General features: G+C 40.9%; 2 protein-coding genes and 1 long non-coding RNA gene across 5 annotated transcripts in view; all 3 read right to left on the bottom strand.

Annotated features, from left to right (window-relative positions):
* Positions 1-19,312: 19,312 nt before the first annotated feature.
* Positions 19,313-42,527, bottom strand: LOC117286331. 2 transcript variants are annotated; one of them, XR_004517459.1, is made up of 5 exons: positions 39,593-42,527; positions 38,539-38,618; positions 23,880-23,993; positions 22,973-23,087; positions 19,313-20,312 (listed from the first exon to the last, which is right to left on the bottom strand). It is a non-coding gene; the product is annotated as an uncharacterized LOC117286331 (long non-coding RNA). The 2 variants fall into 2 exon arrangements; XR_004517458.1 differs by lacking the exon at positions 19,313-20,312 and having other exon boundaries at positions 22,698-23,087.
* Positions 42,528-50,732: 8,205 nt separating this feature from the next.
* Positions 50,733-108,814, bottom strand: Panx1 (pannexin 1). 2 transcript variants are annotated; one of them, XM_033764290.1, is made up of 5 exons: positions 108,199-108,814; positions 83,282-83,421; positions 67,364-67,587; positions 65,396-66,054; positions 50,733-50,881 (listed from the first exon to the last, which is right to left on the bottom strand). In XM_033764290.1, the coding sequence occupies exons 1-5, from the start codon at positions 108,377-108,379 to the stop codon at positions 50,835-50,837; spliced, it is 1,251 nt and encodes a 416-aa protein (XP_033620181.1). In that variant the 5' UTR covers positions 108,380-108,814; the 3' UTR covers positions 50,733-50,834. The 2 variants fall into 2 exon arrangements, with proteins under 2 accessions (XP_033620181.1, XP_010631970.1); XM_010633668.2 differs by lacking the exon at positions 50,733-50,881 and adding an exon at positions 63,242-64,879.
* Positions 108,815-117,334: 8,520 nt separating this feature from the next.
* Positions 117,335-118,659, bottom strand: part of Hephl1 (hephaestin like 1) — a 71,370-nt gene continuing 70,045 nt past the window's right edge. The window contains exons 18-20 of the mRNA XM_010633778.1: positions 118,180-118,342; positions 117,642-117,713; positions 117,335-117,537 (exon numbers count right to left, since the gene is read on the bottom strand). Coding sequence (XP_010632080.1) covers positions 117,335-117,537; positions 117,642-117,713; positions 118,180-118,342 — 438 coding nt within the window. The remainder of the gene's footprint in view (positions 117,538-117,641; positions 117,714-118,179; positions 118,343-118,659) is intronic.

Raw genomic sequence — 118,659 nt, 5'->3', positions numbered from 1 at the left:
ATATATATATATACATACATATATATGGACTTCAGAGCATACCTGATGTGCTATAGGTACAATGTATTAATTGCTGTTGTTATAGAAGCTATTATTATATGTAAATATATTATTATTATTACTATTATTATTATTGAGGCAATCCCTGTTGTTAATATAGGAATGAATTCTACACACCCTATTCTTAATGAAGAGCTAGTGGTGGAGACAGCAAGTAAGCAGGCTAGAATATCTAGACCAGTCTATGTTGCAGTGGAGATGAGCTCAGTGCACCTTTGTGAGTGCTGAGGAAGAGTACCATCCCAATTATAGGGTGTCAGGAGCCATTTTCTGGGCAAGCATACTTTCCCTCTACCTCTTTATATTTTTCTGCCTGGCCTTTTGCTCTTTCCCACCCCCACAGGCATTGGTGCATCTCCTCAGCAGCCACCAGAACTAAAGCCGAGCTATGCCTTTCTCAGTGCTGGGTAATACAGGGCTTTGCCTGCCAAGCTTTGAAGGCTTCCAAGCCTTTCAGCTGACCGATCTTGGAATTCAGTCTTGTTCAGTACACACAATCCCTTCCTTTCCTTAGTTTCTTTTCTTTTTGTCCAAACTGCCTTTTGTGGTTTCCATAGAAACGAAGAGTTCTGGATGGGCCTATTCCTGTGGCAACTTAAGGAGATTAACAGGCATCACTGCACATTCTTTGTGTTCATTTCTCACATATGGCTTGAATAAAAACTCACAATTCTATCTTGTCATCTCCCTGGTGCAAAGAAGGTGACCTCCATCACTTTGATAGGAGGTTGCATATAATGTGTACATTTGATATGTGGGCTACTGCTTTGCAGTTGTATCAATGTCATATTTACTGGCTTGCTGTAAAAAAATGTAAGTACATGCATGGATGCTTATGACTGATGAGAGTGGCTGGCTTTCAAGGCTCTATTGTTAGCTAATGAAATCCCGGAGCACAGGGAAGGATGGTAATCTTGTTTCAACAGTTAAGACAGTCATGCTAGCTCTGAGTGAATGCAATGTCACACGTGGTCACACTTAGCACTCCTGAAGCTGAGTCTATGTACTGCAGTGCCACAATTTCTTCCAAGCAGAGAGGACTTGGTAGGTAGCCTTGAGGCTGAAGAAGGAGGTTTTTAAAACAGACATACTTGACTTATACAGCACCTTGAGTAACCTCAGAAAGCTCAGGGTTGGGAACATAATCAACCCCTGTGACTCTCTTGATGGACCATCCTGAGAGAATTATCATGTGTGTACCTTTTACTCCATCAATTTAAAACCAATTTTATTTTAAAAAATACATATGTATATACATGATCATCAGTATAATTGGGTCCAGAATTGAGTTCCATTATTCAACCCACACACACAGTCCTAAATCCCTCTCCCACCTCTAGCATCTATTGGTAGGTTCCTGTCCCTATAGTTTTTTTCTTTTCCAGAGTGTTGTATAATGTAGAATTTTGAAATTGGCTTTTTTTCCCCTTGTATTTGGAATTGAACTCAGGGCCTTGCATATGCTAGGTAGGCATGGCTTTTATTTTTCATGATGTAGTTGAGATGATGCTAGTTACCTTTTTATTTCTGTAACAAAATAACTGAGCTCATCCGTTTTAAGAAAAGAAAATTTATTTTGGCTTATGCTTTTGTATATGTCATTCCCTGATTGGTTTGTCCCATTGCTTTTGGCCCTGTGGCAAGATAGCAAATCTTGGCAGGTGCATAGAGTGGAGGAAGTTGCTCATCTCATGATAGTGAAGAAACAAAGAGAGGAAGAGGCTTGGTCCAGATTTCCCATTATCTCCTTCAAGGGCATGACCGGTATGACCAGTAGACTTTCAATAGGCCACACCTCTTAAAGACTTCTCCACCTCCTAATTAAACCAAGATCTGAGGACCAAGCCTTTAACATATGGACCGTTAGGGAACACTTATCCAAACCATATCAGAGACTCATTCTTGTTGATACATGTTTCTAATTCTCACAATGATTCAAGGCAGTAGTTATCTTAATGTCATAGATCAGGTTCAGAAAATGTTGAACAGAAGTCATGACCCATTGGTGCTCACATGGCTCATGAAAATGAACCTGGCATTTGATCCCAGGTTTATGCAGTTCCAATGACCACACTCTCCATACTATCCCTCCAGCAAAAGTGATGCAGGCCAAGCAAGATGTTTTTCTCCCTGTCTTCATCAGCTAAGAGAAGTGAGAACATGAGGGAGGACTCTAGGGCAAAGACTGCTCATCCAAGTGAACAGAGAGCTCCTCCCTCCTCCTCCCTTTTCTCTGTCAGCTTTGTCAGGTGTCAGGATATTTGAATCCCATATACCCCTCAGAACTAGAAGTGTTCCCAAAACAAAATGTAGAGACTCTCTCTTCCCGTGCATGGAGAAGGAGTTCCATGGGTATGTCCATATTTACTAGTGATTTTATTTGGTAAAACTGCTATTCTGGAAGAAGGCTCTCTAGATATTTTTCTGTCACTGGACGAAACAAGGGCTCCCAAAACTTAACGGATAGATTTATTTTGTTTCACAGTCTTAGTCCGTGGTTGGCTGGGTCCAAGGCAGAAACTTGGATTACAGAGGGGCATGGTAGAGGTAAAGGTGGTCAGGCTATGGAACCCAGGAAGGAGAGAGAGAGAGAAGAAGAAAGAGAAAGGTAGAGGGGAGGAAGGGAAAGGGAGAGAGGGAAATATGAATGTGAAGAATGGGCTGACAAAAATGCGCCCTTCCAGGTCATTCCCCCAGTGGTCTACCTCAAACTAGCCCCACCCTGTAACAGTAAGCCAACTACAATAACACCATAATCCAATCACTTTCCTCTGAGTATATGATACTTTTGGGGAAAATTTATACCTTAACCATTACAATGGCTTTCTAAGGAAAGCTTAACAGTTGAGTGAATTCTAGTGGTTAAGGCCGATTATCTGAGACAGAAAAAGAACAGAAGCATGTGCTATTAGTTGCTGTGCTTACATCTCTTTTTAATGTCTTAAATTTTTTATTTTACTTTATTAGTAAATGTGTATAGTAAATAATGATTGTATTCCTGTGGGGAGTTGATATGTGTGCATAACATGTCTTAATTTTCTCATCCCTCTTCCCTTCCCTCCCTACTCCTCCCTCCATCTTTTAATCTTTTTCCTTTTTAACAAATTTTGTACCTGTTGTCAGTACATAATGTTTCCATTTTTTTGTGTGGAGTTGGTTCGTGTATATAACACATTCCAATTTCTTTTTTTCATTTCCCATCCCCCTCCCTGTTTGTTTGGGGTGCATTAGCTTCCTACTCATTGCCTCGTTATCCCTTTCAATTTACCCTCTCCACCGATGATAGAGTGACTTTTAGCAGGCAGGGTTGATTATGTTACTTCTCTGCTAAAAGTCCATCAGTGGCTCTCATTATCTGTAGAATAAAAATTGAACCTTGTTTACATAGTTTATCAGAACTTTCATACTATATCCACCTCCTGCCACCTATCTTAGCATTCATACTTGAGTGACATGGACTCACTTGTGGGTCCGCCCTCCAAACACCAAGTTTTTCAGGACTCAACCTAAGGAATATCTCCTCTATGAAACTTTCCCTGATGCCTTGAGGAAGCCTCAGGTATAACTGGATCAAGGACTTCTACATTTGTTTCATTCCTTCATCATCAAAATAATCTTGTTTATTTTTCTTTTCCTATCTTGGTTTTCTTCCTCTATCTAATCCTTATTGTGATGCCTGGTATTCCTTAGATGTTCAAAAAATGTTTACAAGGAAAGGAAGGAAAGATTGAAAGAAGGGAAAGCGGAATAAAATAGGGGTGGAGAAAGGGTGGGAGGAAAGGAAAGAAGGAAGAAAGCAAGGAAAGTTGAGTGGGGCAAGAGAGTGAGGGAGGGAGAGAGGAAGGAAAGAAAAAAATAGAATGAAAGAAAAGAGAGAAAGAAGGGAAGAGGGGAAGAGAAAAGGGAAGAGGATGAGGAAAGGAAGGAAGGAGAGAAGGGAAGGAGGTCAGAGGATATAGAGCTAAGTCTGAAGGCAGTGAGGGGAGAAGCTGCCAATATGAGCTAGGCCTCCAGTTTTTCAGTATAGCTGGGATTTTGAAGGGTCCCGCGGGGCTCTTCCATATTTTATATGTTTAGTCAAGGTTAAGAATCACTGCTGTATGGATGGCCCTGGGCCAGCTCTCAAAAGCAAAAGAAGAAGCATCCTGAGCATCTTCCCAAACATCCCATCTCCTATCTCCAGGATGGCTTTGACCAATGCCTTTTCCCACACACCTCATTGCTGCCCATATTCCCACTCAGCCCATTTGTCCATCTAGACATTGATAACTGGACTTACTATACCCTATACTCCTGGCCTGGCCTCTAGGCTGGACACGATTTTCATGCCCACTTCTCTAGCCAGAACCCTCAGTCTCTGTCCAGCTTTAGGCAGCAATGTGGTTTCTCAAATTCTTTATCTCAAATTTTCACTTCCTTAAGGAGATTTTCATTTTATCCAGGTCAAGGTCGTAATCTATTTCCAAAAGGAACCTAACACACTTTAGAGTATACTGTAGGCAGAGCCTCAATGTCTTTACAGAAATTGGCATTTCTGTAAAATTACCTGTACAATAGAAGTATTTGTAAAATTTATAGACATGCAGTTTATATCCTAATTCAAAGGAGACATTTATTTTATTTTTATTGAGTTTATTGGTACAAAGGAGACATTTAAAATGATGCATATGAAGTACTGAGAATTATCTGGAAAATGGCATATGTCTTATACTTATAGCTATTGTTGGATCAAATGAAATCTGGAGGGTATAACTCCCAGAATGGTGCTTTCTCTAGTGAATGACCAGAGTGACCAAAAGACTCAAAACCCTCACTGTTGTCATGTTTTAATACTGAGTGATTGGCTTCAACTATTGGGTATTAAGTGTAATCTTGGCTTAAGAAACTAATGCTTTGACCCATGGGTTTCATAAGGCCAGTGATCATGAGAATTTTATGTCAATGTGACCTGCCGGAAAATGATGGTACCCTAACAATGGAACTTAAGGACTCCATCAGCTGTATCAGTGTGTGCGTGGGCCTCATGCCAGGCCAGGGCTTGACTTACTCTAGGAAGAACACGAATGATTGGAACGGGTCCTCCCTTCTCTCTTTATTCTTCCTAGCTTTTCTGAGAAGACTGTGAGGACTTCTTGTTCTGGACAGTATATGGTATGGACAGCTTGCTCTGCCACTCAGCAGGAAAAAGGGCTCATGCTTTATGTTTTATTGTCAAAAGAAACAACATTTCTCAGGTATTGCAGTGTGGCCAAATTAGAGACAATGTCTAACTTCTGAAATCTTGCCTCAATTCAATTTTTCCTTTAAAAAGAAAGGATAGTTGTCAGGTTAGAAAGAACAGGGTCAATTTAGCCAGGAGGAAAAGAAGACTGTAAGAGAGCTCCAATTCAATTAGATGGGCTTGAGCCCTCCCCTGATTCCCCAGATGAAGCTGTGGAACTTTGCTAGCACCTTAGTAAAAATGAGTGGGACAGAAGTTTAAGGTATGGGAGGCTACTGTCATTCTGTTGTGATTAAGGTGATGCTGATAAAGGAAAAATATAATCTCCAACCTGTTAGATGTCAGATGTACCAAGTTCGTGGTCTTACAACAGTAAGGAATAAAGTCATAAACCACAGGAAATTGCTTGAGTTCACACCAAAAGAATTGCAGATAGCACTATCTGACTGGTTCCAGGTGCAGGCTCGCGAACTGTGTTCTGTGCATGTGTCCTGGACTCCATTATTAACTGGTCATGCCCACTTACTCAGCTGGTTGGCTACAATCTAATGTCCTGCCTCAATCTAATATCCTGGAACCAGTGACAATAAGAAAGGTCCATCTACCAGCTTCTGTCCAGAAATGACTCACATCATTTCTGGCTATTCACTGGGCAGAGCTCAATCACATGGCAATACCTGATTGCAAGAGACATGGGAAATGTGGTCTAGCTGTGTACCCAGGAGGAAAGGGGAATGTGTTTGTACGACAAAGCAACAACCAAAAATAAAAAGCTAGTTGGAATAAAGACACATCAGCAAAAATGAAGTATTCAAAATTTTAATGCATCGTTTCAATTTATTTCAAGCTAGTTTAGATAGTCCTTAAGTATTTTTGTTCAGTTCTAAATGCCACACTTAATCGAGACTTTGAACTAGTGGAGTGCACTGAAACAGTGTCATGATCTTGAGGTAGGATATGCAAAATAAAAGATAGGTGCAAAAAACCAAGGGAATCATAACACAAAAATTGTAATCTTAAGAGGATTGCAACTTCTCAGACCTCAGTGGAAGTTACCCAAGGTGATCCATAACAGCATTCCCTTGGTTAAATTTAGCTCTTTCCTTCCAGACCCATCACACCCTAAATTCCTCAGAAATACTCTAAGTCCAAGAATTGGCTTAATTGAGAAAATAAAAAGCAGAAACCTGTTCTTATTATTTCCAGCTGGGCCTGAGAGGTTCCTAAGGCTGAGGTGAGGAATTTAACCAACACTAAACATAGAATGTTTGATGACTGCTGACTCCCATCTCAGAAAAAGTTTTCAGAACATGTCAGTAAGAGGCACAGAGAGGGTTTGTTAGGCAGAGACTTTAGGATGCTCTCGAGAGTGGACTACAAGCTCTCAGAGAATTGAACACATTAGTTTGGAACTGGGAACATTTATGTATTTTTGGTGGGGGAATTCTATGAAGTTTGATAATCTATAGTCTTGGTCTTGGCTTACTGGGTGGGGGAGGATAGCCCACCCATAATAAGATAATCTTTACTTGTTGTGTTTTGGCCAGTGGCCTAATTTACAGGTAAGAAAGTGGCCTATTCACAGATAAAAGTGGACCATTTGCAAGTAAAAAGGGAATAGCCAAGCTTTTTGGCAGATGCAAGAGAATCACCCAGGCTTATTGTATTATAAGTAAAGAGAGAAGAAAAAAAATAAAATAAATTGGGCTTCTCATTTTTAAAAAAATATGTGATTTCCCTTGTCTTCTTTCTGCCTAATTGTTATCTCTTCTATCTTGCTTCACTTAGATAAAGGAACAAGTTGGGAAAATCCAAAGAATGCTTAAATTTTACCTATTAAAAAAACTGAGCCCATACCTGTAGCAAGGGCTACTACCTTCTTGTGGGGTGGTGGTGGGGGCGCCCCTGGGTGTTTACCCCGTCAAGAGAAGCATAAATGTTTCTGTTCCAAAATTAAGCACCTTTTTCTCTTGAGGGCCCACAATGTATTTCTTTGAGTATGTACCTTTTAATTTCTGCTTAATAAAACCCTCCTTCCTGATTAACCTGAAAATTCTTTTTCTGTCATAGGAGTCAGTGAACTTGCAAACTTAATTCTACAAAAAGGGTAGATTAGGTTCCTTATCTCAACTTCAGGAACCTCTTTGGAGTCCAGTGATAGTCTCACCATCACACAAGGCCTGAAGAGGTCCTCCCTACAGAAAAGTAGGAGACCTCAGCTCTCCTCCACCTCCAGAGTAGGCTCTTGACTTGCCACAGAAAAGCATTTCAAGATGTATGAGTGAAAGGCACAAACAGATTTATTAAGGAAAGAAGGACACAGAAGGGAGTGTGAGTTTATTACTGGATTTTTACATCCTGCCGAAATTCTTTCTGGGTTCCTGCTATCCTGAACAAAGGACTGGACAAAACACACAGGAAAAGTGCAGATGTACAGGTTCTTGGTGTCCTTGATATAGGAATGATATTAGGCCTCCAAATGATGTAAGGGAAATATTATAACTCCCAACCTGCTATATGTCAGATACACCAAATTGAAGTTCCCCCAAATCGAAAAGTGAATTTTAAGGAACAATGAAATTTAAGATTAGAAAATATTTATTGAAGGTTATAGGTCCTGAGAGGCAGGAGGGGCCCCAAATGGATTGCCAAGGACCTCACTTTTAGGGAATGCTTTATAAAGCATAACCACATGGATACAATGTGGGTTAAAGCTATGGTCAAGTAATAAGGTTACAAGTATAGTTGCTTAGGTAATAGTGATCCAATGAGGGAGCAAGTCACATAGCAAATGTACATGGAAAGAACAAACAACTTTGCAGGAAAGTGATGGGTTTCAGGGTCTTGATCATCTACTGAAGTTATTGATATCTATCTAGACTTCATTAGACAAGGTGTAATCACTTATCTCATCCCTTGGGAAAATATGTAGGCCTGGACATTTTGCCTTTATCTTGAGGCCTGCCCTCCAACTTATGACCCTCCAGTCACAGTTGTAATGTATTTTCCTCTCTTGCACTGACTCAAATCAAGGGCCCAGCCCTATCTGACTGCCTACAATATTTCTACCTAAATTAACCATCTATAATATTCCCCCCCTCTGAACAGTAACCCCTAACTGCCGTGAGGGGGCAAGGGATGATGATTACTCTAGCTACTTAAGGCTGAAGGTCATAGCTGTGACTGGCAGTCAGATATACTCTCCAGAGGGTTTGCCTGGGGATGGGGATTTAGCTCAGTGGTTCTGCTGCCTGCCTCGCAAGCACAAGGTCCCCAGTTCAATCCCCGGTATCCAAAACCCAAAAAACCCAAACAGAGGATCTACCTAAAGGCCCTCCGTAGATATCAGGCATTCCCATCTTGGGTAGGCATATAGCTTTAAGTCTGGAGGAGATAAGGCAAAAGAAACAGTTAACTCTAGGTAAGCCAAATAATAAGATTAACAAGACTGTTTATTTGTTTGTTTGCGGTACTGGGGATCAAACTCAGGACCTTGCACTTTCAAGGCAGGTGTGGTGCCACTGGGCTAACTCCTTGGCCCCATTATTCATAAAATCAACAAATGTTTCCACCAGGAGAAGCCAATAATATCCTTCCACAAAGAGGGTAAGGAGAAAGTCCAGGGAATTCAGAATCCAACATGGCCTTAACCAGTCATTTAATATCTTGAATGGCAATCAAGATATTAGAAATATCAGCAGTGTACACACAATATTCAGCTTTTATAATTGCACAAGTATCCTCCTTGTGCTTCTGTTAGAATATCTAATACCATCCAATTTTGGAGGACAGTTTATCTCATTAATTTTACTTCTTTATTTAGGAGAGAGAGAGAGTCAGGGTGTCATTTAAGGCCCATTGAGTATACTTAGTCAAAGCCTCCATGTGTTGCATGACATCCTCTAATCTTAGGGAAGGGACAAAGATAGAAGCTAAATGATCATACCAATGAAACACATGTCTAGACCATAAATGTCATAGATGGGGGTAAGTTTGCAGGTTTGTCAATAGTTTTGGTATTTCTATCTTGTAACCATGCAAATCCCAGTGTGCATCTCCTTATCCATCTGTGAAGTAGCCAGGGACCAATAAGTGCCACTGGGGATTTCCCATCTAATATCAGGGTGATTAAATGAGTCTGTTGAAGCCAGTCTTTGATCTGTAAAGTTATAATGTCTATATACTGTTCTGAGTGTGTCCATCTCAAGTATTTAGTATAGTTAGGTCAATGAAAATAGGAGTGATTTCTTTGTTCCCAACATAAGGGGATCTTTCTACTATTCCTATAGTTGGTGTTGGCCACATATAATCATCCCATATCTGAAAATAGCCATCTTGATATCTATGATTGTTGGCTTTTATGATAGGAACTTTACTATTAATATGGGCTTTATTAGTACCTGTAAAAGGGCTTTAGGAGGGCCAGGGATTTAGTTCAGTGGTTCTGGAGGCTGCCTCAAAAGTGCAAGGACCTGAGTTTGATCCCTGGTACAAAAAAGGGGGGGGGCTAGTGGCATTTTTAGAAAAAAAATTAATTATGTTCAAGACTGTTAAGGGTATAGTTAGTTTATAGGCCATTCAGTTTCCTTGTAATAATAGGCTAAGCTATGAACCACTGAACTATTTCATGTGACATTAATGTGGTCCTGTAATTTATTCTAATCATCTCCTTGAAGTAGGGATATCCACCTTGTACTTCACAAGGGGAGAAGGCCATATGTCTAGCAATATGTTTGTTATGACCACTATGCATATTCCTGTGGTCTTACTAGAAAGGAATTGGAAAAATTTTGATTTTGCTTGCAAACTCAGCACTGGGTGATGAACATGATCATGGGCCATCTTTTCCAGAGTCATGGAATGAATTAAGTTCATGAACCGTGATACAACTGCCATTTATTAATGACCCTCTTTATAAGAATGAATGGACATGGGACACAATTTGTGACAAATTCTGACCAGATATGGTGACAGTCTTCAGTTTCTCTTCCTGCAATGTGAGTTTAGTTTATGAAACCTCAGGAAATAGATCCCCCCAAAAATTATTTTTCCTCCCTGGTGGGCCAGTGGTTTTTCCTTTAGGTGGATATCAGCATTAAGTCTCTTCTAGTGTTTCCTGGTCTCTGAGAGCTTTTAATTTAAAATAACAAGCAACCTTCAGGGTGATACAATTTGGGGTGAAATTTCCTGGACTGTTACAGCCCCTTCCACCCTGTGCAAATGTAGCAAGATGGTGCTGGCTATGAACTAGGCAGTGAGTCCTCACTAGATTGTCTCAGCACCATCATCTTGGACTCTCAACCTCCAGAACTTTGAGAAATAAATTTCTGTGGTTTATAAGTTATCCAGTATGTGGTCTTTTCATAGCAGCCTGAATAGCTAAGGTAATGAAAAACCAGGATGCAGAGGAGTCTTACCAACCCATTGTAAGAGGATTATAATAGGGAACTGGGACTATGTATACTGAGACAGAAGCTGAAGTACATAACAACCCTCTTCAAATGTGTGAAGAGTAGTGCAGGAAAAATGTGCATAAATGGAAACTCTTCACTGCATAGAATATGCCTCTGAGGCTATCTGATTCTAATTTGTAATAATCTTGAGCTACTTTAAAACTCTATGAGTTGTAAGTAAATAAGGGCTACAAAAAATAGTTCTTATAGCTACGTACATTCTGTCCTGTATTAAAGAGGTCCATTGACTGCCCCATCCTTGTAAAAAATAAGTTTTACCTATGCATTAATTGAAATATTCTTTTTCTCTAATAAAATGAATGGAAGAAAATATTTCACATCTGCTCATATACTTTTTTCTGGGAAATTATTTTTCAAAAGTTTTGGTGTAGGAAAAAGGAAATTATAGATCAGGATAAATAGGCAAGGGGGATATCTTTGGCTCAAAATAAGAGAACAAGAGCATGAATTTAAAAACCAGAAGAATCCAATGTGAAATAGGAAGAAAAGGGCTAAAGGTATGAGGAAAGTGAGAAGAGTAGGGAAAAAGTAATAAGGGAAAAGAAAAGAAAGGAGAAAATGAAAAAATGGAAATAAGTGTTTGTAAATGGGGAGGGGAGGAAGGGGTGAAGGGAGGGCAGGGACAAGGGGAAAAAATGAGAACCAAGATCTGTCATGTAAAGGTACAAGATCCCAATGATGAATTTAACTGTACTGTATACCTAAAGTGTACCAATATACTCAATTAAAAAAAATAAAAATCAGAAGAATGTAAGTTCAATTCCTCACTCTACAAATCTGTACAGTGTGGTTTGGGTGTGATTTAGTAAACTCAATTTCCTCAGCTGTAAAATGAGAATAACAATAGAGTCTACTTTGTAGAGTGTTTTTTTGGAGGAGTATATGCAATAATTTAAACAAAATGCTAATACTATGACTGGCATATGATGAATGTTTGATAAGTAGAAAGTGATTGTTATTGTTATTCATTTTATTGACTATTCACTATGACAATAAGATCTGCTTGAAGGTGACAAGGCAGCTGTCTCAGAGGTTTCTAAGAAGAGATGGGGATACTTAGCGCAGGTGTTGTAGAATGTATCTGTGCTGTAGGCCAAGGGTGGATGTCCTGGGTAACCATATAAAGGGCTGTATGTACCAACACTTTCATACTTCTGAGCAGTGGCATACGTTCCTCCTGTGAGAGGTGAGGCCTCTCCTCACCTGTGGTAAACCCTTCCTCACCTCAGATTCTTGTGGCATCTTGTCTGTGTATCTGAGAATTCAACTCACCACTCTTTTCTCATCTTGAGCCTTGAAGGCGCATGAGCCACAACCACCCTCTTTTCCACCAGGAATTCCCAGAAGCTAGGCGAGAGGAGATTTTTCTTAATCACTGATTGTTGAATGCATAAAGACCTTTAACAGGGAACCTATCACTTCATCCCAGATTGATACACTTTAAACAGAATTAGGGTAAACAAGAGAGAAAATGGCAGATGTAGGCGAGGCTGTGAGGAAGCTAAAACTCCATAGACTATGGGTGGCTCTACTTGGTACAATCTCTCTGGAAAAGAGCTGAGCCATCTTTACTAATAGATTAGATATAGATACAGATATATCCCATCAGTTTCACTCCTAGGTGTATATCTGTAGAATGCATGTATCTATTCATTACACAAATGTTCTAGAATATTGAAAGCAGTATATTTACAGTAGTCTCAAACTGGACACTGCCCAAATCCCCATCTGGAGTAGAATAGAAAAAAAAATTCTGGAACAGATTTCAGCAGTGAAAATGAATAAACTTGGCTACACAAAATAATACAGTGGTCTTGCAACCACAATGTGGAGGGCAAGAAACAAAACACCAAAGAACATATATCATTTGAGAAAGTACAAAAATTGTCAAGTTAGAGTCAGTACAGAAGTTACCCTGTGTTATGGCTTGGGTCTAGATGTTCCCCCAAAGTCTTATATGGTCATAGGCTTGATCTAGAGTGTGTCAAGCTGGAATTGATTCACGATACAATGCTAGGTTTGAGGGCACTAGGATTAAGGGTGTGAGTAGTTTAGCACCACCCTAATCCCAGTAGTCTGGATGGGATGAAAGAGGCAGACTCAGTGAAGGTTCACCTGTTGCCTTTGCTGCCTTGTGTGCACCATGTTGTTTCTCCTCTGCAGTGCCTGTTTGCCATCCCTGCCTTGGAGCCAGCAGAATATGGAAACCTCTACAAACTGTAAGCCAAATAAACCCCTTCCTCTTCAATTTTGGGTGCTGGGTATTTTTGTCTCAGCAATGAGAGAAAAGTAACTAACACACCCTGGGAGAAAGAAAATGATAGAAATGAGGACAAGAGAGTTCCTGAGTGCAAATAATGCTATATCTGGATCTGACAGCAGATTATGAGGATGTTTATGAACACTTATAAAGCCAAATTCATGACCTATGCTCTTTTCCTTGTGTATGTTTTGACATAAATATTTTTTAAGTGATGGTCATCACACAATAAAAACTGAAAGGTCCTCAAGGGCACACTGTGTCAGTTCTAGGAAAATTAATTAAAAAAATATTTATTTAGCCATTGTTGCATTCAATATCCAAGCAATCCAAAGATGAGCAAGAAAGAGATCCTGGTCTCAAGCAATTGATGATATAGTAAAGGATAAAGCAAGATCTCTAATAATGAATCACAGGATGAAATTCAGTAAGTAGAATGTAGGAAAGGATCATAGTTAACCCAACAGCATAAGTGCTTTATGTATATTTCTGTATTTTATTCTCATAATCATGTGAATATCTAAAAGTAGAGACTACTGTTAATGCCCATTTTGTAGATGAAGGTACTGAGGCGGACAGATTCAATGTTTGTATCATCTTCTCTCTTTCTCTCTGTCTTGCTATCATCTAACCAAGCTCTGACATCTGTTTTCCAGTCATAACCACTTCCTTTCTCTAGGTTGGTTCCCTGACATTCTGCCCACAATTTTGCAGGCATAATTCCCTCTGCTGGCAAATTTCTCTTTTTCTCCAAGCCCTATAAGACTTCACTCATTTTTTTTTAGAACTCTTTGTTTTAACTTGCTCAGAGACCTCCATGGTAGGTACAATCTATCACAGGTTCTCGACTTTTAGCCCCACGAAGTCAAGGATCATGTCAGGGAATGTTTGCTGCTCTTGTTCCCAATACACAACATAGCGATGTATAACAGATACACCACAAAATAAATATTTATTGAGTAAATCTGTTAAGTGCCCACCATGAGCAGTTTCTATATTTTTAAGTGATACAAATTTTAGAGTAAGAATTTAAAATAAATGATGTGATACCATCTAGTACAATTACCTTTAATTTAGTATAATCACTGCTTATTCTTCAGCATAAGGTGTTCTTTAATTCACCCTGAACATTTTTTATTAGAATAAGAGTGGTACATTTGTTTTAAAAATGGAGGTGACATTCAGAGCCCTGTCTCCAGTCTGTTTTCTATTATCCTGTGGTTTTATTTCTTAGTCTGGTAGAAAAGGAATCTTTTAGTTGCCTCCTTAAATGTTCTCAGGAGAAAGAAGGTCTTGGCTGCCCTGCCAACATCTTTGTGTTGTCTTTTCTCCAGGACAGATGATAAGACTGGGGAGGTAGGATTGAAAGCACAAACATATACCTATGTATATGCAATGTGTATGGTGGCAATTGTGTCTTTCCAAAGATTAGTTTTCTCACAGGTGACCTGGGGTAACATGATAGAAACTTTCCTTCCCATCAGATTGGTTAAAATTCCCAGAGAAGTGATACCTTGGTAAAACTCTCACATTCCCTAGGGATATTACCACTGGGCCTCTGACTCCACTTTCTTGATTCTAAACACCCCTTTTATGTTGTAATTAAACAGAATACAATAATATTCTCAATTGGAGACAAAAAGTAGCTGTCTGCTGTATCTGCCCTGTTAGGAGTTTTACCCCAGTAAAAGTCAAAGGTCATTCTGTGTTCCAACCAAAGTGCCTTCTTCTTACCTCATAATTTCTTTTTATTGTGGGTTTCAAGTTTATGGGGTCTCATGCTGCAAGTTTCATGTTTTGCACACAGGGAATCAACTTCTGTCATCACTTAATGTTATAGGGAAACAAAATCCCATTAGTATCGTACCTGAAATACAAATTTCCAACTAGAAGCAAAAACTTGAGGTTTATTGTTTTGTCCTAGCCTGCTTCCAAAGGACTCAGTGTTGGGAATGCAGCAGCAAAAATGTGTGAAGTTGCCAAGGGCCAAGTGAGCACACGTGCTTCTCATAGGACTTCCTTGGAGAGAAGCCCACAGTCTTTTTAAAAATATTTTATTTTTATTAGTATATGGTTTTCTAACATAATATTTATATGTCCACAGACTTCATTATTCCAAAAGACATCACCTGCATGCGATGAGAACTGCCCCTGTCTGTCTCTAAGTGTTTTGTTGGTCTTACCCACTTCTCTGAATCCAAGGCTTCTTTTTGTAAAAGACTTTTGTGGCCAAGATGCCTCATGGAGAATCCTGGACCCCCTAACCAGAGCTTCTAAAAAACCTTTCCAGACACCATGGCCATGATGATGAGCTGCCCATCTTAGCCTCTGAGATCTCTCATCTATCTGTCCAAATTCCATCATCCAATTCCTAACTCTTGCTGCTCACTCAGGGCCCTGGGATATTTGGCAGCTTTTAGAGGAGAAAATGAGGATATCAGTGAATATATACAATCACTTTAGAGGTGGCCAATATATTTTTAAGAGAGAATAATGTAATAGTATCTTACCAGGAAAACTTCTGAGATCCTTCCTTGTGAGAAGTCACAGTAGGACAGTAAAATGAAACAAAACAAAAATTTCCTAAGATTAAAGCAAACTTCCCTATCTTCCCTATTTTCCCCCTTGGAAAATACATATTGCAGTTTATTCTAAGTGAATCTTTCCTTACCTAGTCTGTGAAAGCATGCTGGGATCTCCAGGTGGGTTTGGACAGGAATTCTCACTTACATAAGTCACTGCAAGTTACATGCTTTGGCTGTCTCTAACTCTGACTCCAAATCAGGCTCAGGTGAAGGAAACTTAATTTTTTTGGAGTATTCATTACTTGCCAAGTGCTTACATTTGTTATTTTACTTGCACCTCACAACTACCTGAACTGAAATGTAATTCCGTGAGGCAGATTTTGTGTAGTTTTTCCAGTGCCGTAACTCTGATGGCACCGATAGTGCCTGACACATAGAAGATGCTCAAGAAATGCATTAGAAAGTATAAGCATGAACATATAAAGTTGATATCATTATTATTCTTAATTTTAAGTTAAAGAAACTGAAGCTCAAAGTGATTGTGGAACTTATTCAGAGTCCCAGTATATATTCACAGCACCTTTCTGGCACTGACTTCTAAGCTATTTCAACTCTGTAAGACTCACTCCTCAGTTTCCCTAAGGAAATCTCCTCCTTTAATGTTTTCTTTCTTTCCTTTCTCCTTCCCACAAGTGAAACAACATTCAGGGCCAGTTTATTATCTTCTTTTCCCTCTGTTTCCTCAGTTGCTCAAAAAAGGAGAATGACCTGCACTCTGCCTGCCACAGCAACCCAGAGCTGTCATAAGGAAGAAAGAGATCTTGGATGTAACAGGTCTTGCAATGAGAGAGGCAACAAGATGCAGGATCTGCTGTTGACTACATAGCTTACTCCTTTGTGTGTAATGTCCCTTTTGTGATTACTCAGTGAGAGAAAAATTCTCAGACCTTAATAACAGAATAGCATTAATCCTCCTAAACTCTTGCTTTGTCTTCTTTTAATGACCATCAAAGCTTCTGTCTGATTCTTTTTTTATCTGTGCTTTGGGCACTAAATAGTTCAACTGTAGGATTTTCAATATGTGCTTCTGTACACTTCCCCTTGGCCCCCCAGAGCCTCAGGATGTGATCTTATGTTGAGATAAGATCTTTGAAGATGCGATTATTTAAACTAAAAAGTGATACTGGATTCAAGTGGGCCATAATTCGATGATTGATGTCTTTATAAGAAGAAAAGAAGAGATAGGAAACAGGAAAGAAAGCCATATGACAATGTAGGCAGCTATTAGAATAACTCAGTTGAAGACCAAGAACTGCCAAAGTTTGTCAGTAGTCACATAAATTAGGTAAAGATGGGGTAGGACTCTTCCCTAGAGTCTTCAGAGGAAGCATGAACCTACTGACAACTTGATTTTGGATATCTGGCCTCCAGAAGTTGAGAGAGATGTGTTTGTCTCATTTCAGTTGGTGGTAATGTGTTATGGCAGTCCTAGAAAATTAATACAGGGAGTCTGGAATGCTTTTCTGTCAGCAAGGAAACTATTAAGAATCATCAGGACCTTGTGAAGAGAATTCAGGAGATAAAATGAGGAAGTTTCATTTTTCAAAAGAAAGGATAAATTGAGCACAATAAGATGACAACTGAAACAGATTAAAACATATTGCTCCATTCTTTCCTTTGGGTAGTGAACAGTTAATGAGGGGAAGTTTCTCTATATGGAAGGAAAGAGAAAGAAAGAAAGAAAGAAAGAAAGAAAGAAAGAAAGAAAGAAAGAAAGAAAAAGAAAGAAAGAAAGAAAGAAAAAAAGAAAGAGTGGAAGAGGAAAGAAAATTAAGTCATCACTATTCATAACCCCTTAAGAATTGAAAGGCATAAGTAATAATTAGCATCAAATGCTGGCCTCATACATAGAAGACCCAAAAAACTACCAAAAGGCTTCTAGACTTAACTGACAGATTTAGCAGAGTAGCTGGATACAAGGTCAACACTAAAAAATCAATATCCTTCTTGTACACAAATAACAGACTGAGAGAGAAATTAAGGAAACAATTCTTTTCACAATAGCATTCAAAAAATGAAGTATCTAGGAATCAACCTAATGAAGAAACCAAAAAACCTCCACACTGAAAACTGCAGCACTCTGAAAAAAGAGACCGAAGAGGATATAATAAAATGGAAAGACATCCCTTGATCCTGGTAGGATCCTGGGTATAGTGAAAATGGCCATACTCCCAAAACTGCTATAAAGATTCAATGAAATCCCGATTGAAATTCCAGCAGTATATTTCAAAGAAGTAGAGAAAGTGATCAAAAAACTCATTTGGAACCAGAAGAGACCTAGAACAGCAAAAGCCATTCTAGGCAACAGAGATGTGACAGGTATCACAATCCCCAACTTGAAACTATACTACAAAACCACTGTGATAAAAACAGCATGGTACTGGCAAAGAAACAGACCTGAGTATCAGGTTGGAATAGATTGGAAGATGCAGAAAAAACTCCAGACATGCTCAACTACCTCATCTTTGACAAAGGAGCCCATCATCCTTACTGAAGAAAAGATAGCCTCTTTAATAAATGGTATTAGAAAAACTGTATTTCAACTGACCAAATATTAAAACTAGATCCTTATCTTTCACCATGCACTAAACTAAAATTGAAGATCTAAATATTAAAACAAACACTAAACTTGCTGGAAGATAAGTTAGGTAGAACTCTCAAAGACACTGATGTAGAAAAAGACTCAATAGCATGGGAACTAGCACAAAGAATCAACAACTGGGATCCCATCTTTTTTAAAAGCTTCTGCACTGCAAGAGAAACCACCAACAGAGGTAAGAGACAATCTATAATGTGGGAAAAAAATTTACAAGCTGTTCCTCAAACAAAAGTCTACTAACTAGAATATGTAAAGAACTAAAAAACAAACAAACAAACAAAACAGACCTCCAAAATATAAAAACCTGATTCAAAAATGGGCATCTGAAATGAACAGACATTTCTCAAAGAAATAAAAGCAGCAAATAAATATATGAAAAAATGTTCCACATCACTGGTTGTTTGAGAAATACAGATGAAAACAACACTGAGATTCCACCTCACCCTACAAAGAATGGCTGCTATCAAGAAATTAACCAATAACAAATATCGGTGTGGTTGTGGAGAGAAAGGAACCCTTCTTCATTGTTGGTGGGAGTGTAGTCTGGTGCAACCACTGTGGAAATCGATTTGGAGATATTTTTAAAAACTAGGATTTTTAGTCCCAGTTGACCAGCTATCTCTCTGTTGGTTATCTTTCCAAAAAAATTAAAAAATTGAAATCATACCACAGCGTTATATGTGCATCCATTTTCATAGCAGCACAGTTTGTAATAACTAAAACTTGGAAATAGCCTAATCACCCATCAGTTGGAGACTGGATAAAGAAAATGTGTTTTTTTTTTTTTTTCTGTAAAATGGAGTATTATTCAGCCATAAAGAATGAGAGAGTAGAGTCATTTATAGGTAAATGGATGCATATTGAGGCCATACTCTTAAGTGAAATAAATAGGTCACACATGTGTAAATACCGGATAATTTCCCTGGTGTGAATAATCTGCAACAATCTATCACAGGTTCTCGACTTTTAGCCCCATGAAGTCAAGGATCATGTCAGGGAATGTTTGCTGCTCTTGTTCCCAATACACAACATAGCGATATATAACAGATACACAACAAAATAAATATTTATTGAGTAAATCTGTTAAGTGCCCACCATGAGCAGATTTTTTGACAAAGAACACAGTCATACAACTTTTATTATAGTGCTTTGTTAGTAGTTATTGTTGATAATATTTTAGCATTCCTAAATTATAAGTTAAATATTATAATAACTATATACTTAATTGAGAAAACACTATTCCAGGATTTAAAAATCTCTTTAGGTTCAGTGCTTTGGAACATGATTTCATGGATAAAGAGGGCCTACTGTATGAGCAATAAAACCATCTAAGTAAGGTACGTACATTTGTGTTTTTGGACTTCTGTTTCCCTGACTTTATCTTGAGAATTAATACCTTGTACCAACCCAAAGCTAAACAGATAACCATGTTTGATTTTAAACATAGAGGAAGCAAGCAACTCTTGCAATTCACCAGACATACCAATCTCTGAAGAAAAATCAAAGCATTCTCTGTTGTTTCAGATGAGGAAAAGCTGACCTTTCTCCACATCAGGAGGGGGCAGAGGTTTATCCTTGAGGATCACTTCTTGCTTCTGGCATTGTCTGGCCTCTGGCTGGAATGGTCTGAAGATTGGAGACTCACTGTTCTGTTCCATGGGATGCTGTCAGCTGGCAGAATAGAAGTCTTCCGTGGGGTGCTGAGTGACATTTGCCATCTCTGACAAAGGGAGGCACTGAAAGCAGTCTCACTGCTGCCAAGATGTGCAGAAAACACCTCCTTGAGTAAACGGAAATCATCTTGGATGCATACTGCTTCCACAAAGAGACTTCAAGGACTGCAGGACCTGAGTTCTCAGAATTTGGAAGGTGTGTTCCCAGAGTGTGGGGCCCAGTCAGCTCAGTTTGGCGTGGAAAGAACCTAGAGTTTGAGCCCACTGCACATTGGCTGTAGGGACTCTCTTCACTTGTAATGAAAGTGAAAAACACCAAACACCACCTCCCAGATCACTGAGAGAACTAAGGAAGGTAATGCAAGGAAAATAGTCCAAGATGTGCCTGAGAAATGTTTGTGGAATTTAAAATCATGGAAAAATCTCCATCCCTTAAATTCCTACAGTTAAACACAAATATGTATTATTAGAACATTCAGAAAGGGATTAAAACTATCAAAAAATCTTTCCTGAACTCATTACCCAAGTTCCTAAATAAGTTAATTTCTTCAACTAGGTAATTCCATAGCCTCCTTTTACATCCTCTGTCATGACACCAGTCACACTTTCTTACAATTGCTGTTTAAGTGCTATTGGGTTTTCCTATCGGGTTTTTCTGTGAGGGTAGAGACTATATCTGTCTAGTTTGTACTGCATTCCCAGAGGTTTGCAGCGCGACACATACATAGTAGGTGCTCAAAATTTGTCAAAGGAAAGTATATGGGAGAGAGTGGGCTACACTAGGTCTTCTGGATCTAGGTCATCTAGACACTTGGCATGGCTACCAGCACAAGAAGATTTGGGAAGAGCATCTAAAAGAGCCAGAATAAAGTTATGGAATACCCAGACCCAGCTTGGTTTGTGGGTCACCCAGTTAGGCCCATCATCTGACTTCTATATAATCTGACTACTTGTGATCTGATAAGAATGGGTAAGGAAGAGGTCAACTAGACCTGTCTGTGGTGCTGAATCAGCTCCTAGCCAGGTCAAGCCCATCTCCTCTCTTTCTTGGTCCTGGCTTCTGCTACTTTGTTGTTGGTCGTCCCCCGCCCACCTTTACTTCTTCTCTTTCCTTTCTCTTTTCACCTCCCTTCTCCTCTTTATTTTTCCCCTTCTCCTCCTTCTTCTCTTTCTCTTCCTCCTTTTTTCTCTTCATCTTAGAATGATCTTGACCTTATCTAATTAGCCCATTGCAACCAATCATGACAAATTCATATGTGACCCAGCCTAGAACATCCACTGGGTTGATAGCATTCCTCAAAATTGACGATGTCTCTGTCCTTAGGTAGAAATCTGACCTCCCCAACTTTCCTCTGGACTGTATCTATTGAAGATTAATAGTTAAAACTGTGGAAACTATAAGTTCAAGGGACAAAGAGCCAAAGGGTTTGTTGAATTTGGGAAGGGAAGATTAGTTGAGCATGTGAAATAGGCCTCTGAGTAGAAGCCTGAGCTTTAAGGGCAAGAAGCCCAGTCATGTGTGGAGTCTGCTAGAATTGGCTAGATTAGGCGAGGTTGTGCTGTGGTAACAAACACAATCTTCTTGGTTGACCATAGTAAACATTAAATTTTTGTTCAAGGACCAGATACCTCTGGGAGAAAAAAATGTCCTCTGTGTAGTTCATCATCTCAGGCTACTTTGGATTTACAACACCTCCATATAAAAAGTGCTACTATGTATTGAAAACTTTACCAAGGAAGGAGGGTGAGCTGGTGAGCTGATCACCAAAAATCAAGTGCTTTGCTTCAAAAGTGACATAGATCTCTTTCTTCTCATTTTATTGGTCACATCTGATCACAGAATCATATCCACCTTCAAGGGAGCAGGGAAGGGCAGTAAGTTTAGCTGAATGGAGGGGAGAAACAGACATAGGTGCCTGTTTGTATTGTCCACACTGCCTGAGACATGGCCTAGTGCAGTGGACTCAGATCCAACACACCCTGAAACCCATCTCTTCCACTCAGAGGGGTAAACCACTCTGTCTCCCTGAGTCAGTTCTCCTCTTAGTGCAAAGTGGAGATGACACCTGCTTTTCCTGTTGAGACTTGAATGAGTCAATGTACTGTCAAATATTTGAAGAACTATAAACATGAGCTATTAATTGCTAAAATTAGTCAAAGCCCTTAAAAATGTAATAGAAGAGGATGCTAATGTTTCTAAATAGAGAAACAACAAAGTACAAAACTACCCTCAAGGTAAATATTTCTAACAGCCAGACTCGGGGAAGGGATTAATTTTTCATTTGATCTTTAGTCTTTAGTGGCATATGCAGACATTTTTTGTTTTTCTATTCATGAATATTTGATTGACTCTCCATGTACAGGTTTAAGTTTTATTGCATGATAAATACCATCCTCTGCTCTACCTGAGTTTGGAACCAACTGAGAGAAAATGTCTTAGTTGACAATAAAGCTGATATTGGAAAATACAGCATTTGTGTGCTCAACAGTGGATTTCTTAACGTGGAATCCTTGAGTTGGAAAGACATCTTCCCTCTAATTACTTCACTATAATGTGAGCGTGATGAAATAAATGATGCAGAGAGCCATGGAAGCAGAGAAAGGGAAAATCCTTTTTGTTCTCAGTGGTACCAACTGTAAACTGAGTAAAAATTAGAATGCAAGGGAGGGCAGGGACAAGGGGAAAAATTGAGAACCAAGACCTGCCATGTAAAGATACAAGTTCCCAAAAATGAATGTAACTGTACTGTATACCTAAAATGTACCAATAAACTCAATGAAGAAAAAAATTAGAATGCAACACTATCATGAACAATTGTGCCGGCTGAACAGTGCACAACTCCAAAGGATGCGTTAGTTTATGTGTCATCTCCTCCCAACACCTACCCACTCCCAACTAGTCAAATTGAGTAAAGTTCTACTTTCATGACTGCACACAGTGGTCCTGTGTACAAAGAATGGATATGTAACCTTTTCAGGGTGTGAACTGCTTTGAGAACCTAAGGCAATACAAGGACATCACTATATCAAAAAGATGCACATGCTTATAGTAGAATTTTTCAGATAATTTCAAGGATGACACAAACTTCCTGAAGCCCACCTCTGAAGACCTTGCTGAGAATTCCTGCAGAAGATGATATCTGAATCCTTTATAGCTCTAATATTGTGATTCTAGGAGAGCCTTCTGGTTATATTGCAGGTTTCCTGGCAGCAAGCTGGGGGAAATGTATGAATGTAAGGTTAGAGGAAGAGGCAAACCACAAAGCACAATGTCTACACTAGCACAGAGAGTATAAATGGGCCAAGCTTCACAAGCTCATTGCAAAAATCTACAGTAGTGACTGAGCTACAGTTTTGAAATTATGGATAGATGCATCTATTTCTTTGACATTTAAAAGTCACTGTTCTATTTTTATAATACTTAAAGGATGGGGGAAGGAGGGAGAGACAGGGGTAAACAACCCCTGTGGTCTCTGTGCTGTGGAACATCTTTTGAAATGGACTTTACTACCCCAGCAGAAGTGAGATCTACCTTGTTTTATGGCTTGCCATTTCAGCTACAATCTAGTGGTTACTGTCAATCACATGTACCTCAGACATGGCAGTTTCTGAAGTAACTCAGTTTTGCTTCTGAGGTCCCATGTAGAAGAAAGCTAGCTGAGCAGGGCTAGGTAAAGATCTGACCTTTGCTGAGTTTAGAAATCTCCTTCCAAGATGTGGTGGACTCTACCATGACATAGGTGGGCTAAAGTGTTTCCATGAAGGACGATGCCTTTTCCCTCTTCCTCCCCCTGGTGAATTTGTAATGAAATGATAAAGCAACATCTCAAAGCAGACTTTACATGTTATGTAGAATAATCTCATCTTTTTGTAGGAACAACTGATTTTCATTTTCTAGCAGATGTGGGCACAACTGGTTGGGGGGAGGAGACAGAGGGCACACAGCCATTGGCATCCCTAAGAACACTGGAGAATGGGAAGAGGAAGCACATAAACAAGGGTCTGACCTGCTCTCCTGTGAAGGACTTCTCCCTTCGAGGATCTCCTGAAGGCAGCAGAAGCCCACTGGGAGAACTCTCAGAGAAGTGAAGATCTTCTAATCCTCAGCAGTTGAGACTGAGCTGAACAAGAATTATATACTTGTGTTTAATTTATTACCAAAAGGCGAGGCCTCCATCCTGGGCAATGGTTTAAAGCATTTATTCACAGTCTTCAGGATCACCTGGATAGTTGTTTTTCCTCCAGTTATTATTATTATTTTTTGTACACATTTGTAGTACGTAATGATTACATTTCTTACAGGGAATTGGTACATGTAGTAATATATCTTAATTCTTTTTTCCTTCCCTTTTCCTCTCTCCCCTCTCCCTCCATCTCTTGGTCTGCTTCTCATTTGAAAAAGGTCTGTCTTCCTACTTCCTATTTACCTATCTTTTATTTTAGTCTTTATTTATATTTTGGGTTTCTCATATAAGAGAAACCATGTAATATCTAAGCTTTTGAGTCTGATTTATTTCACTTAACATTATGGTCTCAAGGTGCATCCATTTTCCTACAAATGACTCAAGTTTATCCTTCTTTTGCAGAGCAGTATTTCACTGTGTATAAATATTACATCATCAATCATTTGATGATGGACATATAGGCTGCTTCCAAGGTTTAGCTGTTATAAATTGTTCTTCTAAAAAGATGGGGAAATGGTTGGTTCCTATATTTGGCTCCACCCCCTGTTTCTGATCCAGTAAATGCCAGGTAGGGACCAAAACTATATAATCCTTTCCAGCTCCCACAGGTGTTGCTCCTGTGCCTCTGGTTTACAGCCTGCACTTGGGAACATTTGGTTCAGCTGTTCACATTTTCCCATTCTCCTTTTTAGAATGAGAAAAATAGAATGCAAAGAATGTAGAGGACAGGAGTGAGATACTGGCTCCAGCTTCCCTGGTACATAAAGCAAAGAAGTCTGTATTTATCCTTAGGTAACGAGGAGCTGCTGAAATATCCTAAAAAGGGGGAGTCACATGGCCTGAATTAAATTTTTAAAAGATTATTCTAGAAGTACAGATAGAATCCAGAAAAAATGTTAAGGGTAAAGTCAGGAGCTTCAGGTAGATAAATGATTGACTTCAACATCAGGAAAGAAAACTCACTGAGGTGTGAAGGACAAAGGCTAGGGTGGAGCAAGTGGTTGAGAAAAAAGGATGATTCCAAAGTTGTCCTAAAGGATGTAATGCCTGGGCTCTGGAAATATGCTACCAATTATGTGCAGCATTGCCAGACCTTTGCATTTAAGTCCATATAACACACATTTATCACATCACATAAAAGAACATGCAGATGTAAATAAAAACATATAACCCACCACATCGATCTTGAATGCTGCATAAAGCACATTGTAATGCTAACCTTAAGGAAATTTCCTAGGTGGAAAAAGAGAAGGAACTTCAAGAATACAAGAAGTTGTCACTATGGATAGGAGATTGGCATTTTGGTGGCGATGTATATTTGTAGATGAGAAAATGGATACATGGATGCAAACTTCAACAGTATCAAATTAAACAGTGTTGAGAGAATTTAGAACAGGGCAAACCAAATGCCTTAAAATGCTGTGAGCTCAATGGTTTTCAGACTGGAGTATCAATCTATTGGACCTCTGCCCTTTCATACTCTACATAGGACTGTGCTGAACTCATGTTGTGAAAGCAGCCATGCATCTGTGCACTGAGAGATGACAGTGCTCGGTAACTTACTGGGTGCAAAGCTGCCCATGTCACCTTGGGTGGGTGCTTGGTCTTGACCACTTTAAGAGAGCAGGGGTCTGTCTGATTGCTTTCTACATCCTCACCCTGATTTTCAGCTTTCCAGTTACAGGCAGCCCTGGATCCAGGGGGCACCAGTGTACACCCTGAGCTCCTTCCACCATCAGTCTCTACCTCATCTTCTTCTGACATGATGAGAGCTGGGACCTGGCCTAGAGCAATATTGTGATTCAAAGAAGCAAGAAGTTTGAAATGTCTTTTTCAAACAGCTTCCAATTTTTTTCCCTCACAGGTAATTCCACATTTTTACCAGACTCTTTTCAATTTATGGCAGCATATGTCTGAAAAACTGAGAGGACTCATGCCATCCACTCTCCCCAGCTAAGGGAATTGGTTCAGAAGTGCCTGAATTTTGTATTTATCATGTCCTTGTGATAGGGCACATTCGGGTTACAAAAAGTGATTTCTGTGGGCAGTTTGGACTTCAGAGCTTCATAGAACTCTCAGTGAGGCACAGCACACCTTTTATGTCAGATTTCAGTATTTCATTGTCTTGGTGTTTTCTGCTAACTGTGCACATGGGGTGCCTGGCTGTAATCTTTTTCTTTCTGAAGTCAAGCAGGTCATCTGAGAGAAATATGCTAGATTTTACAATGAACTTTGAGATAAACAGTGTCTCTAAAGCAGCTCCAACTCCATACAAAGAAAAAATTCTGCAGAAAGCTATACACATACACACACACACACACACAAACACACACACAAATCTAATGATGACATTGATTTAGGCATACACAAATACAGGATTACTTTGTTTCCCTCTACCCCAGCTTTATTGGGGTATAATTGGCAAAAATCACATGTATTTCAGTGTACAGCATATTTTCTTAGCCCGGTTTTTGTTACTATAACTGTGTACCACAGACTAGGAATTTAAAAAAAGGAGAGGTTTAGTTAGTTTATGATTCTGGAGTCTAGGCAGTACAAGATTTTGTACAGTGCCAGCATCTACCAAGGGCCTTCTTAATGCATCAGAACATGGAAGAGAGTATCACATGCAAAGCATAGCAAACCACTAGTTCAGGTCTCTCTTCTTCTCTTAAGCCTCTAATGCCATTGTGGGAGCCCCGCCCTCATTGCCTCATCTAATCCTCATTGCCTTGTAAAGAGCCCACCTCAAAATATCATTAATATATGACTTTCACAGTTAAATTTGCATCACTTTAATTCCAGGGGGCAGAAGACTAACTCAAACTATAACGATGTTTTGATATGCATGTGTGCTGTGAAATGATTAACACAATCAAGTCAGTTAATACAGCCATCACCTCACATAGTTACCACTTTAATTATTAAGATAATTTAAACTGACAAATTAAAAATTATATTTATTGTGTATAATCTAACATTTTGAATTATGTATACAGTGTGGAAAGATACATTAACCTCACATACTTATTTTTGTGCCAGGAAAACTTGAAATCTATTCTCAGTGATTTTTCAAGAATCCAATACACCTATTAATTATAGTCACCATGTTCTACTCTAGAACTTATTTTTCCTATCCAACTGAAATTTTGTAGCCTTTTTCTAACATCTTCCTAACCCTCTCACCTTCTAGCATTTGGTAACCACCATTCCACTTCCTGCGTCTATGAGGTCAACAGTTTAAAGTTCTACCTATGTGTGAGATCGTGCCATATTTTCCTTTCTAGGCCTGGCTTATGCTCAACATAGTGCCTTCCAGATCCATCAGTGCCATCACAAATGATAGGATTTACTTGTTTTAGGTTCAGTGCAATCCAAAATGAAATTCCAGCAGCATACTTCATGGACCTTGAGAAAACAATCCAAATGTTCATTTGGAACAAGAAGAGACCTAGAATAGCAAAAGCCATTCTAGGAAACAAAGAAAAGGTAGGGGGTATCACCCAAATTGAAACTTTACTACAACGGCACTGTGATAAAAACAGCATGGTACTGGCAAAGAAACAGACCCAAGGATCAATGGAACTGATTAGATAATGAAGAAACAATTCCAGACAGTCAGCCACCTCAGCTTTGACAAAGGAGCCAAAACCCTCACTGGAGGAAAGATAGCTTCTTTAATAAATGGTGCTGGAAAAATTGGGTTTCAACTTGCCAAAGATTAAAACTAGGCCTATATCTTTCACCATACATTAAACTCAAATCCAAGTGGATTAAAGATGTAAATATTAATATGGAAACACTAAACTGGCTGGAATAGAGATTAGATAGAACTTTTGAAGACCCTGGCATAGGAAAAGATTTCAGGAACAAAACCTCAGTTGCACATGAACTACCACAGAGAATCAACACGAGGGATCTTTTCTTTTTAAAAAACCTTCTGCACAGCAAGAGAAGCAGCCAACAGAGTTAAAAGACAACCCACAATGTGGCAAAAGCTTTTCACCAGCTCTTCCTCAGACAAAGTCTACTATCTAGAATATATAAAGAATTTAAAAAGATCAGACCTCCCAAATTTAAAGATCCAATCCAAAAATGGGCATCTGAAATGAACAGACATTTCTCAGACAAAGAAATAAAAGCAACAAATAAACATATGAAAAAATGTTTAACATCACTGGTCATTTGAGAGATGCAGATGAAAACAATACTGAGCTTCCATCTCATCCCAGAAAGAATGGTTGTTAACAAGAAACCAACCAATAGCAAATGCTGGTGGGGCTGTGGGGAAAGAGGAACTCTTCACCATTGTTGGTGGGAATGTAGACTGGTGCAACCACTGTGGAAATCAGTATGGAGATACCTCAAAGAACTAGAATTAGAGGTCTCATTCGACCCAACTATTCCACTGCTGAGTATCTTTCCAAAACAATTAAAAGAATCCTACCACAGTGATATATGTGCATCCATGTTCATAGCAGCAGTTTATAATATCAAAAACTTGAAAACAGCCCAATTGCCCATCAGTTGGAGACTGGATAAAGATGATGTGTTTTTGTTTTGTTTTTATAAAATGGCACACTACTCAGCCATAAATAAGAAACTAGAGACATTAATAGATAAATGGATGCCCTTTGAGGCCATCCTCTTTTAAGTGAGATAAATTGAACACACATGTAAATACTGAATAGTTGCTCTGGCATGAAAAACTGAAAGTGTAAATAAGGATCAAAATGTATAATAGATAATGTGAAATAGGAAGAAAAGTTTCAAAGGGGAAGGGGAAGTAGGAGGAATGAGAAAGGAAATAAGGGAATGGAATTAACATGAGAAAATGAAAAAAGTGAAACAAAGTCTTTGTAAATAGAGAGAGGTGGAGGGGTTGAAAGGAGGGCAGGGGAATTGGGAAAAAACAAGAACCAAGATGGATTATGTGTAAAGGTGAAAACTTCCAATGATGCATGTCATTATATTGTATACCTAAAATGTACCAATAAAATTAATTTTTAAAAAATCATATTACAGTGTTTCATGTATACCAATGTTTAGAGGAACACTGTTCATGGTAACTAAATCTTGGATGTGGCCTACTGTCTATTAACAATGGATAAATAAATTTTGACATTTATAGACAATGCAATACTAATCTGCCATAAAGAAGGATAAACCTGAGTCATGCTTGAGGAAATGGATGCATTTTGAGACATAATGTTCAGTAAAATAAATTAGACACACAGCTTAAATATTGCATGGTTTCTCCTATATGAAAACCCCAAAATGTAAATAAAGAGAAAAGGAAAATATACATAATAGGGTAAAGGGAAATGGATCTTTTGTAAAAGGTAAGGGGATTCAGAGATAGAAGGAGCAGGGAGGGTGGGGGAGGAGAAGTGTGTGAAGAAAAGAATGTTTGACATCCTTTTTGGAAGATTTTGTAAAGGATTGATATTAGTTTACATTTAAACATTTTTTCACAATCAGCAGTGAAGACATCATGTCCTGTACTTCTCTTTGTTTAGACATTTATTACTGATTCTCTGTCTTTATTCATTATTAATCATTCAGGTATTCTCCTTTTAATTCAGTCTTGGCAGATTTATGTTTCAGGGAAGTTATCAATTTCTGCTTGGTATGTAAGTTTTTGGCATGTGTTTGTTCATAGTAGTCTCTTATGGTACTTTATTTCTGTGTTATCAGTTGTAAGTCCTTCTATTGCATTTCTGATCTTTTAGAATTATTTCAGAAATTTCAAAATAATTTATGAAATTATTGGAATTCAAGAGAGAGTAGGATGACATATTATTTCAGAAATTTATTTGGATTCTTCCTTTTTTCTTGGTTAGTCAAGCTAAAGGTTTATATATTTTGTTTATAAAATATTCTTAGTTTCATTTACTTTTTTCTGTTGTTTTTCTAGTCTCTCACTTATTTCTATGATGTTTGTTATATCTCATGTTAATTTGAGCTAAGCTTGTTCTTTTTTGAGTTCTTTGATATGTGGAATGCAGTAGTTGGAGAACTTTCTTTTCATTTCATGAGGCATTTACAACCATAAACTTCTGCCTTGGAAGTTTTTCAGCTGCATCCTTTACAAAATTATTGTGGCTATCTTTTGGTTTTGTTTGTTTGTTTGTTTTTTGTTTTTTGTTTTGGTTTTTTGAGACAGGGTCTCACTATGTAGTTGAGATTGACCTGGAACTCGCTATGTAGACCAGGCTGGTCTTGAACTCACAGCGATCCTCCTGCCTCAGCCTCCTGAGTGCTGAGATTACAGGTGTGTGCCACCATGCCTGGCGCAGCTACCCTTATTTTTAAATATTTTTGTCCTTTAACCATTTTACTAACACTATATATACCATATTACATTATTAGAGTATTCTGAATTATATGATCTACCAGTGAAATTCAGACGCTGAAATATTTTCATGTTATTAATGTCCTTTATTTCCAATCAAAGAACTCACTTTAGTTTTTCTTATAAAGTAATCTTTGTGATGATACTCTCAATTAACTTCTGTTTGGGAAACTTTTTATTTTTCCTTAGTTTCCTTAAAAAAATAAGCTCTCTTGCTTGGCAGTTTTATTCTTTCAGAACCTTGAATATGTCATCTACTCTCTCTTGACTTCCAATATTTTTGCTAAAATATCTACTGATATCCTTATCGTGATTCCTTTGTATGTGACAAGGCTCTGTTCCTGCTACCAAAATTCTCTGTTATTTTTTAACAGTTCAATTATGATGTCTCTGTAAGAGAATCTTTTATTAAATCCACTTGGGTCTTTTCAGCTTCATGTATCTGAGTCTCTCTCTCTCTCTCTCTTTCTGTCTCTCTCTCTCTCTTTAGAGAAATATTCAGGGAGTTCTCAACCATATTTATTTAAATGCTATTGATTAAATTTTGTTTGTTTGTTCCTTTTTTTGTACCAACAATCAAACTCAGGACTTTGCACTTGCAAGGCAGGTTTGGTGCTGCTGAGCTAAATCCCCAGCCCAGCCATATTTCTTTAAATAAGCTTTTCAGGGCCAGGGATTTAGCTCAGTGGTTTGGTGGCCTGCCTTGCAAGCGCAAGGACCTGAGTTCAATTCCCGGTACCAAAAATAAATAAATAAGCTTTTCAAATATATCCTTTGCTCCTCTTTCTGAGACTTCTACAATATGAATGTTAGCACTTGATTATGTATCACAATTACTGAAGATTTTCTCATTTTTTTTCATTTTTCTTCTCTGACTGGATACTTTCAAATGACCTATCTTTGATTTCACAGTTTATACTGCTTGATCTATTCTATTGTTGATGCTAAATGTTGCACTTTTCATTTAATTTCTTATATAATTCACTTCCAAAATTTTGTTTTTAATTTTAATCTCTTTATTGAACTTCTTGTTCTGTCCATGTATTGTTTTTTTTATATTGTTTGTCTCCTGTATTGTCTTGTAACTTGCTGAGCTGCCTCAATACAATTATTTTGAATTCTTTGTTAGATAATTCACATGGTTAAAGGTGACACATTGATAACTATTACAAATTGTCATTTTTTAAGCTGTACTTGATGCTATTATGTTGCTGATTGTATCACTTGGGCTAAGGTGTTGTGATCAATCTAATCAGTTGTCCTTCCTGGTATAATAAAAAAGAGATTGCCTCAGAGTCATTAGAGACTCAAAAACCTAAAGACAAGCCATAACAGGAAAAGTGAAGTGTTAATCCAGGGATTAAACCAAGGACAGTACCAACAAAATAGAAATGAGAAGACATCCAAGCAAGGCACAAGCACAAACACAGGCTGCCGGCTCACTAAAGGCAAATTCTTGGGGAAATGAGGTGGAAAAGTGTGATAATCAACCATCTGGACATCCTGAACTGATAGCACAGAAAGTAACAAAACAGATGAATGAGGCCCTAGAAAAATTCAAAACATAAATAGATAACTACTGAGAGGCAAGCAGAAAGAAAGATATGAATAGAGACTCTAGAACAGAAACAGATAAAAAATACATGAGTTCAGGACCATGATAGAAGCCATGAATGCCCAGCATAGGAAAGAAATGGAATCCATGAAACAGATTCAAACAGATACCCAGGATATTAAAAACTCTATTGAAAGTATACATGACAGACTGAGCCAATCAGAAGACAGATAATCAAAGATAGAAGACAGGATGGCAGTCAGTGACCATGAAAAGAGGGATCTCTTAAAAATAGTAAGGGAACATTAGAAATCAATCCAACAGCTCCTAGATGATGCAAAGAAGAATAGTATAAGACTGATAGGAGTTTAAGAAAAACCAGGAGAAAATACAAATGACACAGAAAAACAAAACTGTTCACAGAATGACAGAAAACTTTCAAACAGAGCAAAGTAATTTGATATACAGATAAGTGAGGAATATAGGACTCCAACTAGCCATGATAAAAAATCTACACATAGACATATAATAATCAGGATTCCCGGAAAACCAGAAGATTAACAAAACACTACAAGCAGTTAGAGAAAAGAAATAAATCACATGAAAAGGAAAGCACATCAGAATCACAGCAGACTTTTCAACACAAACCCTCAAGTCAAGGAGCACCTGGAGTGAGGTATTTCAAGCCCTAAAAGAAAATAACCTCCAACCTAGAATGATGTATCCTGCAAAACTATCTTTCAAAATTGTTGGGGAAATAAGATACTTCCAAGACAAAGAACACCTGAGAAACTTCATGAATACCAAACCAGCACTCCAAACTATTCTAAGTAATATCCTAGAAAAAGAAAATGAAGATCACAACTCCTCGAGGCCCAACAGAGCAAATCCAGCAGGCAAGGCAAGAAATTAAAGGGAGAAGGGGAAAAAATTAAGAAGAGCCAACAAAGGAAAATATCATGCTGATGGTAAGTCAATACATATCAGTTATAACTATCAACGTTAATGGCCTCAATTAACAAAGAATGGCTGCTATCAAGAAATCAACCAACAAGAAATGTTGGTGGGGTTGTGGGGAGAAAGGAATCCTTCTCCATTGTTGGTGAGAGTGCAGACTGGTACAACATCTATGGAAATCAATATGGAAATACCTCAAAGAGCTGAGACTAGAGGTTCCATTTGACCCAGCCATAGCTCTGCTGGGTATCTTTCCAAAAGAGTTAAAAGAATCATATCACAATGATATATGCACACCTATGTTTATAGCGGCACTATTTGTAATAGCTAAAACTTGGAAACAGCCCATTTGCCCATCAGTTGGAAACTGGATAAAGAAGATGTGGTTTTTCTATAAAATGGAATACTACTAAGCCATAAAGAATGAGAAATTAGATTCATTCATAGGAAAATAGATACATATTGAGGATATACTCCTAAGTGAATTAAATAAGTCACACATGTATAAATACCAAATAGTTTCTCTAGTGTGAAAAACTATAATAGTACATAAGATCCTAATGATATAATTGACAATATGAAATAGGAAGAAAAGGGCTAAATGTGTAGAGTAAGTGAGGAGGGTAGGGGAAAGGTAATAAGGGAAAAGAAAAAAATATGAAAAAATGAAAAATGGAAATAAAGTATTTGTAAATGGGGAGGGGAGGAGGGTGTGGAGGGAGGGCAAGGACAAGGGGAAAAAATGAGAACCAAGACCTGTCACGAAAAGGTACAAGATCCCAACGATGAATGTAACTGTACTGTATACCTAAAATGTACCAATAAACTCAATGAGAGAGAGAGAGAGAAAAGAAATAGACTGGCAGAATGGATTAAGAAGCAAAACCCAACAATATGTCATATAAAAGAAATGGGCCTAGTTAAAAAAGAAACTCATAGACTGAAAGTGAAAGGATGGAAAACAGTTCTCCATGCAACAGGAACCAGGAAAAAAGGGATAGCTATCTTATTTGAAGGCAAAGTAAATTTCAAACCAAAACTAATTGAGAGGCAAAGAAGGTCATCATACCCTTGCAAAGTGAACAATCCAAGAGGAAGAGATGACAATCATAAATATATATGCATCAAATATTAATGTCCCCAGCTATACAAAACAAACAGTAAGGCACACGACACAACAAATATGCACTAATGCAATTGTGCTTGGGGCCTAAATACCCCATAGTCACAAATAGATCATCTAGACAAAAAAATCAACAATAAAATACTAGAACTGAACCAAGCTTTTGAACAAATGGACTTAATAGATATCTACAGAGTGTTCCACCCCACAAAATCAGAATATACATTCTTTTCAGCTCCAATTGGTCATTCTCCAAAATAGACCACATACTAGTTCATAGAACATGTTTAAGTAAACACAAAGGAATCAAAGTCATCCCATGTGTATTATCAAACCATAGTGCAATTAAACTGGAGTTCGATAGCATAAGAAACTACAAGAACTTCACAAACACATTGAAATTGAACAGCACTCTCCTGAATAATCAATGAGTCACAGAAGAAATTAGGTAGTTTTTACAAATAAATGATAATGCCAATACAGCATACAGGAATCTATGGGACACAATGAAAGCAATTTTACAAGGAAAATCTATAGCAGTGAATGCCCACACTAGGAAAACAGAGCGAGCTCAAATAACAACCAAATGCTGAATCTTAAGCTTTTAAAGAAGAAGAACAAGGCAAACTGAAAACTCATATAAGGGAGGAAATTATAAAGATCAGAGCAGAAATCAATGCAATGGAAACAAATAGAACAATACCAAAAAAATCGATGAATTGAAGAGTTGGTTTTTCAAAAGAATAAATAAAATTTATAAGCCCTTAGCCAACCTTATCAAAAAATAAAGGAAAGACAAGGCTCAAATCCATGCAATTAGGAATGAAAAAGGTGAAGTCACAACAGATCCAGCAGAAATCCAGAGGATCATCACTACCTACATTGAGAACCTGTATTCTAATAAAAGGCAAAGCACAGAAGAAATGGACAGGCTTCCAGATACATATGAGTTACCAAAGTTGAACGAAGAAGATATAAAAATTCTAAGCACCTCAATTACAATCAGTGAAATTGAGTACATTATTAAAAATTTACCAACAAAGAAAAGCCCAAACCCTGATGGCTTCGTTGTTGAATTCTACATGACATTTAGAGAACTATCACTAGTACTCTTTAAACTCTTCAATGAAACTGAAATGGAAGAAATACTTCCAAATTCATTCCAGAAGCAAGAGTTACTTTGGTTCCAAAACCAGGGAAAGACCCAACCAAAAAAGAGAACTACATGCCAATCTCCCCAATGAACATAGTTGCAAAAATCCTCAATAAGATACTGGCAAACAGAATACAGAGAGTCATCAAGAAGATTATACACCCAAATTGGATTTATCCCATGGATGCAAGGATGATTCAACATACATAAATCAATAAATGTAATACACTATATTAACAGAGTCAAAGATAAAAACCATATGATCATCTCAATAGATGCAGAAAAAGCATTCAACAAAATTCAACACTCATTCATGATAAAAACTCTGAAGAAAATTCAAACAGATGGGGTCTTTGTCTCAACTTGATAAAAGCTATCTATGAAAAACCAACAGCCGACATCATACTAAATAGTCAAAAACTGAAAAACTTCATGTTAAAATCAGGAGCAAGACAACGATGTCCACTATCACCACTCCTGTTTAGTATAGTTTTGGAAACATTAGCTGCAGCAAGTAGACAGGAGAAAGAAATAAAAGCAATAAATATAGGAAAAAGAAGTTAAACTGTCATTATTTGCTGACAATATGATAGTCTATACAGAAGACCAAAATAACTCCACCAAAAGATTTCTAGACTTAATTGACAGATTCAGTAGAGTAGCTGGATACAAGGTAAACACTCAAATATCAATAGCCTTCTTGTACACAAATAACAGATTCATTGAGAGACAAATTAAGGAAATAATTCCTTTCACAATAGCATTGAAAAAATGAAATATCTAGGAATCAGTCTAATGAAGGAAGAAAAAGGCCACTACATTGAGAACTAAAACATTCTGAAAAAAAGAAATTGAAAAGGATATAATAAAATGGAAAAACATACCTTGTTCCTGGGTAGAAAGAACCAATATAGTCAAAATAGCTATACTTCTAAAACTGCTATACAGATTCAATGCAATTCTGATTGAAATTCCAATAGTGTATTTCACAAAACTAGAGAAAACAATCCAAAAATTTTTTTCTAACCAGAAGAGACCTAGAATAGCAAAAGCCATTCTAGGAAACAGAGACAGGGCAGGGGGTATCACAATCCCCTACTTGAAACTATTCTACAAAGCCACTGTGATAAAAGCAGCATGGTACTGGCAAAGAAACAGACCTGAGGATCAGTGGAATAGATTAAAAGATGCAGAAAAAACTCTAGACATACTCAACCTTGAGTTTGACAAAGGACCCAACCATCCTCACTGGAGGAAAGATAGCTTCTTTAAAAATGGTGTTGGAAAAACTGGATCTCAACTTGCCAGGATTAAAACTAGAACCCTATCTTTCACCATGCATTAAACTAAAATCCAAGTGGATTAAAGTTCTAAATATTAATACAGAAATCCTAAACTTGTTGGACGATAAATTAGGTAGAACTCTTAAAAATGGTGGCATGGGAAAAGACTTAATGAACAAATCCTCAGTACCACGGGAACTAGCACAAAGAATCAACAACTGGGATCTCATCTTTTTAAAAAGCTTCTATACAGCAAGAGAAACCACCAACAGAGTTAACAGACAGCCTATAATATGAGAAAAAATTTCTCCAACTGTTCCTTATACTATCCAGAATATAAAGAACAACAATAAAAAAATCAAATATAATGACCCAATTCAAAATTGTCATCTGAAGTGAATAGACATTTCTCAAACAAAGAAGTAAAAGCAGCAAATGAACATATGAAAAAATGTTTGACATCACTGGTCATTCAAGAGTTGCAGATGAAAACAACACTGAGTCCACCTCATCCCAGAAAGAATGGCTATCAAGAAATTAGCCAATAACAAAAGCTGGCTGGGTTGCAGGAGACAGGAACCCTTCTTCATTGTTAGTGGAAGTGCAACCAACACTCCCACCTTAAACAACTAGGATTGTAAGTTCCATTTGACCCAGCTATTCCCCTGCTGGGTATCTTCCCAAAAGAATTAAAAGGATCAAACTACAGTGATATATGCTCACCTATGTTTATAACAGCACAGTTTGTAATAGCTAAAACTCAGAAATAGCCCATTTGCCTATCACCTGCAGACTGGACAAAGATGATGTGTTTTTTTCTATAAAATGGAGTACAACTCAGCCATAACAAATGAGAAACATTTATAGCTAAGTGGATGCACATTGAGGACATACTCTTAAGTGAAATTAACAGGACTCACATATGTAAATACCATATAGTTTCTTTGGTGTGTAAACTAAAAGTGTAAATAAGGATCAAACTGTATAATTAATATTGAGTAATAGGAAAAAAAGGTCTAAAGTTGTGGGGGAAGTGAGAGGGGTGGAGGAAAGGTAAGAAGGGAAAAGAACAAATCAGAGAAAGGAAAAAAATGGAAACAAAGTCTTTGTAAGTGAGAAAGGGTGGAGGGGTGAAGGGAGGCCAGGGGGAAAACATAAGAACCAAGATATATTATGTAAAGGCACAAAACCCCAATGATGAATGTAACTGTATTGTATACCTAAAATGTACCAATAAAAAATACCCCCCCAAAAGAAGATCAGGTGTCCAGTGTCTATTGAGGGCTCACTCCTATGTGTGTTAACAGCTACTCACTCACTGTATTATTATATAGCAAGAACAGGGCTATACATCTTCATATTACCAATCTATAACACAGTACCTGCCATAGAGCAGACATTCAGACATTGGATGAATAAATGAATATATGTATAGTAAGTGAAGGGACAAATAAATGGATATCTGAATCAATCAGGAGATGTAGGAATAATCTATGATGGGCTGTTAGATGACTTCTTGGGCTAAAGGACCATGAGAAGAGATAAAGAAATGTAATATAAAGACCTTGTGCAAATAAAAGCATAGATACATCCGTGTCATGAAGCTAACAGTGACTTAAAGCGGCCACCCTTATTATGGTTTATTCATTTAGTGAACGCATATTAATAATTAATTATTTATGCATATGTGTGTGTGCATGTGTGTATCATATACTGGCACTTTGCTGGAAACTTCAGAATCAGAAATAAGTAGCATTGTCTTTGCCCTTAGAAAGTTCATGAGTGGGAGGGCAAGCATATAAACAAAATTATTACAATATAGTGAGTCTAAAATGGAAAGTGCCAAAAAGGATAAGCCAGTTAATGCTGATGTATTTTTAATTGGCAAAACTTATGCTACATGTCCTTGCCCTCTACTCATGCTCTCTTCCTTTCCCTCCCTCATGTTCTCTGACTCGAGTGCCTAATGTGACACAGCAGCCACCACTGGTTGCTGTGGCAGAGGGAGGGTAATCTAGCGCACTACACATTAGCTCTGAAAGAGAATGTCACTTACCTCACACTTGATTCACCAGAGTCACAAGGCCAACAGGACAGAGAAGACTAACTCCAATGAGCAGGGAGAACAGGAAACATCTGTGAGCATGATTATGGTTATTATGCAGGTGTACAAAGGAATTGAATGGGGAATTTGAACAAGGGCACAACGCTGAGCAGGTAGCTGGGGTCCCATTCAAAAGGAAGGTGCCAATTGATGCACAGGAGCTGGAAGGCCTGTGGGCAGGTGGGTCAGTAATCTTTGTGCTGCCCAATGGGAACCCAAGTGTCCCTGTCACCATACAGCATGCATTGGCATAACTCCATTTGCAATATGTGTTGTATTGCTTCTCGGCCTTTTGGCTAAGAACGAGTATAATATGTGTAGTGGTTTCAGCCTTACTGGAGACATTTTGATGATGCTTAACACCACTAATGTGTATTGAAAACTTATTGTATACCCAAGGAAGTTTATTGGGGGGCAGAAGTATCACCTGGGTAGTGCATTCACAAGGGACTACAAATTTAATTTTGATGTCATATTAAAAAAAGATTACAAACAAAATCACAGACATTCCCCAAGAAGAGGATATTCTTCATACACCCTGGTATCTAATTTCTGGGTACAGAGTTCACAGGGACCCTTAAATTAATATTTTCTCGAATTCCTATAATCATCTTACACTGTATTTTTGTAGCAAAAATGATAGCACATTACATGAGCACATTTAAGATGTTCCCCAAATTATGTAGTATTGTTTGTTATTTAAGTTTCTACCCAAGAGCCTTAGAGAATGGTCCCTCAGAGGTCTCAGGCTGTATGATTTCTGTCTTATTGGCAACCTTTCATCTATTTCTCAAGGGAACCTAAAGGCATAAGTACTATCCTGGTTTTACAAATGAGGAAATCTAATAAGTGAAGGAACGGAGAATGTGAACACAAGCCTAGCTTGAACCTAAACCCCCAATATCCATAATCATCGCATAGGCTACTTCTGATGGAATTTTCCACATTTCATGATCATTTGTTCCACCTTATTGTTTTTCTTCACCAAGGTTTACCACTATCTCACCTTCCTCTTGATGCTGTGCATGCGGTTACTCTTCCTGATCCAGATGAAGCCAGCCCAGGGAGACAGAACCTTGTCACACATAAAGTCAGGAAGAAATACCATTACACTGGAGTCTGGTAGTTTCTATAACAACAGAATCAATCAATCAGTCAATCAGGAAGTCATTCAGTGTTACTTGTAAACTCAGGCCAGTGTCACAAATGAGCACAAATGAGAGCTGGAGAAATGGGCAAAGAGGCAGCTGTGGGGGTGGGGCAGGGGTGGTCAGTTCTCAGTACCAAAGCTATGATGGGAGACTAAGTCAACACTAATCAGACACACAGACATCAGTCTCAGCTGCCAACCATAGCAAGTGCTGATTGGTCCATTGTGTTCAAGTATTTTAACAGAAACCCTGGCAGCTGCTGAGCATCTATAGAAGAAAAATTAGGGGCAGTTGGAGATAGCTCGATGTGGGCTAAAGGTTTTGTTGTGAAACTGCATTTCTATGGGAAGCATACTGACTTTTTGCTTAAATTGCACTATAATTTAGAGCTGCTGGGAGGTGGATCTGATAAAGGACGATAGGGGATTAAGCCATCAACCTTGCTCTCGACAATATTAAAGACCTTTTAAACACTTGTCACTATGCCTTTTCATTGGGGGGTTTTATAAGCAGAACAAATATTGAGGAGAATTTAACACACTACAAGGAATGTTGAATTTAATTTAACTCATATAAGTTGTGAAAATTGAAATAGTCTAAGATATCTACAGGGAAGCTAAACTTTTCTCTCTCTCTCTCTCTCTCTCTCTTTTCTTATGTACCGGGGAATGAACTTGGGTCCTTGAACTTGTAAGGCAGGTCACTGAACCGCTGAGCTAAATCCCCAGCCAAGCTAAGCTTCCCTTGATCAGGCCAAGGATGAAACCCTTAGCAGGAAAGGCCAGACCTGGTCCTCTTTAACTCCTGTTGAATCACAGTAGTTCTTGGTGGCTCCATCATATGCTTTAGTCACAGAAGTCACTCCAGCCAAGCAAGCAGCTCTTTTAGCTTTGAGGGATGGAGCCTTTGCCAGCTGTGTTCCCACAGTGTTAGCTACCCTCCTGCTGGATGCTGTCTGTGGGCCTGTTACAGATGCCCTGAGGCAGGGGAGAGCTGACTCTCCAAGCTCCTTACACATCAGAATCACCTACTGAGCTTGTGAAGAACATGGATTTCAGGGCCTCATCCCCAGGATGCAGTTTACGAGTTGAAGGAAGAGCTCTAAACCTGCATTCTCCAAACCCCCATAGATTCTAACACCTGTGAGACCCCTGGGAAGCACAAGTGTGCATTGTGGTCTGGAGTGTGAATTCTGATTGTGCGAGTCTGTGCTTCTTCACCTCTCAAGTCCTACCCTCTTGATTTCAAAGTGGGGAGAAAGGCACCTTTCTCCCAAAGGCCCTGCACCTCCCAAGACACAGAGCAGGGACTCACACTCTTTTGGCCCTAAATTTGTACTTTATACTATGCCAGAGCAGCTCTAAAGGCCACGTGATGGCCCCTTTCCAGGTCTCCAAGTGCAACAGGCCAAGATGGATTGTTGTGGCCGTGACGACTGGACGGATACATGAGCAACACTAGGCCCAGAGGTACTCAGGAGACCACTCATGAATGGATGTTCAGACAGTGATTTCAACAGGACCATTAGGGGGCTGAGTCCTTTCTCTAGGCTGGGCCCTCTGCAGTGTTTCTGAGACCTGCCCTGCAGGAGGTGGGCCCTGCTATCTTTTCATGCAGTGACCACTTAGGCAGCAGCTACCAGCTCTCCTCCCCACCTTGGGACACAGGGAGAAATATGACCCTTTGCCCAGCCACCATTCTTTACTTACCACTTCATGTTTCATCCTTCATCTTCCTCTCTGTAAAATGGACATAATAAAATATTTTTCTTGCTATTGGAAGGCAAACATGAGATGATACTCCTCTGTGGAGTGAATGTTTGTGCCCCCCACCAACAAAATTTGCATATTGAGGCCTAATTCTCAATACAATGGCATTTGGGGGTGGGACCATTGGAAGAGGATTAGGCCTGGAGAGTGGAAGCCTCATGAATTGGATTAGTACCCTTATAAGAACTGTCCGGAGAGCAAGCCAGCTCTCTTTCTGTCACATAAAGTACAGTCTTTCTGCAAACCGGGAAGTGGGACCTCATCAAGAACTGAATCAGCCAACACCTTGATTTTTTTACTGTGAGAAAAATGATTGTTATTTAAGCCACCCAGTCTGCAATATTCTTTCTTGAGCAGCTCCAATTGCCTTAGCCAGTAAAGTGCCCCTTCCACATAAGGGATGTTTCTGACCCCCTTGGCCCATCTGCAATTGACCAACAATATTAGCAGCACTTAGCCCAAGTTCAGAGCAGGTTGTTATCAGAGAGGAGTGTATATGGTACACAGGACCATTAGAGATATTTACTCCTGGGTCAACGTTGGAAGCCAAGATCATCTAGTGGGCCCAAGCTGTTTCTGCCTTGCTGCTGCTGTGAATGAAATGTCCCTGTGGAGCATCAGGGATTTGTCTTTCCTTGACTCTGGTGAAATGCTCTGATGTCATGTCTTGACATGTGATCTCTCTCTTTCCTTCTTTTTCCTGCCATTGATTATGCCCTCTTCCTAAGGTCCATAGCAGAGCTGAGTTAAATAAGTCTCTTTTCTTTATAAAATTACCCACAACCATGCATTTTATTATAGTAATAAAAATTAATACAGTGTTTTAGAAAAGCACCTACCATAATGGGTACTTAGTGAAGGTAACCTTTTCCTTCATGCAAGGAGACTTCTTTTATGCCCTCCAAGCCTATGTACTTATTATGGCTTGTGTCTATTTGTCCACCCAAATCCCCATGCAGTTATAAGTGGGGGCTGTTTCAGAGGTGGCTGGATCTAGAGTGTGTGACGCTGGGAGTAAGGATGTGTGATTACTAAATCAGTCCACTGATTGGTTTGGCATCTTCCTTAAGCCCAGTAGCCTAGACAAAATATAAAAAGGGCAGAAAGAACCTGCTAAGATTAGTTGAACTTATTTTTTTCCTACTTTGTTGCTTTGCTGCCTTCTGCCTGCACTGAACTGTTTTTCCTCTGATGCCTATCTGTTGTGTACTCTGCCTTGGAACAAGCCAGTTATGGACTGAAATAAACTTCCACAAACTGAGCCAAAATAAACCTTTTCTCCTTTCACTTTGGGTGTTAGGTATTCCATCCCAGCAATGAGAATGTCACTAAGAGGGCCAGGGATTTTGCTCAGTGGTTCTGCTGCTAGCCTCGCAAGCGCAAGGACCCGAGTTTGATCCCTGGTACCAAAAAAAAAAAAAAGAATGTAACTAAGATAATATCTGAGTATGTCTCTTGTGATGAACTGATGGAGAGTTCCCTGAGGCCAGGTTGACTGCTGACTTGTTCTGGGAAACTTCAGGAAGAGGAAGGTGACACTGGAGTAAAGATGAGCTGAGAAGAAATAGAGCCCCATCTCGTTTTGCTTCACCCCTCAGTTCTCTTCATCCCAAGGCCTCTAATCCTTCCCAGAACCACAGGCCACAGACACTCACCTCTCACCTGTGTGGCCTATGCTCTTTCAGGTCCCCTGCCTATTGTACCACCATTGTCACACCTTCTTAATCTGATGTAATAAACCACATTTCTAGGCTTAACCCAAACATGACCCCTCTGTGTGGCTCCCCTTTGGGTGTTCCTAAATAGTATTATAGTAATGTTTTATACATTTTCCCATGTTTCTAAGCTTTTCATTATTGGGGTAAGATACCTGATAATAACAAATTATGGAAGGAAAGATTTACTTTGGCTGCGGTTTCAGAAGTTTTAGCCCATGGTGATTTGATTCCCTTGTTTCTAGCCTCATATTTTTTGTGTAGAATGTCATGGAAGAAGGACATGGCAGAGAAAATCTACTCACCTCATAGACAGAAGACAGAGAGAGAAAATATAGAAAAGAAGGGCTAAGCACAAGATACAGTCCTCGAGGTAATCCCCCATGACCCACTCCCTTCAGCTAAGCCCCATCTCCTAAGTTTCTGTTACCTCCCAATAATGTCATCAAATTATTATTTCACCAATAGATTAATCTGATGATGAATTTATAATGTCCTCATGATCCAATCGCTTGATTAGGTCCACCTCTGAACAGATGAGACTTTGGGGGGACATTTTAGATTTAAAGCATAGCAATCATAGTAAGACAACTTGGCAGCTTTCTTTTCTTTCTTTTCCTTCCTTCCTTCCTTCCTTCCTCCTTCCTTCCTTTCTTCCTTCCTTCCTTCCTTCCTTCCTTCCTTCCTTCCTTCCTTCCTCCCTCCCTCCCTCCATCCATCCCTTCCTCTCTCTCTCTCTCTCTCTCTCTCTCTCTCTCTCTCTCTCTCTCTCTCTTTCAAACACACACACACACACACACACACACACCCCTCTCTCTCTCTCTCTCTCTCTCTCTCTCTCTCTCTCTCTCTCTCTCTCTTTCTTTCTTTTCAGTATTGAGAATTGAACCCAGAGGCTTTGGACTGAACTACATCCCCGAATCCCCCATTTAAAAAAAATTTTTTTTGAGACGGATTCTCACTGTCACTAAGTTATCCAGGCTAGGCTCAAACTTGCAGTCTGCCTGCCTTGGCCTTCTAGAGTACTGGGATCACAGCTGGGCATCATGACATTTAGCTTCTCCTTGAAAGCATTTAATAAATTGTGTTGGGATCATGCCTTCCCTCTGTCCCTTTACTTCTGGGCTGCCTGGGTCAGATTCATTCCTAGGATTTGTATAGGGCTGGCTTCAGAAGTGAAGCATATAACATGTTTAGTAAATACATGAATAGATGATGCCAAGCTGATTCTGTTGAAAGAACCTTAATTCTTACCATTCAAAGAAAAAAAGTCACCCTGGCATAATGGTTCATAGCACAGATTTTGGAATCCAGATTGTACATCCTCTCTTAAAAGCTGTGAGATTTAGTATGAATTACTGTCTATGAGTTTCACTCTCCACATCTGTATATTAATAGTATTTATCTCCTATAGTGCTTGTGTCTATCTCGTATGGGCGTCAAATGAATTAATGCTTATAAAGTACCTATATAATACCTTCTTGTTGCTGAGACAGAATAACTGACATCCTAAGTTAAAAGAGGAAAGATTTATGTGGCTCACATCCATAGTTTCAGTCCATAGTTAGCTGTCTCCAAGGCAGGGTGGCATGGCAGAGGAGAAATGGTCCATGGCAAACAGGTAGGCAAGAGCACATTAGCCCTCTTTCTGCTCCTACATTTTATGCAGGCTACCTTCCCTAGGGCTGGTGCAGCACTCACACCCTTAATCCTAGCCAGAACTAGGCCAAACAAATCAGTGGGCTGATTTACTAATCACACACCCATGATCCCAGAACCACACACTCTAGATCCAGCCACCTCTGAAAATCCCCACCTCATGACTGCATGAGGCTTTGGGGGGTACAGTTACACACAAGCCATAACAATACCATATCTGGCATCTAATAAAGCCCCAACAAACCCCCAGAAACTATAACTTTTGCATGATGCCCAGTCAAGCCACACATATTACAGAAGATTTTTATTTTATTTTGTGCTTCACATTCTCCAAATTATCTCATATGAATATATAACAGTAGTGTAATCTGAAAACCATGCATACACCTGCTGGTAAGTCCTGCCCAAACGAACTAACTCTTACAGACATGGATTCTAGGTCATAATTCACAGGACTCCTTTTTAGATGGATTTCTGTTGTGGGTGACCCACAAGAAGCTAAAATAGAGAGTAATAGATTCTCTGAGAATTAAATTAAAAGGTGAACACAACAGAGTCTGATCAAATAACAAGAACTAACAGCAGGCCCCACCTGGGCCAGGCATCATAACTGTTTACATCTTTACTGTGGTTTAACTTCAGAAGCATCTTCTGAAGTAAGTGATATTATCCCAATTTTTTCAGGTGAATATTGAATTATATGGACACTGAGCAACTTCCCCAAGTCATACAGCAAAATTACAAGTAGCCTGCCCAGGCTTCACGGCACTTCTCAACCATGTGGAAGTCTGCTTGAAAATGGATTTCTCTCTACCAGTAACACTTGATGGAATGTTACATCTTGATAGGGAAGAAAGTGCTTAAATATATATATTAGAAAACTATGATGTGCTTTTCTTTCTATAGCAATTCAGACCTAAATTATTAAGAGTGCATGCAGGGCTGGTGTCTGGGGAGGACTCAGCTTGACACTGGGTAGGGGAACTCAAGTGAGAAACTGTACACACACTGATTACCCAGACTCCACTGGGTACGGGCAGACATGAATAGAGGACTTTCAATACAATTCTGCATTCTATGAACTACTTCCTTTCTTTTTTCTCCTTTTCCTTTCCCTTCCCCTTCCCTTATCTTTCTGTTTCTAATTCCTTCCTTTCTCTCTTTTTCCTCTTTTTATTGCATCATAAATAGTTTGCTTCATATTGTAAGATTAAAAATAAAATGAGTATATGACCAGAGAGGGGGAGTAGAAACAGGATTGTGGCCTGTTCAGGGCTTCACCACCTGCCACTCCTGCTAGGCGGGGAAGGATGAGCTGGCACCTGGACCCAGACCGCAGGGTTGAGGTGGGCAGGTCCATGTGTCAACTCTGTCTCCACAGTGCCCACGCAGCTTGTGCAATGGCCTGGGGGCTGGGGTTCCCTGGGTAGCTCCTCCATCCTCCATTCCACATGCTCAGGATGTTCTCGCCTACAGGTCCATCTGGCTGATTGTCAGGGGTTCTCTGAATCAAGCATATTCCTGAGAGCTTTGAAAATACCCCCATCACCCTCACAGCTCCATCCAATCTTCGTCACCACTCACGCAGGGCACAGAGACAAAACCCAGGGATTTAGGGGAGGATGTCTACCTGTTCTTCCAAAAGATGGGATTTTCTTATCTTAGCGATGGCTCTTTCTCAGATTCTTGTCTGGCTGAACTGTCCACCGTTGAGTTCTATGTGTGAACTCTAAATGATTTATTTCTCGCTTAGCTGTTGAGTATTTTTGAGAGAAGATGAATAGCTACTGTTTGTTGAGGTCCTACTGAGTACCAGGTGTTATCTCATTGAATCTTAGCAACAACCCTGCAAAGCAGACACTAGAACACAGAAAAACATTGCAAATGACTTCCAAGGTTACTCCACGTTTTAGTTCTAAGACTCCAAAGTAGATTGTCCGGTATCAAAACACAAAGTAAGATTTTTTCTTCAGTATACCAAACTGCATTTCTGCCTGTTTGGAACTTTTCTGGTTTTTAAACATAGTTTACTTTGTAAACAAAGAAAATGCTGCTAGATCTTTGAAAGTAAATATTTTAAAAAGTATTTACTATACGCTGACACTACATTTAGTACCCATTATGGCTTATATCTAAAAGGTCCCCGGGCTAGGGATTTAGCTCATGTTCGGTGGCCTGCCTTGCAAGAGCAAGGACCCGAGTTCAATCCCCAGTACCAAAAGAAAAAAAAAAAAGAAACAATAAATAAATAAAAATAAAATAAAATAAAAGTTCCCCTACAGACTTATATATTCAGAGGTGGGGCTTTTGAAGAGTGATTGACTTAAGGAGGTGCTATACTCTTCAGTGGATGCATCAACTGGTGAGTTTCTACTGACTACTTTTAGGAGGTGGGGACCAGTTGGAGGAGGCAGGTGGATAGGAGCATGCCTTTGGAGGGTATCTCTTGCTCTGGTTCTGTTTCTGGCTGCCTTGAGGCGAACAGATCCTTTCTGCCATGCCCCTCGGCTACAATATTTATGGACTCAGATGACCATAGACTGAAACCATGAGTCAAAATAAACCTCTTCTCCTTTAAGTTGTGGATGTTGAGTATTTTGTCCCAGAAGTGAGAAAGCTGACTAATGCAAGAAATTGTTACTGTAGTTGGGTGGTTTCTGTGACCATACCCGACCATGTGGTTCAGAAGACTTTGGAGCTGGTTTGTAGGAATTGCTTAGAAAATTTTGGAGACACAAGTTTAAAAACAAACCTAAAATACAAGCAGAGCCAGATGAGTAATTTTGATTAGAACTCAGAAGAACAGAACCAGGCGTGGTGTCGCACTCCTGTAATCCCAGCACTCAGGAGGCTGAGGCAGGAGGATCGCTGTGAGTTCAAGACCAGCCTGGGCTACATAGTAACTTCCAGGTCAGTCTCAACTACATAGTGAGACCCTGTCTCAAAAAACAACAACAACAAAAAAAAACAAAAAAACAAAAAAAAGAACTCAGAAGACCAGAATGCTGATGGGAATGTAGAGAGTAAAGGCCAGGCTCATAAGGTTTCAGGTGAGAATAGGGATTCTGGAGGGATTTGTTATGACCTGGCAACTAATTTATATTTACCTTTTTTCCATGCTCTGATACTTTGTGTGAGGCTGAGCTTAAAGGCGGTGGACTAATTTACTTGGTAGAAGAAATGTGAAGGCAGCCTGACAATCAGACCTAGACATGGGTATTGTATTAGCCAGATTTATAGTGAGGTTTGGGAACAAAAAACAGAACAGAAAGATTTGTAACATTTTAGTTTGACCAAAACGGAAGCATATGTAAAGTAGGAACCAAGGTGGGGGTGTGTGTCACTGATGAAGAAATTAGTGCCATAAAAAACATATCAAGTACTTTGGACTCATATAAGACAGTCTCAACCATAGTGAGACCCTGTCTCAAAAAACAACAACAACAAAAAAAAACAAAAAAACAAAAAAAAGAACTCAGAAGACCAGAATGCTGATGGGAATGTAGAGAGTAAAGGCCAGGCTCATAAGGTTTCAGGTGAGAATAGGGATTCTGGAGGGATTTGTTATGACCTGGCAACTAATTTATATTTACCTTTTTTCCATGCTCTGATACTTTGTGTGAGGCTGAGCTTAAAGGCGGTGGACTAATTTACTTGGTAGAAGAAATGTGAAGGCAGCCTGACAATCAGACCTAGACATGGGTATTGTATTAGCCAGATTTATAGTGAGGTTTGGGAACAAAAAACAGAACAGAAAGATTTGTAACATTTTAGTTTGACCAAAACGGAAGCATATGTAAAGTAGGAACCAAGGTGGGGGTGTGTGTCACTGATGAAGAAATTAGTGCCATAAAAAACATATCAAGTACTTTGGACTCATATAAGAAGAAAGGTGCCTTAAGGCCATCTCAGAAATGAACAAGACACCACCCATCACAAGCTCAAGAGTGCAGAAGTGTAAACTCCTTTGAAAGACTTTGCTTTGAGAAAAGAGCTGTAGGAGGCCTTGCTTATCCAGAATCTCAGAGGAAATTATTTCAGTGATCCAGGCATTTAGAGGCCACTGTAGTCTAAGAAGACCCAGCTACTGCTCACAGTGGTGAACCTTTGCATCCTCTATATGATGCTGATTCTGCAGGCATAAAGAATGCAAACGTTGTGGGGTCATGGAGCCTTCTACTCAAATTTCAAAGGAAAGCCTGAAAGATGAGGCAAAATATGTAACAAGATCTGAGTCGCTGGCAGGATGGTTACGTGAAGCCAAAGTTGCAGTGGAAATTCCAGAATGTTGGAAATGCCAGAGACATGGAATATCTGCTGAGGAAATCTACAGGGAATGAGCAGAGTCAACCCAAGAAAGAGGCCTTATTGGGCTGCAATTCACAAGGCCATAGGGGTGGGGATGCTCAATCAAGCCCTTTGGATCTTTTATCTTGCTAACATGTGCCTCAGTTGCTGGACATAGATGTACAGGATTTAATATTTGCCTGACAGTTTACTTGGTCCAATTTCTTTCTATCCCCCAATCCTCCTTTTTATAATGGAAATATTTACTCCATGTCATTATATGTTGGAAACATTTAATTCCCTTTTTAATTTTTTTTCAGGGGGTCACAGTTAAGAGTTTGTCTTGAGTCTCAGGGAAGACTTTGGACTTGCACTTGGGACAATAATGGAATTCTTAAGACTTTAGTGATTCTTGGAGATGGACAAAATCCTTTTTTCATAATGAGATAAACATGAGCTTTTGAGGGGTCAGGGGAAGAGTTTTATGGTTTAGATCTAAAACGTCTCCCTAAGTCTCATATTTTCAGAGAGAGGGCTTTTGGAAATTGATCGATCTTAGAGGGTGCTAACTTTACCAGTGCATTCATCCATTGATGTGTTCATGAATGTTCTCTTAGGAAGTGAGGTCAAGTTGGAAGAGAAGGTCACTGGGGACATGCCTTCAGAGGGTATGTCTCTTGCTCTGGCTCTTCTTTCTCTGCTTCTGGCCCAGCTTTCCTCTGCCATGCTCCTCTACCATGCTCTTCTGTCGTGATGTTTGTGCCTAGGAGCCAGATGACCTTATAGTGAAACCTCTCAAACTGTGAGCTCTTCAGCAAGAACTTCAATTACCGGTGTTGGGTATTTTGCCTAAGCAATGGGAATGTAGAACAATAGAGTGCCTTATTTAGTCAACTTGAAAGTTTTCCAGAACTCCATACACTCTTTGTTACCGATGAGGAGACTGAAGTATAGAAGAGTCAGGAGGCAAAGGTCATAGAGAAGTCTGTGGGAAACCAGGGACAAGAACCTGGGCATCTTGTCTTGAAAACCCTTTCCTTTAGTGTTCCTTATGTCAGAAGTAAGGGTGCCCCCTCACTGTGAAGATTTGTGAGATAATGTATGTTTTTAAATACCTGGCACATAGATCTCATGTGGAAGACTATGTATATCCCAGGAACACAGACCATTCGGTTTCAGAGGTTTTTAATTCAAGCTTTTTACTGGGCAAGTGACTAAGAGGTAAAATTACAGATGGAAATAAAGCATTTGTCTACCTTAGGCTTCCCCTCCCTTTTTGGTACCATCATTCCCAAGAAATATAGCCAGAGGCCTGCTGCTGTGTCCATTTTTATGCCCACCACTCAGTAAAAGAGGTGCTTTAAAAACCTTTGTTGAGTGAATGAATGAATATAATCTGATCATGCAACTGTGAAGAAGTTAAAGTCATGAAGACTTTTTCCTCAGAGGAGCTTCATATCTAGGGAAAAACTGAGCATCTTTGGGTCCCCGTGTCAACTTGATCAGTGCTTGGCGATGACTCAGTGACTTGGTCATGAGCCCAGTTTCCCAGGTGACAGTCTGCTCTGGGCCAAGTGGAGAATTCACCAGCTAGCACACGCTGAAGGACAAGAAGCAGCCACAGTACAGCAGAAAGGAGCATTGAGCTGAGAGTTCGTGACCTGGGATCACATCTTCCTGGCTTCCTTCCCTCTCTGGGCCTTCCTACCCTTGGCTGTAAAAGAAAGAGGTAAGACTGTCTGAGCACTAACCAGAGGGCTTACAGAAAAGAAAAAGAAAGGGAAGAGAGTATGAATTCACAGGCAGTGGGAATTACTGCCTAAACTGTTCTCCATCTTCAGCAAGAGCTCAGAATCAACTAGCAGTAAAGAAGAGCTGACATTTACAGAGCACGGTGCTAGTGACTTCTCAAACAAGCTTGTGTAGAATACCATTCAGCAATAACAATAAATGAACTGAAGATACATGCTTGCATGGATCTGAAAGGCATTATGCTGAGTGAAAAAGGCAGTCTTTAAGTATTATACATTTTGTGATTTCATTTATATAGCATTGTTAAGATGACAAAATTATAAGGCTGGGGATTTAGCTTGGTGGTTCCACTGCCTGCCTCATAAGTACAAGGTCCTGAATTTGATCATCTGTACAAAAAAAAAAAAAAAGGATGAAATTATGGAAATGGGTAACATTGTAAAAAGCTAGGTTTAGGATACAGGGGATCTTTATGTCACAGTTTTACTAATTTTGCAACTTTCTGTACACCATAATTACTTCAAAATTTAAAAATTAAATAAAAACCTGTGATCTTACTATCCCATTCTCCAGATGAAAGGCCTGAAGGCATGCAGAGGTTATTTAGGGTCATGGAACTCTGCACGGGAAAGTAAAGATTTGATTCCACTTCTAAGTTGTGTGCTTTCCTCTCCATCATGGGCTTCAGGTGTGAAAAAGGAGCTGACCAAAACTGGATACATGGTCTCAAATTATTTCCCACTTCTAACTTGAAAATTTTCTGTTTGAAGCTTTCCAATGCTTAATCCCGCTAGGAGAGGATGGGGAGTGTGATTTTTTGCTGCCTGGGTATTGGGAAACTAAGCAGCCAGCCCACGTGAGAGGCATCCTTCCACGGCATGCTCTTAGTACACGTCTGTCTCCATCAAAGCTCCGGATGGACCGAGAATGACTGAACACCTGCAAGTTTGCTTTCAGAGGCGTGAAGCATACCTCACTGGCCACACATGGCTTTCTCTCAGCTCCCTGTAGTCAACGTTCAGCCTGCTTTACACTCTGCAGTTGACTAGTCTAGGGCTGGAGTAGAACGGTTGACAAAGATTCTTTAATTAACTAAATTTTAGTCAGGCTCCTGAACCTCTCTTCCTAAGCCGATCTATGAACATCTTTGTAAAATCGATTTTAAGCAAGAATCTCACTAAATCAGTTTAGCAAGAACCTTGCTCCATAAATGTCCAATCAGCCTCATACTTGATCAGGTTTCTCATTCTCCACCCTTTCCTATGTAGTATCTGATCATCCTGGCCTGACTGCAGCAAGAATCCTGTTAAATTCCCCTTCTTCTGATTAGGAACTTTTCACTATTGACCCCAATTCTGCTTCTTGGTTATATAGTCCCAGTTTCCCATATGGTTAATAGAGTTAATCCCTGTCTCTCTCACTGCAAAATCCCATTGTGGTGATCCCCACACCTACTGCAGTGGTCCTGAATAAAGTTTGCTTTACCAAGCTTTAACAAGGATGACAAGCACTTAACAGAGCTGATAGCCTGTTTGAGGGAAACAAGGGCAAATAGCAAACAAACAAAAATAACAAACAACACTATGTGAGTTGATGAAGTGGCTGTGCAGCTCTTAGCAGCTCTTACTGTAGATTAAGGCAGGAAGCATTTATGTGCATCTCACTGTGAGAAGATGGGGAATACACACTTGCCAAGTTTCAAGTCAGCAGGCAACACGAATCGATGAATTCTCTGAAGGACAAATCATCTTTCAGAAAGGAAATGCCCCTTTTGGGACAGAGAATCCCAGCCAGAAGACAGGCATTGGCAAGAACACGGGACATTACAGTGCATGTCATTAGGTGGGAGAAGATATGCACCCAATAGTCAATTTTGACCTACATTATCAATACATTAGCCACTAACCACATGTAACTGTTAAGCACTTTAAATGAGACTAATCTGAAATGAGATGCAAAACATACATGTTAAATTTTAAAAATGTAGTAAAGAAAATGAGAATCAAGACATGACATGTAATGGTACAAGATCCCAATGATGAATGTTACTGTACTGTATACCTAAAATGTACGAATAAACTAAAAATAAACAAATAAATAAAATGTAGTAAAAAATGTAAAACTCTCAATATTTCTTATATTGATCACATGTTGAAATCTTCTAGATATATTAGGTTAGTTAAAATTATTAACATTAATTTCAACAACCTCATTTGATCTTAATCTCTCGTCACTGGAACACAATACTCGACACCCGTAATGTAAAGGAAGAGAGACTTATTTGGGCTGTTTCCGAAGTGGCACCCCATGCTTGGCTGGCTCAAAGCAGAAATGGCAGTGGCAATGCTACAGGGGAAAGCTGCTCACGCTGTGGCAGCCAGAAAGTAGAGAGCAAGGGAGAGCTTGGGAGGGAGTTGCACCGTCCCAGGTCACACCTTCCATGACTCACCTCTTCAGACCTGGGCCCACCTCCCAACTGCATCCTCAGCTGCTGAACTCATCAGTGGATGAATCCATGGATAACCATAATATCATCTTTATGTGATTAGAAACTGTTTTAAGTACTAAAAGTCTGGCTTTATATTTTATTGGAAAGACTTTCCAATCCATCCAGATTCTACAAATTACTCCCCCTGCCCACCTTCCCTTTTGCAGCAGCTAATGTGAGCATTTTCTTTCTTTTTTCTTTTTTTTTCCTGAAATGAAGCTGCCCTGTCTTCAAGGTGACAATATTTACAAAGTACTTAGTAAGATGGTGAGAAGCCTCTAGGGCCTCTGAACTTAACAATGCTTTCTTTGTAACAATAGTTTTGATATTCAAAATCAACAAATGAGATGATTGTTAAAATCTTTGAGTCTCCTTACCTCTGAAATTACTCAGAACATTTGCTTTATATTCCATGGAAGCTTGGGTTCTATTAGACAATCTTTGCTTCCTTAGGTAATGAGGATCTGGAAGTGATTTTTCAATAGCACTTCAGTGTCTCTTGTTTTACATTTCCTCGCAATCAAGAAAAAAAACACATAGAAATGGAGCTGTTGGAAAATGTTTTTCTATCTGTCTTCATTTGGTGTTTACTTTGCTTTTCTTTTCTCAGAGGGAACTGGTCCTTCTTGTTCCACTATGCTTTCAAGGAGGGGACTCCAGAACATTGGTGTTAGTTGAGAGGGGTAGGATTTGAATCAGCAAATTTTCAGTTCAGCAGTTTAGTTAGTGTAACTCAGTTTCACCAAGAGAGCTGAGGAGCTATGGGCGCTTCCTCCTCCCCAGCCCACACACTTGCATGGTGGTGGGAGGAGGTATGAGGACGGGGGAACATCACAGAGTAAGTCTTTGGGTGGGGGCTGGATACAAATTATGCACAGAAAAGATGACATCATTCTCACTATAAAAGCATCAGTACATAAAATTAATGTTTTATCTGAGAGAGAATAGAAGAAATAAAGATAGGTAGAGAGGAGACAAGGAATACCACAACTTTAAAATTCTACTTTTAAGAAAAATTGCAGCTGCCGGAGATTCAGCTCAGTGGTTCCACTGCCTGTCTCACGAGCACAAGGAACTGAGTTCAATCCCCAGTACAAAAAAAAAAAGAAGGAAAAGAAAAAAAAGAAAAAAATTTCAGCTAAAGAACACAAAGTTTATGCAACAGTTATAATACTTTTTACCTTCCAGGAAACTCATTCCACAAAATATTCCTAAGGGCCTTAAAGATATAAGACTGTCAATCGAGCCTTCATTTTTCTACCATAGACTTTCATCCTCAAGGAAAAACAGCTATTAAGTGGGCAGTATATCGCTAAACTTCGAAAATAAGCAAATGGGTCAGATGCTACCCTACACCATAAAATGGGCAAGCTGACAGTAACAATACTGCCCGTATCTGTCTTAGTTACTTTCTTTGTTGCTGGGTCAAAATATCTGACACTCACAATTTAAGTAAGGTGAGATTTATTTTGGCTCACGTTCTACTCCATAGTTGCCTGGTTCCCAGGCAAGACCGTAAGGCAGCGGCACACAGCAGGGGAGAGCTGCTCCTGGCAGGCATGGCAGGCAGGAACCAGACCCTATCTTTCAACAGCAAACCAACTAAACCACCTCTATGATCTAACCACCTTCCAAACACACAAAGTTTTGGGGGCCATTTTAGACCTAAACCATAACAACATCCTAGACGACCTTTCTTGAAAACACCCCCAAGACCTTTAAACACAGCTGAGTTATATAAATATTATAGGCAGTCAGAAAGGACTAGTTTCTTAAGAGAGACAATGGTGAAACACACAACTTCAGCCAGAGACACATTTTTTAGAGGCTGGGCCTCAAGATAGAGACAAGATGATCAAATCTGTATACTTCCTCAAGGGACAAACATTGGGTCTAATGAAATCTAGATAGACATCAGCCACCCCGGTGGTTTACCAGTGACCTCTGAACCCACCATTTCCTAGGAGAAGTCTTTGTTCTTTCCATCCACACTTGTTATATGACTTGTTTCCCAATTGGACCACTATTACCTAAGTGATTATACTCATAATATTATTGGCTCATCGTGGCTATGCCATGTTATACATGGGTTTTGCTCTATAAAACTCCTCTGTAATGTGAGGTTCCTGAGCTGCTCACGTGGATCCCCTCCTTCCCTCAGGAGCTATCCTATCAATCTATATCTTCCTACTCTTAACCTCACTGTTCCTAGAATTCATTCTTTTTTATTTTTTGGTACTGGGGATCGAACTCGGGTCCTTGAACTTGTGAGGCAGGCAGTGGAACCACTGGGCTAAATCCCCGGCCCCCTGGAATTCATTCTTTGATTTTAGAGAACGTGGGCTCAGAGTATCAGACAGCTATCTCTGATATTATTTCCTGTATCAAGACCTTATTTAAAAAAACCCAGCCCCAGATCATAATGTATCTCTGAGGGCCAACATTCTTATTGAGTATGTCACTTCTTTAATTTTGCACACTAAACCTTTTTACTATGTGAGATAGTGTCCACAGGGCTCCAACAGACAAGGAACATAGAAAGACAGGAGTATATTTAGATCAGGGTATATTGTCAAAGGGGATAGCAAGCAAGTTTCCAAGAAAGGAATTGTGAGTGAGAGATTGGGTTTTTGTTTGTTTATTTGTTTTTTGTTTTAAGTGTTTGAGGGTATGTAGTGTGGGCAGCAAAAGTGATTATCTAAAGATAATCCTTTGTCTGGATCATTTAGCCCTTGGAAGCATTTGTACTACTAACACTGTTAATAGTTGCAGTTTTAACAAGATCACATCCTCAGTCTTTGATTTTAGATAAGAAACTGATAAGGAGGTCTATACATGTTTTAGAAAGGATATGTTAGAAATCTTTGGAAGGAATGAGTGGGCCTTATATCAAAAGGTTTGTTGCTGTCTTATGACCACCTACTGAAAGTTGGATGTCTTTAACCAGTGTTGTTTTACATAGGATTGTCTCAGGCACTTTCTTATAGCTGGCACAAGATATCTGATTCCCACAAATTAAAGAACAAGATGTGTATTTTGGTTCACACTTTTAGTCAATAGTCTGCTAGCTCCAAAGCAAGATGACATGACAGAGGGGAACACTGGACAACCAGGAAATCAAGTGTGAAGGGAGGAGCCAGGAAGATATACCCTACTAGGTCATTTTCCCAGTGATTTATCTATTCCAAATAGGCCCCACTTCCTAAGATAACCTTTAGATATAACATTCCCCATAATTCAATCATCTTTCAAAAGCCCCACCTATGAGTACATGAGCCTTTGAGGGACATCTAGATAAAAACCATAACATTCAACTCCTGGCCCAAGAATTATGCACATCTCATTAAAGAAAATGCATTTAGTCTATCTCTAGGAGTCACCAAGTCTTAGTATTGCTGAAAAGCCCAAAGCCAAAGTCTCCTCTGAAACTCAGGGCAAATTCTTAGCTGTGAGCCCCTGTTAAAAAGCCAAACCCAACCAAAACAAAACAATTCCAATGAACAATGGCACAAGATAAACATTCTCACTCCAGAAGGGAGGAATAGCTGAATAGAAATTAGATCAAAGGAAGACCAAAATCTAGGAGGCAAACATTAAGTCCATAGCTCTCTGCACCCAGCACCCAAGGTAACGATATAATCTCAAAATGGCTTGAGCAACTCCACCCCTGCAGTATTGCTGGTGGTTGTATTCCTTGCGCCTTCTTACTTGGACTGACTTTGCTCACTTCCTATGGCCTTCCTCGGCAGATATTCCATGTTCCTGACTTTTCTAACTTCCTGGCATCTTCACTGCACTTTTGGCTTCACTCTCACGGCTTCACTCACTGACCTTTTAGGTGCACATGCCTGGCATCCTAGGCCTTGTTCTAAAATCTGGGTGGAAGCCTCCCTGAACCCACAACTCTTGCATTCTGCATGTCTTTAAACCAATACCATGTGGGTAATTCCAAGGTCTGTTGCTACTTCAAGCAGTAGCCAGGCCTGAGGACTGGTTGGATGAGTATGGAGAGCTGAATCCTGAGGAACCAATTCTGTTAGTAGTCCCTCAGTAGAGATCCCTGTGTTTCTCTTCTTAAAACTAAGTCTTTCACTTTTGTACCCCTGAGGCTGTGAAGGGTGGGGGGTCTTGCTGATTTCTCAAATGCCTATTAGGCATACTTCCTATTGTCTTGATGTTTTTTTTTTCAGCAACCAAGTTTACAGGCCCCAATTTTACTGAAGTTTCCTTTCTGGCAAAACTGAAAACTTTCCAAATGGGCTTTTTGCTCCTGATTTTCAGTATAAACCTGACTAAAAGCTACAAGCAGTATTCATGCTACAACCTAAACATTGGGTTGCTTTGAAATTTCCTCCATCAGATTAATTAGTCCACCCACTTTAATCTAAGTTTCCTGCAGCCTCAGAACATGAGCAGAATGTAGATAAATTTTCTGCCAGAGCCTGGAGTCCAGCTGCCAATGGAGCCCTTGTTTCCAACTGCAACCTCTAGGGGCTTGGTCTTTACCAACTATCTTTTCATCACCATTCTGGTCTTTTGAGCTCTGATTAGGCTCTCCCATTAAAATTTCCAAACTCCTCCCACAAGCTAGTTCCAAAGGCCTGTGGATCATAGTTATAGCAATGACTCCACTCCTGGTACTCAAATCTATGGTACTCACTTTCTTCACCACTGGGACAAAATACTCAATACCCCAAAATTAAGAGTTAAAATTTATTTTGGCTCACACTATCAAGTCCATAGTCCATTGGCTCCAAGGCAGAACAACATGGCAAAGGGACAAAGCAGGGGAAAGTACCTATGTCCTGATGGGCAGAAAGTGGAGAGCAAAAGGAGGAATAAGGGAGGGAGACACACCCTAGCAGGCCTGCCTCTTTGCCTCTCCTAGCATTACATTTAGCTATAACATCCCAGGATTCAATCACCTTTTAAAAGCCTATGAATTCATAAGGCTTTGGAAAACATCTAAACATAAAGCATAATAACAGTTTCAACCTGTTCCAAATGGGCAGCCAAGTAGATTTTGTGCCTCTGATTATGTATTCTGAAAATTCTATCTCTGCGATAGGAGTCAGCAAATCTACAATTTACCCCATGGGTAGGGTGAGTGAGATCCCTATCTCTTCTTTAAGGGACTTCCTTAGACCCCATCTGGTGACACACCCAACTGCACTCTAAAGGGTGGTGTATGTTAGAGCCTTTAGATAATAAAGTGAGGCCCGCTATTTGGGTTTAAATTAGTATAGATGTAGATGGAAAAAACAATTGCCAGGGAAAGCTACTCAGCAGTATTTCATAAAGGTCCCAGTTAAGCACTCAATTTAGAGTGTGGTGAAAATGGACAACTGACCCAGGGGAAAGTTTACTTCTAAAATGATACACCTCTAAAGTGGGCATTTTCAGCACTGTTCTTTGGGTTGAGGGTTCGTAGTGATGGCAAATCTTTTGGAGCTTTTCATAACAGCCGACTGCAGCATGCGTGGTATAGGTTTGTTACCACTGATATAAGGAATCCCTTTGTGTCTGGGTATTAGGGTGTACTGGGAACACAGAGATGAGGAAGGGTCTCCAAGGCTGACAGAAGGTACAGACACAAAGGCCACTGCAATACCATGGGTGCCAAGCACTGAGGCAATGTGTAGCAGCAGGCAAAAGAGGGACATCTAAATATGGGCAAGTGGATGGGGAGGGCATAAGAATGTCCTGAAGGGAATGTTGGAGTTGACTTTGAATAGAAGGTAGGGGGAAGTGGGGAGAGCAGAGTGCCTGAGAAGCAGAAGCCTTTCAGTAACAGTGAATATGGCTGTATTAGTTAGTGACAGGAGGGATAGCATCCCTTGATCCTCAAGGGATAGATAGCAGGTAGGGTCTGCTATAGTCTAGACTCAAAGTTTGTTCTTCATGCTAAAGTCCAGAGTCCTAAGGGATTTAAAAGTGGTGATGAAGAGGGTGGCAGAGGGTTAGCAATAACAAATCTGCAATCTATTGATCCCTAGTACCAAACAGAAACAAAAAACAAAAACAAATTCGCATTCGTAAAGTCCAATGACAAAAATGTGGAAGATGGGTTAGACACAGTGAGACTGTTATGGGGAATTCAGGAAAGAGACAAGGGCTTGAAAGATTGTACTAGGAATAGAGAGAGGCCTGGGAAGAATGTTGAGGAAGTAAAGGATCTGGTCTCCAACAGACAGGTTGCAATTTAGGATAACGTCTATGGAAGATGGAGTGGAAAGTGGCCCAATTCCTGTAATATTTGTGCCCTACACAATCTTCTCCCTTAGAGTATGGACAAGATTTGCTTCTAATCAACTAAACATGGCAAGGGTACAGGGATTCTTCAGATGGAATATTAAGGTCTAAAATCAGTTGATCTTGAATAAAAATAAATTTTGCCAACAACCTCAGGCAGTTTAGCAGCAGCAGGTTTCACAGTTGAGCCTCCAAATGAGAACACATGCTGCCCACATCTTGAACAGATCACTTTTGTCTCTGCTATGTTTCGCCTCTGCTGTGTCCAAAGTCCTGACACAGAAAACTGCAAGGCAATTTATGTTACTTTTAGCTGCTAAGTTTGCAGTAGCCTTCTATGGAGAATAGAAAATAAATAGAATACCCAAGGTCCCCAGGGATATCAATGACACCACCTTAGGAAACAACCAGGGAAAAGATAGTGATGATAAATGAAAATAGCCTATATGGAGCATTTAATATATGCTAGAAACTGTGCTAAGATTTTTGCATGGCCCTGGTTTATATCCCACAACAGTAAATTACATTAATTAGCCATTGTGCAAAGTGGGCATGACATTCATGTTTAGCAGTACATGGTCCCTATCCCTTCCTTCCTAAACTCAGGAAGCAACTCTCAGAAAGAATGTGATTTCTGCTTTAGAAATCCCAGACTGTATGGACCTTTAATCAAGTACTATCTTCCTTTAGTTATTGCTAGCTGGTTTTTATCAAGTACCAAGGAGCCTACTAAATTTTATTCATCAATCAGCCTCCAGACATTTCAGAACTCATGTCTCGTTATTATCTGCTGTGAAATGACTTTTGTAAAGGGGAAAAAAAATACTAACACACTTTTTATTACCCAGAGAAGTTTTATTTAGGTGGACACCATAATGTAGAACTAAAACTTTTTCTGCAGATACAGCAGCCTTAACTTTGAGCCTTTCATCTTACTTTAAATGGAAGACAGAAGGCTCAGAATGTAGAGCATGGCCAGGTAACTCATATGGAAGTATGAAATATAACAGTGACAGCTATAAAAAAATTCGTGTTTTTGAAAGGGTCATTTCTTTTCTTTTTTCTTTTTTCTTTTTTCTTTTTTTTTTTTGGTACTAGGGATCTAACTCGGGCTCTTGTGCTTGTGAGGAACCACTGAGCTAAATCCTCAGCACAAAAGGGTCATTTCTTAACCATCATTTGTACTCATCTTCAGATCACTGTAAAATAAAATCCAAGATGATCTTAATTTTTAGTCTTTCTTCCTCTATTGGCAGCATTTTCGCAAAATGACACAGCAAAAATAACATACAGATTTTTTTTCAAAAGTTTTGAAGAAATTTAGTCACTAAAAAGAATTTAACTTACACAGAGTACCACTCTACTGAATGTCATCAAATTCTAATTATGGTACCTTAAAAACACAAACTGTTAAGGAGGAGCCGATTACTTCAGACTTTGTGGGGAATGCTTGTAACACTGTAGAATCCTTCAAGGATTTTTCTTCTCTGGTGAGCAGAGAAAAAAGCACCCCAAGATAACTTAAAAGACAACTTACAAGAACTTGAAGACAATTACTGATCAAATTACATGCTTTAGTAACAAAGTATTTTTACAGCTTTTAAAAAGGGGACTTACTCACCAAAGCAATACATTTAATTTAAAGCATGCGGGGAAAACCAATCACAAATTAACGTTACATTCCACATATGACACAATAGCATCTGTGTCAATATCTTGTTTTTTTTTAAAAAAAAAAAAGTTTCACTGTACTTGAAAAAAAAAGAGGTAGGGGCAAAATGCCAAAGAGTGCCCTAAAAGAGCCACTACATCTCAATGCCCTCAGATAAAATCTCAATTACTGGTAATTGCACATTTCAATTCACATCTCCATTCAAGAAGTTTATTCTGGGGATTTAGAGACCGAGACCTTTAAAACTTCAATTTTTTTTTTTTTTAACCACAAGGCAATGTTGAATTTGCACTAAACTTAAAAAATAGTCATAACTCACCCCACAATAAAAAGCTCAGTACTGTTACTTCTTACAGTGGAAAGCTTCATTTGCCAAAATATTCCTCTCTCTACCAAGAGGCCAAATGAGTATCCCTTTCTCTTTTCTCCTGCAGAGGACTATGTGCCTTTTAAAAATGAAATTATGTTGCCAACAAACTAGGATTTATCCTAACATGATTTGTTCATTCACTCAAATATTTATAGCCTAGTGTGTGTTGGTCACTCTTTTAGGAACTGGTGATGGAACAATGGATAAAAACTGACTTTCGATCTACTCTGAATGATAATTCAATGGAGACCATGATCAAAGGCGTTAGCCAGGGAATAACAGCAGTTAACAGTGGGAGCTTGGCCTTTCAGCCCACTGCTTCCCGTCCTATTATTGAACTTCCTCAGTTTGATTCTAGAAAATGAAGGTAATTCATTCCTGACTTTCTCATGGACAGAAGCAGCCCCATTCTCTTTGGCTGTTAGAATAAATCTCAGCCCCATATACACAGGCTGTAACCACTGCTGGAGAACATTTAAAATGGTGTGTTTCCTGAGGATACCAGTCCATAGCTTTAAAAATATTTACAAGGGGGCTTGTAACTGCAAAAAGTTCAAGAATCTCTATGCTGGAGGCTTTTGTCTGCTCACACTGCTTTCCGAATATTTGTTCTACTCTCAACTGCCACAGAGGCTGGTTCAGCAGTCTTCTCACTAGGGAGACCTGAGCCAGAAACAAAGTCAGTGACCCTGCAATCGTCACTTACAATCTATGTATGCTCTTTATAAAGCCATTAGTGCTTATAAAGCACTCCTCTTGCCCTTGGAGACTGGTTCTCAAGAGTAGTCCTTCAAGTCAACAACTTGGGATGGAAAATTAACTGTCCAGGCCAAAATTCATCACCAGATATCCACACCAGCCTTTCAATCACAACTGTTATCCATCGGCAGCTCCAGGTTCCCACAGGCTTGTTTTCCCAAACCCCTTTAAGGGAAGGGACAGAAGGCAATTGAGCCCTTTTATTGTTCAAAATCACTGTCTGTAAACTTCAACCTACAGGATCTATGCCTAAAGAACATTAACAGGATCATCTGCCTCTAGGAAAAATTATAATTAAATTCTCAAAACCAGCAGCTATGAAAACTAGGGGTGAGAAAAGAAACAATATGACATCTTCCAAGAATGACCACGTGTTAGTTTTCTGATAGGGCCTTTATTGTGGTTACTTTCTCCTCTTAGTACTGTAGATGTCTCTACTGCCTCTTATTAGACTGTTGGGTCCACAAATATTGGACTTTCCTATTTCACATGTATAAGGCCAGTGCCCAGTGGGAAGCTTGGGCCCAAATGGAGTTCCCAGGGGTGATGGGAAAGAAAATGAACCAAAGCAGAACCAAGGACCCTAAGTATACAAACACTGATAGAATTGTACGTGGTAGGGATTAGAAAGTTATTGGTCTCCTCAAATAAAATACTCACTTTTATCACTTCAAAATACAAATTAGGGCAGCCTACAGGGAAGATGAAGCTTTTTGGGAAAAAAAATAAATCATACCCTAGAAAAATGTAATTCAACACTGTTCAAATTTCAAAAAAGAAAAAAGTTGTGACAGAACATCTCATATACAATGATATAAAAATGTAATGAAATCAATTCAAGTTACCACACCATTTTTTAAGTCACACAATACTTCAGTAATAAAAATCATGTAAACAAGAATAATTTAAAGCTGATTACATCTTGGCTATTTATCATTAGCTTTCCACCTCAGAAACTGTTACAAAATAAAAATAAAACCTGCTTTTCTGTATATTCCGAAAGGCAGAGTACAGCGTATATAACTTCTGTTCTTCACACACATACACAAAACTTAGGTAAACAATTCTCCCTAAGGATCAAGAGTAAACTTTGAAGTTCCTGAGAATTGTTCACTTAAGCAATATGTGAACTTTTTTAGAATTAAAATGTGATAGTTCACAGATTAGTTAAGAATTTTTTGTATAAAATTTGAACATAAGGACATAGTTAAGCCAGTCTGAAAGTTTTTAACATGTTCTCATTAGCTTAAAGGACTGTGAAATAATGCTCATGTTTATCTTATCCATCCATTTATAGCATTATTTGATAATTCTCCATCGATACTAGAATGTTCTTCCCAAATGACCTTAATTCTGACACTGTATAAATTAAAATACATTTTAAAAGCTGTACTTAAATATAAACAATATGCTAAGCTGTTCTGGCTCCAAGCATAAGGCAAATGTCACTTATGTGCTCAGTTCATTTTAGGCAAAGTGTTCCTTGCTATAAACATTATTGTGTTCTGTTAATGAGTTTAAGCAAAGTCTTATTTCACTTGCCATGATAGCACCCTGTAGACAATCTCTCCGAAAGTGACTGAATTAACTTTTGTAAATTCAGATTTTGATTTCTCACAGGACTCTTTTGAAACTCGATCTTGCACTGAAGTAGCAATAGTATAAACTGAATATCCTTTAGATTATAGCTTGTTAACTAAGTTTTGAATCAGTGCTCAGGCCTGCTGCCCTTCAGGGCAGAGTGCAACAAATAGTGGTTAGTGGACTGCAATTAGCCAACGTGCCAAGAGAGTAAGGAGAGCTCGAGTGGATGAGAGCTGAGGCACCAGACTGGCACCCCATTAAGACCCTGCCGAGTGCAGGCCAACCTCTGACTCCAAAGAGCCTTACTATCCAATAACCAGTAAGGGCACATGAAAGATTCACACTAAATTATATCCTAAAATGTTTATTATTTCACAAAAACCAAAAAAATCTCCTGAAGTACTTGCTCTCTGCAAACTCTGGATCACAGCACATGTGGACCCAGTAAGATGCTTCTATGAGGCCCTAAAAGGCTCTTCACTGCTCTTTTGGGTCCTTCCACTTCTCAACGACATGGACTTCTACATATATACTTGCTACATTTTACTTATCTCCATGTGTTTCTTGCAGGGAGTTAATAAACCATCCCTCCATAGAATTTTGTAGACCATTATGTTCACTGGGGGCTCAATAAGACATGCTCACTATCACTACCAAAACTATTTACTGCAAACCAACTGTGAATCCAATTGAGTGCTTTAGTCAAAAAGACTCCGGTGTCACGGAAGTCAGAGGTATGAAGTTCAAGAACAAAACTGTCAACAAGACGAATTCAGAAGTCTCTGTCGAGCATTCTTGTCATTATTTGTTTTAGTTTCACTGTGTAAGTCCAAATCTGTCAAAATTGAAAACAAATATTTATGTAAGAGGTATAGCAGAAACTATTATTACCAATCAACTTCTCCTCTGCTAAATATCCTTTTCATAAGCTTTGCTTTACTTTTAGCCTAATTTCAAAGCAGAGCAAAGTCAGGTCAAGGCAGCAATTACACTGATACAAACTCTCAGTCCCTTTTAAATGAAAAAAGTTGGAGAACAACAGACAAGAGGACCAGAGGTACAGAAAGAAAAGACAGTAAGATCAAACAAATATAAGCAAGAAAGACAACCAGGACTGCTGAAGCAAGAGGAAGAGTATGAGAGAAACAGAGTGATGGAAGAAAGAACAACCAGAAAATAGAGGTTTCCTTCTTTGGAAATTTAATGCAGTGCCACCTTCTCTCCCTGCCTTGGATCTCCCGCTAGGACCATGCTATGACAATGGCTCAAGTGCTAGGCAAGATCATGATGGTCAGGGTTCACGCAAAGCCTTCTGTGGCCTTCCATAGACTCTGTTGAGAGCTAACCCTACCTTTGAGCTCTGCCATTCGGTTCTCCTTCTCCTCTCTCTTGGCCACTGCCTGCATGGGAGTTTTGCCATCAAGTATATCCATTTTGATCATGCCAAGGTTAGTCAGGAGCAGCAATGGATCAATCCCCTGACCACTGCTTTTAATATTCTCCAGTACCTTAAGACACTTGTATGACTTGAGTTCACTTATATTCTCTTCCAAGAAAAGGTTGTAGAGGCTCAAGTCATTGTACCCTTCAGACTTGAGATGCAGAACATCGAAAGTAGGCAGGATTTCATAGACTTTGAGAACATCCGTCTTCTGGCGGCATGGAACAAACAGTGTGTAGATAACCACGGGGGTCAGCAGAACGTATACCACGAGGTTAATGAAACTGAGCAACTGGAAGATGCCAACAGCAATGAGTTTGCACTGGAACTGATCAGGGACAGTGCTGTCATTTTTCAGGATCCCTGATTTGATGCTGCAGACAAATTCATCTGAGAGTGAGGACAGGCTAAAGTAATAACCCAGGTAGATACATGCTAGCAATATGATGGTGAGTGTTACCAGCCGGCAGCTGATGTACTGGGTGATTAAATTATTGGAGTTTTTCTTTGTCTTCAAGTATTGCTGTACAATTGGGTACTTGAAGTGGCTTTCAGATATCTCCCATAAACTAAAAAGAGAAGGAAACAAAAATAATTTAGACCATTACAAAATCCATCAAATATTAAAGACATTAACAAGTCCAACAATATCTGAAATTTCAACCTGAAATTTTCAAACACCTATACTATACTCTTCTACCTATAACTTCATTGGAATACTAGGGAATAAAATCAGGTTTATATATATGTAAAAAAGAAAAGCAATAATAAAATACATTTCTCTTTATAATTTAAAGTAATTAAGTCAGGCATGGTCATGAATGCCTGTAATCTCAGCACTTGGGAGGCTGAGACAGGAAGATCACTGTGAGTTTGAGGCCAGCCTGGGCTACATAGAAGAGTTAAGCCCAGCCTAAAATGCCTACTGAGACCCTGTCTCAAAAGAAGAAAGAAAGAAAGGAAGGAAGGAAGGAAGGAAGGAAGGAAGGAAGGAAGGAAGAAAGAAAGAAAGAAAGAAAGAAAGAAAGAAAGAAAGAAAGTAAATAAGTTAATATTTAGAAACTCTTAGAACAATGCCTAACTCCTAGTGTTAAATGTTTGTTAAATAAATACATCAATTCCTAAATACAAACTTTTGCTTGTTTTCTACTACAATTTTCCACAGAAGTATGCAGCATGAGATAAAGAAATTTTCAGCCCAAATGGGAGACATACGCCTTCTCAGGTGGAGTGCAGGGGACACTCATGGGTTTGGGCAAGGCTAGGGGCTTCACTCACATAGTGAAGGTTCCAGTTCTTTCTCTTATGGCTACTAGAAAGTTTTATGTAGAGAAAAAGGGAAGGGGGAGGTAAATAAATATAGCTAATAATGTTCTAGTGTTAGATGAAATAATGTATTCAAGTAACTTGACACAGCCTGGGAAATACTAAGTACTTAAAAATGATAGTAATTAACATTATTATTGTCAATAACAAGAACCAGAGGAAGAATGTGAAAAGGCATGGTACTAACTACTCATTCCCTGCTCAATTTGCATCCTTTCTCTAAGCCTGGAAATCCTGTGCTTTTCTGTTAATGGAGACATCAAAAAGCAAACAGCTTAACCTGTCATCCCTGTAAGAACTGCATTTCAAAAGATGAGGCGGTGAAACCTCACGTAACAAGAAAGATGTCTTAATAGAAGGACAGGTGCTGCGGGGGAGAAGGATGGGGTGAGTTTGGGGAAGATTAGACGTTCTTGGCTCCTACAGACTGTCATCAGGTGGATGATGTCCTCCCTCTCCCTTCTACTAGCGATAAAAACTTTAGTACGCGACTGGCAGAAGGCAGAGGACTTGAACTATAAAACTGTCCAGATAGCTGCGGGGATAAGTTACCTTTGTGCTGCACTCTCATTAACACCTGGAACCGCGGAGGCACTGTCTCTCAGGTCAAGGTCGCAGGCACTCTTTGCAGCCTTGATTGCGCGGTTATAAACTTTGTCAAGTTCTTCCATGATAAACTTCAAGTCTGAGCAAATATGAGGAGCAGCTGCTAAACGCCAGAATAGGGATGGCAGGTACAGGAGGATGGCAAATAGTAACAGGATGTAGGGGAAAAACTGGAAAAGAGAGCAATCATAATGTTAATAGGCCTCTTCCCCACACTGCAGTAACCTAACCCTGCTGAGGTCATTTCTTGTCATTTTGAGACAAATGTACGTGCCCATGTCACTTGTAGAAAGTGGGCTCATTACTCAAAAACTGCTCTTTATGCCCAGGTAACTAAGTGAACTCTGGCTACTGCCTTTTGAAATCCAATATACATTAATTTGAAGTAATTGATAACTAACCACATGGTGACACAGTATTTCCTTCCTAATCAAAGAAAACATAAAGATCATTCCTACGACCTGTAGAACAATCTCTGAACAAAATTCTCATTAAGAAACAAGTATATGTCACAATGGCCTCCGTTTTTTGTTGTTTTTTTTTTTTAATCGTGGTTTTTAAGAGGCAACTAAAGCTGAAAGCTCTGATTATTTTTTTCCTCTCTTGAATCGGAAGAAATGCCAAAGAGACACCTAACTACCCTAAATAAATTAGAAAATATTTTGGCTTCAGTGATTCACTAATCATCCCAATAAGACAGCTGGAATAAGCACACAAAATTCACAGAATGTGAAAGGACTGTTAGTGCTGAACAGACCTCAGAGTTGAAGAATCTGAAGGCCAGGGAAGCAACCACAAGGGGCAGCAGAGTCATGAAAAGGGCACTGGAACTGGTGCACACATGAAGCAGACCAGAAAGGATGTGGAAGTCAAGGGGAGTGAAGGTTAACTTGGAAGGGGTCCAGTGGGTGGGTGGACCCGTTCTGGATGCTGAGGAAGACCCTCCAGCTACTGCCGGCCCTGAGCTCCATGTAAGCTCAGCTCTGCAGCTATGAAATGGTCATGAAGACGAAATCAGATCCTTTATGAATAATGCTTAGTATTAACCTGGCACTAAAAACATACTAGGTGAAACCAACAAAAGGGCTTCCTAGATGGGCACATTACCATTAGCATTCACAACAGCAAGGCCTGTGTGGATGATTCCATTCTGCAAAAGGGAAGAGGAAGCTCAGAGCAGCTTCGACTCCCAGGTCTCAAAGGTGGGAGTATCAGAATATGACACTGATCTCTGACCCCAGCACAGTGCCTTTTCCATCCCAATATACTCTGCATTGCTCCACATCTCTGTTAGGCTTCTCCTTTACCTCTGGATCGACCTATCTCCAGAGCTCCTTGGAGTGATAACTAGAAGAGACGTGACGGCCTCGAGTTGACATAAAACTCTCACCCAAAACATCTCTGGCAGTAGGCAGCAGAGCCCACACTATGGCTCTCACTACACTGAAGACCACTCCCATGAAACCGGCCCTCATCTGGCTCCATTGCTGTGAGCACCTGGCATACGTATCTAGACTGAGAAACTGACTCCGACACTGTAAGCTAAACTCTAGACTTGTATCTGAATTTCACTAGTTTTTCCACTGCTCTCTTCCTTATGTTCCAGGACCCAGTCTGAGGACCTATTGCAGTTACTTGTCCTATGTCTCCTTGGTCCCCTAGTTCTGAGAAAACTCCCGTCTTTCCTTGCTTGCACTTCAAGTTGCAAAGTTCACAGGTGTACTATGCAAGATGCACTTTGTCAGGTATGAACAAATCTGACTTATGAATGTGCTCCCAGAATGGAACTCATTTGTAAACTGGGGAGCTTCTGAAAAAGTTACTGAAATATTTTTTTTTCCTCTCATTGAGTTTATTGGTACATTTTAGGTATATACTATAGTTACATTCATCATTGGGATCTTGTACCTTTACATGACAGGGCTTGGTTTTCATTTTTTAAAAAACAACTTTAGGGCTGGGGATTTAGCTCAGTGGTCCTACTGCCTGCTGTGCAAGTGCAAGGTCCTGAGTTTGATCCCCAGTACCAAACAACAACAACAACAACAAACCCTCAACTTTGCATGGGGTCCCACATTAACACATTACAGAGGAGCCACTAAGGTCTAATCTTAATCTTGAAGTAGTGATGCATAAACAATATTCTACAGTACCTGCAAGTTATATTGGTGACAGCACCACTATGGATTGTTGGCATACACAATTATTTTAATGTTAAAATATGAAAAATGAAAAAATGGAAATAAAGTATTTGTAAATAGGGAAGGGAGGAGAGGGTGAAGGGAGGGCGGGGATATGGGGAAAATATGAGAACCAAGCCCTGTCATGTAAAGGTACAAGATCCCAATGATGAATATAACTGTACTGTACACCTAAAATGTACCAATAACTCAATGAGAGAGAGAAAAAACAAAGTGAATGAAAAAGCTTTCATCTACTTTGTATCCCAGTTCACAGACTCCTGACACTATTAAGATCCACATTAGGAATTCCTGCCCTAGAAGAAAGAGAATAATAAATAAAAAAGACCCTGAAACTCTGCCAAGCTCTCTCTCATCAATACAGCTTTACTTTGGGGCCCTGGCATGGGATGGCACTTCACAAAATCATTAGCCCAATTTGCAGAGAGCTGATAAGCACAGTGACGCATGCAGCAAGCTGTGAATAGCTGAAATTTGGCTATATAATTCATAGCGTGGCACAGGAAGAAGCCAGGTTCTTCAGTTCCTGCCCACTCTGACAGTTGTCCTTTATGTAAAAGTGGAGCTGCTTGGAGCTTGTACTGCTTGCATGACCAAGAGAGCCAGTCAGTTCCTCCGGAAACCAGGGCTGAAATTATTTCTAACTTGGACTTGTGAAATATGGTTATAATCACTTTTATTTCAAAGCTATTTGAATAAAAACATTTTACCTCAAACTGTTCCCCTAAATTAAAAAGTGACTGCTCGTAGTCTGTGACAAGTTTTCTAACGTGTCCAAGTGATGCAATAATTAGTATCAATAAATAATTCAGCACAGCTCATTGTAATTACAAAAAAATTTAAATCTACTAGGTTTTTTTTTTAATGTTACAAAAATGCCACTGTAACTATTTGGTTATTATGATACTTTTTAAGAACTAAATTTACAGAAATACCAATGCATTATACATATTTTAAAACTAAAAAAGCAAAATAGCTACAATTATAGCTCCTAAACTCATCACTGTAGTATATTTCATTCTCACTTTTTTATTTGGTTTGAGCAAATACATATCTTTTGCATTTTGCTTTCTCAATCTAGTATTATTTCACATTAGATGTTTCCCATTACTGTGTGGCATTTACTCTAAAACCCACAATGCAATCTTATCAAATATCCTAAATATTCTCTAACAATTCGATATCAAGTTATCTCTGAAGTCTCACAGTATAATGAATATTTCAATGACTATCTCTCAAATACGTATTGATGTCCCTTTATCCCAGGAATTCTTTCAACTATTAGGTACTGAGTGTAGTTTTCCCCTCAAATACCCTCATACCTTGGTGGTGTATCAATTGAATGCCCCATTTCTTGGTTAACTCAGTTAAGCCCCCCCCACCCCTCACCAAAACTAAGAAGACCACTTTCAGTAATAAAATCAATTCAACAGAAATACGAGTCCCAAAAGCATTTAATGACAATTCGAATACTTGTTTGGGTCAAATAAGAAACACAGGTCCGCTGCAGCACTCTAAGTGTACCTGCTGGACAACACTGGCTTCGCCCCTGAGCTCCATCCAGGCCATGTTAAGCCTGAGACGCTCAGCCTCTGTCAGGGCCACGGCTGCAGCACGCTGTACCATGTCCCCATCAGCTCCAAGCTCTTACATGGTGAGACTTTTCAAAGCAATGTGGAGCCAAATAATTTTTTCTAATCACAATTTTTGGCCTATTTATTTGCCTTCCAGAAGGAGCTGTAGTGAGAACACAGAACCTCTGTGTAGAAGGAGACTAGAAGGTGATCCAGTACAACCCCCTTCACGGTTAAGTTCCTTCTTCCTCATCTAAGGAAGAGAATCATCCATGCGGCTCCCTGCAATGTCTGTGATTTTGTTTTATAGAATTAAATGCAGGTGGGTAAATTATTTTTATTTATTTTGGTACTGGGAATTGAACTCAGGGCTTCCTTGCTGGCAGGTGCTGTGCTGCTGAGCTAGATTCCTGGCCCCAGCAGGTGGGTAAGTTTATTCTTGGGCACATGCTTAGTAACAGGCAGCAGGTTGAACGCATGGCCCCCACAAACTAAGTACATAACCCTCACCAGGATCACAGAGGCCTAATAATTAATCAAAATATGGATGTAATGGCCATAGAATATGAAAGTGTTGAGCACAGAGAAAATAGAATCACTCACCGAAGAGGAGATTCACAAAGGCTGTAAGCAAGAAGTAACATCTGAACTGTGTCCCAAAGTGCAAGAAGGTAATAAAAATAAAAACAAACAAAACAAAGTCACACAAGGTTGTGCTGTAATCCTAGCATTCTGGGAGGGTGAGGCAGGAGTCACAAGTCCAAACTCAGCCTCAGGGTCTAAGAGACCTTGTCTCAAAATTAAAAAATAAAAAGGTAGAGCCGGGGATTTAGCTCAGTGGTTCCACTGCCTACCTCACAAGCACAAGGACCCGAGTTCGATCCCCAGTACCAAAACAAACAAACAAAAAACACAATGGGCTGGGGATTTAGCTCAGTGGTTCCACCGCCTGCTTCCCAAGCACAAGGACCTGAGTTCAATCTCCAGTACCAAAAAAGAAAAAGAAAAAAAAAAAAAATTAAAAGGTGGAGATGTAGCTCAGGGAAAAGGTTGTGTTTAATTTTCAGTACTATCAAAACCAAACCAAACCAAATCTTACCATTTTGAAACTCAGATCTAATTTCATCTTCTCCATGGCCTCATGGGAAACCACCTTCCTCCACTTCAAAGTCTTTTTGTCCTTTTCTATCTGTGAATTCTCACCAATGTGTGGTATCTGAGTGAGTGAAGAAGCCCATGAGGGAGGAAGGAGAAAGAACCATGGCTGGAAGGGGGCATTGGACTGAACAGTATCCTCTACAAATTCATGTCCACCTGGAACTCCAGAAAATGCTATCATTAAGATGAGGTCATGTAAATTAGGACTGGCCGTAATCAGTGACTATATCCTTGTTAGGCTATGCAAAGACAGAGACACAGGGGAGAAGTCATGCGAAGAAAAGGAGACTGGAGAGGCAAGTTTATAATCCAGGAGCACCTGGGCTTGCCAGCAACCACCAGAAACCAGGAGAGAGACATGGAACGTACTCATCCCTGTAGAAGGCACCAGTCTGTGAACACCTTCATTTGGGACTTCTGGCCTCCAGAACAACGAAAGAATAAATTCCTGCTGTGGTCACCTGGCACCATTTATGGCAATTTGTTACAACAGCTTTGGGAAACTCGGACTCAATTACGAAGGGCCCAAATCCCCACACTACACATTAGGAGGCCACTGGTGGAAGACGACCACTCCATCAATAGAGAGGAAACACGGGGGCCGAAGCAAGGCAGGAGGTCAGTGTGGCAGAAAGGCCAGGAGCGATGGCAGGGAGGAATAGAGCAGCAGTAGCAGAGAAGAAGGGGGACAGATTGGAGAGCTCTAGAGAGGACACATTTCAGATGGGAAAGGGGGAGACGGGACGGTGACTGTGTAGAAGCAGGCTGGACCTTGCTGTGAGTAGCAGTAGATTTTAGGCTGTGCTCTGCCTTGTGTAGCCCCATTTTACACAAGAGTGGCTTGCTCCATTTTGAGTGTGACTCCTGAGGCAGAATGACATGGTGACTTGTGTGCAAACAAAGAACGACCCAACTGCATAATCACAAGACATAATATAATAAATTAATCTTATTATAAAAAGTTGCCATCTATAAATGTATCAAGTTAAATCAAGGACATACAGACATATGATGTATCAGAAAAAAATAGGCTGCTAAGCTTATCAGACACAGCAGTCCAACAAATAATTCAACAACAAATACTTGTGATCGGTGACCTGAGTACTATAGATATTATATTAGAATAAAAGAATCTGTGACTGCTAACTCATTGATTACCCAGGCTAATGCAATGGGTGTAGCTTGTGAATCTACTCTCGCTCAGTAACTTCTGACACTGTGAATGGAAACATGCCTGCCCTATGTCATTGCCACAGTTCCCTCATGACAGTAATGCTGAACTTCTAGCTGACGCAAGGGTGAGTGTGGTGACAGAACAGTTACGAACACATGAGAAGGATCATATTCAGAATAGAGGGGAGGGAGGGAGGAGGCAGATCTGAGAAAGAAATATTGAACATGAGATACCTGTGCTCAAGAATATTCAGGCGGAGATGTGTAGTAGATAACCAGAAACAGCAGAGTGTGGCTTGCCTTATGACGCAGGATTTGATACTATACAAGTGGCTGAAGCCAACAGCACAGCTGAGATGGTCCAAGGACAACACTTAGGGGTCAGACAGAAAGTGAATCTTAGAAGAGATGTTGTTATAATGTAGATCTAAAATGTCCCCCAAATGTCTCGTGTTGAGAGGTGACTGGGGTGCTACACTCATCGGTAAACGGATCCACTGACAAGTTCACAGCAAAATGTACCACCAGGAGGCGGGACCCCAGAGGAGGTGTGCCTTTGGAGCTATGTCTCTTCTCTCTGGCTCTTTCCTTGTCTCTGCTTCCTGACTGTCATGAGTTGAGCAGCTTTCCTCTGCTATACCCCTCTGCCATGCTGTTTCTGCCCTGAAGAATGCATGGACTGAATCCTCTGAAACCATGAGCCAAAATAAACCTCTCCTCCTTTAAATTGTAGGTGTTGGGTATTTTGTCCCTGCAACTTCAAAGTAAGTAAGAAACTTGGAAAAGAATAGTCAAAAAGTAGGAAGTAGGTAATCTGGGAACATCAGGTTGGGAAAGTGAAATTAAGAGGCATGAAAGGATATCTCTTCTGGCTCTACACTGTTCAAATAACCCACTCAAAGATAATGCTAGATATGGGAAGTGAGAAGAATGAAGTCACCCCAAAGAGGTAATGTATTCCCCAGGCACTTTCAGAAGGCAAATAACAAAGACAGTATATCTTCTATTCTGCCCTGAGAGGAAGACATCTAAGGTATGGTGCTTTGTGCTGGTTGCTAAGTAACACTGTGGGGGGTGACACATAGAGAGCAACTTTAAGAAAAAACAGCGAGCAGAGAATCGGTATAAATAGGAAGAAAAGGACTCCTGCCAAGAGAATTAAAACCAAGATACAAGGAAACAAGGAATTGCCTTCCCTCAGGTCTGCATGAAGACAGAGTTTAAGGCAGGTAGTTCCCTCTCAGTGGAGTTTGTGATCATCGCAGAGGATAAATATTAGAGGCTTTGTAAACTACAGTTCCTGCTGCAGCTATTCAAATCTGCCATTACAGTGTGAAAGCAGTAACAGAGAATGTGTAAATAAACGGGCAAAGTTGTCTTCCAACAAAACTTTACGGAAACGGGCTAGATTTGGTCTGAGCCTGTGTTTCAGTTTTGTCATTCCTGGCTGTGGATTCTTGCTTCTCAAAGAGTAGTCCACAGAGTAGCAACTTCATTTTTGATCTGGGAGCTTGTAAGTATGGTAAATTCCTGACTTAGGAACATTCCAGTTATGAACTTTCACAGATACGAACGCACCCTGCCTTACAAACATCCATAGACAAATAAATCACAGAAGCAGCTCACGTGTCTGCCAGACACTGCCACAGTTGTGCTGCTGTGCTCTTACTCCGCAGTGCGATCACGTACAGTAGTACAGCGCTCAATCAGAGCCCAGGATGTCTGGAAGCAAGAGGAAAAGCAGTGGTGACGTGGAGCGGACTGCTAGGAAGCACAAAGCAACAAACACTGTATATTTGTATCAGAGGTGTGTAAGACTCACTTTGTTGGACTTATGAACAAACCCAACTTAGGAACATTCTCCTGCAACAATACCTGCTTGTAAATCAAAGACTTACTGTATCGCAGAACTGTGGGACTCCTTCAGGCCCAGTGAAATGGAGTCAATACGTCCACAAGATGCCCAGGTGCTCTGAGTGCAGTTTGAAAATACAGGCATCTATCAGTGGTGCCCACAGTAGACTCCAAGCATCAGAATCTCCTGGGAAGCTGACAAAAGCCATATTCTTGGCCTTGACATATGAGAAGTTCCAACCTAATGATCTGGATGAAGCCCAGGATCCTGTATTTTCACAAGGCTCCTCAGGCAAAAAATCTCCTGGGAAGCTGACAAAAGCCATATTCTTGGCCTTGACATATGAGAAGTTCCAACCTAATGATCTGGATGAAGCCCAGGATCCTGTATTTTCACAAGGCTCCTCAGGCAATGCTAAAGTATAAAACCCTCAGATTTGGCAGGCTCAGGGAAACACCTCCAATTTCTGTGAATCTACTTATGAGAAGTAAAGATTTTCTCCCTTGTCATTATTTTTGTTGTTCTTACTAGTTTTGTTTTCCAGTTTTCTATTCCAGAGAGAAATCTTCGAAACAAAGCAGTTGCCTACATTCTGGATTTGAACCAAGTGAGATAATGGCCAAGCAGTCCTGGAGCGCCACCTGCTGGTCACTCTGAATGAACCCACATCTCCAGCAAAGAAAGACCTGGCTAGATCTATGGGAGGCCATCAGTGTGGCGCAGGGGCAGAAAAATGGAGGAGGAAGAGAAAAGGAGATATGGAAGAAGTAGATGAGGAGTAATGACAATCCTGATTATACCAGTGTGTGAACTGTCTGCAATGACACTGAAGCATTACGCTGGGTAATGTCTTTGGGAGAATTTGAGTCTCCTGGTTTTAATCACAGTTGAATCCAGAATTGTTTATATAAACCCTAATCCCTCATCATTATTCAGAATGCCCCTGGAGATCAAAGCCTGGTTCTGTCACCTCATTTCTCTCCTCCCTCCTACTTACTTGTTCTGAGCGCCCATTTGAGGCCATGCCTTGTTCCAGAATTATGTGATGAACAAGACATGGGCACAGTCTCCACATGCATGGAAGTTAGATCTGGGAATAATCTATGCAGGGTAGGTGCGGTGGTGCACGCCTGTAATCCCAACACTCTGGGAAGTTGAGGCAGAGGGATTCCAAGTTCAAATCCAGCCCAGGTAACTTAGGAACTTAGTGAGTTCCTATCTCAAAATTAAAGAATAAAAAAAGGGCTGGGCGTGTAGCTCAGTGTAAAGGCCTTTGGGTTGATCTGTGGTGCCATGAAAGAAAAAAAAATTAAACTGCATAATTACAGTAGCACAAGATCTAGGACTATACAACCTGGCAATACAGCAGATCAGAGTGGGCACAGCAGACACACTGCCTGGCTAACACTCATCCTTCAGACCTAATGTCCCTTAGCAGGACCCTGGCCTCCTGCTCAAACAACATCCTGCTGCCTTATTCCTAAAGAAGTTTCCTATCCACCTGATGGGCCCTTGAGGTGCTGTGACTCAGAAACAACCCTCACCCCTGAGGCTGAGAGGAAGTTTCTAGGTGGAAGTGACATTTTAGCTGAGACGGAGGAATAATGCATTAAGCATTTGCAAGATGAAGGGAAGGGGCCAGGGAAGGCTCTCAAGCAGAGGGAAGGTATGCCTGAGAGGGCCCACAGATACCACAGTAGGGGTCTTATTAGCCAGAATATTTTTTTTAAAGTACTATACAAATTTCATAGGAATACTGTAGAGTTTTAGCTAGGAAGTAACATGAGGTTGTGATAAGAAGACTGCTTGTGATTATGTAGAAATGGGCAGAAGAAAAGGAGACTGGGAACAGGCGAGCAGAGCTATTTGAAGACTCTGTAGGAGTCCAGGGAAAGAGACAACATAAAGGATGGAAGAAGTGGAAGGACTTGAAGCCATTCAAGAAAGTAGAACTCGTCGAACACGGTAGCACTCGTAGATAATCCCAGCACTCTGAGAAGCTGCAGGCCTGCACGTTCGAGCTCAGCCTGAGCAACTCAGCAAACCCTGTCTCAACACAAATAACAAGGGGGACAGGTCCTGGGATGTAGTTCAGGGTGAAGGCTCCGGATTCAGTCCTCAGTACTGCGGTGGAGCAGGGAGGGCAGAGCTGTGTGTGGGGTGGACAAGTTTACATGCAAAGGCTTAATCCTCAGGGTGGTTGTACTGGGAGGTGCTGTGGGCCTGTGAGAGGGGGCCTGGTGCGGTCCTTACATCACTGGTGTGTGTGGGGGTGACTGGAAGGATGACAGCAAGGGGTGAGGGTCTACCTGGTGTCAAGAACACTTAAGTAGCGATCACTAGGAACTGAGCCTCTCGGTTAATAGTGGGCTCCCCTCCTGGCCTCTCTGTCTCTAGAAAGACCCGCTATGGGCTCAACAGTTATGACTTTCAGGCACAGCTAAGTCCAGACTTCTGAAGCTACATAAGTTAAACCTGTACCTTTTCACATGTGAAAAACATCTGAAATCTGACAGAGGCTTTGCGTTCTTCTGTCACATGCATATGGGACCTTGGAAAAAACATTTACTGCTCTGGCCTTCAGGGTCACCTCTGTGAAACAAAGAGCCTGGGTAAGACCATCTTCACAGAGGGAAGACCCTTCAGCAAGGTTCACAATACCCACAGGGCAACATCTCAAGTGTCTCTAGACAGACGGATGGATGAACAGAAAGTGGTGTCAACTTATAATGGAATATTATTCAGCCTTAGACAGGAATGAAGTCTTTATATTAAAGTATATATATCACTGAAAACAATATGCTAAGAGAAATAAAAGACTCAAAAGAACAAAGGTGTGACTACTTATAGGACGTATCTCAAGAAGGAAGATTCTTTTCTGAGACAGGGTCTCACTATGTAGTTGATACTGACCTGGAACTCACTATGTAGCCCAGGCTGGTCTTGAACTCACAGTGATCCTCCTGCCTCAGCCTCCGGAGTGCTGGGATTACAGGCGTGCGCCACCACGCCCGGCTTGGCACAGGTTTATTTTTAATCAGGATGAATCTTGATTTCCCCCTAAACCTTGGAGTTCATTTTCCAGGGCTGTCACAACCAAACCCCACAAATTAGATGGTTTAAAACAGAAAATTTTCTCTCATGGTTCTGGAGGCTCAAAGTGTAAAACCAAGGTACACTATTGGCAAAGCCTCCAGAAAGATGCTTCTTTGCCTCTTCCAGAGTCCCTTGGCTTGTGGCAGCACCGCTCCAATTTAGTCTTTGTGCTCACATGGGCATCTTCTCCTTGAGTGTCCCCACACTGCTGCTCTTGAGACACATCTGGCCATAACCTCCCACATGTACGCCGGCTAACTCAGCCGAGTGGAGTGGCTACAACAGTGACTGTGTGACCTGCAGTGTCAAAGACTATCCAGCAATCCACAAGAGAGTCTGCTAGCCCCAGGTTTAAGTATTTGATTTTACCTTTGACTACCTTTTAGTGTAACCTAATAAGACATGACATGTTGCTTTTTGTTCTTTGCCTTCTCAGAAATATCTGCTCCCCTTCTGTTCTGTTCCCCCATAGCAATCCTCCCTCAGCGGTTCACTCCCAGCCTCCACTCCCTGCTACACATCATCACTGAGGATTAAGGCTGGGACCACCAACTTCACCCTGCTCAGCTCTTAACCTATGTGCCTACTTAGTTCCGGCAGAGCCTCTGTAACCTCGGCTATCTTCCAGTCAGTCAAAGCCCCACTGCTCCCTCGTAGGACAAGCCTCTCCAGGCAGTGTCTGTGCTTCTTGAGCCCTGCATCTCCAGCCTCTTCTCTACCCCTTATTCCATCAGCTTGTGAATCTGCACAAAACACTTACATCATAAAGCCTTCCTGGATCCCACCCTTCCTTCAGCTTGCTACTCATCCCTCCATTTACCAAAAGAAAGATTTTCTGTAAAAGAAGCAATTTGGGGGGAAGAAACTGTCTACTCTCATCATCTTTGTTTCCTCACCTCCCATTCTCTCTTCGCCCACCACCATCTGGCTCCTACTTGTCTACTACTACAGTGCCTCCTGGCAGAATCACTGGGGATTTCATTAAACTTGGTTCTATTAAAGTTTGGTTCTTCTGTGATCCCAGTGGAAAATGTGACAGAGTTCACTGCTCTGAGAGAAACGCATCGCTTGGTTTCTAGAATAACCATACCCATCCTTTTCTGTCTAGCTTTCTCTTTATTTTCTTGAAGTATTCTCTGATATGTTGGTTCTGCCAGTAGCTCCTTCAGGAAGGTACCCATCGGCTGTGGCTCTCTGCTGTCAAGCACACACCCTAGCATATGGAGGAACCTCAGTGTCAGCTAAAATGAACTTTGTCCTGAAATTTTACATTTCATTATTTTTCACAGTTTCTAGGTATCTATGAAATTCTCCCTATTTCTGTAATTCTTTGAAGACAATTAATGATTCTTTAAAGTGGGTGTCTGATCTTGACCTCCACGGGTCTGTTTTTATTTCTGATTTTCCCCTTGCTTTTCATAGTATTTCTGAGTGAGAGCTGACCACCATACACAACCAGGGAATGTATTCCAAGCTCCAAGCCAGCCAGGTTAAAACTACAGCTGATAACTCACACGCAGTCCTGGACAGCTACGAATGCAGCACCAAAAGATGACTGTGTAAGTTTTAGTGACATTCTTCATGATCTGAGTGCACAGAGCTCAAGTGTGAACTATGTGCAGGTGACAAAGTAATGTGGTGTTAGGAAAGGCGCAGTGCAGTGCTGCTGATTCTGTCTTCTGTGCCCATCACACATAATAAAACCAAAAATCTTTTCAATGTTATAATAAAATTACTAAAACAAGGCAATTTTATTATTACATACATGAACTATATTATATATTTTATACTGTGTGGCCCAAGATTTTTTTTTGTTTTGTTTTTTTGGAGACAGGGTCTTGCTATGTAGTTCACACTGGCCCCAAACTCACATGATCCTCCTGCCTCAGCCTTCCAAGTGCTGGGATTATAGGTATGTGCCATCACGCCAAGTTTGCCCAAGATAATTCTTCACGAACTATAGCCAAGGCACTATAGCCATACATAGCTGACATCTTGGAAAAAGTAAGGGTCAACATAGAGTTCAAATGCCTCTAGCCAGTGTGCATGCAGAAACCTAGTGATGCCTCCTAAATTCCTTTGCTTTCTAATGAATCCAGATACCGCAAGGATGAAGATATACTACATAAGACACATCAATATCGGGGCTCTGTATCATATAAGATGTCATCTTCCTCCAGAGAGGATTCAGATAGGTTTCCAACAGGTACGCAGACTAGAGACACAGGCAGTGCCAGACTTCCTTCATTCCACTGGTACTAAACAAATTCATACCAGCACTCTGGTCCATGTGAGGATTAGTTTCATTCTGGAGCACCTCTTCTTTCCAAAGAATGGCCTTTCAGATCCAAACATAAAGCACAGAGGTACGGACTACGGTGCTTCCAACTTGGTAAGAAGTCCCAGTTTTCCATTTCAAAGTTCAGCCCTATTCATCTAGCGAGAGCTCTGCTCAGATGCTCAGCCACACTGCTATCTAAAGAAGTTAGTCTTCTACCACCAAAAAGAGAGCTTCTTAGCCCTTCATTAGAACCAGGTAACTTAAGGCACAGCCATGCACACTCTCACTAGATTCCCCCTTCCGGGACAGGGGATGGTGGGCAGGGAGCTGCTGACCTGTTCCCTGGCAATAACCAGCTAGTACTACAACTCTTCGGCCTGATCTCTCAAACTTCCCCTCTTCTTACATGTGAAACCATTGTGATAAGAATCTCTGCATTTCCTTTTTCTCAAAAAGTTTCACAATAGCTAACACCAGAAAATCCCAATTAGACATTTGTCTGTGGCTCTATCAGCACCCAGCCCAGTGACTCGTTAGTTTTCCATTTCCACAACCACGTTACAACACATAGACTTAAATTATAACAGAATGGATTGAGATTTACAAACAAAGCTGTTCAACTTCTGGAACGCAGCCTGTTCTGGGGCAGATTCTTATGACGTGTTGCCCTGGTTACTAAACCATGCAAAGCTGGTGAAGGCCTACCCAAGCCTAAGGTTGAAAATCTAAGAGAAAAGCCCAACCCAAATCAAGACAGGAGTCACTATAGGGCATCACTATGCCAAACTGAATGCAATAAACAAACAGAAGAAAATATTCCTGAGTCATAAAAATTTGAAATTGTTCTTTTAAAAAACAAAAGCATTCACTGGGATGTCCAGCTTTTGGATATCTAGTAACACATGGCTAGAGGCAACTGAACTCTATGTTGGTCCTTGCTTTTTCCAACGGGCCCTGTGTGTGGTAAAAAAATACTTGCCAGGGAGCTATGCTCAGATCCCAGCTGTGCTATGATTGAAGCTCTGCTCATTGACACATTTCCGGTATATTGAGAGGCTATTGTGGGCCAGATGCTCTGCTGCACGTTACTGACACGAAGGTATGGCACTGGCGAAAAACAAACCTGAGGATCAATGGGACAGACACCCCCAAAATTTAAAGACCCAACCCCCAAATGAGCATCTGAAATGAACAGACACTTCTCAGATGAAGATGTACAAAATGCAAATAAATATATAAAACAATGTTCAACATCACTGGTCACTTAGGAGATGCATATTAAAACAATGCTGAGATTTCATCTCACTCCAAAAAGAATAGCCATTATCAAGAAATCAACCAATAAATGCTGGAGGGGCTGTGGGGGAAAAAGGAACCCTTCTCCACTGTAGCAGGAGTGTGGACTGGTGTAACCACTGTGGAAATCAGTATGGAGATTCTTCAAAAAACTAAAACTAGAGGTTCTGTTTGACGTCACTATTCCCCTTCTTGGTATCCTCCTAAAAGAATTAAAAGCACTTTACCACAGTGATATATGCACATCCAAGTTTATAGTGGCACAATTTGTATTAGCTAAATTCTTGGAAACAGCCCAAATGCTCATCAAATGACACATGGATAAAGAAGATGTAGGTTTTTATACAATGGAGTAGTACTCTGCCATAAAGAAGGATGGGCTTGAGACTTTTAAAGCTAAATGGATGGACCTTGAGACCATACTTTTGTTGTTGTTGTTGTTATTTGAGACAGGGTCTCACTATGTAGTTGAGACTGACCTGGAACTCTCTATGTAGCCCAGGCTGGTCTCCAACTCACATTGATCCTCCTGCCTCAGCCTTCCAAGTGCTGGGATTACAGGCGTGCGCCACCACACCTGGCTAAGACCATACCCTTAAGTGGAATAAACCAGACACACTGCCTTAAATACTGCATTGTTTCTCAGGTGTGAGAAACTAAAAGTAGAAATGAGGACGAAAATGTGTAATAGATGTTGGGAAATGAGAAGGAAATGTTCAAATGGGAAGGGGAACAGGAACTGGGGGGAGGGAGGAAGGAAGGAAGAAGAAAAAAAGTAAAACTAGAAGGAAACAATGGAAACAAAGCGTTTGCATACAGGAACGGGAGTGGGGCTTGAGAGGAAGGGGGGAATGGGAAAAGAGGAGGCAAGATGTATCATGTACAGGTGCAAATTCCCTATGACGACTGTTATCATTATGTATATCTAAAATGTTCCAATAAATGTTTTGCTAGAAAAAAAAGCAGAGGTGGAAACACACAAGGTGCTTCCGTTACAGAGTAAAATCCAAAGAGCACCTGTTCCAGATTTGCTACACGAAGGTGCCAAAGTAGTGTCTGAGGTTCTTTTTGACTTGAAAGTGCTATGGGTTTATAATCTGAGGAACAGCCACACCCAACTCTGACTACGGTGGGCCACTGCCTGCCCGTGTGACTGGTGTGACTGTGTATGGCCAGGCACAGCTTCCTCATTTACAAGCAAACAGGACAGACTGGAAAGTGTCCCCTCACCTTATGCAGCCACAGTGGTAGGTTTCCAGACTCGCTCTGCAGGGAGCCCTTCTGCTGCACAGCAGCCCAGCAATAAGAATCCACAAAGGCAGCCTGGCGCCAGGAGAAAGAACTCGGGGAGAAGCAGCTTATCTGGGTACCTGAAAAGCAAAGCAGATGGTTCCAAGTGGATGAAAACACAGGGGCTTCTCTTCATGTCGCCCACCTGTTTAAATGCCATCTAAGTCAAGAAGCGACGGGACAGGAGGTAGGAACAAACAGTGAAGATGGAACCAAGAACACAGACCCATGGTTATAGTGAACAGGAGGGGAGGGGAATGGAGAAAAATAAGAACAAGATGGATTATGTACAGGTGCAAATTTCCAATGATGAATGTCATTATATTGTATACCTTAAATGCACCGATAAAATTAATTAAAAACAAAACTACTGAGTGCCAGAGAGGGATTTTGTCCAGCACTGGTTGTAACAATGCCTTGGGATTACCTGGTGGACAACTGAGAGAGTGTAATCATCATAAAGAGCAGAAAAAGAACCAGAGCTCCAAAGTATGAGGCAAGCATGGGCAGAACTGGTCCAGTGTAAGGGAAAGAATGACAGATTAGGGGTCTTTTGGGAGCATGGGCCATAAAGAGGAGAGTTGGTGCAGGAAATCAGACCTTTTAGCACAAAGAAACAAAAAACACACAGCCTGAGGAAAAGAAGATTGAAATAAAAATATAATCAATCACCAGGTGGCAAATCAGTCACTTTCTATCTCCTCCAAGGGAAAAGGAAATGTTGTTACCTAACACGGCAGCAGAAATGATTTACCCTGGAAGGGTAAATGCTTGAGGCCTCCTGACAAAGGGTGGGGACCATGAAACCTGGGTCCCAGTGAAAGCTGGGTCCCATTCAGGATTTTACTGTGACTACCCTCTTCTGGAAAGGAACTGTGGGACTCGGGATTCTTTGTAGCAAAAATGAACACTACATCACCCTGCAAATACTGCTGTTCCGTAGGTCAGGCCAAACCTGGAAGTCTCACTGTTTCTGATTCACATGGCTGCCACAGGAAATCAGACAACAGGATCTTGGGGCCCATGGGAGAGCTGTGTCTCCCTTGCTGTCTGCAGGCACAGGGGCTGGTGCTCAGCCTCTGCTGGCAGTCTCTGGCCCAGACCACTTCCTGTCCTTCACTGAGTACTTATAGGGCTCGTGTATCCCAGGCAGAGGTACCAGCTGCTGGGACCCACCCGGGCATGCTCTGTCACATCCTACACACCATGGGAAGTCCTCAGTGCCTGGGTTCCACCATGATTGTATTTAAGCCTGACTCAATAGTGACTCATAGTTGGCAAGTTGCTAAACATTACAAGTACCTGGATTTCCAAAATGGGGAAGACATTAACACCTACGTTACAGATTTGTTGTGGTGACAAGAAAAAAAAAAATCACCTCTAGTTGCAACAGCACTTGTATAATGCCTGGTCACCACTGGTTGCTCATTAAGTATCTCATTTTCCTAGGTGAAATACTGAGCAGATTGCACTGCTTTGAAGACTGGGATGTGTTCACTATTCTCCCTTTCCACCCCATGATAGGGAGAGTTCTGTCAACCACACATGTTGTAAATGAGAGTTCACAATGAGTAAGATATTGCATGACCTCTCTGACTCTCATACTCTCCTATCCCATTAAACTTTGGATCCTCCATTTTACAAAACAGAGTGGTCAGAATAGCACAAGCCTCAGGGCTAACCTCACACTGTTCGTGCATCATGTAACTTTGTCAAAACTTCCTATGTTGACATCCACCAATGGAACAGCCATTTACACGAGGATGAGCAGCCACTGGATTACAAATGCACGGTTCTACTTTTTGCTAAGTTGCCTGCTTGAAAATATCTGTCTAACTACTTACTCGTAAAAATCAGTGCCATTAGGATTTCATGAGAGCCTGCCTGTCTGAGAACACTCTTTAGGTAATGTCCTCAGAGTGTACGTACCCAACATTTATCAACATTCTTTCTGTAGGAAACCGTGTTTCATTCAACTCCTATCTGGGGATCTCAGGGACACTTCCCAGGGTAGAACCTCTTGGAGAACAAAAATAAAATTAGCTAAATATTTTATATTAAAGCTTCCTCCCAAAAGAGGAGGGAGGAAAATATCATTGAAATTAGACAGAGATTTGACAGCATGTTCAGCTCCTAAGATTATATTCTTTATCAGGAATAGAGAGTCAGAAGAAAAGATTCTGGGCAACCAATATTCACTGGTTACGAATCAACCCTTTCAATCATCACCTTAGTTATGCCTCACAGCCAATTAGGATGAGTAAGCCTATCTTCCTTTTATCCTAGAGGAAACCAAACCTCAGAGCAGACTAACAATCCTCTCTGCCTGCCTCTCAGCACTCCTCTCTGGGGCAGTCCCTCTGGCATGGCTACACTGGAAGACACCCTGGGACTAGGGCTTTGTTGGAATAGGAATGGGTTGGTCTCAAGGGGTGGTTTCCTGGAAATAGTCAGGGACAACCCAGGAAAAGAAATAGATCAAGCCCCAGTATCAGGCATTTTCAGCCCAGGAATGGAAGTAAGTTAAGGAAGTCAGGAGCCAGGCAGGAGCAAGAAGGAGAGAAAGAAAAAGCAGACTTGTGGCTGGGCACAGTGGGAATGAGCAGATACTGCAGAAAGCAAGGCTGGCTCACACAAGAAGCACCAGGAAAGAGCAGCACTGATCTCCTGGCAACCTAATTCTGAGTTCCGTGCCCAAGTTCATTAAAAAATGGCATCCAAAGCTACAAAATCAGTACGATCTACACGTAACAGGTCACACTGTGGATCTTACCCAGAGCACCTAATGCTACTTGGTGGGCAGGCTGCCAACATGGAGGTTACCTGGTGTGGGCAGAGGCTGGATCCATGGAAGGGAAAGCCAGTTAGAAAAAACTATCACAATAGGAATGTGACATTTGAAAGCCAAGAAATAAATCTTTGCAGTAACCCCAGACCAATCACATGTCCATGGAGGACATGTGTTTGGTCTTAAGTTTTGCATCGTAAGAAGGTATGGGAGAAACTGGACACGGTCCCAAGACAAACATGAGAAACAAATGCTGCAAAAACTGGACCTACTGGATGCGGGGGCCAGTGTAAGAAAAATGTGAAAGGAACAGACCGTTTGAGGCCAAGGGGGAAACCATGACAGATGCCTTCAAATAAAGTGTTAGAACAAAACTACTGTGCACTGGGTTTTTATACAACACAGAGTCCTTATTTGCATGAAACAATATAGAAGTCCACTCAGACAAGGGAATGCAACTTTAGCCTGGAGGGGGAAAATTCAGATAAGTCTTTATAACTTTTTTTTAATGTTGTTTAAAAAAAGATCCTATTATATTAAGTAACATTGAGTGTTTACTTCCTGGCAAGTTATTTAACCTCTCTAAACCTCACTTTTCTCACTGACAAAACCTTGTAAAATTTCTATAAGCGTTAATGGAAATATTGCCATGATGCCAATACCCAGTAAGACCTCAATAAATGGTAGCTAAGACTTTTTTATTTTTATGTGTCAGGCACTACGGTACAAGTATATCGGGTTCTTTTGTCACATCTTTTTGTCACATTTCTCATTTACTTACTAGTTTTATCTTCTTATTTAATTTTATCTTACTTTTATTTTCTAAAACTCTGGGGGGGGGGAATGTATCACAAAAGCAGGCCTTGAATGACTTCAAACAGAGATTTTAAAAGACCCGATCCTGAAACTAGATTCTATTTCATTAAATCCTTTCACACCATCTCTTCCCTCAGCGATATCTTCTAAAAGCTAGAATTGTAGCTCTTGAAACAAAAATTCTTTTGTGTAGAAAAAGGCCTTGAGAATCTAAATTTGGTACTGAATCAGAGTAGTGACCACAACAAAATGAAAAGCACTTACAAGAACTGTCACCATTATGCAGACAACTTGTCACGAGATTCTATGCAAATACAAGGACGTTCTAAATAGACCACCATGAATTCCACGTGATAGATGCACAAACTGAAGTGGCAAATGCTCTTTTTTCAAGTAATCTCAAAACAGAAAAGGGACTTCCAAGCTTTTCTTCAGAGTGGGATATTTACTATCACAAGGCCATCATTCCTGCAGCATACAAGTGACAGCCAAGGAGTCCCTTTCTGAGGGATCCATTCTTCCCATTTCCACATGAGGTAACAAAGTACTGCCTTTCTCCCTAAAGGCACTCAGACTTCTACAGTGTTGAGCTCAACTCCAAAACGTTTACTGGGTCCCTACTATATAGAGTATTGTGTGTGAGGCAGAAGGGTCAAAGATAAACAGGGCATGATCTCTGTCCTCCAAGCACTGACAATCCAATGAAAGAGGCTATGAATGCAAATCACTAATGATAACAGACCTAAAAAGATAGAGTAATGGCTGAACCATTGAGGCCCATGTTCTTATTCCAAAGGGATACAAGGAGGGAACCTAGCCTGGGAAAACAGCACAAGAAAATATCTTGAGTCTTTAGAGTTGTTAGTCTGTTTAGAATACTGTGCCTGGAGCAGAGTCCAGCTGACAACAAGGACACCATGGGATCACAAGCTGGAATGCTGCCTTGATTCAGAGAGCAGCAAAGAAGGGCACCGGGTGGAGGGGTAAGCATGCCTTGTATTTTAGCATCTTCCGTGCAATAATCCATGTCCTGATGACTAGCTGGGGTGCAGTGTTAAGCTGGGGTGAGCCTGGCTATGACTTAACAGAATAGGCACCCTCCCTGGTAGGCATTCAAGGAACAGGGAAAACGATCCCATGGCAGCAGAGCTACAGGCCTAGTGCAAATTAGCAGCCTCCAAGCTCAGATACAAGCTCAGTGGCTCAGTCCACTGCTTCTTGCACACATAACAACAAAAGAGCCAACAAAACAGCGGTAGTCAAGAATACAGGCTTTGGAATGAGAATGCACTCCTGTTCTGCTGTGTGGGCTCAGGCACATTACTTGACCATTATGGGTCCCATTCTTCTGTAAAGTGTTGTAATGAGCAGGGGCGTGCTTAGTAGTTAATCTGTGTTGAGTCTTCTCATGTTCCAGGCATTGTCCTGATGATGCATCACACATGTTAATCCATTCAGCGCTACCCACTGTGAGATAGGTTCTACTTTGACCTCAGTGAATACTCCAGGGCATTACACCCAATCTGTTATGTACCAGGATTCCCAGGCAGTCTGTCTCCAAGAGTCACATCTTAACTACTGCATATTCTACAGTGTCTCCTAACTGGAAAGATATAAATGTTTTGAAGAACTGTGGCTATGGAAAATGTCATGCCTAATGGACCTAGCACATAGAGGTGTCAAATCATGGTTAATATTGGTCCAAAGGAAGCCGGAAGGCATCAGGAGTGGCTGCCTAAAGCGCAGAGCTCTGGCAATGTTTTCCCTGGGGACACCCTTCACCTGCTCCCCTCCAGAGTCCTGGGCAGGACCTCCAGTGCTGCCAGCTTCTCATAGGACCTCGGCAGATGGGGTCTCCTGCTCTGCCAGGTAACAAGGGCCAACTGCTGGGGCCTAAGTGAGAAAAAAGTCACACTACATTAGGACCACTTCTGTCAGGCACTACTTTATTCTTCCCGTACTGACTGAGTTCCCAAAGCAATCATGAAGCTAGCTTCAGGGCGCACTCACTGGAGACAGCTCAGGTTCCTCCCAAATCAACTGCAGTGTCCTAATGATAACAGAGGCACAGGAATGCCTGAGGAGCCCTGCGGCTCTCTGGGGGACCCTGTTCAGCGGGGAATAGGAGGTGAGAGCCGCCTCTTATTCGTGGGTCATCAGAGGCCGATCCGATCTTGAATGTCTGTGAAGGAAATCTTTAAGAAGTTAGAGCACACGGCCCAAGTCTGGTTTCTGATCAAAGGCTCTTTATTGGCTCAGCAAAACGATTATATACTGTTATCCCAGGGGGAAGGTTCAGCAAGCTTATTGGACAGTTCAAACAAATCCTCTACCAATCACATGAGTCACTCAAGCATTTACCCATACAGCAATCAGTATTTTACCAAATGTGGGGAGGGGTAAGTGGGAAGGCGTACATCAACAGTTAACCCTATGCAATCTTTAACTTAACAATCTCTAGGGGCAAGCAGGACAAGGAAATATCACCGGCCTCCTGCTCCAGATCCCGTGACCCTATGGTTAGCACAAAGGGCTATTTTTTTTTCTGTAAGATTCCCTGTTTGCCCAGGGGCTAGACCTGCCAAAAGTCAAGTATGTAGTCTAGTGGGATTTTTCCACCGAGGCAAAGGCTAAGGTTGAGGGCAGCCATCTTGTGCAGGCCCAAGCAGTCTCTCACAGTTCCCCCTTCTCTGTATAAAATTAAGCAAGATTGGGGTGGAGGGCTCATGTCTTAGGCTACTTGATGTGCCTCCGGACCTGGACGTGATGCATAGGTGTTCCAGCGAGTCACGCTGCCCCCAGGTACCGGCATCAAGCTAATCCCATCTGTTCAAATTCTACAAAGCTTAGGGGTTGGAACCCATGGTCACCAGAGGGCTGGCTATCTTCAGGGTCCTGAGAGGAGAGCTGCTGGTAGTGCACTTGTACGGAGTGTTTGGTGGCCTCATCAACCTGGTTCTTAACAAAACTCGTGAGGCGGCGGAATGCCCATGGGCCAAAGGAAATCAACAGCATAAAGCCAATAAAGGGTCCTAAAAGGCTGGGTAACAGGGTGGACAGCCAGGGGGAGGTAGAAAACCAATTTTGATACCAAGATTCGTCCTTTTCCCGTTGCCTCTGCCTTTGTTCGAGGCTTTCCTCAACCCTTCTAATGCTATCATCCACCAGGCCCAGTTTATCTTTAAAAAAGCAACATTCTTCTTTCAAGGCTGCACAAACTCCCCCCTCCCGCAAAAAGGCGAGGTCTAGACCTCAGCGGTTCTGTAAAACAACTTCGGCAAGGGAAGCAACAGTTTTCTTAAGGTGTTTTAGGCCCTGCTTAAGCTCTCTAATATCTGCATCGACAGCACGTTGTAGTTGGTTAAAGTTTTCGGTGGAGCGAACAAGGGAGTAAATACCAGTTCCGGCGGTCGCGGCGCCAAGGCCAAGCAGAACTGCAATGGTAATGGCGGAAACGGGTTCACGTTTATGCCTTAGGAGGGAGGAATCAGTGGATGAAAAGAGGAGGTCCTCCTTGGGCCTAACAGTAAGGCGAGGCAATAGCAAAACTAAAACACAATAGTCCCTATGAGCTAAAAACAGCTGTGGGACCAACAAAGGGGTTAATCCAGTGGAGCAGGCAAAATAGGTGCCGTTAGGGGAAAGAACATAGGAGTCGTTAGCATTAACCAGGTAGGTGCTGTTACAAATATCAATCAATTGGGGCCAATGGCAATGGGTTTGAACTGAGGTGGTTCTTTCAAAAGCCTGATGGAAAAGGTGAGACCCGGATCACGGCCGCTGATGTAAAGGCGAAGGCCCCACTCAACCTGACGAGTCCAGTGGTATTGTTTGCCGGGCGTGGTGGTGCACGCCCATAATCCCATAAAACTAGTCTGGATTACAGTGAGCTCCAGGTCGACACCCGTAATCCCATAAACCCAGCCTGGATAATCCCATATGCCCAGCCTGGATTACACAGTGAGCTCAGCCTGGATTAGGGTTAGGGTTTTTTTTTTTTTTTTTTCCACCACATCTGCTTCTCACTGAAAGCACAGGGCTCAGTGGGTACATTTCCATGAACAAATGGAGAGAAAAGACCAGAAGGAACCAATGCCACAAGGTGGGTGTGAACTGTAGTTCCTGAGTCAGATGGCCAGAGAAGCATATCAGACAGCCCATTTTAGTCCTGTGCCCTCACGCCACAGCGTGAGACTGATCCCAGGGGAGATGCCTTCTCATCACACATGAGCCACAGCTGTCTCTCACTGTTTAATAGGCAGTATTCTTTCCATTCTTTAAAAGGCAGTGACTTTCTATTCACACTTTATTCACTTCAATGTGCTCAAGGAAATGAATAACACGAAAGCTTAGAGTGTTTTCAGAAAAAGAGGGAAGCCTTATTGAGAAGAATGTCATGACCATCAGACTATCAGTCCCTGGGCTCTCCTCCCTACAAGGACACTGGGGGGAGGAGGGGAAGTTACAGTCACTGTTGCCCAGGTTCACCCAGCTGAGCCTCCAGAGACCACTGAACATCCCTGACTCTGACTCTGACTGGAACCTCTAGAGGGGCCTGAGACTATCTCAGGTTTACTCATGGCCTACAGTTTTGCAAAGTACCTTCAGATTTTAGAAGCTTAAGTTACCCTCAGCTCAGAGCCAACCAACATTTATTGAATATCAACTCCGTGCCTAGCCTTTCCACATATTCTCTTACTGCCATCTATTATGCAAATGAACAACCTGTTGCTGCCCGAAAGAAGGGAGAGAAATGGGCCTCACCAACCAACAGCGAGGCTGAGGAAGAGCTTTTCTCTCTGAAAGGCAGACTTTGGGAGCTGCTATGCTTCTGAAGAATTTGAAAAATGGTCACTCTAAAGCACTAAATATGAAGCAGATGTAAACACATTTTCATATTTCCTAACAAATGATATTTGTCAGTTCTGAGTTGGCTACATTTAAAAGGAAACAGAAAAAGACGGTTAAGATGGATTTCAGAGGGAAGGATTTCATAAGTCAAGAACAACCATCTGAGAGCCATCAGTCTCTCTAGGCTTAAACACTCTGGGCTAAAAGGGAAGGTCAGGCAGCCAGAGAAGGAAAGTTAGTCCTCATATTCCACCAAAGGAAGTGAGGAGACCCTGAAACATGTCTTGAGGAATCCCGGTGTTAATAGGGCATTACAAACTGAGACTCTGGGATGCCACTTAACCACAAGAATAGCAAATTAAAAACTGAAAGTGTATTTTGAAGAACTTCGGGAAGTACTTTTTCAATTCAAAAGGTGCACCCTTTTTGACCTTCGAATGTCAAACTCCTCCCTAGAATGTGACATCAGAGCACTGGTTCTCAAAGTGTGGCCTGGCAATCTGGAAAGTGGGACCCTTCGCAAAAGAAGTCTGCAAGGTTAATTCACAGTAAAATTGTTATTTGTCATATATTCTCCTTCTCTTGTAAGCACACAAAGAGAGCTTTCAAGAGGCTACTAACGTGGGACATCACAACTTAATGAATCAAAACAAATGGAAAACAATTCCATTTTTTCTAAATTTTTGTTTTTGAAGTTATTTTTAATTAAAGAATATATTGTATAATATCTATATTAACATGCAAGGGGCTATTTTAAATTAATAAATGTTTTTAAATTTTCTCCCTTTTAATTTCTAATGTAAGTATCAACAGATACAAAAGCTTTCTGGACTTTAGAGTGTAAAGTGTTTCTGAAACCCAATATTTGGGATCCAGTACTCTAGAGGAGTATGCTTTACATAGAAGGGTGCTGACTTAACCATTGTTTGTAACAGAAAAAGGTAGAATGAACATACATGTTTATTAATAGTACAATTAAGTGAACTAAGAGATTATACTAAGGACAGTTAAACAACATTTAAAAAGAATGAGGCAGATCTATAAGCACTGATAATGAAAATATCTCTAAGGCACATTAAAGATAAATAAGCAAGCTGAAAAACAATGGTATTTGTTTAAAATGTTAATTATGTGGCTGGGTGTGGTGGTGCACGCCTATAATTCCAACACTTGGGAGGCTGAGACAGGAGGATCACAAGTCTGTTTAAGGCCAGCTTGAACTATATAGCTACACTTTGTCTCAAAAAAAAAAAAAGTTATAATTTTGAAATGCTGATAATGTTTTCCACAAGAACATTAAAAAACCCTATAAAAGCATACACTCTTAACAACAGACTAGTTACCTTTGGGAAAGAGACTGAAATTAGGGTGTAGTAAAAGGGAGAGGCAGGGCTTTAATTTTTCCTTATTTGACCTTCAACCTCAACACACACAAATACATAGACACATAGATAAGGGATATTTAGCAAATTTAAATTAATTTAGAAAATTCTCTCCACTGCCACAGCAGCAGCATGATGGTAAGACCTGCTGGCTGGGGTTGACCCAGATCCTGAGAACACCTCAGGGCAGTCACACTGCACCCACAAGCAGGTCTGTCTCACCACCTAACATACCACACCGATGTATGTTCTACTCACCCTTCGTACTGAAATATTTACCATTCGCCAAACCCATCCTGAAGTTGGGATATTTTGCAAACCACTGCTACTTTATATGACCAATCCAAAATTTATTACAAAGGTAGGCCAGGGAATTGGGGAAAAAATGAGAACCAAGATCTGTCATGTAAAGGTACAAGATCCCAATAATGAATGGAACTGTATTGTATACCTAAAATGTACCAATAAAAAATAAATTACAGCATCCTATAGTCAGACAGTAGTAATACCAGGGAAAGAATATGAAAAGGGGTAAGCTTAATGATACCCCAAGTTGCAGAAATAAGAGTATTCCTCAAAATTATCAAAAAGAAAAATACTCAACAGTGAGATAATCTGACAAGGTCCCAATAAGGACCCTGCTGATAATGGTCCTACTCCTGTAATTCAGTAATTTTTAAAATACGTAATATACCGTGAGGAATTAATCTCCAAAAGAGACGCAGCAATTCGTGGCAGGCATGTTAGTTAGTCACTGTAACTGCTGAACTTTAGTTTCTTCACTTGTGGTTCTAATACTGACGGAGAATGATTAAATGTACTTAAACATACTCAGGTATGGTATCTCCTCACATCTAGAAAAACCAGCATAAGAGCAATAATAACATGGTCAGGTACTTTTATAAAAATTAACAGCACTACATACAAAACAGTACAAACAGCCCTAGGCTCATTTACCAGAAGTCAACTATATGATACGGAAATCATCATAGGTCAATCAGGATTGGGTTCTGCAATAAATGTCAATAAAGGTATTCTAGTCTTGACATGTCATCAAAAAAATCAAAACAGACTGAAGTGGTAAATATCTAAATAAAATGATTAAATGTGATTAGAAAAAATAAATGGATATTAATCTGCTCTAAGGATATAGGCTCTGTCAGTCAAATCATATTAACAGAATTGAAAACATTAAAATGTGCACAATTTTTTAAAAAAACCCTTCTCAACAAAACTTGCTATAAACAAAATTCAAAAGTAACTGAATTCTGATATTGCAAATATTTTTTCAGGGGCCCTAGTATGTTTTAAAATTGCTTTTCATCATTACTAAATGTTTGCTTATTATCTGTTATTTCACAATTCTTGCTGTATTACATTATTCTAATTGGCTTCAATGTGACTACATGGAGTTTTCAAATGCTTTTGATGAAATTTAAAAAAAATCAACTCTGAATACATATAAAATTCCTATTGGAGAGAATAACAGTATTCAAAGAGTCTAATTTACAAATACTTACCTGAATGCTTAGTTTTAAGGAGAGATGGTCCCTCTACCCTCAAATGAGTTTATAGCCCAGTGGGAAGATAGTTCAACTAATAATTATGCAAGTAATTACCTCTCTAACTTGTGGTGCCAGGAGGGAAACTTACAGCACGTTATGGGAACATGTCTTAGAAGTCCAAATAGAAGTTGCAGTTATACCTCTGAAACAGGTCATTTCCTTCTTAAAAATGAGAGTCCATCAAAATGTCCCTTGCAATGCATTCTATATGAATGGGGAACCTAAGCTCACAGTGCACTGAGTGCTGTTTTTTTCTACTTCCTTGAAATAGGAACTCAAGAGTATAAAGCCATCCTGGAAAATGTTTTCATCTTTCTGGAAACTGATACTGTTCTCATCTCCTTTCTTTTCAATGTTGGGAAGAGGGAAGCATGAGCAAAGACTTATGTACAAATGCTATGTAAGAGTAGAAATTGTGAACAAATGTTAAATGAGGAAAAGCAAACTATGGCATGACTACATTTCTTTAAAAATAAGCTACACATATATGGACAGGGACAAGGGGAAAAAAATGAGAACCAAGACCTGTCATGTAAAGGTACAAGATCCCAGTAATGAATGTAACTGTACTGTGTACCTAGAATGTACCAATAAACTCAATAAAAAGAAAAAAAATAAGCTGCACATGTAAGTTATATTAACAGAGAAAAGGTACAGTAAGAGCATACAAAAGGTTTTCTGTGGTTACTTCTAGCAAATAGTACAGGAGGTTTATAAATCCTTTACCATAAGAATGTATCTAGGTACTACCTGTATGCTAAAAACATAATGAAAATATTAAGAAATTAAAAGACCTATATGATAGCAGCCTTCTCTGGATAGCACATGTCCTTTTCTTGGCTCTTTGGGTTCTGAGTAAGTTGAGGACAGGCTGTAATAGGAGACCTGAAGTATTAGCCAACTCTTATAGACAGCCTTGAAAAGAATCAATGACCTTTGCCATCTGGTACATGCTGAAAAGTAGCCTGATGATACTCCTAAAATTTGTTTAAATTCAGCCACAACAGAGCAAGTGACTTCAGCCACCAGGTTGCAGACTCAAGTTACAGAAAACCCAGGGGAATTGTAAGCAAATATTCTGGAAGCAGCTGCTATTCTGTTTTTTTTTTTTTTTTTTTTTTTTTTTTTTTTTTCTCACTGGGGCCAGTCCAATGCCTGCCCTGTAATGATAGCAAGAACAGAGCTCTATTCCTAGAAATGCTGCTGCCTACTGGTAGGGCAATGGGAAAAAGTGGCAGGGAAAGAAAGAGTCCTGGCAGACTGGAAGCCCTTTCCCAAACGAACCTGGTGGTCCCCACTACTAATCTGATCCAGTTTGGCCTGGGGCCAAGAAGCATCCAGGCAGGAGCCCTGGGTGCTCCTATTCCAGACCTACTCACCAGGTTAGGGTGCCAAGAATCAAAGCAGACCCCTGAGGCATCACAGCCCTAAATCCAAGGCACCACAAGCCATCTGTCGAAAGGCCGAAGGTCATGAATCTCAGTTTAGTCTGTTAGAAGTTTTGTCTTAGTTTGCTCAGGCTGCTGCTATATACAACAAAATACCACAAATTGGGTGGCGTAAGCAACACACATTTATTTTCTCACAGTTTTGGAGTCAGGGAAGCCCCAGATCAAGGTGACATTATAATCAGTTTCTGGTCAGGACTATTCCTGGCCTGCAGTTGGCCACTGTCTTGTTACATACTCATATTCCTTTCCATATGGTCATACACTCTGTCTTCTTCTTAAAAGGGCACTAACTCCATCTTGGGGAGGGAGGTCCCACTCTTGTGGCCTCACTGAAACCTAATTAGCTCCAAAAGGCTCTTTCTTCATTTATCAATTTGGGGTTTAGTGCTTGAACATATATGTTGGGGGGGCATTAAAGCTATAACAGTAGCAGCGTAGGGAATTTATTTCTTCATAGTTCAGACAGGTACTTCTAGAACGTCACGGCCTGAATGTCATATAGTTCAATCATGCTTGGATTCTACATCAGGTTATCACCAGCTTTTTCTTTCTTTTGCTTTTTTTGAGGCAGGACCAGGCTGGCCCCAAACTCACGGCAATCTTCCTGCCTCCCGAGTGCTGGGATTACAGGCGTGTACCACCATGCCTGGCTTATTTCTGAAACTTCTCTTTCAGTCAAACATGCTGAACTTGTAGAGGTATTTGGGGACACATGTGCTAGAAAAGAGGGGCCTCCCATGACACAGAACTCTGCCTCCTGCAGCCTTCAGAATGGTGACAGACAGGTGGTGCCTGAGCCACACAGAACCATACCCTTCCCTCTTTCACAACGCCGTTCAGTATTTGGAACACTAATTCTTTCTTCTTCCCCACAAAAAAAATCACAAAAAGGAATCTCAAGTATTTACCATATAACCTAAGCTTATAAGTCCAGTGGGACAATTTGCCTCCCTCCCACAATGATGTGCATCCTGTACAGTTTTTATCAGAGGCAGACATCTGGGCAGAAGCGAGACTGTCCTGATGTACAGGCCAGCACTGGTTTAGACCAGGGGACATCTGACTGGAACTCGAAACTTCATCTCCTCCTCCTTTCCCTCAGGCAGCCACTGTCCCAGGGTGGACCAGGAAAGATCTCCAATGTGCTCAACATCTCCTTTACTAAGTTCCTAGTGAGCACTTGCTGTGTGGGAGACCAGACATAGAGTGAGGAAAAGGAAAGGGAGGGCTGGTAAGACACAGTCAATGCTGATTCTTCCTTCTGTCCCCCTCACGGAGCCTTCCTAGCTGAGTCACAACTGTCCTCTACAGTGCCCCAGTTACGTGTAATAGGATCCATCCACATACACACCTACCTGCAGCATCCTACCCCCTGGGGATCTGGGGACACAGAATTTTGGAAAGGCGAAGTAGATGCATCAGGCCCAACCAGAACAGGTACATACTCGAGTCCTTATATGCTATCTAACAATTAGCAGCTCACAGTCCATATGGCTTCAAAATGCCAGCCACAAATCAGAAGTTCAGAGCATCTACTAGTCACTCCTTCAGGAGTGTTTTTACCTGTAATTCTCATGTCATAGGACTGATCAGGATCCAAGAGTAGCCATACTGTAAAAGTCAGCAGATGTGCCCTTCTACTTTGAGCACAGCATCAAGTCCATTGTGCCCCTTGGCACCACATGGATCCTGTGATGATCTACAATCTATGGCAGATCAAGACTAGCAATGCAGAGTCCCCTCTGCTGTCTGCCCCCACTCCAATCCTCACCAGCCAGGGAAGCCACACATCCACTCCCACGTGCTGGGCTTGTGTGAGCTGCTGCAAAGGTGAAGGAGACAGAGCCCCATGGAGTGGTGATTTTAGTCACAACCGATGAACTGTTATATATACTAGCTTATCAATTCAAGTGGAAAAGAGCAAAGTGAATATGTCTAGTGATTAAAGGTGATTCCTCATTTCTAATTTTATACACATGCACCAATACAAACTGGAAAGCAAGGAGTTTCTGTATTCCTTTCTCTATTAAGTACCTTCATCTCCTATCTGTCTGCAACAGCACCCCTCAAACTCGGACAGCCCACACTGTTTCACACTTCTCTGCTGCAGCCCTCATAATACTACACACTTGGAATCCTGTCTCAGAACAGCTCAAATTCTTCTCTGCCCTGACCTCTGAGTCAGAAGAAATCCCTTTTCTGCCACTGCACAGATTTCAGTACATACAGTACCTCCAACACATCCCAGGTCCTATGAATCTTGTGTTGGGAGAGCTGTGTGTCTAACTTCTCTGCTGGATTGAGCTAACTACGGGCAGAATCCATGTTATGAATGTATCTGACATGCAAAGAACAGCACCATTCATACCTGGCTCAAGACCTATCTGATGATGCCCAGAGCCATCACCTTTCCTTCATTCATCAAAGGTCTGCTAGGCTTCTACTGTCATACTCTAGCTGCCAGGGTTCAATAAAAGATTATTTGTAGATGAGGTAGCCACATGGACAGAATATAATGCAAGATGTAATGTACAACAATGAGAGTATGCCAGACACCCAAGAGGTATCTGGAGAGGCAGGATGAAGCCTCACTTAGAGTTTGCAGGTTGTCTCATAACTTCTTCATTCAATGACCAATGTGTTGGGCAAAGTGCTTCATCCATTTAAATTACTCCATTCTTTTTGTTATTGATATGGTTCTGTTTCTTCCTTTTTGGATTTTTTGGTTTTGTCTGAGGGCATATAGTTAAATTACACAAATTTAAATACTGCAGACAGGATCTCACTATGCCGTCTGTCAGTTTATATACCTCTCCCCTCTTTCTGCTACTTTGATCTGCATGTACACTTGGTCTGAGAGGCCTCTCCTGGTTGTCCTCTGCATCCACATGCTTGTCTTGCCTGTGGAACTCCTGAAGTACTTTGGAAGACACGGATGATGCCCAATCTTTATCCAAGAGCTTGTCAACTTTCACCTTAGAAGTGCTCAGAGATCAACATCTGTCTTGCTAGTGAAACAAACACTTGCGAATGACGTTACCTGCTACCAGGTCCACTCTAGTGCCCAGCTTGGAGTAAACGCCCACAGGGCAGGGACAGGACCATGTCTCAAAATCTCACATCCCCTCAAAGTACAGCAGAGCTACACACACAATGAGCTCAGACCCTTGCTGGGTAAACCCACTCCTGATCCCCCAAAATGTCTACCAGTCATCCATGCGGAGGTATCTGAGGCACTGCTGGTATAGATACTACAGGAGTCCTTCTGCCAGGTAGACCAGAGTGGAGGGGACTTTGGCCACAGAATGATCAACTCTTCCCTCCTGGCTCTCTGCCCCTACCAGATGTCCAAGACAGGACCATGCTCTACTCATTTCTGGGTCTTTGGTGTCTGGCACTCGGTACAGCACATAGCCAGTACTCAGAGCATTCGCTGAAAACAGAGATTTATCTCCAGGGGCCAAGCAATTTGGTGGTTTTCCTTTCATCTGGAAGCCTCAGATTTTTGTTATCTAGAAAGCAAAAGGAAACCCCAATGATTATGCCTGCCCAAGTACCAGAAAAAAAATGAAAACCTACTTTCCACAACTATTTGGCAATCTCCTGTCAAACTCATCACCCTTTTGTATTCAACTCTTCCCTCAACTTCACTATTTCCATCAACAACACCTTCATTCTCCATTAACGGGCCTACAATCTTTGCAACAAATTCAGTCTTCGCCCTTTGTGGCCCATTAAAATCTAGGCATTTAAGTGCTTCTTACTGCTCCTTGATCTCAGAAAAAATTTTTCTTCCACTCTTGGCACCATTCATGTAGAAGAACTCAATGATGCCCATTTTGTTCCTTTCTAGCCCTGCCCTCTCCCCTCCTTTACACGCAGGCCCTGCATATCACCATCCAGCTATTATCTAAGTACTACTTTCAACCAGTCTATCCTCTCCCCACACTTGGGACTGTCAGTCTGTGCTCATCTGTTATAATCTGATGCAGGTCCACATTTTCTCTCTGATCCCAGAAATCCTGACTAATCCTCCTGCCTAGGGCAGTCTCTGCCACTCCCTTTCCAGGAATATGGAACATTCTCTGCCATCTCAAAATCTGGGAAATGGTTTCATCTCTTCTTATCCAAATCCCCACCCATTTACTGACATAAGCTTTCCCCAAGATCTAGCCCAGTGGTGGTGAACTTTGGGCATTCCTGCTGCAGCCGGTACACAAAGCCCCTGCTGCCACATGAGCCAAGTCACTCCAGCATAAACCGGAAGCCAAACACTGGATGACAGCACACACGGGGGCAGTTGTTGGTACTTTGCAATAAATTGGTGAGTTTGGGGTTGCAGTTTGTTGGGAGCAATTCTACATAATTTGGGGGGAAAATCATTTCACAGTTAAATTATGCTTAGGCCTAGTTTTCCTGCCTACAGGCAGGCTGTGGCTTGTCAAGACATCACCCCATTTTCACCTCTGGTCACAGCTAAAACCTCCATGGTCCAGTGATGCTGTGATGCTCCAGGCAGGATAACATCAGCTGAAGACATCCTGGGGAGGAACAAAATCTTCATCTGCATAAATTCTTCACTGTTCTAGGATACTCACCATTGCCCTGAATCATGTAACTCCCCAGATGTACTGAATAAAGGTGTGGCAAGTTTGCTGCCTAGAACAGCAATGATCAGGACCAAGCTCAGCTGCTTCTCCAAAGCTCATTTTCTGTCTTAATTCATGAATTTGCCTTGTGCTGTCCCGGCTCATTGAAGACTAGGACTCACTGCAGGAGTTCTAGTAACATCCTCCCTGTTTCCTACATTTGGTGCCCAAAGTGGATGTGAATCAGATCCACAGGCAAACTCGCCTGTTGAACAGACTCAGACTAAAAAAGACAGCACATGGATCTTCCAGGAGGATTTTTGGATGCAGACAAGGGACACTGGTGGTTAAGTGTGTCCAGCTGGGGGCAACCTTCTATCTTCACTGGGTTGAAGATATGGATCAATCTCTGTCACTAGATCAGAGTAACTTTGTCAAATTGCTTAAGTCACTGTGAAAGTAAGCTTATGTATTTGGTACCAAAGAACACAGTGATAAAATTGCTAAAAGATGTGGAAATATATGTCCCATCTTTTCCCAAGGAAGGGACAATTAACTTACAAGCATGGGAGCACGTGGAAAGCATTCTATGTGAGGCCCAGTGAAGAGGTGATTTGTCTTTCCCCTCAAATGCTACCCACTTGGGCTTTTGTCCATTCTGCTCTCAAATTCTCTCAGTTCAGGAGACCTCAGCTACCCTTTCCTCTAGTTGTTGTTCTGGCCATGCTTCCCCTTCTTTGGCTTCTTCCCCGCTTTGCTTTCATCTCACTGTGGCGTCTGCTCCACCACCACAGCAGGCTGTTTTGGACCCATCTGAGTAGGACCCTAATTCACTAGCCCTGTAGCCTCCTTATGAGCCATGCTACTTAGGAGTCTTGGTGCTACTCTTCTAAAACCCACTTCTGGGGCCACCCCCTATCACCATACCCTGCAAAAGGCTGTGACATTGGGCCAGACAGCTGGAGACCCTTTGTGCTTTTCTATCTCAATTTTGCCTGACCCCGACAACATGGAGGTGGACACGTATGTTCACGCTTCATTTGATTTTAACATCCTGAAGGACCTCAGCTGAAGCGTGCTAATGAATGGCATCCAGGGTCCCCTTACAGTGGGTCTGTTTGACAATGTATTTCAGACTTATTCTCTGGTTCTGATGTTTTTCACCTTGTGAAAACATGAATGTATCTGCACTCTGAGCTGACTTAATTAGGGAACAAGCTCATAAGAATGCCCAGGAAGATGCTCAGTCGAGAGAAGTTACTATTGATACGTTATCTGGCATGGGTGGCTTTTTAGATTTAAACAGGCAAACCTATTGCCCAGTGTTACTCTTCAGCCATCTAGTGGGCCTCCTGTGGAGGGCTTGGGCTTCTGTGCCAGTTGATGGTACAACAACACAATCTTTTACACGAATCATGCAGAGGCCAGTGGAATCTTACACACAATTTGTAACAATTTGCAACAAAGGATTAGAAGGCAAATTTCTAATTCCCCGGCAGCAGATACCCTGATTTTATTTTACAGCTAGCCCATGAAAATGCTAATAGAGATTACAAACGCAATAAATCCTGTTCGCTCCTCTGCCAATCTTGGAGCATATATTAAAGCATGTCAAAGTATTGGGTCTCCTTACTACAATTTGGCTCTGATAGCTCAAGTCATCTCCCAACATTTACGTGGTATACACAATGATTTTAAATGCTTTAATTATGGAAAGACAGGGCATCTCAGAAAAAAAGGTAAAATACAAGTGGCTTCACAAGCTGACTCAAAGCCACAAGATCAAGCTTTGAAAAAAAAAATAGTTACCACCTGGCCCTTGTTCTCGCTGCCAAAAAGGCATTCACTGGACTAAAGGCTGCCACTTCAGATATGTTAAGGATGGTGCACTGCGGCCGTGAAAACAGGAATCAGGCCCAGGAAACAATAGGGGATCAGAGACAGGGGACTCCAGTCCCTCTGAGTCAGCTGTACCTGGTTCAAATCCAGGCACAAATACAAAATCAGATTGGCACAGGTGTCCTGAGGGATATTTCTTCCTTTGTCAGGGGAACACTTAGGAGCTCCAGGAAGAGATCTTCCTGCTGCTCAGAAACATCACCTGTTGGGAGGTGATAATTCCATATCTGTCCCCACAAGAATTTACAGACCCCCGCCACCCAGAACAGTTGGTTTGATACTTGAGAAATTCTAACTTTGGAAGGCATTACTATTATTCCACTATTACTGATTCTGATTGACTCTGAATTGTGATTCCTCGTAGCTCCACAGGACTTTGGGTAATTGAACAAGGAGATTATGTTGCACAATTGTTGCTCTTGCCTACACCAAAATTAAATAACATTAGCTTTAAAACTTCCTGAGAGGATTCTCAGCCAGAAATTCCTGAATAAGAGGTTTACATCACCCAAGAGATTTTCAAAAGCCAGCCCACGTACAAAATTAAATTAAACAGCAAATTCTTTACAGGGTTGATAGAAACAGGCATAGATGTGTCCATCAGTGGCACGTGTTTTGGGCCATTTTGGGGCAAACAACCAGCTAAATCATCTCTGGCAGGTCCTGGTGCCCCTCAGCAAATTTTACAAAGTTCCATTTCCCCACCTTATATGATTAACTAGGACATATTTGTCCTCACATAGCTGCCATACCTGTAAATTTGTGGGGTGAAGATTTATTGGAAGAATGGAGAGTTGTAGTGACTACTTTGCTCCCTGAAACCTCACCAGTTCAACAAATGATGCTACAAATGTGATACGACTGGGAAAAGGATTAGGTAAGCAATTTCAGGGCAGAATGCAGCCTATAGAACAGCAACAGAAAAATAATCACTTTGGAATCAAATATGATCAAATTTTTTGGTTGAAGTTTCTCTGCCCAAGGAAGCTTTGCCTTTACAATGGAATTCAAATGACCCCATTTGGGTTGATCAATGGCCCATAATACAGAGCAACAAACCATTTTAGAGCAATTTATATTAGAACAACTTAATAGGAGTATTTAGAACCATCCAGGAGCCCCTGGAACACAAATGTCTTTGTTATTCCTAAAAGGTCAAGCAAATGGTGTTTCTTTCAGGGCTTATGGGCAATTAATTCAAGCCTCATTCTGATGGGGGCACTGCAACCTGGTTACCAAATCCAGTAGCAGTTCCCCAGAAGTAGCCACTTATACTTATAGATTTAAAAGACTGCTTCAACATTCCTTTGTGGATAACTGACTGGCCTTGATTTGCCTTTGATTGGATTAGGCCTAAAATAGGGATAGCAACTTTTTAATATCAGAATTTGTATAAACTATCACAGGGAGATTCTGATCTTAATTCCCCTGGAAAATTAATTCCAGAAGCACAAAAGGAGTTACAAAGAATAGAACAAAGCATACGTAACTGTCAGCCTTTTTGTATTAACTCTATCTGGTTCATTTGTTTGTGCTTAACCACCCCCATTCACCAGGTTTAATAAGACAATGGTATAAGAAACAGGTCTTTCCCATGGAACGGTTATTTTTATCTAACCAGTTAGTGAAATCTGTACAATTATACTTAGAGCAAATTGCAAAAATAGTTTACTTGAGATATAATCATAACCAACAATTATTTCCATCATCATGGAGAACAGGCAATAGCACCCCCCTGACAGTGACGAACCAGCTGCTCCTGAGCGACCCATCTCACCTGCAATGACTAACAAATCCACTTCCAGGTCCAGGACCAAGAAACCACCCCCACAGAGAGAACGAAAATAGATTTATGGCTTAAAGGGGAGGGGCAAGCTTAAAACAGGATCTCTGTTAATTGACCTACAAAAAGTTACTACCAGCCTTATAGACAATTATAAACCTAACAATAATAAAAGGGATATTATAATTCAATTTAGCCAGACATATTTGAGTTCACTCTAGTTTTATAAATGAATTATCTTATATATTTGTCCAGTCATACAGCTGTTTTGTTTGAGCAACAATATTTTTTTCACCTTTTGAAATTTTTTCGTAAAAGGAAATCACTTATAATTAAATTATAAGCCTTTCAGATAAATGTTAATTTGAAGGCATGCCCTTCTTCCCCCAGGTTGCCAGCGGATCAAAATGATGCCAAGATTTAATTCACAAAAGTAATGTTTACTGTTGCTCACATACCATAACTCAAAAAATTCTTACTGGCTACAAATAATGTATTAATTGTTACAATCTGGCTTTTCTAAGTTATAAAAATAAAAAAAAATTGTATTTGTCAAAGTAAATAAATATGGATCCTTAGGTTTGGGAAGACTGCTAAATGGGACTCCCCTTAGTGAAAAAAGGAGCAGCTACACAGAAAATAATTATTCTGGGCTTTGTTCACTAAATGGGACTGCTAATAATTTTCAAAACCTTATGGGAGATATATCCAACAAATATTGTCTCAATATGTCACTATAAATTGGTTACATTGGTTATCATCAAAGGGTTAAGCTCTAAATATGTTATTATAAGATAGTTATATTGGTTAAGTTCTAAATATGTTATTGTGATATGTTTACATTGGTCATCTTCAAAAGATTAATTTTCTGTGGGGTAAACAAAAAGGTGTTATTAAAAAGATGTTTTTGGTACCAAACCACAATGACGGACATAAGATTTTACATAACTGTAATACTCAATACTACTACTTTTCTGGTGTACAAAATGTATTCATGCCCTCTAACTGTACAGGTCTTGCAACATATCGTTTATGATAATAATTTCCTTTTAATTGAGATATTTTATTTTCTCTAATGCTCCAGTCACTTATGATAACAGGTATATTTGTAGGCCAATATATTTTCCTCAGATGACATCCTATCAAAAGATAGCTACTGAGGTAAGAGCTTTTTCCTGTGTTTTTTTTTGGGGGGATGGGGAGTGATTACATTTAACAATGGCTATTTTATACTAAGATACACATTTAAGTGTATTACAAAGAAAGATAATATCACAATAGTTATACTAAAATACCGTGTAGTCCTTGAGTTAAAGCCTTTTTTGGTTAACATTCTACATGTTTGTTCCACTAGAACAAACGATTGGTAATAATGGTCTCCTACCTATATTTTCATTCCAAAATGCTTAATACCCAGGTAAAATTTTAATAGTTAAGTTCACTACACCTATTACAATGCTAATGATATTGATCTTCTCTTCTGGGGGTTCAACAACTAACATTTAGAGAACAGAACTGGAAAGGTAACTAGGTTAAGTCAGCCAGGCCCTCCAAAGTCAACAACAACAAAAAGATCCAGGACATGAGGGAACCTTTTCCACAAGATCATACATCTTTGGTGAGTCACCCACCTCCTGAGCAGGGAGACTGCTCGACACTAAAACAGTAACATCCAACAAAAAGAGTGTGCCAAAGGAGTGTCACGTGGAGGAAAAAAATCTCCAAGGCTTTTGCAGAAAGCAGTATGGTCAAGCAAGGGCATGACATATCCTGATCGTCGACACTGACAGAGGAGCTAGAGGATCTATGCATGGTTACAAGATAATGCCTGAGGAGACTTAACTGACCTTGTCAGCTAGTAAGAGGTTAATTTTATTTAATACAAGTCTCGCTATTACTTGGTCTTAAATCCCCAGTAGAAAAATATAACTAAGACAAAACTTAGGAGTTCAAATAAAAATTTTTTATGAGCTGAACAAGAGTTTTTGTTTTTTAGCTAAAATTGTTTATTAAATTTTTAATCTTTTTACAACAAAAATTTAGAAATTATGAAAAAAGTATCCGACTTATACATAATCTCCACTTAGTGGAGAGTCTATGAGTCAACAAGTTACATTCACTATTTTATTATCTTAAAAAGTTTCTAAACATGCCTCTTTCCCAAAACTACCCTTTTGGAGCTGGGCGTGGTGACGCCTGTGATCCCAGCACTCGGGAGGCTGAGGCAGAAGGATCGCTGTGAGTTCAAGACCAGCCTGGGCTACATAGTGAGTTCCAGGTCAGTCTCAACTACATAGTGAGACCCTGCCTCAAAAAACAAACAAACAAACAAAACAAAACAAAACAAAACAAAACAAAAACTACCCTTTTAATTATTTTAGTGCTTATACCTTGACTATCCATGCTATAATCTCTGTAAAAATTTTTTGCTCATTCTTGCTTATAGGTTGACAAACTCCAAGTGATCGTACAGATAGTAACAAATGTGCTAGACTTTTTTTTTTTCCAACAACCACCGGATGTAAAGAGGGTTTTCATTGCTAAGTTATAACATGATTTTTACGTAAGGCCTGTTAAATTATCTCCCTAGAAGGGGAGATAGAAGACTGTGGTCTTCCCTTCATCCACCCTTCTCAGCTTGAAGCAGTTAGATGAAACCTATATCGCTTCTCCCCTGACTGCAGTTGGGGATAGCCCTTTGAAAAGAATTTATTATAGACAGCTAAGCCAGTTAAACACACTATAGGTCCTCACAACCCATAGGGACAAGCCACTGTTGGGTGTGTTCACTTTTCCCTAAAAACACACATAAAACAAAAAGGGAAATATATGGGGAGCAATTCTGCATAATTTTGGAGGAAAAATCCCCTTTCCCTGCTCTGTACTGCAGTTTGGCACTGGGTCTCTAAAAGGCTCATCAGGAGCTGGGGATTTGGTTCCGCGGTTCGCTGCCTGCCTTGGAAAAGGCTCATCATCACTGGTCTAGCTTCACCGCCCCTCCTGGCCCCACCTCCAGAAGTTACAGCCCTCCTAAATACCTTCCCCTGGCTTCAGGCACACTCCACTTCTGTGCTGAAGTAGGGACAGCTGCTGAGGAACACCAGCCACAGCCTTCCGACCTTTCCCAAACCACCACACAAAAGTCATAGAACTGTTAAGCTGAAATGAGAATTTACAAGCAGGGTATTCAACTCACATTCACAACGAAGTGTGCAAGTGGAGGATCTCTCTAACGTCTATCAAATGCAGTTTTTTCCCATTATTTACAACCTTTCAGAATGGAAGGAAGCATCAGAGATAATACATCGAAGCGGAACGCACTTTTCATGAAGCACTTTTCATGAATACTCCATTCAGTCACTCCGGAACTGCTCTGGTACAAAATTTCAGGTGAATAAGCAAATATCGGGAGGGGACTTGGAAAAAGGGGAGATGGATGTTCTTGGCAAATCTGGTGGCAAGGGCAACAGAAGTATGGGACAAGAACTCTAAGCCACTGTTCGATCAGTGGGACAATGGGAACAAAAGAACTGAGAAGTGATGATGTTAACGGGTACAAACGATGCATGAGATTCAAAACGGGGGCCATATTTCTTCCCAACCTTCATGCTCACTGCGGGAGCACTCCCAGGAGCATACCCAGGTCAGTGCGTCATAAAATCATCCCTCACCAGACCAGGACGGCCCTAGACAATGGCACCCAGCTCAGACCGCCCCTCTGGTCGGGCTTTACCTATTGAGATTTCCTGCGCGAAGGCCAGCGAGATGAGCAGCAGCGGCAGCCCCACGGCGATGCACGTGACCATCTTGTCCACGGCCAGCTCCAGCCGCAGCCCCTTGAACTTGGCCTCGGTGGGCTCCTTCAACAAGAAATCTGAGAACACGTACTCCGTGGCCAGGTGGGCAATGGCCATTGCTGCGGCGAGCCGAGCTGGGCTAGGAAGGCCCACGAGAGCGGATACCCACTGGCGTCTGGAGGGCTGCGCGGCGCCTTCACCCCGTCACCGGCCTGGCGCGCGGCTTTCGCTTTCCCTTTGTGGGCTCCCCAGCTGCTCCCGCCTCCCGCCAGTCTCTTCTCCCAGCGGGTCTGGCTCCCAGCTGACTGCCTCAGCTCCGCGCCTTCCCAGGCAGGACTAGGGCTGCGCTGGGCGCAGGAGCTCCCGCGCTCTCTGCCAGTGCAACAGGCTGGGCGGAGACCCGGGTGCTTCGGGGCGCCGTCAGCCCGCGTAGGCCCTAGTGGACTCACGATCACAGGAGGCAGGAGAACAAAACCGGGAACAAAGCGCTTCCCGCCCCTCCGTGAGATCCTGAGCACTGAGCAACTGCGACCCCGGGAAACCAAGAGCGGGGGCGTGGAGTTTCCGGGAACCGCGCAGACGCCGAGCGCGCTGGGCGTGGCTCCATCCTGCGCCCCTCAGGTGGGCGCTAGTGAAGAGATCAGTCTGCCCATGACCTCTGGAAATTCTTTGCGCCTTTTGCAACCTTCTCCCCACTTCCTGGTACAGACTACTTCTGAAGTCATTTCTTCTGGCGTCCCCTACACCTGTGCACAGGAAAGCCCCCCTTTTTGTCCCACATTCATCATTTCTACACAGTGAAATCTGATTGCAGAGTTGGAATTGGAAAAGCGTCAAAGAACAAGAAGGGCTGTTCTAAGGCCAATGAAGCAGTGTAGAGAGAGAATGGGTAGCAGAGGGTCCAGGAGATCCGCATGGGGTACTCATAAGGTGCGGTGGTGGACCTTGTGTGACTGTCAGGCCTGGATCATCACTACCAGGTCCTTCTTTCTCTGCCTTCTCAATAGAAGCTTTGGCTAGGAATCCAGCAGAGGTGTGCCTGCTGGTGCGTGTGTGCGTGTGTGTGTGTGTGTGTGTGTGTGTGTGTGTGTGTGGGGGTCTGCAAAGACCAGTTTTTTGTACCCTTCACAGGAACTGAATGAGAACTACAGGAGGAAGTAGTCTGACCACCAACATTTGGAACAGGCAGGATCTTTAAATGTGAGGGTTTCCCTGGAGCTTGGCTTTGTTGCCTCCTTTGCTCTTTGTAGGTCCTTGGCTTGTGCTCACATACCCAAGGAGCGTATACAACCCTCCTCTCCGATGTGTCACAGAAGGAGCCTTATGGGCTCCTTAAACCTAAAGTCCAATCTTTTCCATCTTACTAAATGGATCATCGTCTACTCATAAGCCAGGAGTGCCATTTTTATCACTTTCATCTCCCTGCTGTGTAACTGTTACTGGCTTCTAGAGATTGTTTCTAGGTTCTTCTTGTCCTGAGCAAAGAATTGGACAAAATAAGCACAAAATGTAGTGCTGTTTTACGTTTATTAAAGGTAGTAAAAGAAACATGATCTCTCTGCAGAGCCGGTGTGGGCCAATTAAAACAATAAAAATAAGTACAAGCACACTATATAGGAAGTGATGGACTATCTTTTAGAGATGAATGCCCAAACTGCAGCCTAAACACATTTACAGGGGCCCTTGGTTTATGAGCTCAATTTGTTTATGAGGGCTTGTTGTAATTTAAGGTGGTTGTAAGTCGACCATTTTTCCCATAAGAAATAATGGAAATAACCTAATGTGTTCTGAACCTCCCAAAAGGTTAACCCCTTAACTAACCTTTTCATAATAAAAAGGTGTTGTATAATGTGTACAATGTACCAGAAATACCAATAATATTCCTAATGTGTTCACCAAGAAGTTATAAAATGGGCCTACTTTATCAGAAACAACAATTTCATACTGTCCTCACCATTCTGTAGGGGACAGGGAAAGGGGACATTGCCAGAACTCCTGCAGTGAGTCCTGGTCTCCTGTGAGCCTTGGCAGCTGAAGGTGAATTAATGAATTAAGACAAAAATGAGACTTAGAGAAGAAGCTGAGCTTTGGGCCTGATCAGTGCTGCTCTGGGCAGCAAAGACAAAAGACCCCGAGCTTGCCACACCTTTATTCAGTACAAGAGTTGGGGGTGGGGGGTAATAGATGACTCAGAGGGCAATAGCAATAATCCTAGAACAATAAGAATTTATGCAGATGAAGATTTTTGTTCCTCCCCAGGATGCCATCAGCTGATGTAATCTTGCCTGGAGCATCACAGCACCACTGGACCATGGAGGTTTTAGCTGTGACCAGAGGTGAAAATGGAGTGATGTCTGGATAAGCCACAGCCTGCCTGTAGGCAGGAAAACTAGGCCTAAGCATAATTTAATTGTGAAATGATTTTTCCCCAAAATTATGTGGAATTGCTCTCAATGCCATTCAGGTTGACATCTTTGGCTTGCAGAAAGGGAGGATGAAATGGAAGGTGGTTATTGTTTAGAAGGAGAGGCCCCTCCCATAAGAACATTAGGAATATGGTTAATTGGTGGCCTTTATCTCTGTGGGAGAATCTGTAGCCCATTAGGACCTGCTCTGGCTCAGTAAATCTCAGTCTTTTCAGAGGTAAAAACTGGTATAAAGTTGTCTGTTTCTGTCTTTTCTTTAATGCCGTTCTGTAGTATAACATTGTCATTAAGCAAGCGAATACAGTGACTGGCTTTTTCTTTGAGCAGTCTTCTCTACAAATCTTTGTAGCTCTGTCCATTTTTTCAGGATTTCCTTTATTTCAGAAGAAATTCACTGCACTGATTGTTGATACCCCCCTCCTCTTCAGAAAGCTCCTCAGCTGCCATTCTGTGTTGCTCATCCCGAAGATGCTGGCTCTTGAGGACCAGCCTTGATATTCATAGATGGGTGGGGGCCAGACTACAGGCCCAGTGTTAACTTGCCTCAGGAACAGAAAAGTGTGCAAAAAGCTGTAGACTTCCTAGTATGTGGGCCATTACAGAGCTCCTGAGGCAAGATAGCATCTGCTGAGGCCAATACAAAATGCAGGAGTTCAGGTATGGACAAGGACCTTAACTTGCTCCCTTTGAGATGCCAAACGTGTTCCCCATTTGAGTACCCTAATCTTACTGCAGTCACTGTTCCTGGAAAAGTACAGTACTCCCTCCCCTGTGCTTCTTGCTGGCTAAAAACATTTGTCCACCACAGAGATTGTTGAACAGGTCCACTAGAGGCAGATTTCTCTCAGTCCTCTTTGTACCTTAATATTGTCTCTCTTTCTTTTATTCCTTTACATCTTCCCTATAGGCTTCCAAAGGTCTGAGCAGCCCCCCAAATCTGAAGTTCTTCTATAGACAGACAATTCCTCTGTGTTCCTCCACCAGTTCCTTAACATCACCACGCCTATGGACACTGCTGTAGTGACAGTGTCATCAACCACAGGGTCAGTTGACTTAAGTACCTCTCCACAGCCTTTAAAATCTGTCTCCTGTATAATTTTAGGCCACATTTTCTTTCAGGCAGACCTCAGTATCCTTAGAGATTGACCCAGGATTTCTTAATTAACTCCACACAGGAGAGACTGGCATTTGGGTCATAACTCAAGATTTTGGTCATAAAACTAAAATTCCAACTTGTTCGTCTGTGAGGCCAGTTGTACCTCAAAGTTCCACTGTATTTGTTTCAAAGTGCCAACACTACAGTAAAATCTGAATATGGAGGTTTTGGTTTAGAAAAAAAAAAACTCATATTAACATCTTTTGTCCTAAAAGAAAAATAACACACAAGCTATAGGTTCACCACTACTGCTCTATAGGGTGAAAACAGACCACTGTGAAAGAGTGTATAGTGGTCACAGTGAGAAGCACGGCTGTCTTTTGTATCTTCCACTTCCCGTGCTAACCTAGGCTATGCTTTCAAAACCTGCTGGAATTCTTGTGAGAAGAGTTAAAGATAGCATCTCTGATCAGTTGCAGGAACAGGGGTTTGGGAACTGTTTTTCTGCAGATTTTCACTTGCTCAACCAGTTTACCATACCTTAATATCTTGCCTCACAATTAATTTCCAATTTCTCTTCCTTCTGCCTCCTAAATATAGCAAATCTGACAGCTGTACCTCTTTACTGCCAACACTCAACTCACCCCAATCCTCTTTCTTAAACACATGCAGGACTCACCCGCCCACCCTGCAACACACCCACACAGTTGCCAGTGGAAGATGTAAAAGTTCCCTGTCTAATGGTGTCGAACCTGGCTGTCAAACTGAGGTTTTGTACTCTCGAGTGTAGCCAGCCAGCAAGTGTGGTGCCCACCTGCCTCCAGACACTTTCGTTGATACCGTTGCATTTTTGAAGAATGAAGAGGGCACCTTGGAGTAGGTAAGATCAGGAAAGGAGGAATCTGGCCCCTTATTTACATAACCAACAGTCACAGTAAGCCTTTCAGAAGATTTCCTAGTTTCAGTTCTGGCCCTCTATCATTTATGTATAGCCTCACGTGCTCATAGGTGGGGCTTTGGGGAGGTGACTAGATCATGGGGGTGTGATATTCATCACTAGATTAGTCCAGTGGGTGTAGTAAAGCCTGATGGGAAGAGGTGGTTCGCTGTGGGAGTGGCCTGAAGGTGTATATATCCCTTTTCATCGCTTGATCACTCTCCGCTTCCTTCCACAGTGCCGTGAGCTGCTTCTCCTCTGCCATGTCCTCCTGCCATGCCACCCTGCCTTGGAACGAGCTGACTAAAACCCCTACAAACTGTGAGCCAAAGTAAACTTCTCCTTTAACTTGTGGGTATCAGGTATTTTGTCCCAGCGATGAGAAAGTAAGACATTTTCACTGACACAAGTTTGAAGCTGCTATAATTGCAGTACATCCTCATCCACAGTCTAGGAGGGCTCCATCCTGTATACTAGTCCTTTGTGCTGCTAAAAACAGACTTACATTGGTGTCCTGTTTTTTTAAAAAAGGCTCTACTGTCTCTGTCTCTGTCTGTCTCTCTCCCTCCCCACCCCCCCAAAATCATGGAATCAGTAACAAGATCCACCACTGTTTGATCAATGAAGCAGAATATAACAACCCATTGGGTGTAAGGGTTATTGATACAGGGTGAAAATAGCAAGGGCCAGAGACAGGGTAGTAAAGGAGAGATATCATCACGTCTTTTATGGGAAGTCAGGTGCTACCCCTTTGTGTTCCTTATGGTTCTTTCCAATCACAGTCATGGCAATTTTGATTGATATGCCACTGAGAAGTGTCACTTGGGATGCAGATGATATAATGAAGTTAGTTATTATGGTTTGTATCTCGATGTCCCCCCAAAGCCTCATGTGGTCATAGGTGGGACTTTTTCAGAGGTGTCTGGATCTAGAGGGTGTGATGCTGGAATTGATTCATGGTACAATGCTAGGATAAAGCACACTAGGATTAAGGGTGTGAGTGCTACCTGCCTTAAGTAGCCTGGATAAGATAAAGGGGGCAGAAAGACTCTGATAAGGTCTTTGTTGCTTTTGATGTCTTCTCTTGCCATGAACTGTTTCTACTCTGGGTTGCCCCTCTGCCAAAACACCCTGCCTTGGAGCCAAAAAATTATGGACTGAAACCTCTGCAAACTGTGACCTAAATAAACCTTTCCCCCTTTATCTTTGGGTGTTGAGTATTTTTTCTTAGCAATAAGAGAAAAGTAACTATGACAGAGGTTCTCTGGTAGTCAAAGCCATTTTAGATCTAACCAGTTCCAGTTCTCCCACCTGAAGAGGAACTTCTGGCTGGCAGCCTCAAAGGTAAACAAGATTAGGGTAAGAGTAGAATGAGCTAGGCCAAGTAGGCAATACAAAATTGGGGCCAGATAACAGTATTTTTCCTCTGCTTAAATAGTTTATTATTAAAGGACAAAATCCAAATTAGAATGGCCACTGTCTATACCACCAGCTTCACCACTGGACTCCTTTCTCAGTTCTTTAAGTTAGCTAGGCCTCTAGTGTCCTCCAGGCTTTCCCCTGCTCCAAACACTCCCTATAGTGGCCTCTTTGCTTGTCTGAGGCTTACTCTTCTGGCCTCAGCTCCAGTATCACTTCCCCAGGAAAGCCTTCCCTAAGCAAATTGAACTAGGTGAGGTCATGGACATACAGGCCACTTCCACATCTTTTTAAAGAACATTTATAGTTACATTTAGAAACTATCTGCACTGTCCAGGATGAACCCTTACCTCCAGATCTTTAACTTAATCACACTTGCAGGAGTCCCTTTCTCAATAAAGGAGAACACACATGATTCTGGGATTGGGATATGGAATATTTGGAGACATTATTCAAGTTTCTAGGAAAGATAAAGGAGAGGCATGTTCTGAGGCATGATAATATTTTGGTCAGACAGAGGAAATAGAGCCAGCAAAAGTGGTTGAGAAGGAATAGAAGTTAAAGAAGAAAGGATGAAGGAGAGTTATTTTGCAGAGCCAGGGACTAAATGGGTTCCAGTAGGAAGGTGTTATCAATTTTGCTTGGAGGTTGAGTAAGAAAAAGATTGAGAAGAAGCCATTGGAAACAGCATCATGGTTGGTACTTTTGACAATGGCAGGTTAGATGTGGAGGGGCTGGGCACTCTGAATCAAGACCCATGGGAATGGACTAAGGGTTACATTGGATGAGGTGGTACAGGCAGCAAGAGTGGCAAGCTGTTTTCATTCTGCTATTAACTAGGGGTTAAGAAGTTGAGGAAGGCAGCCTTTTGGTTTCTGTTTTTAATGGTACCCATCACTGATGATATTATAAACTGAAAAGTGAGGGAATGAAGTCTTTAGGTGAACAAGAGATGAGGTCCAAGGCCATCTGGAGACACTGGCACTGATAGGAGCATGGACACTTCCATCATAAAAGGAGGAAAGCGTGTGAGAAAATGAAAGTAGGATTGATTGTCTCAGAAGAGTGAAGCTGAGAATAAGAGAGGGTACCTTTGAGGAGATAATGTTTGAAGAGTTATATTATTATTATTATTTATTATTATTATTATTATTATTTTGAGACAGGGTCTCACTATGTAGTTCAGACAGCTCTGGAACTCACTGTGTAGCCCAGGCTGGTCTCGAACTCGCAGCGATCCTCCTGCCTCAGCCTCCTGAGTGCTGGGATTACAGGCATGCACCACCACACCCAGCTGAGGAGTTACATTATTGATGGAAATATATTATTTTGTTTTCTTACCACTAATAAATATAGCAGAAATAGTCAGATAAATGTCTAAAAGATAATTCTCTTTTAACAATTTCCTCCTTAGTTTAATGAGAGATAATTTTGAATTAAAAAAAAACATACAAATAGCCATCTTATGATGTGAAACTTTATTTAAAAGAGAAATGGTGCAAACTACTTCATGGTTTGTTTTCATTAAAAAAATAAACTAAGTGAAAAGGAAAAAAACTTAGAACTAAATTTGTTGTCTTATTAAGGGTGAAAAATAAATAAGGCATTGAACATAATTATTATTATCATGTAATTATACAGCCTACAAATGTAAGAAAACTGCCAAGTACATATTACAAAATCACATTGTCAGTGGTTAGCAGGCTGGAATTCAAAATCTTTTACCCTGTTTGATAAGACATTAAGCAAACTCCAAATTTACCATTTTCCCTCACCAAGATGAAGAAGAAAAAGTATGAAAGGTCCCTCCACCAGAGTATTTATTAGGCCCTGCTCATTCACCTAGACATTCAAATGGTCCACTGCTAAGGCAGATGTTCTAATATCACTCATCTACAGTCAGCATCCATGGCAGTTTGCCCTGAGCTCAGGGCAATTTCTCAGTCTCATGATAAACAATTTGCTTTTATCAGGTTTGCACCTAATGTCTAGATATGCCTACAGAGAGAGTGTTTTGCCTCCTAACAGATTGAGTTTAGTTGTTCAATATTTTATTTTTGCCTTGGAAAACCATAATACTTATCTTCAAAGCTGATTTAAGGTTTAAAGCTGCCACAGAGACTTTCTTCTATCCTTTCTTTTCCTTCCTTCAAGGCTACGTGTTTAAGAGACATGAAATTGTGAATTTTGAGAGATCCATGCTCCTCCCAGTCAGCTGCACTGGTGTTCTCACATGTTCAGACAATTATGATTACATAGAAGACGGAGAGCTGGGAGGATTCCCCCTAACTGAATGAAAGATCAGAATCAAAATTCAAGCCCAGACTTGAAGTTTTCTTCTGTTACTGAGAGCTCATACTAAACTCTCGGGGAGTCTTTGACTCATAGTGAGAAAACCTAGCCTCCTCCTTCACAGATCCCAGCCCTCCCACAGTTTGAAATAGAAATATAAATTCTATCGTTGACTCTTAAAAATATAGACATTGCCACAAAAAAACATTGTAAAAACATATAACATGGAGTGAACTGTAAACATTCAAGTATTTCTATAGATTTGCATAAAACAGCAGCAATTAAAAAAAATACCGTGTAACTTTGCCTCTTACAAACAAGCACAGTGACAGGTTATTTATATCAAAGGGGGAAAGGCCAGAAGGGCTGGATAAAACGTCTAGAAATTAATTTGGTCTAATTCTATCAGTAGATATTGCCTTAGACATTTCCACAAACTCCAAAATGTCTTTTCCCTGTAACAGATAAAGGGAGCACCTCATGTGAGAGTGTTGGAAACTCAAGTGTTATTTCATTTAGATGTCTGAGGTACTGTAACCCTCTCTAGAAATTGTCCTTCTAGAAGCTCTGACAGCTGAGTAAGGAAGTGCTGTTTAATCTAAAAATTATGAAACATGGAATATGCAAATATCTTTCAGCGCCTCCTATTTCAGTAAATTTGTTCAGAAAACACACTAAGGATTGGTATTTGTCAGTTCCGTGCATTCTTCTTTTTCTGAAATTTTATACCTGAGGATTATTCACAGCCCCTTTAAAAATAAATAAATAAAAGTGAATTTCTTTGGATATTGGTCCAGGGTATAGTGTCAGACTTCCTTGGTGAATGATGCTTTGATCCTTTCCCTGTGGGCTCCTGTTTGGACAACTATGGAACCCCTTCCTGCTGAGGAGGACCGGATGGTTCACAGAGTCTCTGTGGGAAGTGCACAGGATTGGACTTCCCGATAAGCCATCTGTGTTCTTGCAGAGTGGAGTCTGAGGGACAGACTCACGGTGGCGATCAGGAGGAGGAGTCCCATAATGAAAAGGATGACCAAGGCTGCCTTAGCTCCTCTTGGACCCAGATTCTTGCCAAAAAAATAGAGCTGCTCCTTGCCAGGTTGTTCTGTGAAAAACAAAATTGAGGTATCAGATACCTGACTACCTGAGGACCTGAGGAGTGAAATGCTGAGGCAGTCACAGGCAGAATGCAGGAGAGGGTATCATTACCATTGGAGGGAACTGTGGCCGGGTAGGATGACCCTCCAGAAGGGGACTTGGTGGAGTATGGAATCCTGTTATCTAGACAAGGAAGACAAATTAATTGTTTTATACACAAGAAAAGCTTCTTTTGACAAAAGGAGTTATGTCATTTCACCAGCAAATAATTCATTCCACCAATATTGGCCCTCTTTCTTGGATTCTCACTGGGCTACTTCATATAAGTACACATGCATTCCCGTCCCCTCTGCCTTTCCAGATTCTTCTCGCCAGCTGACATACATCATGAGCACCATAGCCCATAAAACCCTGGCTCACATTCCTAGACTATTAATGATGCCCTCCTACTCCTGCCGCTGAATCCTATATTCTGCAATCTGTGAAGGCACATATCATACTCTATTATGGTTACATAGTTGCATATCTGTCTCTCTTACTTGACTCTGAGCTCCTTGGGGGCTGTATCTGGGATTTTCTCATGCCTCCTGTTTCCAGATCTACAGGAAGCTTGGTGCCATCATCTGGCATCACTGACAGACAACAATACCTATGTTCCGGAGGACTGTGTAGGTTGTCTCCATGCCAGCATGGATATGGTCAGACACATGGCAGTGTAGTAGCCATGTCCCTGGGTGATCAGCAAATAGTTCAATTGTTTGGAACGTCCCAGGAAAGAGATCATACACATCTTCTCGGTAAGATTTATCTATCTGCAGAAGTAAAAAAATAAAAAAAATTTAAAAATATATGTATGTGTGTGTGTGCATGTGCGTGCATGCGTGTGCATGAGCTTTTACTTAATTAGCAAAGCAAGGAGAAAAGCAAGGGCAAACACACAGTAAGCAGAAGAAAAGAAATAACAGAAATCGCTGCGCGGGAGCTCCCGGCCTGCGCGACAACAGACCCAGGAAGGACCCAAGGACCCCAGAGGGGGTTTTTTTCAGCTGCCTGCCTACCTGCCTGTCTGCGATCACCCGGCGGCGTGCGCGTGAGCTCCCGGCCTGCGCGGGAGCTCCCGGCCTGCGCG

This window comes from Fukomys damarensis, unplaced genomic scaffold, assembly GCF_012274545.1.
Source record: "Fukomys damarensis isolate Sample0158 unplaced genomic scaffold, DMR_v1.0_HiC HiC_scaffold_16, whole genome shotgun sequence".
Classification (NCBI taxonomy): domain Eukaryota; kingdom Metazoa; phylum Chordata; class Mammalia; order Rodentia; family Bathyergidae; genus Fukomys; species Fukomys damarensis.
Note: the sequence above shows the minus strand (reverse complement) of the source record. Positions and strands in the feature narration are given on the sequence as shown.

What these genes read in the sequence shown, in the direction of transcription:
- Panx1 (XM_010633668.2), bottom strand. Translation starts at nt 108,379, where the DNA reads ATGGCCATTGCCCACCTGGCCACGGAGTACGTGTTCTCAGATTTCTTG. An exon ending in AATGAGAGTGCAGCACAAAG is followed by an intron (nt 66,055 to 67,363) that starts GTAACTTATCCC and finishes TTCTCTTTTTAG; the next exon opens with TTTATGGGAGATATCTGAAA. An exon ending in CCGAATGGCAGAGCTCAAAG is followed by an intron (nt 64,880 to 65,395) that starts GTAGGGTTAGCT and finishes CAATTTTGACAG; the next exon opens with ATTTGGACTTACACAGTGAA.